Source organism: Mobula birostris, chromosome 2 (genome assembly GCF_030028105.1).
Source record: "Mobula birostris isolate sMobBir1 chromosome 2, sMobBir1.hap1, whole genome shotgun sequence".
NCBI lineage: Eukaryota > Metazoa > Chordata > Chondrichthyes > Myliobatiformes > Myliobatidae > Mobula > Mobula birostris.
In genome coordinates this window covers 79,249,158-79,376,515 of record NC_092371.1, presented here as the reverse complement: position 1 = coordinate 79,376,515, position 127,358 = coordinate 79,249,158, and the positions used below count along the sequence as shown (strand labels likewise).

Genomic DNA, 127,358 nt, shown 5'->3' with positions numbered 1-127,358 from the left:
ATTCCTTGCCCATATGTGTGGGGTTAAAAGTTATGATTTGTGGCTTTTATAAACTTTAAACCTGTTAAAATTCAAGCCAAGTTTAGTTTCTCCTCCCACTTTGTTGGCCACTTAATGTTCAATCACTGCAGGGTGAGAATGGACCAGTGTGTCCAGGTTTCATTGTAGAACACTATGGATTTCTGACCAATAATGGAGAGCTTATGCAATGTTTTATATGATGGATATAAATGTGATCATGATGTGGTATCATTTGTAGACTCAAATAGGAACACTGTAGATAAGTATTCAGATCGTCCCTTGAACTTCCCTTCAGTGTCAAACCCCACCCAACCTGCCTCATTCCCAGCTCTGAAATACAAGCTCATTCGAATCTTCACTCTTCATGACATGCGGAATCTTGTTCAGATATCACAAACATCTCATCCTTGCAGAAATAGAAACTAGTCAACATTGAAAGCCAAATTTTCAGACTGCACAGTTATTACTCAATCTGGGTGGTTAGTGTCCAAGGGGGTAAGTGAGAAGATTACAGGTGAGGTCAGTCCTTTGTACTGAATAGTGTTTTTGTGCAGTGTAAACTGGTGCATGCAGACACTGGTTACTTATCGCAAGTTACTTTAGCCATCTGTGCCCACCGTCTTCCCACCAGCTTATTTTAGAGTAAATATAGCATTGTATGAATGTGATGATGAGAAATATACAAGTAGTACATTTGACAAAAGGATTTAGTAAATCCACAGTCAAGAGAAGAAAGACATTTTGAGCGTTTGTGAAATTCATGGAGTTGGGGAAATGGAAGGACAGAACTAATTCTGTGATTGACTTGTCCCCACTGATAATTCCTGATGGGTGTTAACGATGGACAATTGCTCCCCACTCCATCTTTTCCCAGATTAGCATGAAAATTCATTTAGTTGCTTTGGCAAAGCATGGGGGAGAAAGGAGAATGTGCAGATTGGCCAACACAAGAATGGTGTGGGTGATCTGAATGGTAACAGGTCAGATTTATAGACAATGCAAGTACACTGTGGTGTACAATCGATCACTGAGGAGCTGGTAATGTCTCTGTTTATGCTGTCCACAGCCCTGTTGACATTTAGTGGGGAGCTGAGGTTCTTTTCTTTGTCTCCCCACTGCAAATGATCTCAGGCAAATATAACTCTACCTTACAAATGTGAGTTGTTTACTGAAGCTCAGGTGTTACCCAGGTGAAGCCGGCCTGTGCCCAAGGGGGTAGAGAGTGAGAGTGAGAGTGAGAGTGAAAAATGGATTCTGCCACTCTGCTGGCAGAACAATTTATTGCAGGAAGTGGGAGGGTATTATCTCTGGTGGGGCACAGGCTGCAACACTGTGCAATAAATTGCCTTATTGGGGTATTTCAGGGTTAATATGGATGTACAAGTTTTCTGTGGTTAGACAACTGAATGTCATTTCACTCTTTTTTGATAATTTTCTTTATTTCTTTGGATAATGATAATCACCGTTTTATTTGGAGGCAAATATGTACTTTGATAATAAATTTAGTTTGACTTTCAATTTACTTTGGATAGTGGGAAATATTTTTGTGACATTTGAAATTGGATCACACGGCTCCATCAGCCTTGTTTAAGAGGTCTCTCCATGAGTGAGTTTGCATAATCATTTAGACACTAATTGTGTTTTCTTTGTCATAGTAGAATATTTAATGTTTTGCCTGTTTCTTGAATTATATGGAGATACAGTGAATGACAGTGGAATATCAATAAAGTTGGGCTTATCTGATCAATATCTTATTGTGTGTAACTTTGTTAGTACAGTTCTTGTATTGTAGAGTGATGACAGTTAAAGTCAATTTAACAGAATCAATCAGATTAAGTTATTACCTACAAAGGACTACAAATGGGACTTTTTCTCAACCTGAGATCTCCTGGATCTCTGGATCTCTTTTCCCAGAGAACTGTGGAAGTGGTGTCAAATACACTCAGTGGCCACTGTATCAGGTAGAGGAGGCCCCTGATGGCCACTGAGTGTGGGTTCATGTTCGTCTGTTGCAGTAGCTCATCCACTTGAGGTCTCGATGTGTTGTGTGTTTAGAGATGCTCTTTTAAACACCACGGTTATGATACATGGTTAGTTGAGTTACTATCCTTTTCCTGTCAGCTTGAACCAGTCTGGCAATTCTCATCTAATCTCTCTCATTAACCAATTTCCGTCGACAGAACTGCCGCTCACTGGATGCTTTGTTGTTTTTTGCACCATTCTCTGTAAACTCTGGAGAAGGTTGTGCATGAAAATCCCTGGTGATCAACAGTTTCTGAAATGCTCAAACCAACACAACTGGCATCAATAATCATTCCAACGACAAAGTCACTCAGATCACATTTCATCCCCATTCTGAAGAACAAATGAACCTCTTGACCATGTCTGCATGCTTTTATGCATTGAGATGCTGCCATATGATTGGCTGATTAGATACTTGCATTCAAATTCACTTGTCGAGGTGTACCTCGTAAAGTGGCCACTGAGTATATATTCAAGGCTCGGATGGATTTTGGCTTCAGGGTGGAGAGTTAGGGGCTGAGGGTAAAATCAGATCAATCATCAGGTTTGAGGAGCCAAATACCCAACTCCTGTCCAACAAGGCACTGTCATAATTCAAAGAAACAAAATCAGGTTATTATCACATGCGTACACTGAGAAATCTGTCGTTTTGTGGCAGCAGTACCATGCAATACATAATTAAAAATTATGATAAGTTGTAATAAAAAATAAATAATGGCAAATTGGAATAGTGAGTTAGTGTTCAAGAATTCATGGACCAATCAGTAATCTGATGGTGGAGGGGAAGAAACTATTCCTCAAAGGTTGACTGCGCATCTTCAGGCTCCTGCACCTCCTCCCTGATGGTAGTGATGGGCAGAGAGCTTGTCCTGGATAATGAGGGTCCTTGATGATGGATGCTGCCTTATTCAGGCATCACCATTTGAAGATGTCCTCAATAAACTATTGCCTGTGAATGGAGTTGGCCGATTCTGCAAATATTTGCATCCTCTCTCGAGCTTGTGTATTGGACCCTCCATACCAGACGGTAATGTAGCCAGTCAGAATATTCTAGAATGTTCTCTACCGTACATCTGTAGCATGTAACGAGAGAAAAATCAGCTGCTGACCAAACTCCTGTGGTAACAGAGTTGGAAAACAGTTTCCCACTATTCAGCTGCCATGTTTCCTCACTTGTACCCATAGAAACATAGAAACACAGAAAATCTACAACACAGTGCAAGCCCTTCAGCCCACAAAGTTGTGTCGAACATATCCCGACCTTAGAAATTACTAGGGTTGTCCGGTGACATCATTGTTCAGAATGGTAGCTTAAATAAACAGCTCCTCTGGAAAAACGCATATTTTGCCCCGTTAATCCATCAAATACAAGATCATTCGAAAATATCTGTATTGATAAGCGGGACACGAATGCAGAAAAAAATGGAGATTAAAAAAGCATCACTGCGGAGCCTATGGAAGAGAGAGGTGCAGTGCGCGGCTCTCCCACACGTGCGCGTGGCGGCAAAGGTGACGCGGGGCCTCGTGCAGGCGAAGCGGCAAATATGATAAAGATTTTGGCAGAGATAAGGGAAGTCCAAAAGATATAAAGCAGCAACTCAATGTCAATCAGAAAATAGACTCGAATTGAGAAGGTTTACTTTCCTGTTGATTTAATATTTTTATCGTCTTACTTAGTATCTGTTCCACGTTTTGCACGTGATCTTCTACCTTCTCAATTCGAGTCTCTGCCACGGCTATTTTCTGATTTTATGTCATTGAGTTGCTGCTTCAGAATATTCCTAACGTTTCTGTAGGACCGCCGGGGGGTACTTAAATTCCTTCGATTCAAGAGCAAGGCGGAGGGGTGAGAGAGTTGAAGTAAGACCAGGTGGCGGAACCCCAAAGTGGGTGTTTGGAAAAGCATATTGGGGTAAGTTCCAGAAATTGAGTGAAGAAAGGTTGACAAAGATTGATATTTCTGGAAATGTAAATGAATTAAACAGTCAGGTGACTTCAGCAATTATCATGGCAGCAGAAGGATCTATACCTAGGAGTAAAAATAGGATGAATAGGAAACTGGTGCCATGGTGGACAGAGGAATGTTGTCAGGCTGTAAAAATCAGAAATAGAGCATTCAGGCTAGTTAAAAGAACCCATAATATGCAACATTTGGTTCAATATAAGAAAGCACAGGCCGTGGTGAGAAGAACTATACGTCAAGCTAAAAGGGCAAGTTGGAGGAGTTTTTGCGACAAGATAGGAAGAACAACACCTGTGGGAGAGATAATTAGTTCATTTACTTCGGCTTTTTTCTTAAAGATGTGCTGTGTGCGTTCCGACTACCGCTGCACCGCTGCATTCTTCGCAGCCCAGAGGTTGGGGACCACTGCTTAGACTATGAAGCTGCCATTGCCTCAGAAACCGATCAAACCACCCATGACTACCTTTAAATTCCACTTTCGCAACACTTTCATCACCATCGTCTAGTGCTTTCTGTTTCAGCTTATTAAAAAGACTGACTGATTTCTCCTTAAGTATAAGAAAACTTAACGGAACACCACGCTTTTTACACCCATCAATCCACTCAAGCAATAAACTTTCCATTTTATCCATTATTGGATACCGGGAGACCACTTTGCTACGAGCAGAACCAACAGTAACATCGGTAGCTTTCAAAATTCTGTCTCTCTGTGTATAAATAGTGCGAATGGTGGACACAGGCAAGTTCAACGCACGGACAATGTCCTTACTTCATTCACCACGATCGAAACGCTTAATTATGTCTAGTTTTACGCTAAGTGTAACACCCTTAACGAGCTCTTTTAGGCTTTTCCGATACTTTAGAACTCATCTTGCTATCAGATGCACAAAATAAATCGTGATAAAGCACGTGTTTAAGCAATGCCGGCTAGAATGCAGTTCCGGGGGAGGAGCTTGGCTGCTCGGGGCGCACGCTGCCTTTTTTCATAACAGTGAAAACACCTTCTGTTAGTGAAAACAGGTAACTAATGTAGGTCTTTCGTAACAGCGAGGTGTCATAAAGCAATCGTTCGGAATACGGGGGCCACCTGTATCCTGTGTGTAACTTTGCTGGTACACTTTCCGTGACGACACTTACAGTTGTTTAACACAATCAGTCAGATTAAGTGAATTACTACTACAGACTGTTTCACCCCCTGAGGTGAGTACAGTGTAATACGGTTCTCATGACTACGTGCTGTGCTCCCAGTCATGTGACAGGCCTATCCGTGAATGAGATAGTATTGGGATACCTCATACTCTTACCAGTTGCTCCTCCCCTCTGGGTTAAACAGATGACATCCAGACCATGAGTGAAAACACGTTGCTGTATTGTGTGGCTCTGATACACACTCAAAGGTTTTCATTAACAGGTATTGAAGGCCAGAAGATTGTACTGGCTTCAGAGAGTCACACCTACCAGCCTGGAGATGGGATACTGGTGAGATCGAACTGACGAAACCATTGCCTTGAGCATTGGTGGGAAGGCCCATTTTAAGTACAGCTAACTAGGTACATTGCTCTGAAGGTGCAAGTGAAGCCGATGAGGATCCACACATCACACATTAAGGAAACAGTGTCACAAAGCAGAGAACCAACGGCCAGAAAACCCTTTCTGACGAGGACTGACTAACTAAACTTTTTGATCATTACTGCTTGTGATAAGTTTAATGTATTCTGTCTGACACTAACACATTTGTCAGTTTTAGTCTGAGCCTGTCGCCACGACTCCTGAACCGTCCCGCACCGACCTGCAGTGGGTGGATCGGACGGGCGCGCGTCAGGTTGCTGTCTGGCCCTACGCTCTGTCCGCCAGAGTAAGCACACTCAGGTTGAAGGAACAACACCTGATATTCCGTGTGTGTAGCCTCCAACCTGATGGCATGAACATTGACTTCTCAAACTTCAGCTAATGCCTCACCTCCCCCTCGTACCCCATCCGTTATTTACTTATTTATATGCACACATTCTTTTTCTCTATCTCCTTTTTCTCCCTCTGTCCCTCTCACTATACCCCTTGCCCATCCTCTGGGTTCCCCCCCCCCACCCCCTTTCTTTCTCCCCAGGCCTCCTGTACCATGATCCTCTCATATCCCTTTTGCCAATCAACTGCCCAGCTGTTGGCTCCATCCCTCCCCCTCCTGTTTTCTCCTATCACTTTGGATCTCCCCTCCCCCTCCCACTTTCAAGTCTCTTACTAGCTCTTCTTTCAGTTAGTCCTGACAAAGGGTCTCGGTCCGAAACGTCGACTGTACCTCTTCCTAGAGATGCTGCCTGGCCTGCTGTGTTCACCAGCAACTTTTATGTGTGTTGCACATAATTCCATCTTCTGCAGATTTCCTTTGCGTTTTTAGGTCCGACCGAGTTTACTTTAAGGGAGGCACGGACATATCAGATGATAGTGTGATGACTGATGCAATACAGGTATTTATACATATAATGAAAAATGAATTAAATGAAAAGGATTAAGATTACACAAACATTACTTAAATATTAAATACACAACATTAGATACATGGATGGGGTGGGGCTCTGGTCTTCCATAGGACCAGGTAGAAAAAGAGGTCAGCAGGGACTAAATGGGACAAATGGCCTGGTTCTGTGCTGCAGTGCTCTATCACTAATTCACACTGGATCAGACATCGCCCGCTCTGTCGTAAATGTACAATCCTTCAGCCATTATGGCATGGATCAGAGCCCCTAGGCCCATTAAGTCCATAATAACTCCGGATAGAGCAACCTTCCATTTTGTTCCCTTAGCTATTCCCTTCAAGTGACAATCCAGGTTGTTTCTAAAGTACTTTCGTCATCTGCTGCTCGCTGTTGGTGGTGCATTTACCTCTGAGCTGGAGCTTCCATAAAATCATTCACTGAGAACAGCGTGCTTAATGGTCATTTGGCCTATTGTGTCCATGCCAGCTAAAGACAGACTATAGGTTTAACCCATTTCACAGCTCTCAGTCCACAACCCTGAGCGATGATCTACATAAGGATTTCTTGCTCCACCAGTCTTTGAAGCATTAACTTGTAATCAGACCCAGTTTCTGTCTGTCTGGAGTTTCTACACGACACTCCAGCAGAGAACATGAGGTTCTCCTGTGGGTATCTCCCATATCCCAGACACAGACTAGTCAGTTTGTTGTCCACTGTAAGTTGCCTCTGGCTTTGGTGGGAAGCAACAGGGTCAAGAGATTAAATCACAAGTGAGAGAGAATACAGGGAAATAGGTGAGGGGGCTGAAAGGAATGCAATGAGGACCAGTATTCCCGTTGCTGACTGTAAGGAGTTTGTACATTCTCCCTGTAACCGTGTGGGTTTCCTCCGAGTGCTCCGGTTTCCTCCCACCATCCAAGGACAGACCAGTTGGTTCGTTAATTGGTCAGTGTAAATTGTCCCATAATTGGACGAGGGGTAAATCGGGGGTTTCTAGGTGGCATGGCTGGAAGGGCCAGAGGGGTCTGTTCCACGTTCTATCTCGATAAATAAATTAGATGCATCGAATTATCTTCTCCATCATAATATATGTAGACTGTAAATACCAGAACCACAGCATACATGAGTTTCAGTCACCTTTTAGGGACTATACTTTTTCACAATGGACCACAGATGCTAGAATCTGAAGGAACACAGAAACTGTTGGAGGAACCCAGCAAGGGTTTGACCTAAAACAGTGACAATTCCTTTCCCTGTCCATAATGTCCTTTGGCTTTAATGGTCTCATATTTACAAATACTGATTGCAATGTTTAAACAGTAAACCTGGATGACTGGAAAATTGTAAATGCTACTCTGCTATTTAAGAAGGGTGGGAGACAGCAGAAGGGAAACTATAGACCTGTAAGCCTGACATCAATGGTTGGGAAGTGGTTGGAATCGATTGTTAGGGATGAGATTACGGAGTACAGGAGGCACGTGACAAGATAGGCCAAAGCCAGAATGGTTTCCTGAAGGGAAAATCCTGCCTGACTGACCCACTGCAATTTTTTGAGGAAATTACAAGCAGTGTGGACAAAGGAGATGTAGTAGATGTGACGTACTGGGATTTTCAGAAGTCCTCTGACAGGGAGCCGCACATGAGGCTGCTTAGCAAGATAAGAGCCCATGGAATTACAGGGAAGTTACTAGTATGGGTGGAGCATTGGCTGATTGGCAGAAAGCAGAGAATGGGAGTGAAGGGATCCTATTTTGGCTGGCTGCCGGTTACCAGTGGAGTTCCATAGGGGTCAGCGTTGGACTGCTGCTTTTTATGATGTATGTCAATGATTTGGACTATGGTATTAATGGATTTGTGGCTAAATTTGCCGATAATGCAAAGATAAGTGGAGGAGTGGGTAGTGTTGAGGAAACGAAGAGGTTTAGATAGTTTAGAAGAATGGACAAAGTGGCAAATGAAATACAATGTCAGAAAGTGTATGGTCATGCACTTTGGTAGAAGAAATAAACGGGCAGACTATTATTTAGATGGGGAGAGAATTCAAAATGTAGAAATGCAAAGGGACTTGGGAGTCCTTGTGCAGGATACCCTACAGGTTAACCTCCAGGTTGAGTTTGTGGTGAAGAAGGCAAATGCAATGTTGGCATTCATTTCTAGAGGTATAGAATATAAGAGCAGGGATGTGATGCTGAGGCTCTATAAGGCACTAGTGAAACAACACTTGGAGTTTTGTGTGCAGTTTTAGGCTCCTTATTTTAGAAAGGATACACTGACATCGGAGATGGTTCAGAGAAAATTCACGAGAATGATTCCAGGAATGGAAGGGTGAGTGTATGAGGAATGTCTGACAGCTGTTGGGCTGTATTTCCTGGAGTTCAGAAGAATGAGGGGGGATCTCATAGAAACATTCCAAATGTTAAAAGGCCTGAACAGATTAGATATGGCAAAGTTATTTCCCATGGTAGAGGAGTCTAGGACAAGAGGGCACGACTTCAGGATTGAAGGACGTCCATTCAAAACAGAGATGTGGAGAAATTACTTTAGTCAGAGGGTGGTAAATCTGCGGAATTTGTCGCCACGAGAGGCTGTGGAGGCCAAGTCATTGGGTGCATTTAAGGCAGAGACAGATAGGTTCTTGATTCGCCAGGTCATCAAAGGGTATGGGGAGACAGAAAGGGAGTGGGGATGACTGGAAGAATGAGATCAGCTCATGATTGAATGGTGGAGCAGACTTGATGGCCCAAATGGCCTACTTCTGCTCCTATATCTTATGGTCTTATAAACCTGACTGTCTTCTTCAGGGCTAAGTTAGTCACATGATGTCCCCCTCGGGACTCCTCCTCATAGACGCTCTTAAGTGAACAGGGCATGGATCAGGTTTACTGTTGAAGCATTCCGATCAGTATCTGTAAGTGTGTGGCCAAAGGATAGTATGGATAGATTTGCTAACCAGTCACAAAGCTTCCATCGTCAGATACATAATTCCTTCCTCTCCCCCACCACCTCCTGCAGATGCTACTCAGCCTGCTGAGTTCCCCCAGCATATTGCTTATTTCTCTTTCTACTGACCATGGCTCTCTTTATCCAGAGATTTCCCCCCAACTTTTTGATGCTTTTCAAGATTCAAGATTATTTATTGCTCTTCTTCAATACATGAGTGTAAAGGAGCCCAACATATTGATGCAATTGCAAAGAAGACATGTCACCAGTTATAGTTCATGAGGACTTTGAGGAGATTTGGTATGTCACCAAAACTCCCACAATTTTCTACAGATGTACCATAAAAGCATTCTAACTGGTTACTTCACTGTCTGGTATGGCGGGGTCTCTGTACAGGATCAGAAAAAGCTGCAGAAAGTTGTAAACTTATCCCTCTCCATCATGGGCCCCAGCTTCAAGGACATCTGAAGGAAGTGATGCCTCAGATAGGCAGCATCCATTATTAAGGTTCCCATCACCAGGACATGCCCTCTTCTTATTACTACCTGCAGAGAGGTTTCAGGAACCTGAAGACACACACTCAACATTTTAGGAACAGATTTTTCCCCTCCATTATCAGATTTCTGAATGGTCCATCAACCCATGAACACTATCTCACTACTTTAGTAATTTCTAATTGTAATTTATAGCATTTTTATGTATTACACTGTCCTGCTGCCACAAAACAACAAATTTAATGACATATGCCAATGATAATAAACCTGATTCTGATGGAGAATTATTGTTACTCTTGATACGACGCAGTGCAAAGAAGCAGAGTAAGCATAAAAACACAATAAATGTAAATATAAAAGCAATCCTATGAATCACAATGAACAAGTAATTGTTGAGTGTTGCTGTCCAGTATGTGCATTAGATCAGCTTGTATACAGAGACTGATTTTATGTACATAAAGTGATGCTTGGTGCAGGAGTATCTGAACATAAGGTGACGTTGACGGGAAATGATTTAGTGCCTGATGTGGATGTAATGGTGGTGGGGGGTGGTGGGGTGGGTTTGTGGGTGGAGACGTTGATCAGCCTGTCAGCGTGGGGGAAGTAACTCTTGTTGAATTTAGTGGTCCTGGTGTGGATGCTGCACAGCCTCTTCCCTGATCGGAGTGGGACAAACAGTCCATCAACAATCTGGGTGGGATTCTTCATGATATTGCTGGCCCTTTTCCAACTATAGTTGTTTCTATGTTCTTTCTTAAAACTTTTGACCAACCAGAGATATACCATCTTAATCATTTTTTTTCCTTTAGATAAAGAAGTTGCAGACTCAGGTGATGGGACTGAGAAATTTTTCCCATTCTTTTTGAGGAAGTGGAGATCTCTCAGCTGACAATGAAGTCCCAGTCTGTGGCCACTTGAAAGAGAACACCCTAAGTATGAAGACACCATGGTAGGCCATGGTATTACAAGTGTTAACACCCAACAGAATCCATGTGTTAAAGGCAATTAATACTACAGATTTAGTAAAACAACTGACACATAGCAAATGTCACCCTTGTTGGATTAGCCCGTAAAATAGCTCTTTTCTGTGCAGTTTAACAATTAATTGCCTGGTTGTATTTCATATACAGTGGCTGCCTATATGCAAGTAACGGTTTAGTATGTTTCCTAGTGCAACAGTCCCCAACCACCGGGCCGCGGACCGGTACCGGATCGCAGAGCATGCGCTACCGGGCCGCGAGGCAGCGATATGATTTGGCGATATGAGTCAGCTGTACCTTTCCTCATTCCTTGTTGCGGCCACTGATCAGCCATTACGCATGCGAGGTCATGACCCGCGTGTCATCCATGTCAGGGCGGGAAGGCGATCAACTCCTCGAGCTTGTAAATGACGGTGGGCTAAAAAGTTTGTTTGACAGAACATCTCTGTCGACATTCTGGATCAAAGTCGAGGCTAAATATCCTGAGATAGCCATGAAAGCACTGAAAACGTTGCTTTCATTTCCAACATTTTTCTGCGAAGCGGAGTTTTCTGCAATGAATGCAACGAAAACTAAACTGCGGAATAGACTGGACATCAGGAACCTCCTTCAAGTATCGCTGTCTCCCATCACCTCTCGATAGGACAGTGTTGTTGCAGGAAAACAAGCCCAGGGCTCCCACTGATTCAGCGATATTGGTGTGTTGCAATGATTTTATATATTCATACGGGGAAAATATGTGCTGTGCGTTTAATATCCAAATATTACTTAAAATGTTATGATGCTATTGACTTATAAGTGACCTATATAACCGTATAACAATTATAGCACAGAAACAAGCCATCTCTGCCCTTCTAGTCCGTGCCGAACGCTACTCTCACCTAGTCCCGCCGACCTGCACTCAGCCCATAACCCTCCATTCCTTTCCTGTCCATATACCTGTCCAATTTTTCTGTAAATGATCATATCGAACCTGCTTCTGCCACTTCTACTGGAAGTTCGCTCAACACTTCAAGCTCCCCTGATAATTGACTTATCATTACATCTATGCGAGGAAAATATGCGCTGTGTGTTTAATATTAAATTCGTTAGATAAACCCTTTTAGAAACAAAATTGAGTGTATTACCCACTTATCATCTATATTCCGGTAGTGATTAACAGCCACCCCCACGAACAGAATCCCCAAAAAGGATTTGCTTGGGAGGTGGGGTGTGGGGGGAGGAATCGGCAGGTCATGACGCGCATGCGCATTGGTGCCTGCGCAAGGCTTCATGGTCATTATAGTCTAGAGAGGTAAACAACGCATTTGACTGCTACTCTTGTTCGTTGGCAACCCTACCCCTCCCACACCCTGGCCGGCCGGTCCGCAAGAATATTGTCAATATTAAACCGGTCCGCAGTGCAAAAAAGGTTGGGGACCCCTGTCCTAGTGCGTGTATGCAGTTGTTCAGTCTGCCCACTAGTGGTTACAATTCTGTATGACTCTATGAAGTTCTTGGGCAGCACATTATTTGGATAGGGGCCATGTGATTGGTTAACTCTTATCTGCAGAATTGGATGCAAAGTTTTTTATTTATTGTATAAAAGGAGCTGAACACATTATCTTGCCACATTTATTCTTGAAGTCTTTGCTTCTTCTTTTCATTCACCTGCAAGAATTTCCAGTTCCCTTTGTTCTTTCAGCACGTAATCAAATGATCATGAAGTAACAAGTTTCATGCCTCTTTCTTGACTTCCAAAAGAACCTTGGATAAAAAAGCTTCGAATCCTACACCCTAGAATCCTGTGTTTGCAAGAGGATGCAAATGTTTGCAGACTTGGTCAGCATATTGAGGATATCGAGGGTATTGCCTCAAGATGGCAGAATCCATCATCAAGGGCCTCATCTCCCAGGACTTGCTCTCCGTCACTTCTCCCATCAGGGAGCAGTTGCAGCTGGCTGAAGATGCACACTTAACATTTTAGGACCAGTTTCTTCCCCTCCACCATCAGATTTCAACTTATGAACACTAATTATTTCAGTTTTGCATCTTTTAAATTTTTTTTATTCTGTGACATGGATAAGAAGTGGAGGGATGGGTTAGTGAATTTGCTGCTGACATAAAGGTTCTCGGTGTTGTGAATAGTGTCGTTGGCTGTCAGAGGTTACAGCGGGGCATCGACAGGATGCAAAACTGGGCTGAGAAGTGGCAGATGGAGTTCAACAGAGATGAGTGTCAGGTGGTTCATTTTGGTAGGTCAAATATGATGGCAGAAAATAGTATTAATGGTAAGACTCTTGGCAGTGTGGAGGATCAGAGGGATCTTGGGGTCTGAGTCCATAAGACACTCAAAGCTGCTACGCAGGTTGGCTCTGTGGTTAAGAAGGCATTTGGTGCATTGACCTTCATCAATCGTGGGACTGAGCTTAAGAGTTGAGAGGTAATGTTACAGCTATATAGGACCCTGGTCAGACCCCACTTGGAGTACTGTGTTCAGTTCTGTTCACCTCACTATAGGAAGGCTGTGGAAACTATAGAAAGGGAGCAGAGGAGATTTACAAGGGTGTTGCCTGGATTGGGGAGCATGATTTATGAGAATAAGTTGAGTGAACTTGGCCGTTTTCCCTTGGAGCAGCGGAGGATGAGAGGTGACCTGTTAGATGATGAGAGGCATTGATCGTGTGGATGGTCAGAGGCTTTTTCCCAGGGCTGAAATGGCTAACATGAGAGAGCACAGTTTTAAGATGCTTTAAAGTAGGTACAGAGGAGATGTCACAGGTAAGTTTTTTACGCAGAGACTGGTGAGTGCGTGGAATAGGCTGCCGGCAACGGTGGTGGAGGCATATACAGTAGGGTCTTTTAAGAGACTCCTGGACAGGTACATGGAGCTTAGAAAAAGAGAGGGCTATTTGTAACCCTAGGTAATTTCTGAACTCAGTACATGTTCACCACAGCACTGTGGGCCAAAGGGCTTGTATTGTGCTGTAGGTTTTCTATGTTTCTATGTATTGCACTGTACTGCAGCCACAAAACAACAAATTTCATGATGTATGTACGTGATAAGATAGATACTTTATTGATCACAAAGGAAGTTACAGTGCACAGATAAAAATATTAGAAAAGAAGTAGAAAGAATAAAAAATAAGTTGCCTCAAACAGTCTAACAGGAGGGAGGCATCACTTCCCTGGCGACAGGTTAACTCATTATAAAGTCTCATGGCCGAGGGTAAGAATGACTTCATATAACACTCTCTAGAGCAGCACAGTTGTCCTAGTCTATTACTAAAAAATGCTCCTCTGTTCAGCCAAGATGGCATGCAGAAGATGAGAAACATTGTCCAGAATTGCCAGGATTTTCAGTACAGTGCTCTGTTCTAGCACAGCCTCCAGTGTGTCCAGTTTGACTCCTAAAACAAATCCAGCCTTTCTAATCAGGCTATTGAGGCTGTTGGCATCACCTGTGTTGATGCCATTGCCCCAGCACACTTAGATTATGAGAACACTCAGTCCTCTTTTATTGTCATTTAGAAATGCAAACATGCATTAAGAAATGATACAATGTTTCTCTGGAGTGATACCACAGAAAACAGGACAGACCATCCATCCGAAAACTCCGAGCTTCCGACCAGACTCTCCGATACAGCCTCCTGAGTGCCATCCTCTGCCGAGCGCCTTAAACCTCTCCCGACCTCTGAAACACGCAAAGCCGAGGATTTCGGGGCCTTCAGCTCCGGAGATTCCGGTTACCACACAGTAGCAGCGGCAGCGAAGTGGGCATTTCAGAAATTTTCAGATGTTCCTCTGTACTCTCACGTCTGTCTCCATCAAATCAGAATTGTGCACGGTCCCTTACTTGACAGATAACAGATATCACCACCACATGGAAGGTTTTACTGACGACAACAGACTGGTAGAATATGTGAAAGAGGCCTGCATACTCCAAAGGACCTCAGTCTCCTCAGGAAGTAGAGGCGACTCTGGCCCTTCTTGCACACAGCCTCTGTGTTGGTGCTCCACTCAAGTCTGTCAACCAGGTGCACCCCAGGTTCTTGAAGTTCCTCACCACATCTACATCATCACCATCAACAGTAACAGGGAGCAGTGCAGGCTTAGTCCATCACCATCTCCTTTTCCTTAGTGATGTTGAGCTACAGATGATTCATCTTGCACCATTTGACAAAGTCCACCATCAGGACCCTGTATTCATCCTCCTGTCCTCCCTCAACAATTGCTAAGTCATCAGGGAATTTCTGCTATTTGACATGACTCAGTGTTGTATTTAAAGTCCCAGATATAAAGGGTAAACAGGGGAAGGGAGCCAATACGGTCCCCTGTGGGGCCTCTGTGCTGCTTATAGACATTCCTGACACACAGCTCTGAAGCCACACTAACACACAAGCACAAACTCCAGTCGGCCAGTCCATTATCCAGGTTACGATGCAAGTCTCAAACTGCATTGAACAGAGTTTTCCCCCAGCAATGAGGGCTGTATGGTGTTAAAGGTGCTTGAGAAATCAATAAACACATGATCCTCACAGTGCTGCCCTGCCTAATAACAAACATAATTGTCTTTTTTTTAATTACAGCATTTCCCTGTTGGATTGCATTCCTGTGACCAGTAGTAATCAGAGCAGGAGTCGCCTGTTCGGCTCCTCAAACCTCATCATTGATCTGATTTTGGTCTCAGCCCTTTAACTCTCCACCCTGAAACCAAAATCCAACAGAGCCTCGTATCAATGCTCAGCAGCTGCTGTATTAGGTACACACAGACCACTGCTCATTGATGCAACTGTCTAATCAGACAATCATGTGGCAGCATGAAAACCTGCAGACATTGTCAGAAAACACATACAAAATGCTGGAAGAACTTAGCAGGCCAGGCAGTATCTATGGAAAAGAGTAAACAGTCAATGTTTCGGCCAAGAGCCTTCATCAGAAGTGGAGAAAATAGATGAGAAGTCAGAGTAAGAAGGTGGGGGAGGGGGGAGGGAGGCACAAATAGTCGTAGATGACAGGTGAAACCGGGGGGTGGGCAGGTGAGGGGTGAAGTAAAGAGCTGGGAAGTTGATTGGTGAAAGAGATAAAGGGCTGGACAAGGGGGAATCTGACAGGAGAGGACAGAAGGCCATGGAAGAAAGAAAAGGGGAGGAGCACCAGAGGGAGATGATGGGCAGGTAAGGAGATAAGGTGAAGAGGGAAAAGGAAATGGGGAACCGTGCGGCGGGTGGGGGGCGTGGTAGGAGTGGGGAGGGGGGAATTACGAGATGTTTGATGAGTTGATGTAGGCTACCCAGATGGAATATAAGGTGTTGCTCCTACACCCTGAGTGTGCCCTCATCGCGGCAGTAGAGGATGCCATGGACTGACATATGGGAATGCAAAGTGAAATTATAATGCATGGCCACTGGGGGGTCCCGTTTTCTTTCATCAGACAGAGCATAGGTGCTCGGTGAATTAGTCTCCCAATCTTCGTCAGGTCTCACTGATATATAGGAGCCACACCAGGACCACCCGATGCAGTTGATAACCCCAAAAGACTCACAGGAGAAGTGTCACCTGTCTTGAAAGGACTGTTTTGGGCCTCAAATGGTAGTGAGGGAGAAAGTATAGCACTTGTTCCGTTTGCAAGGATACGTGCCAGGTAGGAAATCAGTGGGGAGGGACAAATGGACAAGAGAGATTGGCAGGGAGTGATCCCTGTGGAAAGCAGAAAGTGAGGGCGAGGGAATGATGTGCTTGGTGGCGGGATCCCATCGGAGATGGCAGAAGTTACGGAGAATTATGTGCTGGACGTGGAGGCTTGTGGGGTAGTAGGTAAGGACAAGAGAAACCCTATGCCTGGTGGGGTCGTGGGAGGATGAGGTGAAGGCAGATGTATGCAAAATGGAAGAGTTGCAGGTGAGGACAGCATTGATGATGGAGGAAGGGAAGCCCCTTTCTTTGAAGAAGTAGGACATCTGCTTCGTTCTATAATGAAAGCCTCATCCTGAGAGCAGATGCGGTGGAGACTGAGGAATTGAGAGAAAGGGATGTCATTTTTACAAGTAACAGGGTGGGAAGAGGTATAGTCCAAGCAGTTGTGAGAGTCTGTGGGTTTATAATAGACATCAGTAGATAAGCTGTCTCCAGAGATAGAGACAAAGAGATTGAGAAAGGGGAGGGAGATATCAGAAATGGACCAGGTAAATTTGAGAGCAGGATGGAAGTTGGAAGCAAAGTTGATGAAGTCGACAATCTCCGAATGGGTGCAGGAAGCAGCACCAATGAAGTCACCCGATGTAACACAGGAAAATTTGCTGAGTTCCTCCAGCATTTTGTGTTGCTTAGATCTCCAGCTTCTGCAGGTTTTCTCTTGTTTGTGATTGGATCGGTTTCAGGAAGTTAAGTTGTTGTTCAGACCAGACATCAGGATGGGGAAGAATGTGACCTAAGTGACTTTGACCATGGAATTATTGTTGGTGCCAGACGGGATAGATTATCTCAGAAACTGTTGATCTCTTGAAATTGTCATGAATACCAATCTCCAGAGTTTACAGGGAATGGTGAGAAGAACAAAAAATATCCAAACACCTCGTTAATGCAAGAGGTCAGAGGTGAATGGACAGACTGGTTCAAGCTGACAGGGAAGCACCAGTAACTCAGATAACTACATGTCATAACCATGGTGTGCAGAAGAGCATCTCTGAACGCACAATGCATCAAACCTTTAGGTGGATGAGAAGTATCAGAAGACCACAAACATACACTCAGTGGCCATTTTATAAGGTACAGGGGGTACCTAATAAAGTGGCCACTGGAGTTATTCGATGTTCCAGAGATCTAGCAGATCTCAGGGCGTGAGAATGTTCACTTTTCTAATTACTTGATCTGACTGACTGTGCTAAGTGACATTTACTTGCTACTGTTACAATGCCAGAACTGTACCAACAAAGTTACACACAATAAGGTATTGATCACACAGGCCCAACTTTATTGATATGCCACAGTTATTAACTGTGTCTCCAGATAATTCAAGAAAAAAACAAAACATCAAATATAGCACTATGGCAAAGAAAACACAATTAACGGCTCAATGATCATAAAACCTCACTCCAGGAGAAAACTCTGAAACAAGGCTGATGGAGCCATGTGATCCAAGGTCAAATGTCACAAAAATGTTTTCTGCTTTCCAAAGTAAATTCAGAGTCAATGTCAATTCATTATTGAAGTATGTATATAAGACCAGAAGATATAGGAGCAGAATTAGGCCATTTGGCCCGTCAATTCTGCTCTGCCACTCCATTATGGCAGATCCATTTTCTCTCTCAACCCCAATCTCTTGACTTCTCCCCATATCCCCTCATGCCCTGACCAATCAAGAATCTAACAAACTCTGCCTTAAATATACATACAACCTTCACAGCTGCCAAGAAAGTCCTCCACATGTCCATTCAAAACGGATTCCCCTCCAATCTGAGGTTGTGTCTTCTGGTCGTAGACTCTCCCACCACAGGTAACAGTCTCTCCACATCCACTCTATCAAGTCCTTTCACTATGTGATAGGTTTTAATGAGGTCACCCCTCATTTTTCTGAATTCCAGGAAATACAGGTCCAGAGTCATCAAACACTCTTCATGTGATAAGCCATTCAATCCTGGAATCATTTTCCTGAACCTCCTTTGAACCCTTTCCATTTTCAGCACATCTTTTCGAAAGGAATGCTCACAATGCTCGAAGTGAGGCCTCACCAGTGCTTTATAAAATCTCAACATTACGTTCTTGCTTTTATGGTCTCGTTCTCTTAAAATTTATGCTAAAATTGCATTTGTCATCCTCGCCAGACTCAAACTGTAAATTAATTTTCAGGGAATCCTGAACAAGGGCTCCCAAATAAATCCCTTTGCACTTCAGATTTTAGTATTTTCTCTCCATTTAGAAAATAGTCAACCCTTTCATTTCTTCTACCAAAGTGCATGACTTTCCACTTCCTGACATTGTATACCATCTGCCATTCCTTTGCCCATTCTCTCAATCTGTCTAAATCCTTATGTAACCTCTCTACTCCCTCATTCAAATCATTAAGATTAGATTAGATTCAACTTTATTGTCATTGTGCCGAGTACAGATACAAAGCCAATGAAATGCAATTAGTATCTAACCAAAAGTGGAAAAGAATAGTGTTATTTAGGAAATAACTGCGAATAAAAATTAAGTGCTACAGCACACAAATATAAAAGTACTGAGGCAGAACAATATGGGTGCAATACTGCTTAGTGCTGTGATGAGAGGTTCAGCAGGGTCACAGCCTCAGGTAAGAAGCTCTTCCTGTGCCTGCTGGTGTGGGAGTGGAAGCTCCTATATTGCCTATCGGATGGGAGGAGAGTAAAAAGTCCATGGTTAGGGTAAGATGCATCCTTGATTATGCTTTTCATGCTGCCCAGGCTGCCCCCTTGTCCATTCGTACCCCCCCATCCCTCCCCACCGATCTCCCTCCTGGCACTTATCCGTGTAAGCGGAACAAGTGCTACACATGTCCTTACACTTCCTCCCTTACCACCATTCCGGGCCCCAGACAGTCCTTCCAGGTGAGGCGACACTTCACCTGTGAGTCGACTGGTGTGATATACTGTGTGCGGTGCTCCCGATGTGGCCTTCTGTATATTGGCGAGACCCGATGCAGACTGGAAGATAGTTTTGCTGAACGCCTACGCTCTGTCCACCAGAGAAAGCAGGATCTCCCAGTGGCCACACATTTTAATTCCACATCCCATTCCCATTCTGATATGTTTATCCACGGCCTCCTCTACTGTAAAGATGAAGGTTGGAGGAACAACACCTTATATTCCGTCTGGGTAGCCTCCAACCTGATGGCATGAACATTGACTTCTCAAACTTCTGCTAATGCCCCACCTCTCCCTCGTACCCCATCCGTTATTTATTTATATACACACATTCTTTCTCTCTCTCTCCTTTTTCTCCCTCTGACTCTACCCCTTGCCCATCCTCTGGGTTTCTCCTCCCCTCCCCCTTTTTTTTCTCCCTGGGCCTCCTGTCCCATGATCCTCTCATATCCCTTTTGCCAATCACCTGTCCAGCTCTTGGCTCCATCCCTCCCCCTCCTGTCTTCTCCTATCATTTTGGATCTCCCCCTCCCCCTCCCACTTTCAAATCTCTTACTAGCTCTTCCTTCAGTTAGTCCTGACGAAGGGTCTCAGCCCGAAATGTCGACTGTACCTCTTTCTAGAGATGCTGCCTGGCCTGTTGCATTCACCAGCAACTTTGATGTGTGTTGCAATTATGGTAGATATTTTCAATGGTGTGCAATTGGGTGCTGATAATCTGCTGGGCAGTTTTAACATGTAATGTTAAAAGAATTGGTCCCAACACAGACCCCTGTAGAACACCACTAGTCACCAGCAGCCAACGAGAAAAGCCTCACTTTATTCCCACTCTTTGCCTCCAACCAATCAGCCACTGCTTTATCCATGCTAGAATTTTCCCGGTAATACAATGGGCTGAAAGTTTGTTTAGCAGCCTCATGTGTGCCGCTGTTACGTAACCGGCAACAATAAATATTAATCGAGACAGGTTATATAGAAACAACCAAACATTTATTAAACAAGTATAAACGATAAGGAAAAAACAAGCAAAGGAAAACTTTAACTGGAGATTAACAGGTACACAGCTGTCACCAACTCCACTCGGCTCTGGTTCTTAAAGCATTAAATGCGAAAACAGTTCTTAAAGCGATACAGTCAGATATATTTCTTAAAGCGATAACTTCGAAAGTCCAACAGTTTTACGCATTCAATTGGGAGAGACTTCTCTGGAGAAGGATTTCTTCACAGATGCAACTTCACTGCTGGTTCTGTCCACAGGATTCACGATGCCGAAAATAAACAGTTTAAATCGACTGACCTTAAATTCCTTTTAGAGAGAGAGAGAGAGCAGCTTTTTGCATGAACTCATTGCTCTTTCTGGCAACAGTTATCTCGATGCAGGTAGCTACTTCTCCAACGAAGACTCAATAAGGTCGATTCTTTATTAAACTGCCAAACGAATCCGACTCCTCTCGATCCTGTAACTTCGATGAATTCTTCACTCCCCCTTCAACTGTTGGAATTGAGTAAATTGGCACATCCAGCCACAAATTTCCAGTCCAATAATATACTATATCTTATAAGAGAACGCACCCTCCGTTTTAAAAATGAAACTGCATCACAAAAGCAAACCCACGTCGTACCTGGAAATCTACAAACTCAAAAACTAAGTGCGTCACCTGGGTCGACCCTTATATAGTCACGGGACACCTGTCATCACATGACCTCACATCGGCGGGAAAATCACATCAGGTGACCTCCAAAAGACCATTACATCATTCTCACAAAAAAAAAGATCTCCTTGAGCTTGTAACAGCTGCCTTGTCAAAGACCTTCAGAAAATCCAAAAGTACATCAACAGTTGGTTGTGGATTACAGGAGGAGTAGAGATGGGCTAACCCTTATTGACATCAATGGATCTGGGGTTGAGAGGATAACCAGCTTCAAGTTCCTTGGCATCCACATCACTGAGGACCTCACGTGGTCTGTACACACCAGCTGTGTGGTGTAAAAGGCACAACAGTGCCTCTTTCACCTCAGACGGTTGAGGAAGTTTGATATGGGTCCCCAAATCCTAAAAACTTTCTACAGGGGCACAATTGAGAGCAATGTGACTGACTGCATCACTGCCCGGTATGGGAACTGTATCTCCCCTAATCGTAGGACTCTGCAGAGAGTGGTGCAGACAGCCCAGCACATCTGTAGTTATGAACTTCCCATGATTCAGGACATTTACAAGGACAGGTGTGTAAAAAGGGCCCATAGGATCATTGGGGACCCAAGTCATCCCAACCACAATCTATTCCAGCTGCTACCATCCAGGAAACATTACCGCAGCATAAAAGCCGGTACCAATAGGCTCCAGGACAGATTCTTCCACCAGGCCATCAGACTGATGAACTCATGCTGATTTGAGTGTACTCTATATTACATTGACTGTTCTATTGATTATAAATTACTAGACGTAACATAAAGATTTTTACTTCATGTGTATGTGAAGGACGTAAGAAATAAAGTCATTTCAATGCAGTTCAATTCTCCTTTGTCTATCCTGCTTTTTATTTCTTCAAAGAATTCTAAGATATTAGTCAGACAAGATTTTCCCTTGAGGAAACCATGCTGACTACAGCCTATTTTATCACATGCCTCCAAGTACCCCAAAGCCGCATCCTTAAGGATCGACTCCAACATCTTCCCAACAACTGAAATACCATTACTTAATGCCTCCCCAATCTCTTCAGTCATCTCTTTCAAAACCCTGTGGTGCTCACCATCTGGTCCATGTGACCAGAAGTACAAACTGCAGTGATTAAATCTTGTCCAAAATCCAGAGGCCCAGCACTATCCTCCAATAGTTTTGATGGAGAGAGACCATTTTGAAGACAGGAATTTCCTTAGAGAGAGAGAGGCTGGTAGATAGTGCTGAACACCTGCTTGCCTTCCGTTCTCACCTCGATGATTTCTCAGTGTTTTAATCTGCAATATCGGTGAGAAATGCAGCCGATGATGGGCTTGTGCCCATCTCCAGGCTTCTTGGCCTTGAGGCCACACATTTTGCTTGAAGCCTCACAGAATCCTCTCAGAGACGGCAAAGCACCAGATCGCCTAATAGGCCCAAAAATACTCCACCAAAATATAGGATACAGACTCCAACAGTGGCAGAAACACATTTGAAAGAAAAAGAAGACTTAAAAGAAGTGAAAGAAGTAGTTATGAGAAACATCTGGAGGATCTAGCCCTTACTTACATTGATGTACTTTTGGATTTGACAGACTACTTTGAGCGTTTCCAAAAGAATGCCTGCTTCCTGTAATGAAGAAAGATTTCTTTATCAGCAGCTTTATTGTCTCTCTGATGACTTTGATGGCAGTCAGAATGGTGTCACATTACTTTAATCTGGCTATCTTATTGGTTAACTGGGATCATTAGAGTTTCTGTTAACTCAGTATGCTATGAGAAGACCATGACTTATTTTTAGACTGGTCTCTTTTTTTCTCAACACTACTCCTTCTTTTTCTTTGCTCTTGTAACACTCAATAAAACAGCCATAAGCAATAAATTTTATGCCTCATTCTTGACTTCTGAAGAACCGTTCTATTATAGAAACTTCAGGGTCCAACATAGCAAGAAAATTTCTCTGAAATGTGGGCAGCGGAAAGAAAGGTGGAATCCTCATCTCTGTGCTCAACTGTACTTGAAGCTTCACGGGACATGTATTTATTGGTCCATTAGTTCATCAACGTACTCGTGCACCATTGTTCACTCACCTTTTGTCACTTGTTAAAGTGGTATGTGTCACTTCTGTCTCTAATGCTCTCTCGCTTGACTCAGCATGGGTGGATATTTCAGTTGTATTGGCACCATACCAAGAGGGAAAACCTATTGTTGTCTTTGCATTCAGTACAAAACTCCTGAGTTGGCCCTTCCCTGCTCTGCCAATGTGCTCAGTTTCACAACACTACTGATTTCTCATAACTGCCCCAAGCCCAGCCCGGTGTTCCTCTTTGGTCTGTTCACAAAGTATTTATGCTCAGACCTCTGCATGACAAAGAAAGGTTTCTTCTGCTCTCTGACTGTTAATCAGATCCACCAATATTCATTAATTTTAAACATCCAAGATATTTATCAGGAGCACAGCATATATATTCCTCCCACCCTTCCAAGAAACTCTTTGACCACCTACCATCAGGCAGGAGGTATCATATTGACATTGACTGTTGGATGGGAAACTGCTTCTTCCACCAGTCTGTCAGACTCCTGACCTCCCTGTCACCACCCAGACCACATCACGTACGAAGCACCAGTAGTGTTATATTTTTGGCTTGTGTCATAAATGCACCTTATTAATTGTTAATTTATTTGTGCTAATATTACCTTATGTGTTGCGTGTGAGTTATACGTACTGTGTTGTGCACCTTGGTCTGGATTCGGTGGTAGACTTGTCTATGGTCGAAGGACAATGAATCTGAACTTGAACTTGATGCTGCCTGACCTGCTGAGTTCCTCTGACTATTCATTTGCAATCCTGTACTCACAGAGCTCATTATCATAGCTACGTGTTCGTTCTATTTCTGATGGCACGCTATCATGGAAAACATTTTCCTGTTCTGCCTCATTCCTCTCTGGGTTTAAATTGGAAGCCCTTTAAACACAAGCAGGAATGAAGTTTGTCTTGGAAGTAGTTCTCAGTGTTTACCTTGACAACTTTTACTGGTTGCAACATCAACCAGCTCTTAAGTTGATTTTCTCATGTGCTTTCCACACTTTCAGCATGCTTTGCTATTAGTCATATTTGTTTAGGCTTTTACTGGTAGTTCTGATAATTGGAAACACATTGCCACCTTCCCAAAAAGGACTTTTGTCCTTGTTCTGGTATGAGTTCCTGAAGGGAAGCTGGACTTGGAACAGGATGTTAAAGGTTCTCTGTAACCATGACCACTTCACAATCTGTGGATATGTGGTGTGACAAATCATAGAAATTATCCAACTCGTAGAAATTATGCTCTAGGTGTTGCTAACCTTTCCTCATGAGAATTTCATCCATTGTTTGGAATCCCTGAAAAAACCTCAAATGATAATGGCCACACTCCACAGGCAATTGACAGAAGTCTTGCAGGGTAAGCATCACTTCACCTATCCTTACCGCCCACAATCTACTAATGATGTTGAAAGTCAGAATGGAACCCTGAAAAACAAGTTGACTAAATTGTTGGAGGAAACTGGATTGAAGTGGCCAGCGGGGCTTCCACTGGCTCTCATCAGAATGCACTGTGCTCCAAACTGCGTAACAGGCCTAAATCCATGTGTGATAGTACCATGTTCTTACCAGTTGCTTCTCCCCTCTGGGTTAAACACATGACCTCCATACCACGAGTGAAAGCATGTTGCTGCATTGTGTGACACTGATACAAACCATTAAAGGTTTCCCATCAATAGGTACTTGAAGTCCAGGAGATCGTGCTCGCTAGAGAGTGTCAGACCTACCAGGAAGGAGAAGGGGTGCTGGTGAGATCCTGCCAATGAAACAATTGTCTCAAGTCTCAGTGGGAAGGCCCACTTCAAGTAATGCTAACTAGATATATTGCTCTGAAGGTTTAAATGAAGCTGATATGGATCTAGACATCTCATCATACGTCAAGCCAGTGGTACCACCAAATGGAAGGACAGAATTAGTTCTGCGGTAGACTTGCAACCTAGGAAGTTTGGTGTCCCAACTGCTAATTCCTGATGGGTTTTAACAATGGACAAACACTCCCCACTCCATTCTTTCCCAGATTAGCATGGAAGTTCATTTAGTTGCTTTGGCAAAGCATGTGGGAGAAAGAAGAATGTGCTGATTGACCAACACAAGAATGTTGTGGGTGGTCTGAATGATAACAGGTCAGGTTTGTAGACAATGCAAGTAGAATGTGGTGTACAATAGATTATTCACAAGCCGGTAATGTCTCTGTTCATGCTATCCATGGCTCTGTTGACATTTAGTGGAGACCTGAAGTTATTTTGACTTCCCCCTCCCCATCCCAAATGATCTCAGGTGAATTTAATTCTACTGTATAAATGGGAGTTGTTTACTGGAGCTCAGTTGGTTCCCCAGGTGAAGGCGGGCTGTGCTCTGGGGGAGAGAGACAGAGAGCGAGACTGCGCGAGATATATATATATATATATATATATATATATATATATGAATGGATCCTGCCATTCTGTTTGCACAATTTATTGCAGGAAGTGGGAGGGTATTATCTCTGGTGGGGCACAGGCTGCAACTCTGTGCAATAAATTGCTTTGTTGGGGTATTTCAGGGTAGTATGAATGTATAAGTTTTCTGTAATTGTCACTTCACTCCTTTTCATTATATTTTTTCTTCATTTCAAGATTCACTTTCTTGCAGGCAGTCACAGTAAAGACAAAGAAACACAGTAGAATCAATGAAAATCTGCATACTACAAAGGCTGACAAACAACCTGTGTGAAAAAGACAACAAGTACTGCAACTACACAAAAGAAAACAAAACAATAATAGTAAATATCGAGAATACGAGTAAGAGTCTTTGAAAGGGAGTCCATAGGTTTTGGAATCAGTTCAGTGTTAGGGTGAGTGAAGTTATCCAACACTGAACTGAATCCACAATCTATGGACTCACTTTAGGGAGTCTTTATTGGATAAAGAATTTCATGAGAATGGCATATAAGTACTTTGAAAATAAATTTACTGTATTTCGAATTTACTTTGGATAGTGGGAAATATTTTTGTGACATCTGACTTTGGATCGCACGGCTCCATCAGCCCAGTTTAAGATGTCTCTCCTGCAGTGAGGTTACATGATCATTGGAAAAACGTAACTTCAGCAGGGTTTCAGTCTGAAATGTCGACTGTACATTTTTCCATGGATGCTGCCTGGCCCACTGGGTTCCTCCAGCATTTTGTGTGCGTTGCTCAGATTTTCAGCATCTGCAGATTTTCTCTTCTTTGGTATATAATCATTTACCCTTTAATTGCGTTTTCTTTGTCAACAGGGCAATATTTTAATGTTTTGCCTTTTTCTTGATTCTTATGGAATGGTGGACTGTGGAATATCAATAAAGTTGGGTTCAATCTGATCAATACAGGTTTCCCCTGCTATCCAAAGTTAGAACGTTCCTATGAAATGGTTCGTAAGCCAGTATGTCGTAAAGTGAATAAGCAATTACCATTTATTAATGTGGGAAAAAATTTTGAGCATTCCCAGATCCAAAAAATAACCTACAAAATCATGCCAAATAACACATAAAACCTCAAATAACAGTAACATATAGTAAAAGCAGGAACGATATGATAAACACACAGCCTATATAAAGTAGAAATACTTTTCTGCAGCACTGTAGAGTGCAGCGACAATCTTGCGGAAGCGCTCTAGGCAGAAACACTCTCTCCAGTAACCTTTAAGCTATGAAGCTGCCAAATCATACCAAATAAGATATAAAAATACGCAGCCTATATAAAGTAGAAATAATGTATGTACAGTGTAGTTTCACTTACCGGAATCGGGAAGACTCCAATAAATTGCAGTTTCGTCACAGTTAAACACTTGCTTATACGAATAACTACCCGACGCAATCGGCAATCGCCTCTGATCTGGGCCGACATTTACGTGCCGGGTGGCACTTAATTAATTAGCTTGTTTATTTCGGCTTTTTTCTTAAAGATGTGGTGGGTGCGTTCTGACTACTGCTGCACCGCTGCATTCTTCGCAGCCCGGTATTGGTCCATGGCCGAGACGTTGGGGACAACTGCTTAAACTATGAAGCTGCTGTTGCCTCAGAAACCAATCAAACGGGGGACATCACGTGATGACAAGTGATTGAGACGTATGAATCCAGCTCTCCCGTAAAAAATCAGCAAAGTACCATTTAAACAAAACAAAGTTAATAAATACTTTCCAAAAACTACTTATAAACTTCTCAAGATTATTTTACGATATGCCTCGTAAATCGCAACAGAAGAAGTCTGCTGTTGTGAAGTTGCTGCGAGACAGGAAGGAAAAAGGGCCTACTGCAGCGATAGATCCTTGGACTCAGGTTGGATCTCCTTCGGAGGAGACACGTTTTATCTCTGGCGTTGAAGAACAGGGAGCAATAGCAGCAGCGGCGGTCCCTGGGAAGAAGATGCCGGAATTGCGCATGCGCAAAGAAGTTGGCATGCGCAAATCGATACAACTTAGACTACAAGAACCGACGGCCACTGCAAGCGAAAGTGACCCAGAATCAGAATCGGATTCTGCAGAGAACACAGATAAAGAAGAAGAGGATGAACTGGAAGAGACTAAAAGTAAAGGATATGATGGAGACATAACAGAGGCTTTATTGCAAGTAATGACTGAATTAAAAGGAGCAAAAATAGAGATTAGAAACATGAAGCTGAGCTATGATAAAGCTATGAGAAGACAGGAGAAAATGGATAAGAAACTTCAAAATCTGGAAAGAACAATGGAACATATTAACCACAGAGTGGAAAAAACAGAAAATGATATGCTTGTCTAGAAAACGGAAAGAAATCGACTGTTGGAGAAAGTGGACGTGCTGGAAAATTTTAGTAGACGAAATAATATTAAGATTGTTGGTCCTAAAGAAGGTATAGAGGGAGACAATCCAATAGAATTTTTTCAAAGATGGATCCCGGAAACTTCGCAAATGAAAGAGGAAGACCGATCAATTGAAATTGAACGGGCACATAGAGTTCTAAGACCAAAACCACAAGGTGACCAATATCCACGATCAATTTTAATAAAATGTTTAAGGTTTCAAGACAAAGAAAAGATTGTGCAGGCCGCTGCTCAAGCTGCCAAGAATAGAAAAGGGCCATTGATGATAAAAGGGAAAAAAAAAATCTTTTTCTACCCTGACTTAAGTTATGAACTTTTGAAGAGAAGGAAGAAATTTAATCCAGTGAAAAAAGTCCTTTGGGATCACGGTTATCAATTTATACTGCGCTATCCTGCAACCTTGAAGATTTTTTTGGCTGCCGGAGAAAAAAGATTTTTTGACGACTACCAGAAAGCGGAGGAGTTTGTGCGAGATTCTTTGAAGATACAAGAGCAAACCCAGGGGAGCGAGATGGATTAAAGATGAAGATTTTGTCAAGGAATGGACTTGGCAGATTTTTAAAAGCGAAAGAATATATAAATATATTATTAATTATATGATGGAGGGGAAGAAAGGTTAAACTTTGAAGAATATTAGTTGGGAATAGTGACATTAATTTTTCTATATATATACAATGTTTTTGTTATGGGGGAGCTGGAAGAAATACTGACCAATCGCTACGGAATTCATTTGTGCAAGCGTGGCAATAGCCATGACCCGCAAAATGGAGGGGGGTAGTTTTGTGTATCTTTTCAATAACAACATTAGTAGGGGGGTATTTTGTTGTTTTTCTTTTTGTATCTTATCTTTTTTTTATTTCTTTCTTTTTGCCTGGAAGATTGAGAGGGAAACACATAGCAACATGGTGAAGTTTAAAGAGATTCCCCAAGGAACTATGAGAGTTGAGATGTTAAGTAACGTTTTAGATTGGAGTAACTTTGTTAAGAATAATGACTAATTTGTTGAATTTTTTGAGTTTTAATGTTAATGGGCTTAATGGACCGGTGAAAAGAAAAAGCATCTTAACACATATTAAGAAAATGAAGGTAGATTTAGCCTTCTTACAGGAAACGCATTTAACAGAAACAGAACATCAGAAATTAAAACAACAGGAATTCTGCAGATGCTGGAAATTCAAGCAATACACATAAAAGTTGCTGGTGAACGCAGCAGGCAGTCGACGATTCAGGCCGAGACCCTTCGCCAGACCTGACTATCCCTCCTGAATATTGACTATCCTTGAACGTTGAGCTCCCATCCCTGGTCACCCTGGAGCCATGTCTCTGTGATCCCAACTATATCATAATCATTAATAACAATCTGCACTTTCAATTCATCCACCTTATTACGAATGCTCCTTGCATTGACACACAAAGCCTTCAGGCGCTCTTTTACAACTCTCTTAGCCCTTATACGATTATGCTGAAAAGTGGCCCTTTTTAATGCTTGCCCTGGATTTGTCGGCCTGCCACTTTTACTTTTCTCCATAGTATTTTTAGTTTCTACCCTCACTTTACACCCCTCTGTCTCTCTGCACTGGTTCCCATCCCCCTGTAGTGAACTAACCTCCTCACGCCTAGCCGCTTTAATTTGATTCCCACCCCCAACCATTCTAGTTTAAAGTCACCTCAGTAGCCCCCGCTAATCTCCCTGCCAGGATATTGGTCCCCCTAGGATTCAAGTGCAACCCGTCCTTTTTGTACAGGTTGCACTTGAATCCTAGGGGGACCAATATGTGATTATACACTGTCAACTTTTTTCTGAATTATGGACCTTCATGAATATTTATGCACCAAATGAAAATGATGCAAAATTCATACAAGAAGCTTTTTTGAATTTGGCTGATGCACATGAAAAATTGTTAATAGGAGGAGATTTTAATTTTTGCCTCGACCCAGTCTTAGATAGATAACTAAGGCTGTCACAAAATCGAAGGTAGTAAAACTAACTTTAACTTTAAGGTTTAAATTTGATTGATATATGGAGAAGAATTAATCCCAAAGAAAGAGGTTATTTGTTCTATTCTAATAGACACAAAACTTACTCAAGGATAGATTTTTTCTATTATCAATGAATATTCAACACAGAGTGAAAAATATGGAATATAAAGCAAGAATATTGTCAGATCATTCTCCTTTATTAATGACAATAATAATGACGGATAAGGAAGAAGTGACTTGTAGATGGAGATTTAATTCAACATTATTAAAAGGTCAAGACTTTTGTGATTTTATGAAAAAACAGATCCAATTTTTTTTCAATACAAACTCTCATTCAGTGGATGATAAATTTATACTATGGGATGCGATGAAAGCATATTTGAGGGGTCAGGTAATAAGTTATACGACTAAAATTTAGAAAGAATATATGGCAGAACTAGATCAATTGGAAAAAGAGATTACAAAATTAGAAAAAGAATCTCAAAGACATATGACAGAAGAAAAATGAAGACAACTTGTCAATAAGAAGTTACAATATAATACGCTTCAGACATATAGAATGGAAAAAGCAATTACGAGAACTAAGCAAAGGTATTATGAGTTAGGTGAGACAGCACACAAAATTCTTGCCTGGCAGTTGAAAACAGAACAAGCATCCAAAACGATAAATACAATTAGAACAAGTGCAAATAAAATTACTTATAAACCTTTAGAAATTAATGAAACCTTCAAAAGTTTCTATTCTGAATTATATCAATCAGAATCACAAAATGATGTTAATGAGATAGAAAGGTTTTTATCACAAGTAACTCTTCCAAAATTGAATTCGGAAGAACAGAAGGGATTAGATATGCCTTTTACATTAAAAGAGGTTGAAGAAGCTTTAGGATCACTCCAAAGTAATAAATCTCCAGGAGAAGATGGTTTTCCACCTGAATTTTATAAAAAGTTTAAAGATTTATTATTTCCTCCTTTTATGGAGTTAATACACCAAGCGGAAAGAAATACATAAACTCCCAGAATCTTTCTCAACAGCGATTGTAAAAGTATTGCCAAAAAAAGATAGAGATCCTTTAAAACCAGCATCATATAGGCCTATTTTTGGGTTGAACACGGATTATAAAATAATAGCAAACATTTTATCGAATAGATTATCTAAATATTTACCAAAATTAATACATATGGATCAGACAGGATTTATTAAAAATAGACAATTGGCAGATAATGTAACTCGGCTACTCAGTATAATTCATTTGGCACAAAAAAGGGAGGAGATGAGTATAGTAGTAGCCTTGGATGCAGAAAAAGCATTTGATAGATTGGAATGGGATTTCTTATTTAAAGTATTAGAAAAATATGGGTTAGGACCACCTTTTATAAACTGGATTAAAACTTTAAATACTAACCCTAATGCTAAAGTAGTGACAAATACTCAAATTTCAACACCATTCCAGTTAAAAAGGTCAGCTAGACAAGTTTGTCCATTATCACCTGCTTTATTTGTATTGGCAATAGAACCATTAGCAGAACTAATTAGAATTGATCAGATATTAAGGGTTTTAGAGTTAATCAGGAGGAATATAAAATTAACCTATTTGCTGATGATGTTTTGATTTACTTAACAAACCCACAGTATTCGTTACATAAATTATCTTCTAGATTGGATGAATATGGGAAAGTATCAGGGTATAAATAAAATTGGGATAAGAGTGAAATTTTACCTCTTACTAAAGGAGACTGTTGCCAATGTCGATAAGCAACCCAATTTAGATGGCCGGTAAATGGTATAAAGTATTTAGGTATAAGACTTGATAATGATGTAAAGAATTTATATAAATTTAATTATTTACCGCTATTGAAAAAAATTCAAGAAGATCTTGACAAATGGATGATACTACCAATAACATTGGTGGATAGAGTCAATGTTGTAAAAATGAATATATTTCCTAGATTACAGTATTTGTTTCAAAACAATTGTCACAGAAATTTTTTCAAGAATTAAATAAATGTGTGAGAAAATTTCTTTGGAAAGGTAAGATGTCAAGAATATCATTGGAAAAATTGACATGGAAATTTGAGTTAGGAGGGTTACAACTTCCAAACTTTAAGAATTATTATAAAGCAAATCAACTTAGATTCATCGCATCTTTCTTTGATGAACGAAAACCGGCATGGATCAGAATAGAATTAGATAAGATAGGAGAAAATACACCCGAAGATTTTATATATAAATGGGAATCTAAGTGGATACGGGAAAAGAAAGAATCTCCTATATTAAAACATTTGATTGATCTATGGAATAAGATAAATGTTGATAATGAAATAAAGAAATCTTTATTAGCAAGGAGACCTTTGTTTCAAAACAGACTTATTCTTTTTACAATGGATAATCAACTTTTATATAACTGGTACCAAAAAGGGATTAGATCTATAGGAAACTGTTATGAACGAGGTATATTGATGTCATTTGAACAACTGAAGAATGAATATAAAATATCAAATAACACTTTCTTTTGTTACCTTCAATTAAGGGCTTACTTAAAAGGCAAACTGGGTCAAACAATGTTTTTGCCAAAACCCAATGAAATTGAAATTTTAATTCAAAAAGGAAAAATTTTAAAAATTATTTCTTGTATGTATAATTTCTTGTATGTATGTATAATTAAACAAGGAATCCACAAGTCAAAACAAAAATGGGAAACAGATTTGAATATTAATATTGATGAAACAAATTGGTCAAGACTGTGTCTTCACAGTATGACAAATACAATAAACATTCGACTTAGGTTAGTACAATATAAATTTTTACACCAATTATATATTACACCGCAAAAAATAAATAGAATAAATTCAAACTTATCTGATCAATGTTTTCGGTGTCATCAAGAAATTGGTACTTTCATACATTCTACTTGGTCTTGTTCTAAAATTCAACTTTTTTGGATAAATTTAAGAATCTTATTGGAACAAATTACTGGAACTCAACTTCCACACAACCCTGTATTATTTCTATTATGTGATATTGAAAGGATAAAACCAAAACTTAAACTGAATAAATATCAGAAAGAATTCATAAAAATTGCATTGGCAGTAGCCAAGAAGGCTATAGCAGTTACTTAGAAATCGGATTCGTATTTAAGTATGAATCGTTGGAACAATGAAATGTCTAGTTGTATTCCACTCGAAAAAATTACTTATAATTTAAGAGATAAATATGATATATTTTTGAATATTTGGCGCCCTTATTTACAAAAGATTGGATGGCATATTTATTTGCTCCGATGATAAAGATATTGGTCCCTTGGGGAAAGTAATAAATAAATGTACTAAATTTATTTTGAATCCCATGGAGCATGTGGAAACTTTCCAATATCTGGGCAGTTCATCTTTCTTTTTCTTTTTTTCCGTTTTTTTTCAGCTAGGGGTATATATCGGGGGGGGGGTAGGGTTAAAGGGAGGGGGTAGGGTAGTCATATCTTTCTATTTAATCACTTCAAAAACTCAATAAAAATTATATTAAAAAAAAAGAAACCGTTCAAACCACCCATGACTATCTTTAAATTCCACCTCGCAACACTTTCATTACCATCGTCTAGTGCTTTCTGTTTCAGCTTATTAAAAAGACTGACTGATTTGTCCTTAAGTATAAGAAAACTTAACGGAACACCACGCTTTGTACACCCATCAATCCACTCAAGCAATAGACTTTCCATTTTATCCATTATTGGATGCCGAGAGACCAATTTGCTATGAGCAGAACCACAGTAACATCGGCAGCTTTCAAAATTCTTTATCTCTGCGTATAAATAGTGCGAATGGTGGACACAGGAAAATTCAATGCGTGGACAATGTCCTTACTTCGTTCACCACGATCGAAACGCTTAATTATGTCTAGTTTTACACTAAGTGTAACACCCTTACGAGCTCTTTTAGGCTTTTCCGATACTTTAGAACTCATCTTGCTATCAGATGCACAAAATAAATCGTGATAAAGCACGTGTTTAAGCAATGCCGGCTAGAATGCAGTTCCGGGGGAGGAGCTTGGCTGCTCGGGCGCACGCTGCCTTTTTTCATAACAGTGAAAACACCTTCTGTTAGTGAAAACAGGTAACTAATGTAGGTCTTTCGTAACAGCGAGGTGTCATAAAGCAATCGTCTGGAATACGGGGGCCACCTGTATCCTGTGTGTAACTTTGCTGGTACGCTTCTTGTGACGACAGTTAAAGTTGTTTAACACAATCAGTCAGATTAAGTGAATTACTACTACAGACTGTTTCACCCCCTGAGGTGAGTACAGTGTAATACGGTTCTCATGACTACCTGCTGTGCTCCCAGTCATGTGACAGGCCTATCCGTGAATGAGAAAGTATTGGGATGCGTCATGCTCTTACCAGTTGTTCCTCCCCTCTGGGTTAAACAGATGACATCCAGACCATGAGTGAAAACATGTTGCTGTATTGTGTGGCTCTGATACACACTCAAAGGTTTTCATTAACTGGTATTGAAGGCCAGAAGATTGTGCTGGCTTCAGAGAGTCACACCTACCAGCCTGGAGATGGGATAGTGGTGAGATCGAACTGACGAAACCATTGCCTTGAGCCTTGGTGGAAAGGCCCATTTTAAGTACAGCTAACTAGGTACATTGCTCTGAAGGTGCAAGTGAAGCCGATGAGGATCCACACATCACACATTAAGAAAACAGTGTCACAAAGCAGAGAACCAACAGCCAGAAAACCCTTTCTGACGAGGACTGACTAACTAAACTTTTTGATCATTACTGCTTGTGATAAGTTTAATGTATTCTGTCTGACACTAACACATTTGTCAGTTTTAGTCTGAGCCTGTCGCCACGACTCCTGAACCGTCCCGCACCGACCTGCGGTGGGTGGATCGGGCGGGCGCGCGTCAGGTTGCTGTCTGGCCCTACACTCTATCCGCCAGAGAAAGCACACTCAGGTTGGAGGAACAACACCTGATATTCCATCTGGGTAGCCTCCAACCTGATGGCATGAACATTGAATTCTCAAACTTCCACTAATGTCCCACCTCCCCCTCGTACCCCATCCGTTATTTATTTATTTATATGCACACATTCTTTTTCTCTCTCTCCTTTTTCTCCCTCTGTCCCTCTCACTATACCCCTTGCCCATCCTCTGGGTTCTCCCCCCCCACCCCCTTTCTTTCTCCCCAGGCCTCCTGTACCATGATCCTCTCATATCCCTTTTGCCAATCAACTGTCCAGCTCTTGGCTCCATCCCTCCCCCTCCTGTCTTCTGCTATCATTTTGGATCTCCCCCTCCCCTCCCACTTTCAAATCCCTTACTAGCTCTTCCTTCAGTTAGTCCTGATGAAGGGTCTCGGTCTGAAACATCGACTGTACCTCTTCCTAGAGATGCTGCCTGGCCTGCTGTGTTCACCAGCAACTTTTATGTGTGCTGCACATAATTCCAGCATCTGCAGATTTCCTTTGCGTTTTTAGGTCCAACTTCGAGTTTACTTTAAGGGAGGCACGGACGTACCACATGACAGTGTGACGACTGATGCAATACAGGTATTTATACATATAATGAAAAATGAATTAAATGAAAAGGATTGAGATTACACAAACAGTACTTAAATATTAAAAACACAACATTAGGTACATGGATGAGGTGGGGCTCTGGTCTTCCATAGGAACAGGTAGAAAAAGAGGTCAGCAGGGACTAAATGGGACAAATGGCCTGGTTCTGTGCTGCAGTGCTCTATCACTAATTCACACTGGATCAGACATCGCCCGCTCTGTCATAAATGTACAATCCTTCAGCCATTATGGCATGGATTGGAGCCCCTAGGTCCATTAAGTCCATTATAATTCTGGATAGAGCAAACTTCCATTTTGTTCCCTTAGCTATTCCCTTCAAGTGGCAATCCAGGTTGTTTCTAAAGTGCTTCCATCATCTGCTGCTCGCTGTTGGTAGTCTATTTACCTCTGAGCTGGAGCTTCCATAAAATCATTCACTGAGAACAGCGTGCTTAATGGTCATTTGGCCTATTGTGTCCATGCCAGCTAAAGACAGACTATAGGTTTAACCCATTTCACAGCTCTCAGTCCACAACCCTGAGTGATGATCTACATAAGAATTTCTTGCTCCACCAGTCTTTGAAGCATTAAGTTGTAATCAGACCCAGTTTCTGTCTGTCTGGAGTTTCTACACGACACTCCAGCAGAGAACATGAGGTTCTCCTGTGGGTTTCTCCCATATCCCAGACACAGACTAGTCAGTTTGTTGTCCACTGTAAGTTGCCTCTGGCTTTGGTGGGAAGCAAGAGGGTCAAGAGATTAATCGACAAGTGAGAGAGAATACAGGGAAATAGGTGAGGGGGCTGAAAGGAATGCAATGAGGACCAGTATTCCCGTTGCTGACTGTAAGGAGTTTGTACATTCTCCCTATAACAGTGTGGGTTTCCTCCGAGTGCTCCAGTTTCCTCCCACAGTCCAAAGACATACCAGTTGGTACGTTAATTGGTCAGTGTCAATTGTCCCATGATTGGGCGAGGGGTAAATCGGGGGTTTCTGGGTGGCATGGCTGGAAGGGCCAGAGGGGTCTGTTCCATGTTCTATCACAATAAATAAATTAGATGCATCAAATGATCTTCTCCATCAGAATATATGTAGACTGTAAATACCAGAACCACAGCATACATGGGTTTCAGTCACCTTTTAGGGACTATACTATTTCACAATGGACCACAGATGCTAGAATCTGAAGGAACACACAAACTGTTGGAGGAACCCAGCAGGGGTTTGACCTAAAACATCGACAATTCCTTCCCCTGTCCATAATGTCCTTTGGCTTTAATGGTGTCATATTTACAAATACTGATTCCAATGTTTAAACAGTAAAGCTGGATGACTGGAAAATTATAAATGTTACTCCGCTATTTAAGAAGGGTGGGAGACAGCAGAAAGGAAACTATAGACCTGTAATTCTGACATCAATGGTTGGGAAGTGGTTGGAATCGATTGTTAGGGATGAGATTACGGAGTACAGGAGGCACGTGACAAGATAGGCCAAAGCCAGAATGGTTTCATGAAAGAAAAATCCTGCCTGACTGACCCACTGCAATTTTTTGAGGAAATTACAAGCAGTGTAGACAAAGAAGATGTAGTAGATGTGATGTACTGCGATTTTCAGAAGCCCTCTGACAAGGAGCCGCACATGAGGCTGCTTAGCAAGGTAAGAGCCCATGGAATTACAGGGAAGTTACTAGTATTGGTGGAGCATTGGCTGATCGGCAGAAAATAGAGAATGGGAGTGAAGGGATCCTATTCTGGCTGGCTGCCGGTTACCAGTGGAGTTACATAGGGGTCAGCGTTGGACTACTGCTTTTTACAACGTATGTCAATGATTTGGACTATGGTATTAATGGATTTGTGGCTAAATTTGCCGATAATGCAAAGATAGGTGGAGGAGTGGGTAGTGTTGAGGAAACAGAGAGGCTTAGATGGTTTAGAAGAATGGACAAAGAGGTGGCAAATGAAATACATTATCGGAAAGTGTATGGTCATGCACTTTAGTGGAAGAAATAAACGGGCAGACTATTATTTAGATGGGGGGAGAATTCAAAATGCAGAGATGCAAAGGGACTTGGGAGTCCTTGTGCAGGATACCCTACAGGTTAACCTCCAGGTTGAGTTGGTGGTGAAGAAGGCAAATGCAATGTTGGCATTCATTTCTAGATATATAAAATATAAGAGCAGGAATGTGATACTGAGGCTCTATAAGGCACTAGTGAGATAACACTTGGAGTATTGTGTGCAGTTTTCAGCTCCTTATTTTAGAAAGGATACACTGACATTGGAGATGGTTCAGAGGAAATTCACGAGAATGATTCCAGGAATGGAAGGGTGAGTGTATGAGAAATGTCTGGCAGCTGTTGGGCTGTATTCCCTGGAGTTCAGGAGAATGAGGGGGGATCTCATAGAAACATCCCAAATGTTAAAAGGCCTGAACAGATTAGATATGGCAAAGTTATTTCCCATGGTAGAGGAGTCTAGGACAAGAGGGCACGACTTCAGGATTGTAGGATGTCCATTCAAAATAGAGATGTGGAGAAATTACTTTAGTCAGAGGGTGGTAAATCTGTGGAACTTGTTGCCACAGGCGGCTGTGGAGGCCAAGTCATTGGGTGCATTTAAGGCAGAGATAGATAGGTTCTTGATTCGCCAGGGCATCAAAGGGTATGGGGAGAAGGCAGGGGAGTGGGGATGACTGGAAGAATTAAATCAGCTCATGATTGAATGGTGGAGCAGACTCAATGGCCCAAATGGCCTACTTCTGCTCCTATATCTTATGGTCTTATAAACCTGACTGTCTTCTTCAGGGCTAAGTTAGTCACATGATGTCCCCCTCGGGACTCCTCCTCGTAAACGCTCTTAAGTGAGCAGGGCATGGATCAGGTTTACTGTTGAAACATTCCGATCAGTATCTGTAAGTGTGTGGCCAAAGGATAGTATGGATGGATTTGCTAACCAGTCACAAAGCTTCCATTGTCAGATACATAATTCCTTCCTCTCCCCCACCACCTCCTGCAGATGCTACTCAGCCTGCTGAGTTCCTCCAGCCTATTGTTTATTTCTCTTTCTACTGACCGTGGCTCTCTTTATCCAGAGTTTTCCCCCCAACTTTTTGATGCTTTTCAAGATTCAAGATTATTTATTTCTCTTCTTCAATACATGAGTGTAAAGGAGCCCAACATATTGATGCAATTACAAAGAAGGCATGTCACCAGTTATAGTTCATGAGGACTTTGAGGAGATTTGGGATGTCACCAAATCTCCAGCAATTTTCTACAGATGTACCATAAAAGCATTCTAACTGGTTACTTCACTGTCTGGTATTGCGGGGTCTTTGTACAGGATCAGAAAAAGCTGCAGAAAGTTGTAAACTTATCCCTCTCCATCACAATAAATGTAAATATAAAAGCAATCCTATGAATCACAAGAACAAGTAATTGTTGAGTGTTGCTGTCCAGTATGTACATTAGATTAGTTTGTATACAGAGATTTACATTAGATTAGTTTGTATACAGAGACTGATTTTATGTACATAAAGTGATGTTTGGTGCAGGAGTATCTGAACATAAGGTGATGCTGACGGGAAATGATTAAGTGCCTGATGTGGATGTAATGGTGGTGGGGGGTGGTGGGGTGGGTTTGTGGGTGGAGACGTTGATCAGCCTGTCAGTGTGGGGGAAGTAACTCTTGTTGAATCCAGTGGTCGTGGTGTGGATGCTGCACAGCCTCTTCCCTGATCGGAGTGGGACAAACAGTCCATCAACAGTCTGGGTGGGATCCTTTATGATATTGCTGGCCCTTTTCCATCTATAGTTGTTTCTATGTTCTTTCTTAGAACTTTTGACCAACCAGAGATAAACCATCTTAATCATTTTATTTTCCTTTAGATAAAGTAGTTGCATACTCAGGTGATGGAACTGAGAAATTTATCCCATTTTTTCCCCAATGAAGTCCCAGTCTGTGGCCACTTGAAAGAGAACACCCTAAGTATGAAGACACCGTGGTAGGCCATGATATTACAAGTGTTAACAGCCAATAGTATCCATGTGTTAAAGGCAAATAATACTACAGATTTAATAAAACAACTGACACATAGCAAATGTCACCCTTGTTGGATTAGCCTGTAAAATAGCTATTTTCTGTGCAGTTTAACAAATAATTGCCTGGTTGTATTTCATATACAGTGGCTGCCTATATGCAAATAACTGTTTAGTACGTTTCCTAGTGTGTGTATGCAGTTGTTCAGTCTGCCCCCTAGTGGCTACAATTCTATATGATTCTATGAAGTTCTTGGGCATCACATTATTTGGATAGGGGCCATTTGATTGGTTAACTCTTATCTACAGATTTGAATGCAATGTTTCTTATTTATGGTATAAAAGGAGCCGAACACCTTATCTTGCCACATTTATTCTTTAAGTCTTTGACTCTTCTTTTCCTTCACCTTCTATAATTTCCAATTCTCTTTGTTATTTCAGCACGCAATCAAATGTTCGTGAAGTAACAAGTTTCATGCCTCTTTCTTGACTTCCAAAAGAACCTTGGATAAAAAGCATCAGAATCCAACACCCTAGAATCCTTTGTTTACATCTTTACCTTGTCTTGGTAAACAAATGGCTCTTCTAAGCGATTCTATACCTAGGTTGACTGCACACTATCTGTACATTATCTTGCAAAGCACAATGTCAATTTATTATCAAAGTATATATATATGTCATCATATGCAACCCTTGTCTTGTCACAACACAATATCTTGCAAAATGATGGTCACCTTTCTCTGTTCTGAAGTGTATGCACTACCCCTTCTCCCATCTCTCCCTCCATCACACAACGCACCTTCCCCATGTTGTGCAGCAGATGATCTGGTATTTCTGTAATAGGAGAATGTCACAGAAAAGACTGGAAGGAAGCACACTATTACAGCAAACAGCTAGAGGGCCAGATCCTCGTTCAGACGCAGAGATGGCCGGGCAGCGTGCACAGCTTGCAGGCAGTCTGGCAGGTCGGAGCAGTGACTGAGTACAAGTGAGGAAACAGGGCAGCTGAACTGTAGGAAACTGCTCCCCAACTATGTCACCACAGGAGTTTGCTCAGCATCTGGTTTGTCCCTCGTTACATGCTACTGATGTACAGTGGAGAATATTCTGACTGGCTGCATTACCATCTGCTATGGACGCTCCAACAGACAAGATCGAAAGAGGATGCAAATGTTTGCAGACTTGGTCAGCATATTGAGGATATCGAGGGTATTGCCTCAAGATGGCAGAATCCATCATCAAGGGCCTCATCTCCCAGGACTTGCTCTCTGTCACTTCTCCCATCAGGGAGCAGTTGCAGCTGGCTGAAGATGCACACTTAAAATTTTAGGACCAGTTTCTTCCCCTCCACCATCAGATTTCAACTCATGAACACTAATTATTTCAGTTTTGCATCTTTTAAAACATTTTTTCATTATGTGACATGGATGAGGAAGTGGAGGGATGGGTTAGTGAATTTGCTGATGACATAAATGTTCGCGGTGTTGTGAATAGTGTCATAACAATGTAATAGAGAAATGGAAGTCATTTAAAGGTGAAATTTTGAGAGTACAGAATCTTTATGTTCCTCTTAGGTTGAAAGGAGAGGTTTAAAGTTTGATAGAGCCATGGTTTTCAAAGGATATTGGAAACTTGGTTGGGAAAAAGAGAGATATATTAGGTGATGAGAACACTCAGTCCTCTTTCATTGTCATTTAGAAATGCATACATGCGTTAAGAAATGATACAATGCTTCTCCGGAGTGCTATCACAGAAGACAGGACAGACCAAAGACTAACACTGACAGAACCACATGATTATAACATATAGTTACAGCAGTGCAAAGCAATACCATAATTTGATGAAGAACAGACAGTGGGCACAGTAAAAAAAAGTCTCAAGATCCCGAGTCGATTCACTCCGGAGTTCCCGATAGCAGGCGGCAAAAGGAAGAAACTCCCTGCCATAAACCTCCAGGCACCGTCAACTTGCCGATACCTTGGAAGCAGCCGACCACAGCCGACTCTGAGTCCATCCATCCGAAAACTCCGAGCTTCCGACCAGCCTCTCCGATACACCCTCCCGAGCGCCATCCTCTGCCGAGTGCCTTCAACCTCTCCCGGCCTCTGAAACACGCAAAGCCGAGGATTTCGGGGCCTTCAGCTCCGGAGATTCCGGTTACCACACAGTAGCAGCGGCAGCGAAGCGGGCATTTCAGAAGTTTTCCAGATGTTCCTCCGTGCTCTCACATCCGTCTCCATCAAATCAGAATTGTGCACGGTCCCCTATTTGACAGATAACAGATATCACCACCACATAGAAGATTTTACTGGCGACAAGAGGCCTGCATACTCCAAAGGACCTCAGTCTCCTCAGGGAGTAGAGGCGACTCTGGCCCTTCTTGCACACAGCCTCTGTGTTGGTGCTCCACTCAAGTCTGTCAACCAGGTGCACCCCCAGGTTCTTGAAGTTCCTCACCACATCCACATCCTCACCATCAACAGTAACAGGGAGCAGTGCAGGCTTAGTCTTCCTAAAGTCCATCACCATCTCCTTTGCCTTACAGATGTTGAGCTACAGATGATTCACCTTGCACCATTTGACAAAGTCCTCCATCAGGACCCTGTATTCATCCTCCTGTCCCTCCTCAACTATTGCTAAGTCACCAGGGAATTTCTGCTATTTGACATGACTCAGTGTTGTATTTAAAGTCCCAGGTATACATGGTAAACAGGGGAAGGGAGCTAATACGGTCCCCTGTGGGGCCTCAGTGCTGCTTATAGACATTCCTGACACACAGCTCTGAAGCCACACTAACACACAAGCACAAACTCCAGTCGGCCAGTCCATTATCCAGGTTACGATGCAAGTCTCAAACTGCATTGAACAGAGTTTTCCCCCAGCAATGAGGGCTGTACGGTGTTAAAGGTGCTTCAGAAATCAATAAACACATGATCCTCACAGTGCTGCCCTGCCTAGTAATAAACATAATTGTCTTTTTTTTAATTATGACATTTCCCTGTTGGATTGCATTCCTGTGACCAGTCATAATCAGAGCAGGAGTCGCCTGTTCGGCTCCTCAAACCTCATCATTGATCTGATTTTGGTCTCAGCCCCTTAACTCTCCATCCTGAAGCAAAAATCCAACGGAGCCTCGTATCAACGCTCAGCAGCTGCTGTATTAGGTACACACAGACCACTGCGCATTGATGCAACTGTCTAATCAGACAATCCTGTGGCAGCATGAAAACCTGCAGACATTGTCAGAAAACACATACAAAATGCTGGAAGAACTTAGCAGGCCAGGCAGTATCTATGGAAAAGAGTAAACAGTCAATGTTTCGGGCCAAGAGCCTTCATCAGAAGTGGAGAAAATAGATGAGAAGTCAGAGTAAGAAGGTGGGGGAGGGGGGAGGGAGGCACAAATAGTCGTAGATGACAGGTGAAACCGGGGGGTGGGCAGGTGAGGGGTGAAGTAAAGAGCTGGGAAGTTGATTGGTGAAAGAGATAAAGGGCTGGAGAAGGGGGAATCTGACAGGAGAGGACAGAAGGCCATGGAAGAAAGAAAAGGGGAGGAGCACCAGAGGGAGATGATGGGCAGGTAAGGAGATAAGGTGAAGAGGGAAAAGGAAATGGGGAACCGTGCGGCAGGGGGGCATGGTAGGAGTAGGGAGGGGGAATTACAAGATGTTTGATAAGTCGATGTAGGCTACCCAGATGGAATATAAGGTGTTGCTCCTACACCCTGAGTGTGCCCTCATCGCGGTAGTAGAGGATGCCATGGACTGACATATTGGAATGCAAAGTGAAATTATAATGCATGGCCACTGGGGGATCCCGCTTTCTTTCATCAGATGGAGCATAGGTGTTCGGTGAAGTAGTCTCCCAATCTTCATCAGGTCTCACCGATATACAGCAGCCACACCAGGACCACCGGATGCAGTTGATAACCAATACAGGAGATAAGGGGATGGTGGGGGAACTGAATGAGTATTTTGCATCAGTCTTCACTGAGGAAGACATCAGCAGTATACCGGACACTCAAGGGTGGCAGGGAAGAGACGTGTGCGCAGTCACAATTACGACAGAGAAAGTACTCAGGAAGCTGAATAGGCTAAAGGTCGATAAATCTCCCAGACCAGATGGAATGCACCCTCGTGTTCTGAAGGAAGCAGCTGTGGAGATTGCGGAGGCATTAGCGATGATCTTTCAAAAGTCGATAGATTCTGGCATGGTTCCGGAGGACTGGAAGATTGCAAATGTCACTCCAGTACTTAAGAAGGGGGCAAGGAAGCAAAAAGGAAATTATAGACCTGTTAGTTTGACATCGGTGTTTGAGAAGTTGTTGGAGTCAATTGTCAGGATGAGGTTATGGAGTACCTGGAGGCATATGACAAGATAGACAGAACTCAGCATGGTTTCCTTAAAGGAAAATCTTGCCCGACAAACCTATTACAATTTTTTGAGGAAATTACAAGTAGGCTAGACAAGGGAGATGTAGTGGATGTTGTATATTTGGATTTTCAGAAGGCCTTTGACAAGGTGCCACCCATGAGGCTGCTTAACAAGATAAGAGCCCATGGAATTACAGGAAAGTTACATACGTGGATAGAGCATTGGCTGATTGGCAGAAAACAGAGAGTGGGAATAAAGGGATCCTATTCTGGTTGGCTGCCGGTTACCAGCGGTGTTCCACAGGGATCCGTGTTGGGGCCGCTTCTTTTTACGTTGTAGATCAACGATTTGGATTATGGAATAGATGGCTTTGTGGCTAAGTTTGCTGATGATACGAAGATAGGTGGAGGGGCCAGTAGTGCTGAGGAAACAGAGTCTGCAGAGAGACTTGAATAGATTGGAAGAATGGGCAAGGAAGTGGCAAATGAAATACAATGTTGGAAAGTGTATGGTTATGCACTTTGGCAGAAGAAATAAACTGGCAGACTATTATTTAAATAGGGAGAGAATTCAAAGTTCTGAGATGCAACAGGACTTGGGAATCCTTGTGCGGGATACCCTTAAGGTTAACCTCAGGTTGAGTCGGTGGTGAAGAAGGCAAATGCAATGTTGGCATTCATTTCTAGAGGAATAGAGTATAGGAGCAGGGATGTGATGTTGAGGCTCTATAAGGTGCGGGTGAGACCTCACTTGCAGTACTGTGGGCAGTTTTGGTCTCCTTATTTAAGAAAGGATATGCTGATGTTGAAGAGGATACAGAGAAGATTCACTAGAATGATTCCGAGAATGGGAGGGTTAACATATGAGGAACGTTTGTCCGCTCTTGGACTGCATTCCTTGGAGTTTAGAAGAATGGGGGGGGACCTCACAGAAACATTTCGAATGTTGAAAGGCATGGACAGAGTGGGTGTGGCAAAGTTGTTTCCCATGATGGGGGAGTCTAGTACGAGAGGACATGACTTAAGGATTGAAGGGCGCCCATTCAGAACAGAGAAGCGAAGAAATTTTTTTAGCCACAGAGTGGTGAATCTATGGCATTTGTTGCCATGGGTGGCAATGGAGGCCAAGTCATTGTGTGTATTTAAGGCAGAGATTGATAGGTATCTGAGTAGCCAGGGCATCAAAGGTTATGCTGAGAAGGCGGGGGAGTGGGACTAAATGGGAGAATGGCGGAGCAGACTCGATGGGCCGAATGGCTGACTTCTGTTCCTTTGTCTTTTGGTCTTATAACCGCAACAGACTCACAGGAGAAGTGTCACCGCACTTGAAAGGACTGTTTTCAGCCTCGAATGCTAGTGAGGGAGAAAGTGTAGCACTTGTTCCGCTTGCAAGGATACGTGCCAGGAGGAAAATCAGTGGGGAGGAATGAATGAACAAGAGAGATTGGCACGGAGTGATCCCTGTGGAAAGCAGAAAGTGAGGGGGGAGGGAATGATGTGCTTGGTGGCGGGATCCCATCGGAGATGGCAGAAGTTACGGAGAATTATGTGCTGGACGTGGAGGTTGGTGGGGTAGAAGGTAAGGACAAGAGGAACCCTATGCCTGGTGGGGTCATGGGAGAATGAGGTGAGGGCAGATGTATGCGAAATTGAAGAGTTGCAGGTGAGGACAGCGTTGATGAGGGAGGAAGGGAAGCCCCTTTCTTTGAAGAAGTAGGACATCTGCTTCGTTCTAGAATGAAAGCCTCATCCTGAGAGCAGATGCGGTGGAGACTGAGGAAGTGAGGGAAGGGGATGTCATTTTTACAAGTAACAGGGTGGGAAGAGGTATAGTCCAGGTAGTTGTGAGTGTCTGTGGGTTTATAATAGACATTAGTAGATAAGCTGTCTCCAGAGATAGAGACAAAGAGATCGAGAAAGGGGAGGGAGATGTCAGAAACGGACCAGGTAAATTTGAGGGCAGGATGGAAGTTGGAAGCAAAGTTGATGAAGTCGACAATCTCCGAATGGGTGCAGGAAGCAGCACCAATGAAGTCACCGATGTAACACAGGAAAACTTGCTGAGTTCCTCCAGCATTTTGTGTTGCTTAGAACTCCGGCACCTGCAGATTTTCTCTTGTTTGTGATTGGATCAGTTTCAGGAGGTTAAGTTGTTGTTCAGACCAGACATCAGGATGGGGAAGAATGTGACCTAAATGACTTTGACCATGGAATTATTGTTGGTGCCAGACGGGATAGATTATCTCAGAAACTGTTGATCTCTTGAAATTGTCACGAATAACAATCTCCAGAGTTTATAGAGAATGGTGAGAAGAACAAAAAATATCCAATGAGTGGCAGATCTGTGGGTAAAAACACCTTGTTAAGAGGTCAGAGGTGAATGGACAGGGAAGCACCAGTAACTCAAATAACCACGTGTCATAACCATGGTGTGCAGAAGAGCATCTCTGAACGCACAATGCATCAACCCTTTAGGTGGTTGGGAAGCATCAGAAGGCCACAAACATACACTCAGTGGCCATTTTATAAGGTACAGGGGGTACCTAATAAAGTGGCCACTGAGGTTATTCGATGTTCCAGAGATCCAGGAGATCTCAGAGCATGAGATTGTTCACTTTTCTAATTACTTGATCTGACTGACTGTGTTAAGTGACATTTACTTGCCACTGTTACAATGCCAGAACTGTACCAACAAAGTTACACACAATAAGGTATTGATCACACAAGCCCAACTTTATTGATATGCCACAGTTATTAACTGTGTCTCCAGATAATTCAAGAAAAAAAAACAAAACATTAAATATAGCACTATGGCAAAGAAAACACAATTAACAGCTCAATGATTATGAAACCTCACTCCAGGAGAAACCTCTGAAACGGGCTGATGGAGCCATGTGATCCAAGGTCAAATGTCACAAAAATGTTTCCTGCTGTCCAAAGTAAATTCAGAGTCAATGTCAATTCATTATTGAAGTATATATATAAGACCAGAAGATATAGGAGCAGAATTAGGCCATTTGGCCCGTCAATTCTGCTCTGCCACTCCATTATGGCAGATCCATTTTCTCTCTCAACCCCAATCTCTTGACTTCTCCCCATATCCCCTCATGCCCTGACCAATCAAGAATCTATCAACCTGTGCCTTAAATATACATACAACCTTCACAGCTGCCAAGAAATTCCTCCTCATGTCCATTCAAAAAGGATTCCCCTCCAGTCTGAGGTTGTGTCTTCTGGTCCCAGACTCTCCCACCATAGGTAACAGTCTCTCCACATCCACTCTATAAAGTCCTTTCACTATGTGATAGGTTTTAATGAGGTCACCCCTCATTTTTCTGAATTCCAGGAAATACAGGACCAGAGCCATCAAACACTCTTCATGTGACAAGCCATTCAATCCTGGAATCATTTTCCTGAACCTCCTTTGAACCCTCTCCATTTTCAGCACATCTTTTCTACAGGAAGGGGGCTAAACCTGCTCACAATGCTCGAAGTGAGGCTTCACCAGTGCTTTATAAAATCTCAAAATTACATTCTTGCTTTTATGTTCTAGTTTTCTTGAAATTTATGCTAAAATTGCATTGGTCGTCTTCGCCACAGACTCAAACTGTAAATTAATTTTCAGGGAATCCTGAACAAGGGCTCCCAAATAAATCCCTTTGCACCTCAGATTTTAGTATTTTCTCTCCATTTAGAAAATAGTCAACCCTTTCATTTCTTCTACCAAAGTGCATGACTTTCCACTTCCTGACATTGTATACCATCTGCCATTCCTTTGCCCATTCTCCTAATCTGTCCAAATCCTTTTGTAACGTCTCTACTTTCTCATCCAACTGTTTAAGATTAGATTAGATTCAACTTTATTGTCATTGTGCCAACTACAGATACAAAGCCAATGAAATGCAATTAGCATCTAACCAAAAGTGTAAAAGAATAGTATTATTTACAAAATAACTGCGAATAAAAAGTAAGTGCTACAGCACACAAATATAAAAGTACTGAGACAGAACAATGTGGGTGCAGTACTGCTTAGCGCTGAGATGTGAGGTTCAGCAGGGTCACAGCCTCAGGGAAGATGCTCTTCCTGTGCCTGCTGGTACGGGAGCGGAGGCTCCTGTAGCACCTACCGGATGGCAGGAGAGTGAAATGTCCATGGTTGGGGTGAGATGCATCCTTGATAATGCTTTTCCTCTTGCCCAGGTTGCATTTATGGTAGATGTTCTCAATGGTGGGCAATTGGGTGCTGATAATCCACTGGGCAGTTTTAACATGTAATGTTAAAAGAATTGTTCCCAACATAGACCCCTGTTGAACACCACTAGTCACCAGCAGCCAACCAGAAAAGCCTCACTTTATTCCCACTCTTTGCCTCCACCCAATCAGCCACTGCTTTATGCATGCTAGAATTTTCCCTGTAATACTATCGGCAGCCTCATGTGTGCCATCTTGTCAAAGGCCTTCAGAAAATCCAATTATACATCAACAGCTGGTTGTGGATTACAGGAGTGGAGATGGGCTAACCCTTATTGACATCAATGGATCTGGGGTTGAGAGGATAACCAGCTTCAAGTTCCTTGGCATCCACATCACCGAGGACCTCACGTGGTCTGTACACACCAGCTGTGTGGTGTAAAAGGCACAACCGCGACTCTTTCACCTCAGACGGTTGAGGAAGTTTGATATGGGTCCCCAGATCCTAAAAACTTTCTACAGGGGCACAATTGAGAGCATCCTGACTGGCTGCATCACTGCCTGGTATGGGAACTGTACCTCCCCTAATCGCAGGACTCTGCAGAGAGTGGTGCGGACAGCCCAGCACATCTGTAGTTGTGAACTTCCCATGATTCAGGACATTTACAAGGACTGGTGTGTAAAAAGGGCCCTTAGGGTCACTGGGGACCCACGTCATCCCAACCACAATCTATTCCAGCTGCTACCATCCAGGAAACAGTACAGCAGCATAAAACCCAGTACCAACAGGCTCCAGGACAGATTCTTCCACCAGGCCATCAGACTGATGAACTCACGTAGATTTGAGTGTACTCTATATTACATTGAATGTTCTATTTATTACAAATTATTATAAATTACTATGATTGCACATGACACATTTAGATGGAGAAGTAACATAAAGATTTTTACTTCATGTGTATGTGAAGAAAGTCAATTCAATTCAATTCAACTCTCCTTTGTCTATCCTGCTTGTTATTTCTTCAAAGAATTCTAACAGATTTGTCAGACAAGATTTTCCCTTGAGGAAACCAAGCCAACTACAGCCTATTTTATCACATGCCTCCAACTACCCCAAAGCCACATCCTTAAGGATCGACTCCAACATCTTCCCATCAATTGAAATACCATTACTAATGCCTCCCCAATCTCTTCAGTCATCTCTTTCAAAACCCTGTGGTGCTCACCATCTGGTCCATGTGACCAGAAGTACAAACTGCAGTGATTAAATCTTGTCCAAAATCCAGAGGCCCGGCACTATCCTCCAATAGTTTTGATGGAGAAAGACCATTTTGAAGACAGGAATTTCCTTAGAGAGAGAGAGAGGCTGGTAGATCGTGCTGAACACCTGCTTGCCTTCCATTCTCACCTCGATGATTTCTCAGTGTTTTAATCTGCAATATTGTTGAGAAATGGAGCCGACCTTGGGCTTGTGCCCATCTCCAGGCTTCTTGGCCTTGAGGCCACACATTTCGCTTGAAGCCTCGCGGAATCCTCTCAGAGACGGCAAAGCACCGGATCACCTAATAGGCCCAAAAACACTCCACCAAAATATAGGATACAGACTCCAACAGTGGCAGAAACACGTTTCAAAAAAAGAGAAGACTTAAGAGAAGTGAAAGAAGTAGTTATGAGAAACATCTGGAGGATCTAGCCCTTGATTACATTGATGTACTTTTGGATTTGACAGGCTCTACTTTGAGCGTTTCCAAAAGAATGCCTGCTTCCTGTAATGAAGAAAGATTTCTTTATCAGCAGCTTTATTGTCTCTCTGATGACTTTGATGACAGTCAGAACAGTGTCACATTACTTTAATCTGGCTATCTTATTGGTTAACTGGGATCAATAGAGTTTCTGTTAACTCAGTATGGTCTGAGAAGACCATGACTTATTTTTAGACTGGTCTCTTTTTGTCTCAAAGCTTCTCCTTCTTTTTCTTTGCTCTTGTAACACTCAATAAAACAGCCATAAGCAATAATTCTTATGCCTTATTCTTGACTTCTAAAGAACTGTTCAATCGCAGAAACTTCAGGGTCCAACATAGCAAGAAAATTTCGATGAAACACGGGCAGCGGAAAGAAAGGTGGAATCCTCATCTCTGTGCTCAACTGTACTTGAAGCTTCACGGGACACATATTTATTGGTCCATTAGTTCATCAACGTACTCGTGCACCATTGTTCACTCACCCTTTGTCACTTGTTAAAGTGGTGTGTGTCACTTCTGTCTCTGATGCTCTCTCGCTTGACTCAGCATGGGTGGATATTTCAGTTGTATTGGCAATCATACCAAGAGGGAAAACCTATTGTTGTCTTTGCATTCAGTACAAAACTCCTGAGCTGACCCTTCCCTGCTCTGCCAATGTGCTCAGTTTCGCAACACTACTGATTTCTCATAACTGCCCCAAGCCCAGCCCTGTGTTCGTCTTTGTTCTGTTCACAAAATATTTACGCTCAGACCTCTGCATGACGAAGAAAGGTTTCTTCTGCTCTCTGACTGTTAATTAGGTCCACAAATATTCATTAATTTTAGATATCCAAGATATTTATCAGGAGCGCAGCATATATATTCCTCCCATCCTTCCAAGAAACTCTTTGACCACCTACCATCAGGCAGGAGGTGTCATATTGACATTGACTGTTGGATGGGAAACTGCTTCTTCCACCAGTCTGTCAGACTCCTGACCTCCCTGTCACCACCCAGACCACATCACGTACGAAGCACCAGTAGTGTTATATTTTTGGCATGTGTCATAAATACACCTTATTAATTGTTAATTTATTTGTGCTAATATTACCTTATGTGTTGCGTGTGAGTTATACGTACTGTGTTGAGCACCTTGGTCTGGATTCGGTGGTAGACTTGTCTATGGTCGAAGGACAATAAATCTGAACTTGAACTTGATGCTGCCTGACCTGCTGAGTTCCTCTGACTATTAATTTGCAATCCTGCACTCACAGAGCTCATTACCATAGCTACGTGTTCGTTCTATTTCTTATGGCACGCTATCATGGAAAACATTTTCCTGTTCTGCCTCATTCCTATATGGGTTTAAATTGGAAGCCCTTTAAACACAAGCAGGAATGAAGTTTGTCTTGTAAGTAGTTCTCAGTGTTTACCTTGACAACTTTTACTGGTTGCAACATCAACCAGTTCTTAAGTTGGTTTTGTCATGTGCTTTCCACACTTTCAGCATACCTTGCTATTAGTCATATTTGTTTAGGCATTTACTGTTAGTTCTGATAATTGGAAACAGACTACCATCTTCTCAAAAAAGGTCTTTTATCCCCGTTCCGGTATCAGTTCCTGAAGGGAAGCTGGACTTGGGACAGGATGTTAAAGGTTTTCTATCGCCATGGCCACTTCACAATCTGTGGATGTGTGGTGGACAAATCGTTGAAATTATCGAACTAGTAGAAATTATGCTTTAAGTGTTGCTAACCTTTACTCATGAGAATTTCATCTATCGTTTGGAATCCCTGAGTAGACCTCAAATGATAATGGCCACACTGCACAGGCAATTGACAAAGGTCTTGCAGGGTAAGCATCACTTCACCTATCCTTACCACCCACAATCTACTAATGAAGTTGAAAGTCAGAATGGAACCCTGAAAGACAAGTTGACTAAACTGTTGGAGGAAACTGGATTGAAGTGGCCAGCGGGGCTTCCACTGGCTCTCATCAGAATGCACTGTGCTCCAAACTGCGTAACAGGCCTAAATCCATGTGTGATAGTACCATGTTCTTACCAGTTGCTTCTCCCCTCTGGGTTAAGCACATGACCTCCATACCATGAGTGAAAGCATGTTGCTGCATTGTGTGACACTGATACAAACCATTAAAGGTTTCCCATCAATAGGTACTTGAAGTCCAGGAGATCGTGCTCGCTAGAGAGTGTCAGACCTACCAGGAAGGAGAGGGGGTGCTGGTGAGATCCTGCCAACGAAAGAATTGTCTCAAGTCTCGGTGGGAAGACCCATTTCAAGTGATGTTAACTAGATATATTGCTCTGAAGGTCTAAACGAAGCTGATATGGATCCACACATCATACGTCAAGCCAGTGGTACCACCAAACCAAGAAGCCATTTGCCAGAAAAACCTGATGACAAGTACTGACTATCTGAATTGTTTGATTATTACTGCTTCCAATAATCTTTGTATATTCAGTGTTTCTGCTTCCTGCCTAAGCACAGATGATATTAACAAACTTCACTTTTCTTTGTCTAGGGTATCACTGTGCCACATATCAACTGGTGAGGTTGTTGGGTGTGCTCTCGAGGGCCTATATACATTGAAAAGGTGGGTTGCCAATGAATATATCCCTGAATTGTACTGATTTTGATTCTGTATACTTCTTTGATAAGAAGACTAGAGCTGTGAAGGGAGTATGAGACTGCACTGTGCACAGAAATGACTCTTGCCAATGTAAATCCACAGTTAAGAGATGAAAGACATTTTGGGCTTTTGTGAATTTCATGGATGTGGGGAATTGGAAGGACAGAACTAATTCTGTGATTGACTTGCAACTAGGAAACCTGGGGTCCCCACTAATAATTCCTGATGGGTATTAACGTTGGACAACCACTCCCCACTCCATCCTTTCCCAGATTCACATGGAAGTTCATTTAGTTGCTTTGGCAAAGCATGTGGGAGAAAGAAGAATGTGCAGATTGGCCAACACAAGAATGTTGTGGGTGGTCTGAATAATAACAGGTCAGGTTTGTAGACAATGCAAGTACATTGTGGTATACAATCAATCACTGAGGAGCTGGTAATGTCTCTGTTTATGCTGTCCATGACCCTGTTGACATTTAGTGGAGACCTGAAGTTATTATCACTCCCCGTGCCCGATCCCAAATCGTCTCGGTGAATTCAATTCTATTGTGTAAATATGAGTAAATATGAGAAGAGGGAGGGGGTGGGGGAGAGGAGGAGGGGGAGAGGGATGAGGAGGGAGGCGGAGGGAGGGGGGAGTGGGATGGGGAAGGGGAGGAGGAGGGGGAGGGGAGGGGGAGGGGCGGGGATGGGGATGGGGATGGATTCTGCCATTCTGTTTGCACAATTTATTGTGGGAAGTGGGAGGGTATTATCTCTGGTGGGGCACAGGATGTAATACTGCAAAAAATGCCCATTTGGGGTATTTCAGTGTAGTATGAACATATAAGTTTTCTGTAATTGTCACTTCACTCCTTTTCCTTATATTTTTTCTTCATTTCAGAATCACTTTCTTGCAGAGAGTCACAGTCAAGATGAAGAAACACAGTAGAATCAATGAAAATCTGCATACAGCAAAGGCTGACAAACAACCTGTGCGAAAAAGACAACAAGTACTGCAACTACACAAAAGAAAACAAAACAATAATAGTAAATGTCGAGAGCACGAGTAAGAGTCTTTGAAAGGGAGTCCATAGGTTTTGGAATCAGTTCAGAGGTAGGGTGAGTGAAGTTATCCAACACTGAACTGAAAATATAACCTCGGGACTCACTTTGAGGAGTCTTTGCTGGTCAATGAATCTCATGAGAATGGCATATAGGGACTTTGAAAATAAATTTACTTTGATTTGAATTTACTTTGGATAGTGGACATTTGACTTTGGGTCACATGGCTCTGTCAGCCCTGTTTAAGATGAGCGAAGTTATATGATCATTGTAAAAATGTACCTTCAACAGGGTTTCGTGCCCAAATGTTGATTTTACTTTTTTCCATAGATGTTGCCTGGCCCGCTGGGTTCCTCTGGCATTTTGTGTGTGTTGCTTGGATTTTCAGTATCAGCAGATTTTCTCTTGTTTCGTATATAGTCATTTACCCTTTAATTGGGGTTTCTTTGTCAACAGTGCAATATTTTAATGTTTTGCCTGTTTCTTGAATCTTATGGAATACAGTTAATGACTGTGGAATATCAATAGAGTTGCGTTTAATCTGATCACTATCTTATTGTGTGTAACTTTGTTGGTACAGTTCTTGTGTTGTAGCAGTGATGACAGAGTCATTTAACACAATCAGTCAGATTAAGTGAATTACTTCTAAAGACGGTGAACTGGACTGTTTCACCCCCTGAGGTTTCTGGATCTCTGGAACTTTTTACCTGGAGACCTGTGGAATTGGCCATTCAATAGATTCAAGGCTCAGATAGATTTTGGCCTCAGGGTGGAAAGTGAAGGGGCTGAGGCCAAAATCGGATCAATCATGAGGTTTGAGGGTCCAAATGGACTACTCCTGTTCCAATTACTACTGACCACAAGAGTACAGTCCAACAAGAAACTGTCATCATTCAAGGAAACACTCAAGTTTATTCTCTTGTAAACATCATGAATGTTGTTGCTTTGTGACAGCAGTACAGTGGAATTTGGTTCTCATGACTACGTGCTGTGCTCCCAGTCATGTGACAGGCCTATCCGTGAATGAGAAAGTATTGGGATGCCTCATGCTCTTACCAGTTGCTCCTCCCCTCTGGGTTAAACAGATGACATCCATACCATGAGTGAAAACATGTTGCTGTATTGTGTGGCTCTGATACACACTCAAAGGTTTTCATTAACAGGTATTGAAGGCCAGAAGATTGTACTGGCTTTAGAGAGTCACACCTACCAGCCCGGAGATGGGATACTGGTGAGATCGAACTGACGAAACCATTGCCTTGAGCCTTGGTGGAAAGGCCCATTTTAAGTACAGCTAACTAGGTACATTGCTCTGAAGGTGCAAGTGAAGCCGATGAGGATCCACACATCACACATTAAGAAAACAGTGTCACAAAGCAGAGAACCAATGGCCAGAAAACCCTTTTTGACAAGGACTGACTAACTAAACTTTTTGATTACTGCTTGTGATAAGTTTAGTGTATTCTAAGCATCATGACACTAACACACTTGTCAGTTTAGTTTTCACAGATTAATGTGTTATCATCTAACCAGAGAGGTTGTTGGTTGTGCTTCATAGGCCTCCATACATTGAGAAGGTGGGTTGCTATTGAATATACTCCTGAAATGTACAGAGTTTGATTCTGTTTTCTACTTTGATAACCAGACCAGAGTTGTAAAGGGCGTATGAAACTGCACTGTGCACAGAAATGACTTTTGTAAATGAAAATGCTTTGAAGGATGGTATCAACCTTCTTAGAACACATTGCATAAATCCCCAGCCCTGAGGTTGAGGAGCAGAGTGAAGTCTTCTACTGCAACCAGGTGAGCTGGGACTTGATTTGAGTAACAGGAGGAGCAATGTCTATATCACTCATGACTCTCCAAATCACATTAGTGATACTTATCTCCTTCATTCTAAAATGGGACCTTCAGCTTCAACCAATGATGTGGAATGGTGTTGTTATCTGGCCTACACAGTACCCTATTTGTACCACCTGCCTAGACTTTCTGTACATCCATACACGCAAGACTGCGATCTAATTGAATGTGAACATTAGGAAGGGATAGTCCAGTTCTTATTGGGTGGTCAGCAGTGGAATTTTTGGTTAAACCAAAGGAGTGGAGGGGTGTTGTTAACTGGCCTATGTAGACCATTTATATACCATCTGCCAAGACTCTTTCTACATACAACCGAATTGAATATGGACCTCAGGAGTGGGAAGGCACAGGCAATGTTAGAGATCTAGAAGATGAAAAGGCTAACAGGAAGGAGCTTAAGAAGGAAATTAGGAGAGCCATAAGGGGCCATGAGAAGGTCTTGGTGGGCAGGATTAAGGAAAACCCCAAGGCATTCTACAAGTATGTGAAGAGCAAGAGGATAAGACGTGAAAGAATAGGACCTATCAAGTGTGACAGTGGGAATGTGTGTATGGAACCGGAGGAATTAGCAGAGGTACTTAATGAATACTTTACTTCAGTATTCACTTTAGAAAAGGATCTGGGTGATATAGTGATGACTTGCATCAGACTGAAAAGCTTGAGCATGTAGATATTACGAAAGAGGATGTGATGGAGCTTTTGGTAAGCATCAAGTTGGATAAGTCACGGGGACTGGATGAGATGTACCCAAGGCTACTGTGGGAGGCAAGGGAGGAGATTGCTGAGCCTCTGGCGATAATCTTTACATCATCAATGAGGACGGGAGAGGTTAGGAGAATTGGAGGTTTGCAGATGTTGTTCCCTTATTCAAGCAAGGGAGTACTGATAGCCCAGGAAATTATAGACCAGTGAGTCTTACTTCAGTGGTTGGTAAGTTGATGGAGAAGATCCTGAGAGGCAGGATCTATCAACATTTGGAGAGGTATAATATCATTAGGAATAGTCAGTATGGCTTTGTCAGGGGCAGGTTGTGCCTTACGAGCCTGAGTGAATTTTTTGAGGATGTGACTAAACACATTGATGAAGGAAGAGCAGTAGATGTAGTGCATATGGATTTCAGCAAGGCATTTGATAAGGTACCCCATGCAAGGCTTTTTGAGAGAGTAAGGAGGCATGGGATCCAAAGGGACATTGCTTTGTAGATCCAGAACTGGCTAGCCCACAGAACACAAAGAGTGGTTGTAGATGGATCATATCCTGCATGGAGGTCGGTGACCAGTGGTGTGCCTCAGGGATCTGTTATGGGACCCTTACTCTTCATGATTTTTATAAATGACCTGGATGAGGAAGTGGAGGGGTGGGTTAGCAAGTTTGATGATGACACAAAGGTTGGGTGTGTTGTGAATAGTGTGGAGGGTTGTCAGAGGTTACAGCCGAACATTGATAGGATGCAAAACTGGGCTGAGAAGTGGCAGATGAAGTTCAACCCAGATAAGTGTGAAGTGGTTCATTTTGGTAGGTCAAATATGATGGCAGGATATAGTATTAATGGTAAGACTCTTGGCAGTGTGGAGGATCAGAGGGATCTTCGAGTCCGAGTCCATAGGACGCTCAAAGCAGCTGTGCAGGTTGACTCTGTGGTTAAGAAGCCATACGGTATATTGGCCTTCATCATTCGTGGAATTGAATTTAAGAGCCAAGAGGTAATACTGAGGCTATATAGGACCCTGGTCAGACCCCACTTGGAGTACTGTGCTCAGTTCTGGTCACCTCACTACAGAAAGAATGTGGAAGCCATAGAAAGGGTGCAGAGGAGATTACAAAGATGTTGCCTGGACTGGAGAGCATGCCTGATGAGAATAGCTTGAGTGAACACGGCCTTTTCTCCTTGGAGCGATGGATGATGAGGGGTGACCTGACAGAGGTGTATAAGATGATAAGAGGCATTGATCGTGTGGATAGTCAGAGGTTTTTTCCCCAGGGCTGAAATGGCTGCCACAAGAGGACACAGGTTTAAGGTGCTGGGGAGGAGGTACAGAGGAGATGTCAGGTGTATATTCCTGGATTTAATTGCTTCAGGTGTGATAGAATCGGAGGGACAAGAAGGGGAGGTGTTGCACTGCTTGTCAGAGAAAATATTACAGCGGTGCTCTGGCAGGATAGATTAGAGGACTCATCTAGGGAGGCTAATTGGGTGGAATTGAAGAATGGGAAAGGTGTAGTAACTCTTATGGGGGTGTATTATAGACCACCAAATGGGGAGCGTGAATTGGAGGAGCAAATTTGTAAGGAGATAGCAGATATTTGTAGTAAGCACAAAGTTGTGATTGTGGGAGATTTTAATTTTCCACACATAGACTGGGAAGCCCATACTGTAAAAGGGCTGGATGGTTTGGAGTTTGTAAAATGTGTGCAGGATAGTCTTTGGCAGCAATACATAAAGGTACCAACTAGAGAAGGGGCAGTGTTGGATCTCCTGTTAGGGAATGAGATAGGTCAGGTGACGGAGGTTTGTGTTGGGGAGCACTTCGGGTCTAGTGATCACAATGCTATTAGTTTCAATATAATTATGGAGAAAGATAGGTCTGGACCCAGGGTTGAGATTTTTGATTGAAGAAGGGCTAACTTTGAGGAGATGCGAAAGGATTTAGAAGGAGTGAATTGGGACAATTTGTTTATGGGAAGAATGTAATAGAGAAATAGAAGTCATTTAAAGGTGAAATTTTGAGAGTACAGAATCTTTATGTTCCTGTTAGGTTGAAAGGAGAGGTTAAAAGTTTGAGAGAGCCATGGTTTTCAAGGGATATTGGAAACTTGGTTCAGAAAAAGAGAGATACCTACAAATGATTAAGAAATGATACAATGTTTCTCCAGAGTGATATCACAGAAAACAGGACAAACCAAAGACTAACACTGACAGATCCACATAATTATACCATATAGTTACAGCATTGCAAAGCAATACCATAATTTGATGAAGAACAGTCCACAGGCACAGTAAAAAAAGTCTCAAAGTCCCCGAGTCGATCGACTTCCGAGTCCCCGATAGCAGCAGCAAAAGGGAGAAACTCTCTGCCATAAACCTCCAGGCACTGTCAACTTCCCGATACCTTGGAAGCAGCCGACCACGGCCGACCCTGAGTCCATCCGTCCGAAAACTCCAAGCTTCTGAGCAGCCTCTCCGATACAGCCTCCCGAATGCCATCCTCTGCCGAGCGCCTTCGACCTCTCCCCGGCCACTGAAACACGCAAAACCGAGGATTTCGAGGCCTTCAGCTCCAGAGATTCCGATTACCACGCAGTAGCAGCAGTAGCAAAGCAGACATTTCAGAAATTTTCCAGATGTTCTGCTTTGCACTCACGTCTGTCTCCATCAAATCAGAATTGTGCACGGTCCCCTACTTGACAGATAACAGATATTCATCACTGAAGAGGCCGCGCGCACTGTCCTCGCACTGCCATCTTCTCCCGATAAATATAGGCAGCATGGAGTAAATGAGGTGCTTGAGAAATATGAAGAATGTAAAAAGAATCTTAAGAAATAAATTAGAAAAGCTAAAAGAAGATATGAGGTTGCTTTGGCAAGTAAAGTGAAAATAAGTCCCAAGGGATTTTACCGTTATGTTAATAGCAAAAGGATAGTGAGGGATAAAGTTGGTCCCGAAGAGAATCAGAGTGGACAGCTATGTGTGGAGCCAAAAGAGATGGGGGAAATTCTGAACAATTTCTTTTCTTCGGTATTCACTAAGGAGAAGGATATTGAATTGTGTGAGATAAAGGAAACAGGAAGGGAAGTTATGGAAACTTTGATGATTAAAGAAGAGGAAGTACTGGAGCTTTTAAGGAATATAAAAGTGGATAATTCTCCGGGTCCTGACAGGATCATCCCTAGGATCTTGAGGGAAGTTAGTGTGGAAATAGCAGGGGCTCTGACAGAAATATTTCAAATGTCATTAGAAACGGGGATGGTGCCGGAAGATTGGCATATTGCTCATGTTGTTCCATTGCTTAAAAAGAGTTCTAAGAGTAAACCTAGCAATTATCGGCCTGTGAGTTTGACGTCAGTGGTGGGTAAATTGATGGAAAGTATTCTTAGAGATGGTATATATAATTATCTGGATAGACAGGGTCTGATTAGGAACAGTCAACATGGATTTGTGCATGGAAGGTCATGTGTGACAAATCTTATTGAATTTTTTGAAGAGGTTACTAGGAAAGCTGACGAGGGTAAAGCGGTGGATGTTGTCTATATGGACTTCAGTAAGGCCTTTGACAAGGTCCCACACGGAAGGTTGGTTAGGAAGGTTCAATCGTTAGGTATTAATATTGGAATAGTAAAATGGATTCAGTAGTGGCTGGATGGGAGACACCAGAGAGTGGTGGTGGATAACTGTTTGTCAGATTGGAGGCCGGTGACTAGTGGTGTGCTTCAGGGATCTGTACTGGGTCCAATGTTATTTGTCATATACATTAATGATCTGGACGATGGGGTGGTAAATTGGATGAGTAAGTATGCAGATGATACTAAGATAGGTGAAGTTGTGGATAATGAAGTAGGTTTTCAAAGCTTGCAGAGAGATTTAGGCCAGTTAGAAGAGTGGGCTGAAGGATGGCAGATGGAGTTTAATGCTGATAAATGTGAGGTGCTACATTTTGGTAGGACTAATCAAAATAGGACATACATGGTAAATGGTAGGGCATTGAAGAATGCAGTAGAACAGAGGGATTTAGGAATAATGGTGCATAGCTCCCTGAAGGTGGAATCTCATATGGATAGGGTGGTGAAGAAAGCTTCTGGTTCGCTGGCCTTTATAAATCAGAGCATTGAGTATAGGAGTTGGGATGTAATGTTGAAATTGTACAAGGCATTGGTGAGGCCAAATTTGGAGTACTGTGTACAGTTTTGGTCACCGAATTATAGGAAAGATGTCAACAAAATAGAGGGAGTAAAGAGAAGATTTACTAGAATGTTACCTGGGTTTCATCACCTGAGTTACAGAGAAAGGTTGAACAAGTTGGGTCTTTATTCTTTGGAATGTAGAAGGTTGAGGGGGGACTTGACAGAGGTATTTAAAATTATGAGGGGGATAGATAGAGTTGACGTGGATAGGCTTTTTCCATTGAGAATGGGGGAGATTCAAACAAGAGGACATGAGTTGAGAGTTAAAGGGCAAATGTTTAGGGGTAACATGAGGGGAAACTTCTTTATTCAGAGAGTGGTAGCTGTGTGGAATGAGCTTCCAGCAGAAGTGGTTGAGGCAGGTTCGATGTTGTCGTTTAAAGTTAAATTGGACAGCTATATGGACAGGAAAGGAATGGAGGGTTATGGGCTGAGTGCAGGTCGGTGGGACTAGGTGAGAGTAAGAGTTCGGCACAGACTAGAAGGGCTGAGATGGCCTGTTTCTGTGCTGCAATTGTTATATGGTTATATGGTAAGTTTTTTACTCAGCGAGTGGTGAGTGCGTGGAATGGGCTGCCGGCAATGGTGGTGGAGGCGGATACCATAGGGTCTTTTAAGAGACTTTTGGATAGGTACATGGAGCTTAACAAAATAGAGGGCTATAGGTAAGCCTAGTAATCTCTAAGGTTGGGACATGTTCAGCACAACTTTGTGGGCCAAAGGGCCTGTATTGTGCTGTAGGTTTTTTATGTATCTAATAATCCTCATCGAGCAGTCAGGAACGAAAGGGTGAGCAGCTTCAAATTCCATAAGACCATAAGACATAGGAGCAGAATTGGGCCAATCAGCCCATGGGTCCACTCCGCCATTTCATCATGGCTGACCTGGACCCCATCCACCCCATACACCTTCCTCCTCACCATATCCCTTCATGCCCGACCAATCAGGAATCCATCAAATTTTGTTTTAAATATACCCACGGACTTGGCCTCCACTGCAGCCTGTGGCAGAGCATTCAACAGATTCACCACACTTGGGGTAAAATACTTGTTCCTTACTTCTGTTCTTAAAGGTCGCCCCTCAGTTTTGAGGCTGTGCCCTCTAGTTCTGGATACCTCCACCACAGGAAACATCCTCTCCATATCCACCTTATTTAGTCCTTTCACCACACGATAGATTTCCACGAGATTCCCACACATTCTTCTAAGTTGCAGTAAGTATAGGCCCAAAGTTGCCAAATGCTCCTCGTATGTAAACCCTTTCATTCCCACATTCATCCTTGTGAACCTCCTGCGGACTCTCTCCAATACATCCTTTCTGAGATATTGGGCCCAAAACTGTTGACAGTACTCCAAGTGTGAACTGACTGGTATCTTAGGAAGCTTCAACTTTATCTCCTTGTTTTTATATTCGCTTCCCGATGAAATAAATGCCAGCATTGCAACATTGCCAACCAGCCGTAGGGTCACCATGAGTCAATGGTGACTTGATGGTACTTAACAAAAACAACAAATATGGAACCCATGAATCCTCAAGTGCAGATAAACAAGGAGATGAGGATTCCACCTTTCTCCCTGCTGCCTCACACTTCAGAGAAATATTCTTGGCTGTGTTGCGATGCAAAGGTTCTTCAGAAGTCAAGAACGGGGCATAAAATTTGTTGCTCATGGCTGTTTTATTGTATATTACAAGAGGAAAGAAGAAGTGTCAAGAGAAACAGAAGAAGGAGAGAAGACTAAAAATTAGTCATGGTCTTCTCATACCAGACGGAGATAACAGAAATTTCATTGGTAACAGTTAGCCATTAAGATTGCCAGATTTAACCAATGTGACACCCGCTACTAAAACTGGGAAGTTTCTAGAAAAATGTTGAGGCAGCTGTACTGTAATTACTGGAAAATTAGTTGAACTATTACATATATATTGGTGATTACATCAAAAATTAACCAAGCATAGTAAAGTTAAACTACAAGAAATATCAAGTTAAATAACTATTCTACAGTTTAATCCAACAACTCTCTCTGCTGTGAAGCTTCATTCCTCCTGTCAGTTCATTAATGCCCCACCCACCCCTCCCCAAATGACTACAGGTTTCACAAGTCACACCCTTTGTCAGATAGGACAGGGTTGTGCCAACTTTTCATCTGAGAGTGTACAGAGAATTGAAAGTGAAACCATTATTCAGACTGCAGAGAGTTGAAAGTGAAAACATTATTCAGCAGGAATCATTCCTTCCCTCAGACCACTGAGCAAAGTACGTGTTTTAGAAAGGATACCTGTACCCTGTCAATTAGGAATAGCATGGAGAACAGGTCTTTGCAAACAATCAGAACGAGGAATTCAAGCTAGTCTGGTAATTCATCCCTTAACGCTCCTCTCTTTTTCCATTCCCAATGCTGGTTCCCATCTCTCTCAAATAACGTCTCCACTAACTGTTCTGGCACTCTGGTTCCTGTCCCCCTGCAACTCTAGTTTACACCCCGCTCCCCTCCCACCGTGCAGCACGAGCAAACTTTCCCACTTGGATATTCATCCCCCTCCAGTTCAAGTGCAAACCATCCCTTCTGTACAGGTCTTACCTTTCCTGGAAGAGAGCCCAATGATCCAAAAATCTTACGCCCTCCCTCCTACACCAACTTCTAGCCACACATTAAATTGTAATATCTTCTTTTTTGTCCTCATGAGAACTTTACATGGGTAGCAATCCTGAGATCACAACCCTGGAGGTCCTGCCCTTTAATGTAGCACCCTACTCCCTGGACTCACTTTGCAGAACCTTTTCACTCTTCCTGCCCGTGTCATTTCTACTTCCTGGACGATGACCTCTGACTGTTCACCCTCTCACGTAAGAATGCTGAGGACTCAATCTGAGATGTCCTGGGCCCTGGCACCCCGGAGGCAACATATCATTCTTGTCTACAAGATCTCCTTTCTTGTCCCCTAACTAACAACTTGCCTATCACCACAGTCACCTCTTTGCTCCCCCCTTCCCTTCTGAGTCACAGAGCCAGACTCAGGGGCCAGAGACCTGACCGCTGTGAATTTCCTCTGCTAGGTAATAGCCCCCATCCCCCTCAACAGTATCCAAAGTGATATACTTATTGTTGAGGGAAATGGCCACAAGGGTACTCTGCACTGGCTGGTTAACACCTTTCCACTTCCTGACAGTCACCCAGTTTCCTGTGACCTGCACCTTGGGTGTAACCACGTTTCCATATGTCCCAACTATCACCCGTCAGCATCCCGATTGATCTGGAGTTCACCCAGTTCCAGCTCCAACTCCTTAAAGCGGCATGTTAGAAGCTGCAGTTGGATGCACTTCTCACAGATGCAGTTGTCAGGGACACGGGACGTCTCCCGTCTTCCCACGTCCCACAAGTGGAGCATTCAACTATCCTGCTTGGCATCCCTACTGTACCTACAGCTTTTCACTTTCTCTCGCTCAAGTCTCTCCTCATTGATGCCTCAAAGAGTTAAAGGCTCAAAATCCCCACTCTAACACTGTCCACTCCAACAATGGCCGCTCCACTTGCCCTGCCTTCTTTTAGTTTGTTCTTGATAATCAATCCCAATCATCAATCGGCCACTGCTCAAAACACCAAACTGCCACGAGTCGATGCCTTATATACTCACTCAGCAAACCTGTGTGAGTTACATCACGTCACACTTCCAATCTACAATTGGCTGCTGATCAAGATACCAAACTGCTGCGAGTCGATGCCTTACTCCATAAGACTGGAAGGCCATAAGACATAAGAGCAGAAATATGCCATTTGGCCCATTGAGTCTGCTCCATCATTTGATAATGGCTTATTTATTATCCTTCTCAACACCATTCTCTTTCCTTCTCCCTGGACACCCTCAATGATCAAGAATTTATAAACCTCTGCATTAAATATACCCAATGACTTGGGCTCCACAGACATCTGTAATGAATTCTACAGATTTGCTGCCCTCTGGCTAAACAAATTCTTCTTCATCTTTGTCCTAAAGCGACATCCCACTATCCTGAGGCTGTGAACTCTGTTCCAATTCCTGCTAGTTGTGATATTTGCTTTAATATCTTGCCTGAGAGCACTCTGTACAGTGATGGCCCACACAGCAGCCACCTCCATCACAATCCAACAGTTAACTGCCCCTGATGAAACTGTCACAGGGTTTCAGAGACTGTGCTGTTGAGATTCAATAAGATTTGAGTTGTCCTTTACAGAACAAAAGGGAGGAGTGTGGAAGGTACAGCAAGGCAATAGTTGCAGATAATGTCTGTGCAAAGACAGATTACAAATAGTGTTTAATCAACACAGGCAAGGAAACACTTTGAGCAGCATTTCTCCCCTTTGCACTGCATAGGACCAGAGCCATTTGGCATATCAAGACAAGAATGCAAATGAAGGATTATAGGATAACATTTACAGTTGATTCAGCAAATCAGAGATTAAAAGTACATTTATTTTGAAAGTGTGTATTGAAAAGATTGAAAGCGGATGAGCTTAGAGCGTGGATCAGTATTTGGAGCTATGATGTTGTGGCCATTACAGAGACTTGGATGGCTGAGGGGCAACAATGGTTAATTAGAGTGCCAGGTTTTAGATGTTACAGAAAGGACAGGGAGGGAGGCAAAAGAGGTGGGGGTATGGCACTGTTGATCAGAGATCATGCCATGGCTGCAGAAAAGGAGGAACTCATGGAGGGATTGTCTACTGAGTCTCTGCGGTGGAAGTTAGAAATAGGAAGGGGTCAATAACTCTACTGGGTGCTTTTTATAGACCAACCAATAGTAACAGGGACATCGAGGAACAGATAGGGAGACAGATTCTGGAACGGTGTTATAATGACAGGGTTGTCTTTTAAGAGACTCCTGGATAGGTATTTGGAGCTTAGAAAAATAGAGGGCTATGGGTAACCTTAGGTAATTTCTAAAGTAAATACATGTTTGGTGCAGCTTTGTGGGCCAAAGGGCCTGTATTGTGCTGTAGATTTTCTCTGTTTCTCTGTAGACAGTATACAGCTCTGAGTTCCATCTTCCCCACAGGTGGCCAGCACCCCCTCCACACACATATTAAAAAACAAATCACGTAAACGACATATTCAGTTCAGCTCCGTGTTCACTATGTGCAGGCCGCCCTGATTCAAAATTGCCCGAATTAGCAACAGACTAGGAGCAGCCAGAAACCAGAAACACATCATAACGTGAACTACAGAGTCCAACCCACAAACCACGTTGATTAAACCTTGCAACACACATCAAAGTTACTGGTGAACGCAGCAGGCCAGGCAGCATCTCTAGGAAGAGGTACAGTCGACGTTTCAGGCCGAGACCCTTCGTCAGGACTAACTGAAGGAAGAGTTAGTAAGAGATTTGAAAGTGGGAGGGGGAGGGGGAGATCCAAAATGATAGGAGAAGACAGGAGGGGGAGGGATGGAGCCAAGAGCTGGACAGGTGATTGGCAAAAGGGATATGAGAGGATCATGGGACAGGAGGTCCGGGGAGAAAGACGGGGCGGGGGGGGGGAACCCAGAGGATGGGCAAGGGGTATCGTCAGAGGGACAGAGGGAGAAAAAAGAGAGTGAGAGAAAGAATGTGTGTATAAAAATAAATAACGGATGGGGTACGAGCGGGAGGTGGGGCATTAACGGAAGTTAGAGAAGTCGATGTTCATGCCATCCGGTTGGAGGCTACCCAGACGGAAGATAAGGTGTTGTTCCTCCAACCTGAGTGTGGCTTCATCTTTACAGTAGAGGAGGCCGTGGATAGACATGTCAGAATGGGAATGGGATGTGGAATTAAAATGTGTGGCCACTAAACCTTGCTGAAGTACCATCCCCCCGACAGCAACGAGGGAGAGAGAGATTATTCGAATGCAGTGTGAGAGAGAGAGAGGGTCACACACTGACACTTTCCTCTCGGAGCAGCGAGCAAGAGGCTGGTAGGCACGCTGAGCACCCACGCATTGTCTGCACCCGCCTTAATTATTGCAATCTTTCTCAGCACTTTAACCTGGGAGGTCAGCGAGAAATGGAATCGATCATGGGCTCACGCCCCATTTCCAGGCTTCACTTGAAGCATCACGGAACACTCTCGAAGACAGCAAAGCACCAGATCACTCAATCAGCCTGAAAATGCACCACCAGGCGCTGAACAGCAGATCACAAACTCCAACAGTCAGCCAGTTATTTTACTAAGTCAGATTGTAGGCTCTTACGATGTAGATTCTATTTTATTAAAATCTGTATTATCAGAATGTTATTGGTGATTTATTATGCTAATCAGGAATTTGAACATACACAAAGTTACCAGTGGCACCATACCAAGAGAAGAATTATATTGTTGTGTTTGCACTCAGAGCTCACAAGATGGTCCGTTGTTCTAATATGCAAAGTGATGCTGGTTTCACACCATAATCTGTCTATGATCACTATACCAGCAGTGATCCCCCACCACTGCTCCATGCCCAGCTCATAATCAATCAGGCAAAGAAGCAGAGTAGGCCATTTGGCTCTTCGAGTCTGCTCCACCATTCAATCATAGCTGATCCTTTTTTTCCCCTCCTCAGCCCCACTCCAGAGCTGCCTGTGGTAATAAATTCCACAAATTCACCACCCTCTGGTTAACGAAATTTCTCTGCATCTCTGTTTTAAATGGAAACTCCTATATCCTGAGGCTGTGCCTTCTTGTCCTAGACTCCCCCACCATGGGAAACATCCTTTCCACATCCGCTCTGTTTAGGCCTTTCAGCATTTGAAAAGTTTCAATGAGATACCCACAGCCTTCTAAATTCCAGCGAGTACACACCCAGAGATATCAAACATTCTTCGTATGATAACCGTTTTGATCCCGGAATCATCCTTGTGAACCTCCTCTGAACACTCTCCAATGCCAGCACATTTTTTCTGAGATCAGAAGCCCAAAACTATTCATTATTCTCAAGGTGAGGCTTCACCAGTGCCTTAGAAAGCTTCAGCATTATATCCCTGCTCTTGTATTCTAGACCTCCTGAAATGAATACTAATATTGCATTTGCTTCCTCATCACCGTCTCTACCTGCAAGTTAACCTTTAGGGTGTTCTGCCCAAGGACTCCCAAGTCCCTTTGCAACTCAGATTTTTGGATTTTCTCCCCATCTAGAAAATAGTCTGCACATTTATTTCTTCTACCGGTGCATGACCATGCATTTTCCAACATTGTATTTCGTTTGCCACTCTCTTGCCCATTCTCCTAATCTGTCCAAGTTCTTTTGCAGCCTACCTGTTTCCTCGACACTACCCTCCCCTCCACCACTCTTTGTATCATCTGCAAACTTGGCAACAAAGCCACCTATTCCATCATCTAAATCATTCATATACAGCATGAAAAGAAGTGGTTCCAACACTTATTGTCTGATCCAGTACAGCCGGTGATTATTACCATAGCTCACAGTTTCAGAGAAACTTGTTCCACAAACATTGTCCTATCCACCTGCTCTGCCTCATTCCTGATGTGTTTAAATAGAAGCCCTTTAAACAACAGCAAGAATGAAGTTTGTTTTGTCAGTAGTTCTCAGTGTTTACATTTCCTCATAACTTGGCAACTTGTAATCGCTGCTACAAGAACCAGTTCTTAAGTTGATGTCATCATGTGCTTTAAGCTATTTCTGCATACCTTGCTGACTTGTTCAAGAAGTTCTGCAGGTGTTCAAGATCTACTCGGTACCAGAGAGATAACAGTAACTACTCGAGTTACGGTTACATTTTTCATCTAGCTTCTTGAGAGATCAAGACAAATTCAGGAACAGTATGATCAATGCTGAAGGAAAGGTAAGATAATGCATCTGTCAGAGGCATGAAATCGTCACCAAGCTTCCGTTAATTTTTATTCTAGTTCAGTCACACAAGTGCTGAGGTTTAAAGCAGGTTAGAAGCTGGTTGAAGTTTATGGGCGTCTAGGGATGAGTAAGGGGCTGATAAGGTGCATTATCCAGAGAAAGTCAAACTGTCAGCCAAAGCAGGGGCTCATTACCCCAGAGAGGGTGACATGGATGGAGTTTTTGTAAATGAAGAGATTTGACAGAAAAGACATTTCCATTGGTAAGAATATTGGAAAGGGTCAGACAAGGTGATGCGAATGAGAATGTGGAAGCTGTTCCTCCCCAGGAGACCATGTTCATTCTTCGTCTGTTAGGACACAGTTAGTCCGTGAGGATGGCTCCAGGGGCTGTGTTTTGTTCTTTGTGTGAGATGTAGAAATTCTGGGAGACCTCCAGCTTCCTGGATAACCACATCTGCACTAGTTGCACCGAGCTGCAGCTCCTCAGAGAATGTGTTAAGGAACTGGAGCTGCAGCTCGATGACATTTGGCTCATACGGGAGACTGAGGAAGTGAGAGGAGCTACAGGGAGGTTGTCACTCCAAGTTGCAGGAGGCAGGTAACTGGGTGACTACCAGGAGCAGGATGGGAAATGGGCAGTCAGTGCAGAGTACCCCTGTGGCTGTTCCTCTCAATAATAGGTATATCACTTTGGATACTGTTGATGGGGACAGACCCCAGTGGGAGTCACAGTAACTGGGTCTCTAACAGAGTTTGGTGCCGTGACTCAGAAGAGAAGAGAGGTGAAGAGGACTGCAATGGTGATAATAGCAGAGTCCATAGCTAGGGGAATAGACACGGTATAGGTGCCCAGTCAGGGATGTCTTGGATCAGGTCCACAGCATTCTAAAGGGGGAGAGCGAGCAGCCAGAAGTCTTTGTACATATTGGCCCCAATGGTGTAGGTCTGAAAAGTGAGGAGGTCCTCGAGAGAGATTTTAGGGAGCGAGATAGAAAGCTGAGTAACATGGCCTCCTGGATAGTAATCTCGGAATCGCTGCCAGTGCCACATGCCAGTGAGGGTAAGAATAGGATGATTTGACAAATGAATGCACGGCTGTGTAACTGGTGAGGGGGCAGGGGTTCAGAAGTATGAACCATTGGGATCTCTTCTGAGTTGATTGATAAGGATGTGGTTTTCGGGTGGTTGCAGGCATGTGTGAGCATGGTTTCCACAAGGGAAATCTTGCATGACAAATCTGTTGGAATTCTTTGAAGAAATAACAAGCTGGATAGACAAAGGAAAATCAGTGGATGTTATGTCCTTGGATTTTTAGAAGGCCTTGGCAAGATGCCACACATAAGGCTGCTTAACAAGTTAAGAGCCCATGGTATTACAAGAAAGGTACAAGCATGGTTAGAGCATTGGTTGATTGGGAGGAGGTAAAGAGTAAGAATAACAGGAGCCTTTTCTGGTTGGCTGCCTATAATTCCTTGGTTATTTTTAGAGCCTTTCTTAAACAGCAGAACAACATTGGCTATTCTCCAATCCTCCAGCACCTCACCTGTCTCTAAGGATGATTTAAATATCTCTACCAGGGTCACAACAATTTCTGCACTTGCCTCCTAAAGGGTTCGAGGAAACACCTTGTCAGACCTTGAGGACTTATCTACACTAATTTGCCTCAAGACAGCAAACACCTCCTCTTCTGCAATCTGTATAGAGTCCATGAGGTTGATACCATTTTGCCTGACATCTATAGACTCCATATTGGGTTCCTGAGTAAACGCAGATGCAAAAACTGCATTTAAGACCTCCCCCATCTCCTTTGGCTCCACACAGGGGTTACCATTCTGATTTTCTAGAGGACTGATTTTGTCCATTGCAATCCTTTGGCTCTTAACATACCTGTGGAATCCCTTAGGATTCTCCTTCACCTTGTCTGCTTAGACAACCTCATGCCTTCTTTTAGCCTTCCTGATTTCCTTCTTAGGTGTTCTCTTGCATTTCTTATACTGCATAAGCACCTCATTTGTTCCTACCTGCCCATAGCAGCTATGCACCTCCTTTTATTTCTTAGCCAGGGCCTCAATATTTCTTGAAAACCAAGGTCCCTACACCTGTTATCTTCACCTTTTATTCTGACAGGCACATACAAGCTTTGTAATCTTAAATTTTCACTTTGGAAGTCCTCCCATGTAACAAATACACCTTTGCCAGAGATTAACCTGATCCGATCCACGCTTGCCGGATCCTTTCTGATTACCACCAAAACTGGCCTTTCTCCAATTTATAGTCTCAACCCATGCACCAGACCTATCTTTTTGCATATTTACATTGAAACTAATGGTATTCTTATCACTAGATGCAATGTGTTCACCTGCATAAACTTCTGTGGCCTGCCCTGTCTCATTCCCTAATAGCAGATCAAGTATTGCACACTCTCTCATTGGGACTTCTATGTACTGATTAAGAAACCTTTCCTGAACACATTTGACAAACACAATCTCATCTAGTCCTTTTTCCATATGGGAATCCCAGTCAATGTCTGGAAAGTTAAAATCAGCTATTACAACAATCTTACGTTTCTTGCAATAGTCTGCAAGTGTCAGGAAATGTATGTTCATGTGTTTTTGCTGAAGAAATCAAAGTATAGTCTCTTTTCCAAGAAGAGAGAAAATTCAGACATCTGAAGTGCAAAGGTATTTGGGAGTCCTTGTGCAAGATTGCCCAAAAGGTTTATTTGCAGGTCCAGTTGATGTTGAGAAAGGCAAATGCAATGTCGGCATTCATTTCACGAGGACTAGCATATGTAAGCAAAGATGTAATGTTGAGGCTTTATAGGACACCAGTGAGGTCTCACTTGGAGTATTGTGGGCAGTTTTGAACCCCTTATCCGATAAAGGATGTGCTGTCATTGGTTCAAAGAGGTACAGAAAAATGATTCCGGGATTGAAAGGCTTATCATATGAAGAGCTTGTGATGGCTCTGGGCCTGAACTCACTGGCATTCAGTAGAATGAGTGGGGATATGGTTGAAACCTATCAAATGTTGAAAGGACTCAATAGAGAGGATAGAGAAGATGCTTCCTATGGTGGGGAAGTCAAAGCCCAGAGGGCACAGCCTCAGAAACAGGGACATCCATTTAGAACAGAGTTGAGGAGGAATTTCTTAAAACAGGGGAGTAGTAAATTGGTGGAATTTGCTGTCGCAAGAAGACAATTCATTGGGTACGTTTATGGCAGAGTTTGATAGATACTTAATTAGTCAGGGCATGAAGGGATATGAGGAGAAGGCAGGAGATTGGGTCTGAAAGGGAAATGGATCAGCCATGATGAAATAATTCAATGGGCCAAATGGCCTAATTCTGCTCTTACCGCTTATGCTCTTATGGAAATATAGAATAGATAGAACTAAAGATAAAGTAATTAAAAGTAAAATTTTATTATGAAAGTGCATATGTTACCATTTACTACCTTGAAATTCATTTTCATGAGGAAAATAAAGCAATGCAAGAGCATTTATGAAAAACTATACATAATCAAAGAATGACCTACAACTATTGTGAAAGTATAATATATATATCTAATACTGAGAACAATGTGTGTCTGTCAATTGTAGAATCTGTTCAGAGTTTTGGTGAGTGCAGATTCCCACACCAGTTCAAGAGCCAGATGGTTGTAGAGTGATAACTGTACCTGAACCTGATGGCATGGGACCTCAGGCCCTTGTACCTCCTGTCCAATTATAGTAGTGAGAAGAGAGCATGGCCTGGATGATGGGGGTCCCTGATGATGGATGCTGCTTTCTTTTGGCAGCGCTCCATGTAAATGTGATCAATTGTGGGTGGGATTTGCCTCTGATGGGCATGTCTGTAGATATCTCCATTCCTGGGCATTGGTGTTTCTAAACCAGTCCGTGATGTAGCCAGCTAGAATACTTTCTACCTTGCATCTATAAAAGTTTGTCGAAATTTTAGATGACATAACAAATCTGGTTCAAGTTCAGGTTTACTGTCATGCAGCCATATATATATACATGTATACCACCAAATGAAACAACATTCCTCCACCAAAGGGCACAACACAATACATGTTATCTTATGTGTTGTGTGCAAGTTATATTAACGCAAATAAATTAACAACAGTTAAAGTACAAAATCCTTGACAAATTTTCTGATTTGATAATGCCGAGGCATTTAAAGCTACTGCCCCTTCCCCCACCTCTGATTCCTGATGAGGACTGGCTCATGGACCTCCAACTTCTTCTTGAAGTCAATATTCATCACAACAGTTATACTGGCATTTAGTGAGAGGTTGTTGCTATGGCACCATTTACGAGATTTTCAATCATTCCCTGTCTCCATATCTCCACCGTTAATTCTGCCAACAACAGCAATGCCGTCAGTAAGCTTAAATACTCGTTTAGAACTGTGCTTAGCCACACAATCATAGCTTTAAAGTGAGAAAAACTGGGAGCTAAACACACAGCCTTGTGGTGCGCCTGTGCTGATGGTGACTGTTGCCATTCCGAACAGACTGTGGTCTGCAAGTGAAGAAATTGAGGATTCTGTTGCAGAAACAAAAAATGGTGGGAAAACTCAGAAGGACAAGGCAATATCTGTGAGAAGAGATGGTCAGTGTTTCAGGTCTGTGACACAGATTACTGGTGATATAGAGTGATCAGTGGGACGTAAACCCGATATATTGACTCTGATCTGTATTCTGTTGAGAAAAAGAGAGATCCAAAAGTTTCATGATATTGTATCCGCAAGTTCAGTGGAATAAAACACTGGTTCGCCTCAGGTTCGCTCAACTCACTTTCGTCCAGGGGGAGCAGCCTTCGGCCCTGCCAAACTGGATAATCAAGTTTGTGTGGATGCTGTGTGATGTATCCCACCCCGCCAAATAACAGACAATACACCATATGCGATTAAATGATTACACTTTATACATCTTGCTGGAACTATGTAATTAAAAGAGATAAAATATAAAAGGAAAATAAAAGGTGCCAAACTTATCAAAGTTCAACCACTTTGTGCACAACAGTTGGAGCTCGATTAACCGAGTCTTCTTTCCATCATTCAATCCCCTCCGACCCCCTCGACCCACCACCTGGGACCAACCACAGTGGTCGCCCAGTCTCTCCACACGAGTCTGTCTTCGTCTCCTCTCCTTGCCGAAGACCCTGGGCCTCGGACTCCTGCCCAGGGTCGGTCCCGCTGCCCAGGGTCACAGCATAGCGCCTCCTCTCTCTGTCCGCATCGCGCCTTCTCCCTCAAAGTCCGCAAAACATAATAGCTTACAGACACAGATGAAAGAATAACATCTTTCCCAATTGGTTCGTTCGTCCTCTTATCAATAATATAACCCAAACAAGTAGAGAGAGAGAGAGAGAGAGAAAAAAAACTCCTTACATGGCAATCATTATTACAGAAAAGCCATTTTAATTATAACATAACAAAGAAGCCATTTTGTCAGCCTTCACAGTAACGTAAAAGAAGAACCCCTTACAACACAAAATACTGACAGTACCCAATTGGTCAGGCATTTTCTTCGACAGAGGGACAGAATGGTGCCTTGTGATGTGAGCAGAGACCTTTCAATCCCCCCACAGGTGTTCAACGACCCGATCCATGGCCAGATTGAGGTGCACCCACTGCTCGTCCGCATCATAGACACGCCGCAGTTCCAGCGTCTCCGCTTCATTAAGCAGCTCGGAGGGGCACACTTTGTGTATCCCGGGGCCACTCACACCAGATTCGAGCACTCCATCGGGTAAGGACTCAGGGAGATTTGAGCGCTCAGTTGGGTAAGGACTTGGGGGTATTCAAGCACTCCATCGACTATGGTATATTATATATATATATATGTACACACACACACGTAATTTTTCTCACCCTTATGAGTGGCGTCAATGTGTATTTTCCCTCAATCTCGGGCCCTCTACCCGAGGCCTGGCAGCTTGATGGTTCAGCGCAGTATCCTTGCTGTTGCTAGTAGTGGACTCTTCTGGACCGAGATCTCAGATGTTGTTCCTGGGATTTGTTGGAGCCAGTCTCCCAGCCCAGGTGTCACAGCCCCGAGTGCTCCTATCACCACTGGGATTACTCTGGCTTTCACTTCCCACGTCTTTTCTATCTGCTCTTTCAAGCCCTGGTATTTCTCCAGCTTCTCATATTCTTTCTTCTTGGTGTTACTGTCACTTGGGATTGCCAGATCTATTACTATTGCTTTCTTCTCTTCCTTGTCCAGTATTATTATGTCTGGTCGGTTGGCCAGTAACGTACTATCTCTTCTTTCAGTTAGTCCTGATGAAGTGTCTCGGCCCGAAACGTCGACTGTGCCTCTTCCTATTGACGCTGCCTGGCCTGCTGCGTTCACCAGCAATTTTTGTGTGTCTTACCTGCTCATCAGTCTGCATTTGGAAGTCCCACGGGATCTTGGCTCTGTCATTCTCCACTACCTTCTTGGGTGTTTCCCATTTGGAATTGGGAACGTTCAATCCATACTCAGTGCAGATGTTCCTGTCGACAATTCCTGCAACTTGGTTGTACTTTTCAGTGTTTGCTGTCCCTGCCAGCACAGTCTGCATCTTGAGGCTTGTCTGGTGTGAAAGACCCCTGCTTCTGTTATATATATATATAGATTGATTCAGAATTCTTATTCATTTAAATAATTAGTTATGGGTTATATGTAAAAATACATTAATTGCTGTCTCTTTTCAGTGGTGTTCTCAATCTGTGATTGTTCCAGTTTGTAAAGAGTTCCCTGATGTTGATTGAGTGAGAGAGTGCATTGTCCGACAGGCAGACAGTGTCACGGTATTACTGAGTGGGATGGAGACCAATGGGACAGTGTGAAGCAGAATGTGGGGAGTGGGCAAAGTTCAGAACTGAAGTCAGAACAGAGAAGGCAAGAAAGAACCCAGATGTATGTCGACCCTATGTTTATGAATTTCCCTTTTCAATGGACTTCTAACCTGGAGAATTGAATCAGACTCTTCTTAATGTCCCTCCCTTAACCATTTACTGTGGCAGTTTATTCCATCTATTGACCATCCTCTCTGTGAGAAAGGCTGCCACTCAGATTCCTATTAAATCTTTTCCGTCTCTCCTTCAACCCTTGTCCTTAACACAGGGGAAAAGACTATGTACTTATCCTGTCTCTGGCCCATATAATTTTATACACATCTATAAGGTCACCCTTATTCTCCTTCCCTCCTATGAATAAAGTGCTAACCTGTTCAACCTCTCTCCAACACCATGGTATTAATAAAATGGCAGAGTCTATGACTGGACAACAGCTGGTAAGAATACTTGATAAACTACGGGCATTAAGGTTAAATAGTATTTGAAAGCAGCTGAAGAAAAGTTGTGTGTCTATATAAATACCGTCTCTTTGTCCTGCAGTGTGGCACATCTGGCAGGAGAACTGGTAAAAGTCCTGGCTGGGCGCCAACCGGAACTTAACATTGACAATCGGGATATCCTGTGTGTTCAGATCGCTGGACTCTGCCACGATCTAGGTGAGGTAGAGGCTGATCTGCCTCACAGGTAAAGATGCCACAGGGGCATTGGAGCGGTTGGTGGGGCAGCATCCTCCTTTTTATTGTCTTACAAAGTTTGGGCTATTTGTTGACTTCAGAGATTGGGGTTCATGCAAAAGGGGTTCTGAAAGACAAAGGGTTCAAACCCAACTCGTGGTCTACCAGGGAGTGATGGTGCAGATCACCATAGTTGAGGCAGTGATTTGCTGGAGGTGTATTGATGAGATTTTAATCCTGAGGTCTTTCTCTGGCTCTTCTGGTCAATTAAGTGTCTGTCCACTGTAACACTGACGTTTCATTTCCCAGGTCATGGACCATTTTCGCACTTGTTTGGAAGTTTTATCTCCGAAACACGGGAAGATTTGAAATGGAAGGTAATTCTCTCCGTATGCTTTTAGTAACGGTGTATATTAGCAGTGATGAGGCAGTGGGTTAGGTGCCAGAATCCCATCAATGCAGACCTTGTTGTCAAGGATATTCACTCAGAATGAAGCAGCAGATTTCCAGTAAAGGGAATGTCACAATGACTCTTCTACCACTTCTGGGGTTGGTATCTATTTCATTTTGCCTTGCTGTTGATATATTCAGTGGCCACTTTATTAGATACACCAGTGCACATGCTCTTCAATGCAATTATCAAAATTACCAATCATGTGACAGCAGCTCAATGCAAAAAAGCATGTAGAGATGGTCAGGAGGTTCAGTTATTTCCCAGACCAAACATCAGAATGGGGAAGAAATGTGACCTAAGTGACTTTGACTGTGGAATGATTGTTTCTGCCAGATGAGGTGGTTTCTGTATCTTAGAAACTGCTGATCTCCTGGAATTTTCACACACTAAGGTCTCTGATTTACAGAGAATGGTCTGAAAAAACAAACAAAAAAAATCAAGTAATCAGCAGTTCTGTGGGGGGAAAATGCCTTGTTAATGAGAGAGGACAGAGGAGAATGGTCAAATTGGTTCATGCTGGCAGGAAGGCATCAGTAACTCAAATAACCACACTGCAGAACAGCATCTCTGAATGTACAGGATGCCAAACCTTAAAGTAGATGGGTTAAAACAACAAAAGACCATGAACATACACTCAGTGGCCACATAATTAGGTATCTAATAAAGTGGGGGTCACTGAGTGTATATCAGTGTCCCATGTGTCTGTTTGCATTCTGAGTGAGATGTTTCAACCCAGCTTCCAACGAGTATGGCTCAGTGCCATAGAACTGCGTGTGTCATGAACAAGAGATGGTAACATGAAGGTTGGTTACACAGCAAGAAATCCAGAGGTTCACAGTGGTAGGATAATTTGAAATGGATTAAATCTGGGACAGAAAGTCATGGTCATGGTGCTCATAACCTGGTCCATTTGTGACTCTGGAGTTGCAGCCATGTTGTTGTCTATTGCCCTCTGGAGCAGTCAGCCTTAGTTTTGGGTATCCTTGAAGCAGACAGCTGTGGTTAGAGGTGGCGGTTTAGCTGTGGTTAGAGGTGGTGGCCTATTTCTAGGACAAGATCTGGGCAATCAGATAGGTTTCTTGAAGGTGTGGTGACAGCTGAACTATGCGATGAAGAAGGCGTTTCACACACTGGGCCTTTATCATTCAGGATTTGAGTACAGAAGTTGTACATTACGTTGCAGTTGTATGACATTGGGAATGTTGTGTTCAGTTTTAGTCAACCTGGTCTCAGAATAAATGCCTCTAAGATCTACAAGGATGCCATCGTGACTTGAGAGAGCGAGATTAGATTAGTCCTCTTTTATTGTCATTTAGTAATGCATGCATTAAGAAATGATACAATATTCCTCCAGTGTGATATCACAGAAACACCGGACAGACCAAGACTGAAAAACTGACAAAACCACATAATTATAACATATAGTTACAACAGTGCAACAGTACCATAACTTGATGAAGAACAATGCATGGTACAGTAAAAAAGTTCAAAGTCTCTCGAAAGTCCCACATCTCACGCAGACAGGAGAAGGAAGAAAACTCTCCCTGCCATGCCCGACCACAGTCCGACTCTGAGTCGTCCGAAAACTTCGAGCTCTGATCAGCTCTCCAATATCGAGTACCAAGCACCATCTCTATCCAAACGCTTCGACCTCAGACTCGGTCGCCAGCAGCAGGCAAAGCCGGGGATCTTGGGGCCTTCCCTCCAGAGATTCTCGATCGCACAGTAGCAACAGCAGTGAACCGGGCATTTCAGGAATTTCTCCCGATGTTCCTCTGCTTCTCATGTCTGTCTTCATCAAATCAGAATTGTCCATGGTCCCTATTTAACAGATACGATATCATCTTCTCCTCCCACCTCTACAGAGAGAGATATGTATGTATAATGAGCTGATAGAGAAAGTCATTGAGGAAGGTACAATTTAACAAATTCAAAAAGACACTTCTACATGTAGATGGATAGGACAGGTTTAGAAGATTATGGGCCAAATGCTGACAAATAGGAATAGCTTTCATGGCCATCTTGGTCAGCATGAGCTAGTTGGGCCGAAGAGCCTGTTTCCGTGTTGTATGACGTGACAAACATTTACTGCATATTGATTTAAACATGAGTTGCTGGCATTGTGTGGTGCTACATCAGCTTCCTGTCCATGGGGGTTAATGCAGTAAACTAAACTGTTGTTCCAGCACAATAAATTGTTAATTTTAATATTAGTCATTTCCATAGAATGACGACTCACTCTTTCCTCTGATTTATTATTGGTGCAGCACGAGGATGCTTCGGTAAAGATGTTCGAACACTTGATCTCCTCCAATAACTTGGAAGTGGTGCTGAAAACATATGGTCTGGTGTTGCCACAAGATGTGAATTTTATAAAGGAACTGATCAGAGGTGCAGAAGAAAAGGAAGGGGTAAGTGACACTGTTTAGCTAAGCAATTGGAATATAAGCTGGAAATTTTATTTTGGTTTATGTGCACCCAAACAAAAGAGAGCAAAATGATTGAATTAATGTTTTTGCCCCTGGATCACTACTACTCATTTGCATGATGTGGCTGTCACTGCCGTCATTGGACTTGTCCAGTATTAGTAGACCTTGAATTGAAGAGGCAGTAATAGAAACATAGAAACATAGAAAATAGGTGCAGGAGTAGGCCATTCGGCCCTTCGAGCCTGCACCACCATTTATTATGATCATGGCTGATCATCCAACTCAGAACCCCGCCCCAGCCTTCCCTCCATACCCCCTGACCCCCGTAGCCACAAGAGCCATATCTAACTCCCTCTTAAATATAGCCAATGAACTGGCCTCAACTATTTCCTGTGGCAGAGAATTCCACAGATTCACCACTCTCTGTGTGAAGAAGTTTTTCCTAATCTCGGTCCTAAAAGGCTTCCCCTCTATCCTCAAACTGTGACCCCTCGTTCTGGACTTCCCCAACATCGGGAACAATCTTCCTGCATCTAGCCTGTCCAATCCCTTTAGGATCTTATACGTTTCAATCAGATCCCCCCTCAATCTTCTAAATTCCAACAAGTACAAGCCTAGTTCATCCAGTCTTTCTTCATATGAAAGTCCTGCCATCCCAGGAATCAATCTGGTGAACCTTCTTTGTACTCCCTCTATGGCAAGGATGTCTTTCCTCAGATTAGGGGACCAAAACTGCACACAATACTCCAGGTGTGGTCTCACCAAGGCCTTGCACAACTGCAGTAGTACCTCCCTGCTCCTGTACTCGAATCCTCTCGCTATAAATGCCAGCATACCATTCGCCTTTTTCACCGCCTGCTGTACCTGCATGCCCACTTTCAATGACTGGTGTATAATGACACCCAGGTCTCGTTGCACCTCCCCTTTTCCTAATCGGCCACCATTCAGATAATAATCTGTTTTCCTATTTTTGCCACCAAAGTGGATAACTTCACATTTATCCACATTAAATTGCATCTGCCATGAATTTGCCCACTCACCCAACCTATCCAAGTCACCCTGCATCCTCTTAGCATCCTCCTCACAGCTAACACTGCCACCCAGCTTCGTGTCATCCGCAAACTTGGAGATGCTGCATTTAATTCCCTCATCCAAGTCATTAATATATATTGTAAACAACTGGGGTCCCAGCACTGAGCCTTGCGGTACCCCACTAGTCACCGCCTGCCATTCTCAGATCTCAGATATAAGTGTGGAGTCATTGGTTAAGGGGAACAGAGAAGAGGTTCTGGTGTTGAGAATGTGGTTCCTGGATTGTATGAGTCAAAAGCATTCTTATGGGGAAGGGTGAACATCCAGAGGTCATGTTCAATATCGGTATAAATTACATTGGCAGGAGGGGTGACAAGGTCCTGTAGGGTGGGTTCAGGGGTTTATGTGCTATATTAAAGGACAGGTACTCCATGGTGGTGATTACAGGGTTGCTGCCACTGCCACGTGCTAGTGGGACCAGAAAGAGAAAGAAAATACAGTTAACATGTAGCTAAGGAGATGGTGCAGGAGGGAGGGCATCAGATTTTTGGATCATTGGGCTCCCTTGCAGAGAAGATGAGAGTTGTATAGAGAGGTCAGTTTGCACCTGTACTGGAGCAGGACCAATACCCTCTCTTGAAGGTTTGCTACTGCTACTCCAGGGAGTTTAAACTAGAGTTGCAGGGGAATGAGAACCAGAGTGCTTGGGCAGCAAGTGGATGGGCTGTGGAAAATGAAGATATAAACACGGGAAACAGAACATTGACCATGGTGAGACTAATGTTCTGAGTTGCATCTATTTCAATGCAATGAGTAATGTAGGCAGTGAGACTTGGCTGCGGTAGGGGAAAGACTGGCAGCTCAGTGTTCCTGGTTTCTGTTGTTTTAGACGTGATAGAGGGGGAGGTATTAAAGGAGGAGGGGTGGCATTATTAGTCAGTGAAAGTGCCACAGCTATGCTCAGACCACGCCCGTCTACTGAAACTCTATGGGTGGAACTGAGGGTAAGAAAAGAATGACTGCATTAACAAGATTATATTATAGACCACCCAATAGTCAGCAGGATTTAGAGGAACACATTTGTAGAGAGATAACAGACAATTGCAGAAAAATAAGCCAGTGATAGTAGGAGATTTTAACCTTTCGCACATTGACTGGGTCTCCCATACTGTAAGAGTGCTGGATGAAATAGACTTTGTCAAATGTGTTCAGGAAGATTTATTTAATCCATATATATATAAGGGTCTGAGCTGCATTTATTTCAATGCAAGAAGTATTGTCGGAAAGGCAGATAATAGTGCTGAAGATGAGGGAGTTAGTTTACCAACAGAGGCATTGCAATGTGAGGAGAGGCTCTTCCTAGGACAAACTTGCAGTCAACATGATGAGTTGCAACATAAAAGCAGACAAAATCGAGAAGGGTGTTTACAGGACGAAAGGTGTTATATTTGCATTCGCACAGTATACGGAATGTGATAGATGAACATGCAGCACAGTTGCAGATTGGCAGGTATGATGTTGTAGGCATCACTGAATCATGGCTGAAAGATTATAGCTGGGATCTTAATGTCCAAGGATACACATTGTATCAATAGGACAGGCAGGAAGGAAGAGGAGGTAGCGTTGCTCTCTTGGTAAAAATGAAATCAAATCATCAGAAACAGGTGGCATCAGGTTAGAAGCATTGAATCATTGTGCTAAGGAACTGCAAAGGTAAAAAAGACCCTGATGGGAGATGTATACAGACCCACAAACAGTAGTAAGAATGTGGCCTACAAATTAAAATGGGAGATAGAAAATGCATGCCTAAAGGACAATGTTACAATTGTCATGAGGGATTTCAACAAGCAGGTAGATTGGGAAAATTAGGTGCTGGATTCCAGGAGAGGGAATTTCTAGAGTGCCTATGAGATGGCTTTTTAGAGCAGCTCGTGGTTGAGCCCACTAGGGGAGCAGCTATTCTGCATTAGGTGTTGTGCAATGAATGAGAGTTGATGGGAGAGCTTAAGGTAAAAGAACCCCTGGGGGTAAGTGATCATAATATGAATGAATTTACTCTGAAATTTGAGAAGGAGAAGCTAAAGTCAAATGTATCAGTGATACGGTGGAGTAAGGGGAATTACAGAGTCATGAGAGGGGTGATGGCCAGAATTGATTTGAAAAGAACACTGGCAAGGATGATGGCAGAGCAGCAATAGCTGGAATTTTTGGAAGCAATTTGGAAGGAACAGGATGTATACATCCCAAAGAGGAAGAAGTATTCTAAAGGCAAGATGACACACTGTGGCTAGCAAGAAAAGTCAAAGACAACATAAAAGCCAAAGGGAGGGCATATAACAGAACAAAAATTAGTGGGAAGTTAGAGGATTGGGAAGCCTTTAAAAACCAACAGAAGGCAACTAAAGAAGTCATTAAGAAGGTAAAGATGCAATATGAAAGTAAGCTAGACAATAATATTAAAGAGGATATCAAGTTTCTTCAGATACATAAAGTGTTAAAGAGAGGTGAGAGTGGATATCGGCTCACTGGAAAATAATGCTGGAGATGTATTAATGAGGGAAGAGGAAACGTTGGATGAACTGAATAAATATTTTACTGTGGAAGATACTAGTGGTATGGTGGAAATTCCAGGTGTCAAGGATCACAAAGTGTGTGAAGTTACCATAACTAGGGAGATGGTTCTTGGGAAACTGAAATGTATGAAGGTGGATAAGTCACCTGGACCAGGTGGTGTACACCCAGGGATTTGAAGGAAGTGGCTGAAGAGGTAGTGGAGGCATTAGTAATGATTTTTGAAGAATCGCTAGATTCTGGAATGGTTCCAGAAGACTGGAAAATTGAAATGTCACTCCACTCTTCAAGAAGGGAGATAGATAAAAGAAAGAAAACTAGAGGCCAGTTAGTCTAACATCAGTGCTGGATGTTGGAGTCAATTATTAAGGATGAGGTCTCAGGGTACTTGGAGACACAGGATAAATTAGGCCGGAGATATCATGGTTTCCTCAAAGAAAAATCTTGCCTACAAAGCTGTTGAAAGTCTTTGAAGAAATAACAAGCAGGGTAGACAAAGGAGAATTGTTTGATGTTGTGTATTTGGATTTTCAGAAGGCCTTTGACAAGGTGCCACACCTAAGGCTTCTTAACAAGCTATGAATGCATGGTATTACAAGAAATATTCTAGCATGGATAAAGCAGTGGCTGATTGGCAGGTGGTAAAGAGTGGGAATAAAGGGAGCCTCTTCTGGTTGTCTACCCGTGACTGTGATGCTCCACAGGGTCTGTGTTGGGACCAATTCTTTTTACGTTATACATCAATAATTTGGATGATGAAATCGATGGCTTTGTTGCAATGTTTGCAGATGATAAGAAAATAGGTGGAGGGCCAGATACTTTTGAGGAACTAGAGAGGCTACAGAAGGACTTAGTAATATTAGGAGAATGGGCAAAGAAATAGCAGATGGAATATAGTGTCAGGAAGTGTATGGTCATGCACTTTGGTAGAAGAAATGAAGAAATTAGGCAGGTGACAGAAATGTGTGTAGGGGAATACTTTAGATATAGAGATCATAATTTTAAAAATTTCAAGGTAATTATGGAGAAGCTTAGGGCTGGTTCTCAGGTTGCAAATCAAAATTGGGAAAAGGCTAACTGAGGTGGTACCAGAAAGTATCTGGCCAGTGTGAATAAACACAAGAACTTCTGCAAATACTGGAAAACCTGGAGGAAAACTGCAGATCAGGCAACATCCATGGAAAGAAATAAGTCAACGTTTCAGGTTGAGACTCTGCATCAGGATTGGAGAAGAAGCAGGAAGAAGCCAGAATAAGAAAGTGAGGGGAGGGGAAAGAGTACAATGTGGCAGCTGATAGGTGGAATGAGGAGAGGGGGAATGAAGTAGCAATCTTAGAGGTGATAGGTGGAAGAGGTACAGGACTGAAGAAGGAATCTGATAGGAGAGAACAGTGGACCATGATCGAAAGTAAACAAGAAGGGGCACTAGAGGGAGGTGACAGGCAGGTGAGGAGAAGAGAAGTAATAGGGGATCCAGAAAGGAGACTGGAAAAAGAGAGAAGGGGGAGGGGGAGAAATTACTGGATATTATTGAAATTATTGGTTATGCCAACAGATTGGAGGTTACCAGATAGAACATGAATTGGTGCTCCTCTACATTGAGTGCAGCCTCATTGAGGCAGTAGAAAAGCCCATGAACTGACATGTCAAGATGGGAATTCAAATCAAAATGGATGACCATAGCAAAATCTCAAATGTGCTTGATGAATTGGTTCCCCCAATTAACATCAACTCTCACTGATGTTTTAGGGGCTGAACCAGAATACTGGATACAATAGATGATCTGTCAGACCTGCAGGTAAAGCATCACCTCACATGAAAGGACTGTTTGGGGCCCTGAATAATGGTGAGGGAGGAGTAAGAGCAAGTGCCAAGAGGGAGATAAGTAGGCAGAGATAAGTGGACAAGGAAGTCACATAGAGAGTAATCCCTGTTGAATGTGGGATAGGAAAATGTGCTTAGTGGTAGGATCCCTTTGCAAAAGTTATGGAGAATGCTGTCCTGGATGAAGAGACTCATGGGGTGGTGGGTAAGGTCCAGGGGAACCCTATCCCCACTATGCTGGAGGGAAAATGGGTGCGGGTAGACATGCGGGAAATGAAGGAGATGCATTGATGGTCGATGATGGAAACCCTGTTCCCTGAAGGAGGAGGACATCTCAGCTGTTCCAGACCTGAAAGCCTCACCCTAAGAACAGATACAGAGACGGAGGATCTGAGAAAAGAGAATAGCATGTTTACAAGTGACAGGGTGGGCAGCTTTCGAGTCAAGGTAGCTGTAAGAGTCAATAGCTTTCTGAAAGATAGTCTATCTCCAGAGATGGAGAGAGATCGATAAATGGGAGAGTTGGACTAAGTAAAGACCAGAGAATGATGTGGATGTTGAAGGCAAAGTTGATGAAATTGTGGAGTTCAGCATGGGTGCAGGAAGCAGCACAATGCAGTCATTGACGTAGCAGAGAAAGAAGGGGGAAACATTATGAGTATAGTATTGGAATATGGACAGTGCCATGTTGCTGACCAACAGGCGGGCATTGTTGAGGCCCATGTGGGTCCCCACGGCTACACCTTGGAGGTGGAGAAAATGGACGGAGTTGAAAGAGAAGTTGTTGAGGTTGAAAACCAGTTCTGACAGCCAGAGGAGAATGCTGGTAGAGGAGAAGTGCTTAGCCTGTTGTTAGAAAGAAGTGGAGAGCTGTAAGGCCTTCCCAAGGGGGACAGAAGTGTATAGGTACTGGACATCCACAGTGACAATGAGGAGATCAGGTTTGGAGAATTTAAAGTGTTGAAGTGATTGAGAGCCTAGTGCGCAAGGTATGGATTGGGATCTGTTGTCTTCCAGCTTAGAGATGTTTGGTAAATGGGAAACCTTCAAGAATGAAGTATTGAGAGTGCAGAGTTTGTATGTTCTTATTAGAATAAAAGGCAAGACTAACAGGTTTGGGGAACCTTGGATTTGAGAAATATTGAGGTCCTAGTTAAGAAGAAGAATGAGATGTTTGATTAACTCAGGAGTCTATAGAACTGATGCAAAACTACAGTGATCATATATGGATTACCCAAGAGGTCGTGCTTGCTGTCTTCAGGAAAATTAGGGTGGATAACTACCCAGGGCTTGACAAGGTGTCACCTCGGATCTTGTGGGAGGCTAGTGGAGAGACTGCAGGAGCCCTGACAGTATTTAAAATGTCTTTAGCTGTGAATGTGGTGCCAGAGGGCAAGAGGAAAGCTAATGTTACTGCGTTGTTCCAGAAAGGCTCTAAGAATAAACCAGGAATTTATAGGCTGCTGAGTCAGATACCAATAGTGGGTGAATTATTCTAATGCATTGTAATGGAGAGGATGTGTAAGTATTAGGGATAGTCAGTATGGTTCTTTGTGCGGTAGGCGATGTCTAAACATTCTTATACAATCTTTCGAAGAGGTTTCCAGGAAAGTTGATGAAGAAAAGATCATGAACATTATCTATGTGGACTTTAGCAAGGCGTTTCACAAGGTGCTGTAGGGAGGTTGTTCAACAAGGTTCAGTTGGCATTGAGGATAAGGTAGTAAATGGATTCTGCATTGGCTTGCTGGGAGAAACCAGGGGTGGTGGTAGATATCTCTGACGAGTAGATGGAGCCCTGTGATGAGTGGTGTCCCTCAGGAATCAGTGCTAGGTTTGTAGTTTTTTGTCATCGGTATCAACAATGTGCATGATAATGTGATAAACTGATCATCACATTTTCAGATGACTCCATGGGTAGGGGCATAGTGAACAGTGTAGAAAGCTATCAAGGCTTCCAATATATCTCTGGACTCAGAGAAGACTGTTAAGAGAAGCATGTTCAATCTCCTGGCAGTCAAGACGAGTTAGTAAATTGGATCTTACATGGGCTTCGGAGGTGAATCCTGGGAGTATTTTGTAGATGATTGCCTCTCTAACTGGAGACCTATGAGTAGTGTGACACAGGGATTGGTGCTGGATCCGTTGATGTCTGTCATCTGTATAAATGATCTGGATGATAAGATGGAAAATTAGATCAGCAGCTCTGTGGATGACCTCATAATTGTGCTATAGTTGACAGAAAGGGATCTGTCAAAACTTGCACTAAGATCTGGACAAGCTGGGAAATAGGCTGAAATATGGCAGATGGATTTTAATGCAAATAAGTGTAAGGTGTTGCACTTTGGAAGGATAAATCAAAGTACTATGTATAGATGGGAGGGTGGAAAATAAATAAAACGCATTGAGAGCATCGGCAGGGCTCCCTCCCCCCTATAGGAGTGTTGTATATGAAGGGCCCAAAGAATTGTTGAGGATTCCTACCACCCATCCCACTATCTCTTTGAACCCCTGCTGTCGGAAGGTGGCACAGAGGCATCAGGACTAGGACTACCAGACTGCTAACAGCTTTTTCCCTCAGGCTGTGAGACAAATGAATACCTGCCACCACTGAGATCTCGTCACACCGACAGCAAGCTGTTTACTGTTTATCTGTGCTACACACTACATACTGTACACTTCAATTTATATTATATTTTATTAATTTACTTGTGGTAATATTTTGTTTTATGTGGTGTGTGAGGTATATGATTTGCAGGTGCACCATGGTCTGGAGGAAGATTATCTCATTTGATTGTAAATATATACAGTCAGATGACAATAAACGTTAACTTGAACTTGAGTGGGAGTTGGAGACTTTAATCCTGGTGTGGGTCAATGGGACGAGGTAGAATAACAGTTTGGCACTGGCTAGATGGGCTGAAGTGCCTCCCTCTGTGTGGAGGTGCTCTCTGACTCTGTGACTCCTAGGTAAGTACAGATGAGTAGGTTTCATTAAGGACTTCACCCGCACCCCCATCTCCACTCACTGTTCGCCTCTTTGGTTCCTGTTGCTGATCTTAGGTGAGGTGCTGCATCTCATCCTGGGCGAGTACGGTTTGGTTTTCCCAATGGTGTTGCACTCGGTCTATGTCATGTGGCGGGAATGAGGGAGAGCCTGAGTGGTGGATCCATCTACACTCTCCTGTGTGCTGCTCAGCACTAACTCTGCCATCTCGTCTCCCCAGTGGCCGTACGAAGGTCGTCCTCAGGAGAAAAGATTTCAGGAGAAAAGATTTCTGTATGAAATCGTTGCCAATAAGCGAACTGGGATTGATGTCGATAAGTGGGATTATTTTGCCAGGTATGTAGGCCTCTCTGTAGTATTCATCAACTGCTTATGGATGTTTCATCATCTCTGCCTTTTCTCAGTGTGAGCTTACCAGGCACATGGTTTGGTTAATTTGGACCAGGCTTAATTGTTTCTGCTGGGAGCTTAATGTTTGAAAATCAGAAATGGCCAAGTCGTGGTCAAGTTCAGTCCTGCCGAAGGGTTTCGGCCCGAAGCATCAATTGTACTCTTTCATAGATGTTGCCTGGCCTGCTGAGTTCCATCAGCATTTTGTGTGTGTTGCTCAGGTTTTCAGCATCTGCAGATTTTCTTTTGTTTGAAGTTGTGTGTGTGTGTGTGTGTGTGTGTGTGTGTGTGTGTGTGTGTGTGTCTTCCATTCCCTCTTACACCCACCATTGCTTCTTCAGAAAACTGAACTAATTCAACCTGTTTCCCATTGATCCTCACTGATTTTTGTTGATGCACTATTGCATCCTGACTGGATCACAGTTTGATATGGAAATGCTCTGTCTGAGACTGCATGGAATTGCAGAGAGATGCAGACGCAGCTCTGGCCAACATGAAACCTGGCTTCCTCTCCATGGACTCTGTCTGCAGCTACAGCCCCCACCCCGGAGATTCTCTCGTCTTCTCCTTCCATTGAGTAGGATATGGAAAAGCTTGAGACTGTATCTTCATATTCAGACAGCTTCATTCTACTGTTATTGCAATGTTGAACAGTCCTGTTGAATGATAAAGGTGAATGCTTGCTCTCCCAATCTACCTTGTTGCAGCCCTCACACATCATTTGTTTACCTGCACTTTCTCTGTAACTGTAGCATTATATTTTGCCTTCTGTTATTGCTTTTCCTTTTCTCCTACTTTGACAAAGTTGTCTCTTAGGATAATCTGATTCGATGGCAAGGGAAACAAAGCTTTTCACTGTATCTCGGTACATGTCACAATAAACCAGTTACCAAAGAAATGGCAGAGGCTGCTATTAATGTGTCTTCTTGTCTCTGAAGGGACAGTTACTATCTTGGAATCCGGAACAACTTTGACTATCAACGCATCCTGAAGTGTTCTCGAGTCTGTGAAGTCGACAACATGAAGATCATATGCACTCGAGATAAGGTGATAGATGTTTTGAGAAACAGCAGAGTCCCTTAAGTTTGGTTTGAAAATCCTTGGCTTATCCAGCCTGAACTAAATTTAACTGTTGTATATTGTCAGTCAGAAATATTATCTCAAAGCACCATGGAGAAGTACACACGAAAGATTCTACACATACTGGAAATCCAGAGTAACACAAACGAAGTGCTAGAGGAACTTGGGAGGCCAGGCAGCTTCGATAGAGGGAAATAAAGGACCAATGTTTTGGGCTGAGACCCTACATCAAGACCAGAAAGGAAATGAGAAGAAGCTGTTGGGGGGGTGGGTAAGGGAAAGAGTACAAGCTGGAAGCTGACAGGTGAAGTCAGGTGGGGGAAAGGTAGGTGAGTGGGGACGGGGGAGGGGGATAAAGTGAGTAACTGGGAACTAATGGGTCGAAAAGGTAATAGGCCGAAGAAGATATCTGATAGGAGAGGAGAGTGGAACATGGAGAAAGGGAATGAAGACGAACACCAGAGAGAGGTTTTGAAGACAGAATATAATATTAATGGTAAGACTCTTGGCAGTGCGGAGGATCTGAGAGATCATGGTGTCTGCATCCATAGGACATTCAAAGTTGCTGCGCAAGTTGACAGTGTTGTTGAGAAGGCGTTGTCATATGGCGGTGGCTGGGAACGGATCCAAGTGCAAGACACAGACACTGAAGTACTAGGTACAGGACTAGGATACAGGGCGATGGCAAGTACATGGACAGGAAAACCAGGAACCTGGAACAGGACTGAACAAGAGAGCTAGGAGCCCAGGCTTGGACTCCGAGCCAGAGACTGGACAAGGACCCAATACCTGGGTCTTGCCTCTGGCTCGGACCCCAGAACTAGGCACGGATGAGGCTTGGCAGGCAGGCAGGACGAGGCTGGAATCTTCAGGCTTGAGGCTAGAGGCTAGAGACTTGGCCTGGCTTGGCAAGAGGCTAGAGGCTAGAGACTTGGCTTGGCAAGAGGCTAGAGGCTGGAGTCTTCAGGCTTGAGGCTAGAGGCGAGGCTTGGCAGGAGGCAGGAGTCTTCAGGCTTGAGGCTAGGCAAGAGACAAGGTGAGGCTGGAGGCAGGAGACTTGAGGCAAGGCGAGGCTGGAGGCAGGAGGCAGGAGACTTGACGTGAGGCGAGGCTGGAGGCTGGAGGCTGGAGGCAGGAGACTTGAGGCGATGCGAGGCTGGAGGCTGGAGGCAGGAGACTTGAGGCGAGGCTGGAGGTAGGAGACTTGAGGCTGGAGGCAGGAGACTTGAGGCGAGGCGAGGCTAGAGGCTGGAGGCAGGAGACTTGAGGTGAGATGAGGCTGGAGGCAGGAGACTTGAGGCTGGAGGCAGGAGACTTGAGGCGAGGCGAGGCGAGGCTAGAGGCTGGAGGCAGGAGACTTGAGGTGAGGCTGGAGGCAGGAGGCAGTAGAGGCGAGATGAGGCTGGAGGGAAGAGGCAGTAGACTTGAGGTGAGGCGAGGCTGGAGGCTGGAGGCAGGAGACGAGGCGAGGCGAGGCTGGAGGCTGGAGGCAGGAGACGAGGCGAGGCGTGGCTGGGCTCCTCCTGGGCAGGGCGCGGTTCACCTGGGCAGGGCGCAGTTCACCTGGGCAGGGCGCGGATCTCCACCCGACAGAGACAAGGGACAGGAAGGGACAGAACCAACCCCAGGTAATGGCAAGATGGCCTGGCTTACCTAGGCGGAGGCGAGGGACAGGAAGGGACAGAATGAACCCCAAGTAACGGCAAGACAGCCTGGCTTACCTGGTGGAGGCAAGGGACAGGAAGGGAGCTAGGTACAGGGTGGCTCCAGGACAAGACTGCAGGCGAGACGAGGCGAGAGTTACCGGCAAGATAAGGCAAGGCTTCTGGCAAAGCAAGGCGAGACGAGAACTTCAGGTGAGGCGAGAGTTACCGGCAAGACAAGGCAGGGCTTCAGGCGAGGAAACAGAAGGCAGAGGAAGGGGTACAAGAAATAAGGACAAGAACAATCCAGCAGCCACACCCTGGTCTCCGAAGGTATTTATGCAGCCAGCCCCAACGAGCATCAGCTGCCTCAGTTAGAGCTAAACAAGAACAGAAACAGGGTAAACAGGAAAACCTGGAGCAAAGGTCGATGGACCGGACCGTGAACCGGAATACCGTGGGATTGAGTTCAAGATTGATGAGGTAATGTTAGAGCTATATAAGACCTTGGTCAGACCCCACTTGGAGTACTATTTTCAGTTCTGGACTCCTCACTACAGGAAGGATGTGGATACTATAGTGTAGCCCCCCTGGCCAGCCTCAGGGTCGCTCAGCTCACTGTCGTCTAGGGAAACAGCCCTTGGCCCCACCAAACTGGGTAATAGTTTGTGTGGATGCTGTGTGATGTACCCACCCTGCCCAAATAACAAGACAATACACCAGATAGGTTTGAGTGATCTACAGTTTATAGATACTACTGGAACTATATAATTAATAGAGAATAAAATATAAAAGGAAAATAAAAGGCACCACACTTATCAAAGTTCAATCTCTTCGTGCACAAAAAAGTTGGAGCTCTGGACCCTTCTTCTTCACCCTGCGACCCCTCGGTCCGCCTCGACCGGCTGCCTGGGATCAACAACGGTGGCCGACCAGACGCTCCACACAAGTCCGTCTCCGTCTCCTCGCCGAACGCCCTCCTTGGGGTTCCACCCCGTTAGTGGACATCACAGCACCTGGTCCATTCTCTGTCTCTCTCTCCCACCTTCACCCTCAAAACCCCACACATACAAATCTTCCAAATACACCAAAGTCATAACAACTATCCCAATTGGTTCATTACATCCTCTTATCACACCCTAACCCACAACAAGCTGCTAGCGCAAAGCTTTCTCAGCTTTTAACATAACAACGAAGCATTCCCTATTATAACATAACAAAGAAGCCATTTTAATTAGCCTCCGCAGTAACATAAAAGACGAAACCCCCCTACAGTAGAAAGAGTACAGAGGAGTTTTACAAGAATGTTGCCTGGTTTGGAAGGCATAGCTTATGAGAATAGTTTGAGTGAACTTGACCTTCTCTCCTTGGAGCGACAGAGGACAAGAGGTGACCTGATACAGGTGTATAAGATGATGAGGGGCATTGATCGTGTGGATAGCCAGAGGCTTATTCCCAGGGCTGAAATGGCTAACACGAAGGGGCATAGTTTTAAGGTGCTTGGAAATAAGTTCCGAGAGGATGTCAGCGGTAGCTTTTTCACACAGAGAGTCGTGGGTGCATGGAATGCATTGCCGGCAGTAGTGGTGTAAACGGACACAAGAGGGTCGTTTAAGAAGAGGTACAGCCGAAGTTTCTTACTATTTCTTCTTTCAGTTTGTCCTGACGAAGGGTCTTGGCCCGAAGCGTCAACTGTACCTCTTCCTAGAGATGCTGCCTGGCCTGCTGCATTCACCAGCAACTTTGATGTGTGTTGCTTGAACTTCCAGCATCTGCAGAATTCCTCATGTGAGGGTCTTTTAACAGCCTCTTAGATAGGTACATGGAGCTTAGAAAAAGAGAAGGCTATGCAAGAGGGAAATTCTAGGCAATTTCTAGACCAGGTTGTATGGTCGGCACAATATCGTGGGCCGAAGGGCCTGCAATGTGTTGTTGATTTCTATGTTTCTATGTGGTAACTGGCTTTGCACAGAATTGAACAGTCAAAGAACAGCTGAGATCACAATGGGGGATCAGTGAGAATGGGTCTGACTGAACTATGGTAGAAGAGAAGATTTAAACTTTAGGGTAGCCATAACTAGTATAAGGTTAATGGTTCTATTCCTAGCACCAAGGAGGAACAGAGAGGTCTTTGAATCCACATTCATAACCCTCAAAGTTGCTGCACTAGTTGATAGAATTATTAAGAAGGAATATGGTTTGTTGGTCTTCAGTAGTCGCAGAATTGAGTTCCAGAGCCACGAGGTAATGGTTTTCTCCTGGAATGAAGGAGGATGAGAGATGACTTGATAGAAGTGTAAAAGCTGATAAGAGGCGTAGGTAGAGTGGACAGTCAGAGACGTTTTACCATAGCAGAAATGGATAATACAAGGGGGCATAATTTTAAGGTGATTGGAGTAAAATATAGTTGGGTGTCAGAGGTAGGTTTGGCTAACTAAGAGTGATGGGTGTGTGAACTGTTCTGTCAGGCATTGTGGTAGATGCAGATACGTTATGGATATTTATGGTACTCTTGGATAGGCACATGGATGGAAGGAAAACGGAGGGTTATGTAGGAGGGAAGTGTTGGATTGATTGTGGAGTAGTTTCAATGTTCAGCACTGTGGTGTAATGGTCTATGTTCTCACTCATTCAGAACTTGCTGACCTTTTAGAAATGCATCTGCAGATATAAAAACAATTTAAAGTTAAACATGGAAAATTAAGCAAAATGGGGAGGACGGGCCACAACCAATAGAGGTACAAGAGGTTTAAGAGTGGTGTTGGGACAACGGTCAGTTTACAGAAATGGCTGTTGGATAATTATTTGACATTAAAATCCCTGAATGAATGGGGTATGTGATGGAGCAGAGATATTGGCATCTGTCGGATCTGTGAACGGGCATAAATGTCATCATCATGAGATTGGTGAATAACTTGCGTGTTGATACTCTTCAATGCCTGGGATCTGTTCCTGACACATACAGGGTGAAGTGATCTCTCATTTTCCATCTTGTTCTACAGGTAGCTGACGACTTGTACAACATGTTTTACACACGTAACACCTTGCATCGCAGGGCCTATCAGCACAAAGTGGTCAACATCATTGAGAGCATGTGAGTATTCCTGCAGTGTGGCTGGTACGGTGCTTTCACTCATTTTACACCCTTGCGTCCACCCACTCATCTTCTCCCAGCCCTTGTGCTGGTGAAAGGCACTGGCCTGTGTGAAAGGCACTGTCACCACGTGGGTCAGCCTTTGGCTACTAACTGACAGATAATTTGGTCACGCCCTTTACTAACCAGGACGTGGTGTGTTTGTTGCAGTGTTCACTCGGGTGTTGCTGATGAGTAGTGAATCTGAAGACATGTTTCCTTCACATTCCTCTCCCATAACCCAAGTATGCTGAGACCATTCCCACATCCATTTCTTGTGTTTGCTGTCAACATCATGAGGAGGCTGTGGGACAACAGTACTGACACGATTCTAAACATGTTCATCCATTAGGATCATGGAAGCAATGGTGTTGGCAGATCCACACATCCTGATCAGCAGCTCGGGTGGGAACCAGTATACAATGTCAACAGCCATTAATGACATGAGGCTTACATTAAACTCACAGGTGAGTACTCCTGTCCTTATGTCTGACCAGAATTTACTCTTTAATCCTGAATGTTCACTTCACAGGACAAGGCCATCCAGCCATTGCTACCTATTTGTGAGTGCCCACCAATAAATCCCACTGCCCTGGTCTTTCCCCTGTTGTCCTTCATTCTTTCGCTGTTTATTTGAAGATCAAACTCTGTTTTGCAGGTGTTTCTGGGCAAGCCTTGTCATTACTCTAGCCTGCTGCATTTTGTTATAAAATAGCACCCCGTATTCTATCTGGTCATCTTCAACCTGGCACATGAAAATGGAATTCTCAAACTCCCAGTAACTGCACCCGCTCTGCTCTTTTTCCCCTTTGTTCTTTCCTCTCTTCAGGCTAAAGGCAGCAACTGGTGAAACAGTTTTATACTCAGGAAGGGGAGATGGTCAGCATCATGATGGTGTAGCTGTCATTTTGAAGAAAGACATTGAGAAGTGCTTGCCGGAGTGGAAATCAATCAACAGTAGAATGATGAGAGTCAGGCTGAGAGGGAAGGTAGTGAACATGACTGTGATCCAGTGCTATACTCAGACTAATGATAGTGGTATTGAAGAAAAGGACGGCTTCTATGAACAGCTGCAATTGGAAGTAGAGTTAACACCATGCCATGGAATAATCGTCATCATGGGAGATCTAAACACCAAAGTGGGGAATAACTGGGGCCTGTAATGTGCTGTAGATTTCTATGTTCTATGTTCTATCAACTTGCACTTCACAAGGGACATGGGCACCATGGATATGAAACGATGAATAACAATGGTGAAAGACTGTTAAAATTCTGTGCCATGAACAATCTGGTCAAAGTAGGGACCCTCTTTCCACACCATGAAATCCATAAACTGACATGGTGCTCACCCAGCAGACGCGACAACAACCAGATTGATCAAGGGCCCACTCCAAGATGGCACTGGTGTACATTGGCGACACTCAGCGGGCTGCAGGAAATTGTACTTGTTCTCCTCTTAAACATACTCCTTTTGAACCACTCTTACTGCATCTGCAGAATATAAATTTCCTCTTAACAGCAGACAATGAAATTAGAATTAGAATTAGACTATGCAGACACACGGTCCTCTTTTATTGTCATTTAGTAATGCATGCATTAAGAAATGATACAATATTTCCTCCAGTGTGATATCACAAAACACAGGACAGACTAAGACTGAAAAAACTGACAAAACCACACAATTATAACATATAGTTACAACAGTGCAACAATACCATAACTTGATGAAGAAGTCCATGAGCACAGTAAAAAGTTCAAAGTCTCTCAAATGTTCCACATCTCACGCAGACGGGGGAAGGAAGAAAATCTCTCCCTGTCATGCCCGACCACAATCCGTCTCTGAATCATCCGAAAACTTCGAGCCTCCGATCAGCTCTCCGACACTGAGTACTGAGCGCCATCTCTGTCCAAACGATTTGACCTCAATCTCGGTTGCCAACAGCAGGCAAAGCCAGGGATTTTTAGGCCTTCCCTCCGGAAGATTCCCAACCACGCAGTAAAGACAGCAGCGAACGAGCGTTTCAGAAATTTCTCCGGATGTTCCTCTGTGCTTTCACGTCCGTCTCCATCAAATCAGAATTGTCCACAGCCCTTATTTAACGGATACGATATCATTGATCATCAATGATCTTCAGATCACACGTTCGACAGTTGAATACGGACCGGTTCAGCGTGGCACCTTTAAGGGTCAACGGCATGGCTGAAAGCACAGCAGGAGAGATTGAATTCAAACCAGGCTGAAGTGCAGGGGGATGAGGCCTCCTCTCCCCACCATCTTGTTGGCGAACGTGCAGTCGCTGGAAAATAAGATTGACAATCTCAGGACAAGGCTACTGTCTCAGAGGGAGATAAGGCAGGTCTCAGATGATGTTGCACTGAAACTTGGTTAAATGTAGACACACCTGACACAGTGGTACGACGGGAAGGTTTTACAATTTTCAGAATAGATCTGAGAAGGAAAAAGGCGGCAGTGTAAGCTTTTCAGTCAATTCTCTTAAGCAGATCGACTTTGGGTTATTTCAACTTCTTGTCTCCTGAATGAGGACAATTAATGATTAAATGTAGACCATTCTACATGGAGATCTCCTCCGTGATCCTGACTGCAGTTTACATACCACCAGCGGCTGATTATCAGCAAACATTTGTGAAACTGCATGAAGCTGTCTGTGAACAAGAAACAGACCATCCTGATGCATTGTAAATGATAGTCAGTGACTTTAACCAGGTCTGTTTGAAGGGAGATCTGCCCAATTATCACTTGCATGTGATCTGTTGCACCAGAGGTCCCAACGCACTAGACTACTGCTACACTACAATGCAGAAAGCCCATTGTTTGTTCCGGAGACCACATTTTGGCAAGTGGGATCATTTGGCTGCACTTCCACTACCTGAATACAGATAGAGACTAAAGAGGAAGACTCCAGACATCAAGACAAGTAAGAGGTGGTTTCGGGAGGCAGAGGAATGGCCACAGGATTGCCTTGAGTCAGCGGACTGGGCCGTGTTCAAGAACTCATCTGAGGTGCTGAGTGACTTTGCCAGAGTCATTACAAACTTTATTAAAACAGCAATGGATGAGTGTGTCCCCACAAAATCCTTCAGGGCTTTCGCCAATCAGAAACCCTGGATGAACAATGAAATCTGGAATATTCTGAGAGCCGGATTAAAGGCATTCAAGTTTGGAGATCAAGAATGCTACAAACGATGTAGGTATGATCTCCGGAAAGCTGTCTCTCAGGCGACGTGGAGATTCCAGACTAGACTGGAATCAAGGAGGGATGTTCAACAGCTGTGACAGGGTTTGAATGCCATAACCTCCTACAAAGTTAAATCTTGTGACATAGGGGACAGCAGAACTTCACTTCCTGATAAGCTCAATGCCAAACAGTCATCATTTCATCCAATGAGCCTCTGGAAGATCCTCTGTATTTTCTGGCCAAGAAGGTTCTCCAACCATGCTCTTCTCTTTCAGTGTCATCAAAAGGAATTGGCCACAATCATCATGAGGAAACATTGGAGATGGATTTGGCACAAGATGATAAGAGAGGCCAACTCCATCACCAAAACAGTACTTCATTGGACCCCTGAAGGGTGGAGGAAACACAAGACACCAAAGACAACTTGATGCCACATCACTGAGGCGGAAATGAGGACCCTGAATTACACTTGGCGCACAGTAGAGAACATGGCCATGGACAGACAGAGACTGTGGATCTTCTTTGCTGCCCTAAACACCAGCTGGGTAACAGGCGGTAGCTACAAAATAAAACAAATTATACACAATCAACCTGGTCATAGTATTGGTAAATGTGGTGACTAGGCTTCTGTCAGCTGCTTCAAGAACCGAATGGTTGAAGAACAGTGGCTGTTCCGGAACTTCACTACGTACACATTACTGCACCTTTCGATTACTCCTCCAGGCAGAAGGCAGTGAGACTTCCCTTCAAACAAGTGACGAAAGTAAGAATCCAGAGTAACAGAAGACCATTTGGTCCATCGAACATTCTCTACTATTGAAGACCATGGCAAAAATTCTATCTCTGCAGCATCTCTGTATTCCTTGATTCCCTTACAAAAGTCCACTGTGGGCAATGTACTCAGAGGATGGGTGATGTAATGGTTGGTGTCAGGGTCTGTAGTCTAAAACTATAACATTGAGAGATTTTAAGCAGAAAACTGTACATTACTAATCACTTTTCTAAATTAATGCAAAATCATCCCTTTTGTTTGGAAAAGTACAAACTCCCTGGACGCAGAACTCGGAGTGGACTGTTAACAACAGGACGTCCAGTCTCCTGGCATTCAGGATGAGTTAGTAAATTGGATTTTACATTGGCTTCATAGGTGAACCCTGAGAGTAGTTTGTAGATTGTTGTCTCGCTAACTGGAGGCCTGTGACTAGTGTGGCGTAGGGATCGGTGCTGAGTCCATTGTTGTTTGTCATCTATATGACGGCATTCCGCAGTTCAGCTCATTTAGAGGATGATAAGTAATATTTTGATTTCTGTACTGCTACTCTTGCTGCTATTGAGATTTGTTTTTCCTTTTGTGATGTGTTTGTGCTAGTTCCAGTAGTGTTTACTTGTGGCCTTGCACATGTGTGTCATCTCATTGGTTTAAAAATATATATGTGAAACCTTCATCTGAACCAGGAAAAAGCACATAATAAATTTTTAAATAATTTTAAGAATTATAAAATGAATCTCAATAGCAGTAAGTAATAGCAATGTAGAAATCAAAATAATACTTACCATCCTCTAAATGAGCTGATCTGTGGAATGTCGACAGACTAAGTTTAATTCTGACTCAACATACTCTGACTCTCTCAATGTACTGTTCCCTATCGCAACACTGGCCACCAGCCGTGGTCTAGCCTTGGACAAAACACTCAGCTCTTGCACCAAACAGGTGCCCCTTTTATACCCATCAAAACCCCTTACACTGGTACTTTTACATGCATGTGATACCTGCACCATGAATTCAGCTTCCAGTGAAAGTCATGTTTTCACCATCTTCCACTGTTATGGCTGTACACGTGTACTCCCCTAATTTTCTCAAACTTTGCTGTCAACTGGGTCTCTTGTACTCTCCTAAATAATCTCACTGAAAATTAGCACCATTCTGTCTTTCAAACTTCCGTTTTCTTTTAGTGTATACCAAGTAGGAATCACATTGAACTTTTTCCTATGGTACAGGAACGGGCCAAAGTGACTCAACAGAATAACAGTTTGGCATGTACAGGATAGGCCTGGGTCTGTGTCGTATTGCTCTATAACTGTATAACTCCATTGCTAATCAGTACGAATCACACATTTATCTTCCTAATTCGCTTTAAGTCAACCAGAAAACAAAAGTTTGTTAGATCAGTGCAATTACATGTTGTTACAATGTTTGTCTTTGCTCTTGTATTTTGTTGTTACAGACAGTATCTTTGAACAGATTCTGAATTCCTCTGAACCTGAGCTGGAAGAGGCACGGACAATCCTGAAAAACATCATAAACCGCAGATTGTACAAATGTATTTGGCAGACACAGGCTAAAGAAAGGAGAACAATTACACGGGTAATTATTACTTTGGCTGGTAGACTCTTCAAAGAATTCCACCAAATTTATCAGGCAAAATTTTCCCTGAAGGGAACCATGCCTGCTACACCCTATTTTAACATGTGCCTCCAAGAAGCAGAAACCACATCCTTAACAATCAATTCCAACATTTTCCCAACCACTGAGATCAAACTAACTAGCCTGTAATTTACTTCCTTCTGCCTCTTCTCCCCTCTTGAAGAGTGGAGTGACATTTGCAGCTTTCCAGTCCTCCGTAACCATGCCACAGTCCATCGATTCTTGAAAGATCAATACTAATGCCTCTACAATCTGTTCAGCCACCTCCATCAGAACCCTGGAGTGTACACCATCTGGTCTACGTGACTTATCTACCTTCAGACCTTTCAGTTTCTCCAGCACCTTCTCCCTAGTAATGGCAACTTCACACACTTCTGTCCCCAACTCTCTCAAACTTCCTAAATGATGCTCCTGTCTTCCACAGTGAAGACTGATGCAAAATACTTATTCAGTTCATTGGCCATTTCATTGTCCCCCATTTACTACTTCCCCAGCATAATTTTCTAGCAGTCCAATACCTACTATCCCCTCCCTTTTACACTTTATATATCAGAAGAAACTTTTGGTGTCATCTTTCATATTATTGGCAAGCGTAACTTCATATTCTATCTTTTCCTTCTTCATTACTTTTTTAGTTGCCTTCTGTTGGTTTATGAAAGATTCCCAATCCTCTCACTTCCCACTAATTTTTGCTGTATTAGATGCTCTCTCTTTGACTTTTATGTTGGCTTGGACTTCCCTTGTCAGCCAGGGTTGCATCATCCTGCCTTTAGAATACTACTTCCAGCTGAACTAAAGTCAGTGACAATTGTGTCATACGCATCCAGATTTAAAGATGAATCCCTGAATACAGTCCAGTCTACCGATTCAAAGCAGTCCTACAACCGCCCCTGTGTTTCCCTTGTCCATACCTTCTGGGTCCTCACTACTGGTGCTGCAGTCTTCAGTCTCTGCCTGTATTCAGGGGGTAGAAGTACAGCCAGGTGATCAGACTTTCCATAGTGAGGGCATGGAAGAGCACGGAGGGCATTCTTGATGATGGTGTAACAATGGTCCAGTGTGTTGTTTCCTCTGGTACTACAAGTGATTTGCTGATGGTAATTATTTAGTGAGTTAAAATCTCCCAAAATGATGATGAAGACATCAATTTCTGCTGTTTCGTGCATGTTGATCCCATTGCTCAGATCATCCAAAGCCTGTTTGACATTGATTGAGGTGGAAAGTACACTGGTTCCAAAATGATCTCAGAAATTTCCTGCAGCAGGTAAATTGGAAGGCACTTAATTGCGAGATATTCCAGGTCTGGTGAGCAAATTTGGGACAGCACTGGTACATTTGTGCACCAAGAGGAGTTGATCATGAGGCACACAGCTCCAACCCTGCTTTTGAGACATCAATAGTCCTATCCTGACCGTGTATAGTAAACCTGTCAATCTGAATCACTACATCCGGCTAATGTTCTCTGATATAGCACCCTAGTGCTGAGACCTTCAGTTTTATTCACTAGAGACTGTAGGTTTGCCAGCAAGACAGTTGGTATTAGGAGACTACAAATGCATTTCCTTAAATGCACTTGTATTCTTGACCTGCAGCTATGTTTCCAACATGGAATCCAATTTCATAGGGACGTACAGAGGCCCAGCTACTGTAACTTATTGATTAGCATTGTGGGAATGATGGTGTAAAATGCTGAGCTATAGTCAATGAACAGCACCTTGACATAGGCGTTCATATTGTCCAGGTGAACTAAGGCTGTATGAAAAGTCATTGAGATTGCATCTGCTGTAGACCTATTGTGGCAATAGGCAAATTGCAGTGGGTCCAGGTTTTTGCTGAGGCAGGAATTGATTCTGGCCATGATCAACCTCTCAAAGAATTTCATCACACTAGATGTGAGTGCTACTGTGCGATAGTCATTAAGGCAGATCACACTACTCTTCTTGGCACTGGTATAATTGTCACCTTTTTGAAGTAGCTGGGAACTTGCGACCATAGCAGAGAGAGGTTGAAAATTTCCTTGATTACTCCCGCGAGCTGGTTGGCACAAGTTTTCAGAATCTTACCAGGTACTCCATCGGGACCTTCTGCCTTGTGAGAGTTTATCCTCCTTAAAGACAGTCTAGCATCGGCCTCTGAGACAGAGATCACAGGGTTACCGGGTGTTGCAGAGGTTTTCACAGCTGTAGTTATATTATCCCTTTCCAAGCGGGCATAGAAGGCTTTGAGCTCACCTAGTAGTGAAGCATCACTGCCATTCATGCTGTTGGGTTTCACTTTGTAGGAAGTAGTGTCATGCAAACCCTGCCAGGGTTGACATGCATCAGATGTCACCTCCAACCTTGCTCAGAATTGTCTCTTTGCTCTTGAATTCACCCTCTACAAACCATACCTAGCTTTCTTGTACAGAGCTGTGTCACCAGATTTGAATGCTACAGATCTATCCCTCAGTGGACGACATACCTCGTGGTTCATCCATAGATTTGGTTTAGGAATGTACAGCCAGTTTTCACAGGCACACGCTCATCCACACAGGTTTTCATGAAGCCAGTAACAACTGCAGCATACTCATCCAGATTCGAAGATGAATCCCTGAATACGGTCCAGTCCACCGATTCAAAGCAGTCCTGTAAGCGTCCCTTGTCGACATCTTCTTGGTCCTCACTACTGGTGCTACAGTCTTTAGTCTCTGCCTATACTCAGGGAGTAATACAACTAGGTGATCAGACTTTCCGGAGTGAGGGCGTGGAATATCACGGTAGGCATTCTTGATGCTGGTGTAACAGTGGTCCAGTGTGTTGTTTCCTCTGGTACTACAAGTGATTTGCTGATGGTAAATACTTAGTGAACTTTTCAAGCCGGCCTGGTTAAAATACCCCAAAATGATGGTGAAGGCATTAGGGTGTTCTGTTTCATGCATGTTGATCCCATTGCTCAGATCATCTAAAACCTGCTTGACATTGGCCTGAGGTAGAACGTATACCACTAACAAAACGATCACAGAAATCTTCTGTGGCAGGTAAATTGGAAGGCACCTAATTGCGAGATATTCCAGATCTGGTGAGCAGAATTGGGACAGCACTGTACGTTTGTACACCAAAAGAAGTTGATCATGAGGCACACACCTCCACCCCTGTTTTTGAGACATCAATAGTCCTGTCATGACAGTGTATCGTAAACCTGACAACCTGAATCGCTGCATCCAGTATGGAAGGGGTTAACCAGGATTCTTGGAAGCAAAGGATGCATGAGATCCTAATGTCCCTCTGATACAGCACCCTAGCTCTGAGATCTTTGATTTTATTTACTGGAGACTGCATGTTTGCCAGCAAGATAGTTGATATTGTGAGCCTAAAGCTCCATTTTTTTTAATGCACTTGTATTCCTGACCTGCAGCCACGTTTCCAACATGGAATCCAGTGAGAAGTGCGACTACAATCAGCTTTGTTTCCATTGGTTTTTAGCAGTGACAGTTTATTCAATTGCATTGCAACATCTTTATTGACTGTACAGACCTTGGATGTATTTGTGATTCCCATCTGTATCAGGTTGAAATGGGAATATTTAATATCCATTGAGCTCTGGTACTGCTCGAGATCGCCACTCAATAGGTGCCCCAGAAGTCCACACAGGCTGATCAGTTTTGGCCAGCTCCTCTCTCATAACTCCGCAATTCCTTTTATTCCACTGTAATACTGATATATGTGACATTAGCTTCTCCTTCTCAAATAGCAGGGTGAATTCTATCATATTGTGATCACTGGCTCCTAAGCATTCCTTTACCTTAAGCTCTCTAATCAAGTCCAATTCATTGCACAACACCCAATCCACAATAGCTGTTCCCCTTGTGGGCTCGACCATGAGCTGCTCTAAAAAGATGTCTTGTAGGCATTCTACATAATCACCTCTTGAAATCCAGCATCGGCTTGATTTTCCCAATCTATCTGCATATTGAAAACCCCCATGACTATCATAACTTTGCCCTTTTGGCATCCATTTTCTATTTCCGCTTGTAATTTGTAAACCACATCTTTGCTACTGTTTGGGGTCTTTTTACCTTTGCAGTTACTGAGCTTGACCCACAATGACTCTACACCTTTTGACCCTATGTCACTTCTTTCTAATGATGTGATTGCATTTTTTCCAATAAAGCCACCCAGTCCCTCTGCCTACCTATCTGTCCTTTCGATACAATGTGTATCCATCGACGTTACACTCACAGTAATGCCCACAGCGTCCTACATGCTAATCTGTAACTGTGCTACAGGTTCATCTATCTTATTCCATATATTGTGTGCATTAAATACAACAACTTCAGTCCTGTACTCATCACACTTCTCAATTTTGACTCGCCTTTACATTGCTAGTCATCCCATTGTCTGCAATTTTGCCGAATCTTCAGCCTGTCCATGCAGTTTCACTACACACTGCCTCTATTTGTTTACCAACTGCCCCGTCCTCAGCCCTATCTCTCCAGTTCTCAACATCTTGCCAAATTAGTCTAAATTCTCTGCAATAGCTCCAGCAAACCTGCCTGCAAGGATATTGGTCCCATTGGGTTCAGGTGCAACCCCATTCCTTTCGTACACAGCTTTCCTGCATCTATCCTGTGAGCTCCAGTCTGTGGATTTCAATAGAACCTCTTGTTCCTCTAACCTCAAATCCAAGTTTAGTCTGCTTAATTTCTCTGCCAACTCTGAAAGCATTCTTGTGCAGCTCTTCTACAGTGTCATGCATGTCCTTTTGCCAATTCAGGAGACCAAAGCTGGATCAGACTCCATGTGGGATTTCATTTGGGCCAAAGACAAATGCAACAACATGTGTCCACTGTCACTTATCCAGTACTCACTATGGTCTTAGAGAAAAGGTCAAATTTCCTTTTGCCTTTCCTAATTTCTTGCTCCACTTACACATTGGTCTTTACTGCCTTGTTACCCAATCTGACCCTGCTTATCCCTCAATATCCCTCGGGAAGAGGAGGAAAGAAATTCTGCAGCGTAACTGCAGAAAACTCGGAAGAAGGCTGAAAAGCAGGACCTCCAGGGTGGTTATCTCCAGTTTGCTTCCAGTTCCTCGTGCTGGTGAGGGCAAGAACAGGGAGATAGGGGATCTGAATGTGTGGCCGAGGAGCTGGTGCAGGAAGGAGGGATTTGAATCCTTAGACCACTGGGATCTGTTTTGGGGTGAGGATAAATTGTACAAAAGGGACCGGTTGCACCTTAACAGGCGGGGGACCAGCATTCTGGCAGGCAGGTTTGCCACTGCTACACGGGTGTGTTTAAACTAAGTAGTGCGGGAGAGGAGAGGAAATATAAGGATGGAGTTAAAGGGAAAGAGAAAATAAGGAAAGTTAAGAAAGGCAACAGAATTAACGGGGCAGAAAGCTCAGGAAGGGATCGGAGAGTATGGCCAAGTGCAATAGGAATTGATGTGAAAGGTGAGGGGAGTAATGGATCAAAAGTATTATATATGAATGCACCAAGTATAAGAAATAAAGTGGATGAGCTTGAGGCTCAGTTGGAAATCAGCAAGTATGATGTTGTAGGAATAATAGAGACATGGCTGCAAGAGGACCAGGGCTGGGAAATGAATATTCAAGGGTATACGTCCTATCGAAAGGACAGACAGGTGGGCAGGGGGGGTGGGGTGGCTCTGTTCGTGAGGAATGAAATTCAGTCCCTTGCAAGGGGGGACATAGAATCAGGAGATGTAAAGTCAGTATGGATAGAACTGAGAAATTGTAAGGGCAAAAAGGCCCTAATGGGAGTTGTCTACAGGCCACCAAACAGTAGCCTGGATATAGGGTGCAAGTTGAGTCAAGAGTTAAAATTGACATGTCGCAAAGGCAATGCTACGGTTGTTATGGGGGATTTCAACATGTAGGTAGACTGGAGGAATCAGGTTGGTACTGGACTCCAAAAAAGGGAGTTTGTGGAGTGCCTCTGAGATGGATTCTTAGAGCAGCTTGTACTGGAACCTACCAGGGAGAAGGCAATTCTGGATTTAGTGTTGTGTAATGAACCGGATTTGATAAGGGAACTCGAGATAAAGGAGCCATTAGGAAGTAGTGACTGTAATATTGATGTGACTCAGACACCGCTGTAGATTGAACAACCTCGTTTATTCACCAGACTTCCATTTTTTAAACCCTTTTTCTACGTCCTGACATCATACGCACTCTGACGCTACGAATACTCACACAATACATTACATCCCCCCCTCAAGATTTTTTTTTACAACACTGTGAATTACCAAAACAATGCCTCTAGGTATGCCCTTCTTTCAGGGCAACAACTATGACATAAAAAAATCTTACCTTCTTGTACTGTATTCTGCATTGTATTTTACAATACTAACAGCAGTGTATTTTCTTTTACTAACATAGACTAATCAACCTTTTATTTCACACCTTGGAAATTATGACATGTGTGACTTTGCCTCAAACTGTATGTCTAGTCTCTGTATCTAGCTGGAAGTTTGACTTGTCTCCCAGCCCGTGTGTGATCCAACTGTGACTGTGCTTGACCTTCATCCGTGTCAGTCTCTCGAGTGGCCTCTGTGTCTTTGGGGTCGCATCACTCTTGGTGTCGTTTGTTTCCATGTCTGTATATGTGGAAATGTCCTGTGCACCTGTACATGGAAACTCCCTCTCTCCTGTCTTCAGCAGATGTTTCCTGTTCCTCCTGTAGACTCTTCCATCCGGCGTGCGAACTATGAAGGATCTTGGTTGCTGATGTCTGTTCACAACCACAGCTGGTTGCCAAGTGTCTCCTCTCTGTATTCTGACATTTTCACCTGTATGCAGATCTGGCAACTGTCTTGTATGTCTGTCACAGTAGCTCTTTTGCTTTATTCGCTCGCACTTTTGCTTGTCATGTACTTGAGCATTACCTTCAGGACTCAGTAGAGTTGTGCATGTTGGCAGTTTGGACTTCAGACGATGTCCCATCAACAGCTGCGCAGGAGAGAACCCCACACCCTCAATCGGTGTGTTGCGGTATTCAAGCAGAGCAATGTAAGGGTCACCGTTGCTGCTATGTGCCTTCTTGAGCATGTTCTTGACAGTTTGTATAGTTCTCTCTGCTTGTCCATTAGACTGAGCGTGCCCTGGACTGGAAGTAACATGTTGAAATTCCCAGCTTTCTGAGAACCCTCTGAACTCACCACTGACATATTGTGGACCATTGTCACTAATGACAATATCTGGAATACCATGTCTTGCGAATGTCGACTTCATTGCGGTAATGACACCTCGACTGGACGTGTCACTTAACTTGGTGATCTCTGGATATTTTTGAATAGTAGTCCACACAAAGCGGATGTTCTGCACCATTGTAGTGAAAGAGATCTGTGCCAATCTTCCCCCATGGTCTTGCTGGTAGTGGGTGGGGAAGCAGAGGCTCTCTCATCCTGCAGTATAACAGCTCCTATTCCTTCTGAACTGGCATCCACAGACATCATCACTGGTTTATTGACAATGCAGAGATGGAGGATGAAGATGATTGGACTCAAGATCTGATAATAAACAGGAGGAAAGTGACATTTAAGCTTGACACTGGGGCAAAGTGCAATGTAATGTCGGCAGAAACATTCAACTCACTGGACATCAGAGGAAGACTGGAAAAACCCACCTGCAAGCTTGTTGCATATTTTGGCCACAAGACAGCGCCACTGGTCAAAAAAGCACTCACCTGTGAATACAAGGGTCAAAAACACAAGATCGAGTTTGAAATAGTACAGCAACATGTTTCAGCAATACTGGGCAAAGCAACGTGCACAAAGCTAGGCCTGGTGAAGCGAATCTATGGTGTTGAAAAAGAAAATGACATTCTCAAAGACTTTGATGACTTGTTTTCTGGATTAGGATTTTTACCAGGGAAACACCATATCCAGATTGATCCAACTATTGCACCAGTCGTGCACGCCCCGAGAAAGATTCCAGTAGCTCTCAGGGATCAAGTAGTGGAGGAGCTACACAGAATGGAACAGATGGGAGTCATAACAAGACAAATGGAACCAACCGACTGGGTGAATAGTATGGTGACAGTGGTCACAGAAAAAAAAGACAAAGATTTGCATGCATCCACAAGATCTCAACCAAGCCATCAAAAGAGAGCACTATCCGCTGCTCGCAGTTGAAGAGGTTGTCTCCCGCATGCCTAATGCAAAATACTTTTCAGTATTAGACGCAAATCAAGGTTTCTGGCAGATCAAGCTGGATGAACAAAGTTCCAAATTATGTACTTTCAACACGCCCATAGGGAGATATCATTTCCTGCGTCTACCCTTTGGGATTTCTTCTGCATCAGAGGTATTCCAGAGATCCGTGGCACAGATGATTGAAGACCTGGACGGGGTGGTCAACATCATTGATGAGTTGCTGATATGGGGTGACACAATTGAGGAACATGGTCAGAGACTGAGGAAGCTCCTGGAGAGAGCACGTGAGTACAACCTAAAACTGAACAAAAGTAAATGTAAGATCAGAACTACAGAGATCAAATACATAGGTCATGTGCTCAGTGCTGATGGGCTAAAACCAGATGATGAAAAGGTCGGAGCTGTGGTACAGCTACCGCCACCTGAAGACAAGTAAGAACTATTGAGGTTCATGGGCAGGATACAGTATCTTGCCAAATTCATTCACAACTTATCAGAGGTCAGCACTCCACTCCGAAAGATACTAGAGAGCAACACTGAATGGCATTGGGAAGACAAACAAAAGAAAAGTTTTGACACATTGAAGCAGTTGGTTACCAATGCACCAGTACTCAAGGAACGGGAAACATCTGCTGAAGACAGGCGAGTGTGAGTTTCCATGCACAGATGGACAGGACATTTCTACATATACAGACATGGAAACAAACGACATCAAGAGTGATGCGACCCCAAAGACACAGAGGCCACTCGAGAGACTGACGCGGATGAAGGTCAAGCACAGTCACAGTTGGATCACACACGGGTTGGGAGACAAGTCAAACTTCCAGCTAGATACAGAGACTAGACATATAGTTTGAGGCAAAGTCACACATGTCACAAGTTCCAAGGTGTGAAATAAAAGGTTGATTAGTCCATGTTAGTAAAAGAAAATACACTGCTGTTAGTATTGTAAAATACAATGCAGAATACAGTACAAGAAGGTAAGTTCTTTCTCGGTTCGCAGTAATCTTGAAACTTTTTTTCCAATACTTCAATTTTTTTCTTGCTCATCATCTAGGAAGACAAACGTGTTGCAAACTTTTATTGCCTCTTCTCCTGCTACGTGCAGAAACGTAGCACACTGCACTTTCTCTGTCTTTTCAGCTAGGCCGCTCGCGTTGCAAAACAGCTCAAACTTCTGGATCCATATTTTCCAGTTTTCAGCAAGATTACCTTGTAGACTTAAACTTGACGGTGGCTGTAACTGTGACATCTTTTACGTGTCTTCTCTTCCTTTTTATTTTTCGCGTTTTCTTCTGACACCATGTAATATTCATGTGACTCGGACACCGCTGTAGATTGAACAACCTCGTTTATTCACCAGACTTCCATTTTTTAAACCCTTTTTCCATGTCCTGACGTCATATGCACTCTGACGCTACGAATACTCACACAATACATTACAGTGACCGTGATATTATGAGTTTTAATCTACAATTTGAGAGGGAGAAGGGAAAATCGGAAGTGCCGGTTTTGCAGTTGAACAAAGGGGACTATGGAGCAATGAGGGAGGAGCTGGCCAAAGGTGACTGGAAAGATAACCTAGCAGGGATGACAGTGGAACAACAATGGCAGGTATTTCTGGGAATAATACAGAAGGTGCAGGATCAGTTCATTCCAAAGAGGAAGAAAGATTCTAAGGGGAGTAAGGGGCGACCGTGGCTGACAAGGGAAGTCAAGGACAGTATAAAAATAAAAGAGAAGTATAACATAACAAAGATGAGCCGGAAGCCAGAGGATTGGGAAACTTTTAAAAAGCAACAGAGGATAACTAAAAAGGCAATACAGGGAGAAAAGATGAGATACGAAGGCAAGCTAGCCAAGAATATAAAGGAGGATAATAAAAGCTTCTTTAGGTATGTGAAGAGGAAAAAATTAGTTAAGACCAAAGTTGAGCCCTTGAAGACAGAAATGGGTGAATTTATTATGGGAAACAAGGAAATGGCAGACGAGTTGAACAGGTAATTTGGATCTGTCTTCACTCGGGAAGACACAAACAATCTCCCAGATGTAATAGTGGCCGGAGGACCTAGGGTAACAGAGGAACTGAAGGAGATTCACATTAGGCAGAAAATGGTGTTGGATAGACTGATGGGACTGAAGGCTGATAAATCCCCAGGGCCTGATAGTCTGCACCCTGGGGTACTTAAGGATGTGGCTCTAGAAATCGTGGACGCATTGGTAATTATTTTCCAATATTCTATATATTCAGGATCAGTTCCTGAGGACTGGAGGGTAGCTAATGTTATCCCACTTTTTAAGAAAGGAGGATGAAAGAAAACAGGGAATTATAGCCCAGTTAGCCTGACATCAGTGGTGGGGAAGATGCTGGAGTCAATTATAAAGGATGAAATAGCGGCACATTTGGATCGCAGTAACAGGATCAGTCCGAGTCAGCATGGATTTACGAAGGGGAAATCATGCTTGACTAACCTCCTGGAATTTTTTGAGGATGTAACTATGAAAGTGGAGAAGAAAAAGCCAGTGGATGTAGTGTACCTGGACTTTCAGAAAGCCTTTGATAAAGTCCCACATAGGAGATTAGTGGGCAGAATTAGAGCACATGGTATTGGGGGTAGGGTGCTGACATGGATAGAAAATCAGTTGGCAGACAGGAAACAAAGAGTAGGGATTAATGGGTCCTTTTCAGAATGGCAGGCGGTGGCTAGTGGGGTACCTCAAGGCTCGGTGCTGGGACCGCAGCTTTTTACTATATACATTAATGATTTAGATGAAGGGATTAAAAGTAACATTAGCAAATTTGCAGATGACACAAAGCTGGGTGGCAATGTGAAATGTGCGGAGGATGTTGAGATAATGCAGGATGACTTGGACAGGTTGGGTGAGTGGGCAGATGCATGGCAGATGCAGTTTAATGTGGATAAATGTGAGGTTATTCACTTTGGTGTCAAGAACAGGAAGGCAGATTACTATTTGAATGGTGTCAAGTTAGGAAAAGAGGAAGTACAATGAGGTCTAGGTGTCCTTGTTCATCAGTCACTGAAAGTAAGCATGCAGGTACAGTAGGCAGTGAAGAAAACTAATGGCATGTTGGCCTTCATAACAAGGGGACTTCAATATAGGAGCAAAGAAGTCATTCTGCAGTTGTACAGGGCCCTGGTGAGACCACATCTGGAGTATTGTATACAGTTTTGGTCTCCAAATTTAAGGAAGGACATTCTTGCTATTAAGGGAGTACAGCAGAGGTTCACGAGGTTAATGCCCGGGATGGTGGGATTGTCATATGTTGAAAGATGGGAGCGACTGGGCTTGTATACATTGGAATTTAGAAGGATGAGAGGGGATTTGATGGAAACATATAAGATTATTAAGGGATTGGACTCGCTAGAGGCAGGAAACATGTTTCCAATGTTGGGGGAGTCCAGAACCAGAGGGCACAATTTGAGAATAAGGGGTAGGCCATTCAGAACAAAGTTGAGGAAAAACTTTTTCACCCAGAGTGTTGTGGATCTGTGGAATGCTCTGCCTCAGAAGGCAGTGGTGGCCAATTCTCTTGATGCTTTCAAGACAGAGTTAGATAGAGCTCTTAATGATAGCAGAATCAAGGGATATGGGGAGAAAGCAGGAACGGGGTACTGATTGTGGATGATCACAGTGAATGGTGGTGCTGGCTCGAAGAGCCAAATGGCCTACTCCTGCATCTATTGTCTATTGTCTAATATGTGTTGCATATAACACAGCTAAATCAGCCTCTATTCTAATGTATACTGATGTGGTATCAGACGCATGGGATGTTTGGCTTGCGTTTGCAATACGTGCTGTATGTGCGTTAGACACACTCTCCTCAGGGCGTACATCATCCTGTAACTCATCAGCTGTATCCATGGTTACAGACTGTTCTTTGACTTTGTAAATATTTTCATTTTCCCCAGGGAACTGACCTTCCACATCACATATATGTTTAATTACTCTCCGTGTTGCCTTCCAGGTTACTGCTTCCAGCTGAACTCATCTTGTCCCAGACAAAACAATGGCAGTTTCAATTCAACTTTTCAACAGATTTAAGGGTCAAACACTTCAGGAAAACACTATAGAGCTTTTCACTCCAACCTAGTCAGACACAGCAACACTGACCATTCAATGCTTTGTTTCAAATCCAAAATACACAACATGAATCAACAAGCTGCTCCAAGCTGTGGTGCTTCTAATTTCTCAGCATATCCAAAAGCTGATGTTCATTTAGTATAACTACTAGAAAAGTTTTGCTGACAGAAAAGTAGTGACAAAAATAATCCAAAATCAAAACAGAACATTTGCCTCTTACCTGCGACCATATGGACTGTTATACTTGGGTGATGTGCCCACTGCTCCACTGATTGCTCCAGAAGTCGAACCTTTCATTTGACCCTCTATTAGCAATTAGCAAACATGTAACTAGGCATTCTGTCTGTCTAGGTACCATATCCGATGCGGACTTTGGTGACCATGGTTTTCCATATAGACCTATCCTTCGTTTTTTGGATGACTTCCATTTCCTCGATGTGTAGCCACCTGGCTATGCTTTTGATGTACATAAGCCGAGGTCTTCCTCTAGGTTTGCTCCCCTCAATCTTTCCAGAGAGTATGAGTTTTTCTAGTTCATCTTTCCACATGATGTGTCCTAGGAATCTGAGTTGTCTTTCTCTTATTGTTGGTATGAGTGATCGAACTGCTTGGGCTCTTCTGAGAACTTCTTCATTTGAGGTGCGTGTGGTCCATGATATTTTTAATATTCTCCTGTAGAACCATAATTCAGCTGCTTCTAGTTTCTTTTCCATTGCTGGGGAAATGGTCCAGCATTCACTTCCATAAGTCAGGATAGAATAAATGTAGCACTGCAGTATTCTGTTTTTAGTGTACATGCTCATCTTTCTGTCTGTTAATATGGTCTTCATTTTTTGGAAAGTTTCTTTCGCCATTGCTATTCTGTATTCGATATCTGTGTCGCACATGCTATTGCTTGTTATTAGGCTGCCAAGATATCTGAATTTGTTGACTTGTTTGATGTTTGTATTTCCGATCTTGATCACACATTGTGGGATGTTTGTCTTTCTGGAGATGACCATGCTTTCTGTCTTCTTGGTGTTGATTGAGAGGCCTCTGCGATTACTTTCTGCTGCCACTGTAGTGAGTAGTTCTTGAAGTTTTGTTTCTGATTCAGCTATTAGTACAATGTCGTCAGCATATCTGATGTTATTTATATTATGGCCTCCAATTGTGAATCCTTTGATGTCTTTAATACTTCTCAAGATATTTTCACTACACAGGTTGAATAAGTCTGGCGAAAAGACGCAACCTTGCCTGACTCCTCTCACGATATTCACATACTCACTTACTTTTTCTTTTCTGATGGATGCTGTCTGGTCCCAGTGTAAGTTTCTTAAGAAACATATATCTTTCCCATCTATGTCAAGATCTTGAAGCATTTCCAGGAGATCTTGCTGTCTGAGAGTGTCAAAAGTTTATGTATAGTCGATGAAACATAGGTAGATGTCCTTTTGTACCTGGATTGCTCGTTCACAGATCATCCGTAGCATGAAAATTGCATTTCTGGTTCCAGTGTTTTCCACAAAGCCGCATTTTTCTTTACTGATTTCTGATTTTATACAGCATCTTGCTCTCATCATGATTAAAACATAGAAAATAGAATATAGAACAGTACAGCACAGTACAGGCCCTTCGGCCCACGATGTTGTGCCGACCTTTAAACCCTGCCTCCCATGTAACCCCCCACCTTAAATTCCTCCATACTACTCTGAGAATAATTTTTGCCACGTGGCTCATCGGGCTTATTGTACGATGTAACTCACATTCTGTTGCTCCCTCTTTCTTTGATGATGAACACTGATTTACTTCAATCATCAGGTATCTCCCCATGATCATAGGTTTCATTTGCTATTTCTGCTATTTTCCCTATTCCAAAATCTTCTAAGGCCAGTATCATTTCAACAACGATGTTGTCTGGACCAGTTGCTCTGTTATGTTTTGTTTTATTTACGGCTGCTCAAATTTCTGATTTTAGAATGCTATGTCCTTCAAGATTCTTCTTTATGTTCGGTTTTCTCTCTTTGGTCTTCAAAAAGTTCTTTTATATATTCTGTCCATCTGTTTAGGATTTCCTCTTTGCTCATAATTAAGCTGTCGTCTTTTGCCTTGATGCATCCACTTGCTGAGCAAGGTAATTTCCCCGTTAGTTCTTTAATCTTACTGTGCATCAACTTTGTTCCAGAGTTATGGGTTTGTTGCATTTCTATCTCTGAGCATTTCTCATTTAGCCATCTGTCTTTAGCTTCTCTGCATTTTCTTTTTATTGTCTTATCAGGTTGTTTGTATTCTTCGCTGTCTCTTGGTTTGATGGTCTGTTTTTGTTGCATCAATTGTATTATAACTTCAATTTTCCATTTCTTCTTACTTTTCCGATCTTTTCGTGGGATGGTTTTTTTTGCAGCTACAGCCATGGATTCCTTCAGTATGTCCCAGGAAGATTTGCCTCCTTCATCCTGCAGCAATTGAAAACGATTTTTCACCTTGATTGTGTATTCTGTTTTCAGATGAGGGTTGTTTTGTAGTTGTTGATAATCCAGTGGTTCTGATCTTTTTGGTTTCTTTAATTTTCTCATCTTTATTTCATTTTGCAAATGACTGGTATGTGGTCGCTTCCACAGTCTGCTCTAGGGTAGCTTTTAGACTGACTTATCGAGTTTTTGAATCTGTTATTGATTGTTATGTAGTCAATTTGATTTTTGCTGTTCCCATCTGGGCTTCTGCATGTCCATTTCCTTCTTGGATGTTGTTTAAACCAAGTGTTGGTGATTATCTGATTGTTTGTTTTACACCATGATGTCAGCTTTTCTAAGCATTATTGAGCGTTATCTCGGAAGTCAGCAAATAATATGAGCTGCATCAGTCCCAAGCTATAAACTGCAATGAAATAAACAAGAATATGCAACTTAGTCCCTTCGATTTACCCCACCCCCACTCATGTAGCCAGTTACCATCATAAACATAATAAACCCCACAGCATAGAAGTACAAAGCAGAGAGAGAACAGATACATTGCTCCTACAATAATTTTTGAACAGATTTTCTGAAATGCTTCATTTTTTTCAATCTCTCTCTGTTATACGTTTATTAAAGTAAGCAATTGCAACTCCTTTTCTAACAAGTATCATTAGCCCCTCACTGACAGCCGGTGGACTCAGCAATGAGAAAACCACCCACCTCAAACTCCGTATATCTAGGGTTGGTATGACTTGGGCCCCACCAAAACTGGGAAGTTGGGATGTCTGAGCCATGGAACCCTGATCTGTGTGAATACCGTGCAAATACCGCCCCCATGCAATTAGCTGTTGACAAGAAAGAACAGATGATGCACTGCATACAGTTATAAAGAAAGTATATTTACAAACGTCAGCTTTATCAAACAGTCAGCAGGGAAAAGAAAAGAAAAAAAGTTAAAAAGGGCCGATTTCAGTTAACCCAGTCCAATTGTGCACATCCATTGGAGCTCATCTTGAAGTTGTTTTTAACTCACGTGGTGGACCACGGTCTGCATGAAAGCACACACCATCTTCGGCATGTCACTCAAAATTCATCTTGAACAAATGGGCTCCCCCACGGGGGAATTGGTCCTTCCTCCTTGAAGCCTTTCATCTGAACAAAGCACCTTGTGCAACAGGGATGGTATCCTCAATCATCTTCCCTCCATCTTCTCCCAGCTCTCACCAAAAATACCTCAACCCACACCACAGTGTCCATCACAAAAACCTCTCCATGCAGTGTTCTCTAGAACCTTCTCCCAATCCCGCCATCCTGATTGGCTGACACAACATTCCTAGGTGAATAACATCGCCTTTTATCTTTAGTTCAAGCCCAAACATGCTAAAAGCAGAACAGATTGCTCTTACAGAACAGCTAAAATGAAATAACTACAGCATCGTAAAAATCTTAACCAGGGTGTTACACGATGAATGCACGTAAATAAGCAACAGGACCCTTTATATTTCCTTGGGAATAAAAGTCCATAATTATTGTTACTAATTCATCAATCATTGATAATCCCTGCTCAAAATTATAATGGCATTCGAGAAAATTTGGGCATATGCTCTCAAAAACGTTTGCTCTCCTAGACGGTCATTTGTAACATTACAATCCCTGTAGGGCGTTGACTGTCACAGACTGCGGTCAGTGTTCTATTGTACATTGGATTTTATTTGTACATTTACAAATTTAATCAAACTCACTTGAAATGTTCTCTCTCCATCAGGAGGAGATTGATGATCTGAAGACTAAAGTGGCTGCAGCTGTTTCCTCAGAACCTGGGAACATTCAACTCGAGGCAGAGGATCTCATTGTAAATGTGAGTACTGGCTCGTTAATGATGGAGAGGAGAGTTCTCCATACATCTGGCAGATTGTGCCATTATGGAACCAAGCCCTTCAGCCAGTCATCAGGTACCCATTTACCTCATCCTACCCTCACCTATTTTATTCTCCACATGTTCCTATTGACTCAGTACAGATTCCAGCACTCACCTGCACACCAAGGGTACATTACAGTGGTCACTTAATCTATAAATGTGCACAGTTTGGGATTTGGGAGAAAATCTGAGACCCCGAGGAATTCCCCTTGGTTACAGGGAGAGCATGCAAACTCCACATAGACAGTCCCTGAGGTCAGGATTAAACCCGGGTTACTGACTCTGTGGCAATCACCAAACACCTGTGTACACATCTCATTTGATTCTTCCCTCATTTCCATCAAATCCCCCCAGATTCTATCACTTACCCGCACTGTAGGTGTAATTTACCACAGACATTTAACCCATATGTCATTGGCACGTGGGGGGAACTGGTGCACCTCAGGGAAATTTGCGTGTTCACAGGGAAATTGTGTAATCTCTGTACAGGAGTTCGGGATTGAGCCTGCGCTGTGGAACTAAGAGACTGCACTTCTATTAACAGAGTAACTTTCATAATCGATGGGCTTGTGACCAATGTGATAAAAAATACAGTTTGTTTTATTTTGTGGCTGTCTACGAGAGAATAATTTGTTTTTGACCGTGAATAAATATAACTAAAATTTCTCACACTAGGTTATTCCAATGAACTACGGGATGAAAGAGAAAAACCCCATTACTTATGTTCGATTCTACTGCAAGAATAACCCCAACAAGGCCTTCTCAATCAAAAAAGAGCAGGTAACCTCCCGAGCATCAGAGGTATAAACACATCTGGCTGCTGAAGCAGCGTGTGAACTTGTTTCCTTCCAGCCTTGTACCGGCCACTGCTGGGGGTGTGACCTGGTCTCATTGTGGGCTTTCCAGTCTTTTCAGTCTGCTTCCCAGCCATCATAGTCTCTGGAGATCTTGGCCGTCTCACTGGGATCCAGCTTTGAACTTGGTGTGTCTCCATCTGAACCTTGCTCCACTGCTCTAGGAAGCTTATTGTGGTCAGTTGTCATAACAGGATAGTTTGGACAGGCTTAACGTGCATTTCCTGGACTTTATAAATGTGAGAGGAGAATCGTATGAAACATACGATGTTTTCTTTTTGAAACTGTAGAACTAGGTGTTCAGTTTTTAAAAATAGATGGTTGCTTGTTTAAGAGGTGAGGCAAAGCCTTTTCTCTCAGTGATCATGCATCCTTGGAACTTATTTCTTTGAAGCAGAGAACTTAAGTATTTTTAAGACAAAGGCATGATAAACTAGTGGGTGGTCACTGTGGGTAGTCAAGATTGTAGATTGGAAGTTACAACAGATTAGTCGTGATCTTACTGGAAGGTGCAATAGGCTCGAAGAACTGTGTGGCCAACAACCTCGTATGTTTGTATATCTCCTTGTGGTTGTGGGTATTAATCTTCTCTCTCTCTGGTGCCCACCCAGGTATCTCAGATACTACCAGATAAGTTTTCAGAGCAGCTGATCCAAGTATACTGCAAGGAGACCAACGAGGAGACTGTGCAAGCTGCACGGAGACACTTTGCCAAATGGTGTATTGAGAATGACTTACCTCCACCATGGGTAAGAAGAGTGAGATGTCACAGTGCTACGGTAATAGCTTCTGCAAAGTCGTAAGATAAAATTATGATGGGTATCGATAGGGTAAAAGCTAGCAAGCTTTTGAGATTGGGTGAGATAACAACCAGAGGTTATGGGTTAAGGGTGAAAGGAGAAATATTTAAGGAGATCATGAAGTGGAGCTTCTTCACTCAGAGGGTAATAAGACTGTGGAATGGATTGGTGGATTCAAACTTAGTTTCAACATTTAAGAGAAATTTGGATAGATACATGGATGGGAGGGGTACAGACGGTGGTGGTCCGGGTACAGTTTGATGGCACAAGGCAGATTAATAGTTTGGGATAGACTGGATGGGCTGAAGGCCTGTTTCTGTGCTGTAATGTTGTGTGACTATCATGGGCATACATACCCTGCATACAGATGCCACAAAATTAGCTTTTTGCTGCTCTCTGCCTCCTGCCCAATGGCAACAACAGGAAGAGGGAAGAGGTGCTGAATGATCTCACTGTCCTGAGACATTGCCTCTTGCAGATGCTCTCAATTCTTTCTCTGTTTGGCTGTTATACTCAGGAAATATTAGTGTTGGTTTTCGCCTGCTATGGGTGTGTGAGCTTCTCCAGTCACAGTTTGACGTTTGTCATGCAGGGAGACTGTGGAAATGTCCCCTTTCCTTCCTCAGAAATAATGACAAGGAGAAGATGGGTGGAAGGGGCTTTCGTTGAAAGCTGAGATCAGTGTGGATTTGGAGATGTGTGGCAGTGCAAGGAAATTGTTTTTCTTAAGCCCTTTTCAAGTTTAAATAACATGAAGTGATTTTCTTTTCTCTTCAGAATGGTGGATAATCATTGCATGTTTGTATCTACCTGCAGGACAGTGATGATACTGACCCTGCGCTGGTGTTGTGACAAGCCCAGGAGTGACGATCAATCACATCGTCAGGCGTGGAGCGATAAAGCTGTCTAAGTAGAAAGAGAATGTTGTAGCTCTTCGAGTAGGAAGAGTGGGGAATTTCCTGTGCATCATGTAATTGTTTTATTTCTCGTCCTTGTTGGTTTAATCTCGTAGTTTCCTTGGTTATTTTCTGATTCCCAGTTAACAGAGCGCTTGCTTCAATGGTGAAAAGAAATCTTCGTGCGAAGAAATTGAAATCTAAATGACTTAGGAGCAGGGTAGTTGAGAAGAATTGATTTCTTTGTTAACACAATATCTTATTGATTGATTGCTCCCTGTTCCAGTTGGTAGCTAACCTCAGACTGTAAACCATGTAGTTTGTGTCACCATGCAGAACGTTGCAGTGTGTGGAATACAACATTCACAGTAAACATATCTTCAGTTCACCCACCCCCCAGCTTTCTGCAGGGATGACTCCCTCTGCGATTCCCTTCTCCATTCTCCCTTCCCACTAATTTCCCTCCAGGCACACAACCCTGCAAACAACCTAAAGGCTGCACCTGTCCATTCACCTCCTCCTTCAATTCAGGGCCCTAAATGGTTCTTCCAGGTGAGGCAACACTTCACCTGTAAATCAAATGCGTTGTCTATTGTATACGGTGCTCCCGATGAGGCCTCCTCTACATTGGTAAGTCCCATCATAAACTGGGGAACCGCTTCGTCAAACACCTCCGCACTGTCCGCCACAAGCAGGACTTCCTGGTGGCCAAACTTCTTAATTCTGATTCCCATTCCTGTTCCGACACCTTGTATTCCCCACACCTTGTTGAGCCAAGGTGAGGCCGCCGTCAGGGTGGAGGAGCTACACCTTCCATCCCTTCTGGGAGTTGAGGCGACATTTTGCTTTTGCACTTTTTAATAATCGTCAGCGGAATCACTTGCTTTTTAGCGTCCTTAGGATGCTTTTATCTTGTGAAAAGGCAGCTGGATTTGCACTATAGAAATCAGTGCATTAAAACATGTTTTACGCAAATTCCTTGCCCATATGTGTGGGGTTAAAAGTTATGATTTGTGGCTTTTATAAACTTTAAACCTGTTAAAATTCAAGCCAAGTTTAGTTTCTCCTCCCACTTTGTTGGCCACTTAATGTTCAATCACTGCAGGGTGAGAATGGACCAGTGTGTCCAGGTTTCATTGTAGAACACTATGGATTTCTGACCAATAATGGAGAGCTTATGCAATGTTTTATATGATGGATATAAATGTGATCATGATGTGGTATCATTTGTAGACTCAAATAGGAACACTGTAGATAAGTATTCAGATCGTCCCTTGAACTTCCATTCAGTGTCAAACCCCACCCAACCTGCCTCATTCCCAGCTCTGAAATACAAGCTCATTCGAATCTTCACTCTTCATGACATGCGGAATCTTGTTCAGATATCACAAACATCTCATCCTTGCAGAAATAGAAACTAGTCAACATTGGAAGCCAAATTTTCAGACTGCACAGTTATTACTCAATCTGGGTGGTTAGTGTCCAAGGGGGTAAGTGAGAAGATTACAGGTGAGGTCAGTCCTTTGTACTGAATAGTGTTTTTGTGCAGAGTAAACTGGTCCATGCAGACACTGGTTACTTATCGCAAGTTACTTTAGCCACCTGTGCCCACCGTCTTCCCACCAGCTTATTTTAGTGTAAATATAGCATTGTATGAATGTGATGATGAGAAATATACAAGTAGTACATTTGACTAAAGGATTTAGTAAATCCAGAGGCAAGAGAAGAAAGACATTTTGAGCTTTTGTGTAATTCATGGAGTTGGGGAAATGGAAAGACAGAACTAATTCTGTGATTGACTTCTCCCCACTGATAATTCCTGATGGGTGTTAACGATGGACAACCACTCCCCGCTGCATCTTTTCCCAGATTAGCATGGAAGTTCATTTAGATGCTTTGGCAAAGCATGGGGGAGAAAGGAGAATGTGCAGATTGGCCAACACAAGAATGGTGTAGGTGGTCTGAATGGTAACAGGTCAGGTTTGTAGACAATGCAAGTACACTGTGGTGTACAATTGATCACTGAGGAGCTGGTAATGTCTCTGTTTATGCTGTCCACGGCCCTGTTGACATTTAGTGGGGAGCTGAGGTTCTTTTCTTTGTCTCCCCACTGCAAATGGTCTCAGGCGAATTTAACTCTACCTTACAAATGTGAGTTGTTTACTGAAGCTCAGGCGTTACCCAGGTGAAGCCGGCCTGTGCCCAAGGGGGTAGAGAGTGAGAGTGAGAGTGAGAGTGAGAGTGAGAGTGAGAGAGAGAGTGAGAGAGAGAGTGAGTGAGAGAGTGAGTGAGAGAGTGAGAGAGAGAGTGAGAGAGAGAGAGAGAGAGAGAAGAATGGATTCTGCCACTCTGCTGGCAGAACAATTTATTGCGAGATGTGGGAGGGTTTTATCTCTGGTGGGGCACAGGCTGCAACACTGTGCAATAAATTGCCTTATTGAGGTATTTCAGGGTTAATATGGATGTACAAGTTTTCTGTGGTTAGACAACTGAACGTCATTTCACTCTTCTTTGATAATTTTCTTTATTTCTTTGGATAATGATAATCACGGTTTTATTTGGAGGCAAATATGTACTTTGATAATAAATTTACTTTGACTTTCAATTTACTTTGGATAGTGGGAAATATTTTTGTGACATTTGAAATTGGATCACACGGCTCCATCAGCCTTGTTTAAGAGGTCTCTCCATGAGTGAGTTTGCATAATCATTTAGACACTAATTGTGTTTTCTTTGTCATAGTGGAATATTTAATGTTTTGCCTGTTTCTTGAATTATGTGGAGATACAGTTAATGACAGTGGAATATCAATAAAGTTGGGCTTATCTGGTCAATATCTTATTGTGTGTAACTTTGTTAGTACAGTTCTTGTATTGTAGAGTGACGACAGTTAAAGTCAATTTAACAGAATCAATCAGATTAAGTTATTACCTACAAAGGACTACAAATGGGACTTTTTCACAACTTGAGATCTCCTAGATCTCTGGATCTCTTTTCCCAGAGAACTGTGGAAGTGGTGTCAAATACACCCAGTGGCCACTGTATCAGGTAGAGGAGGCCCCTGATGGCCACTGAGTGTGGGTTCATGTTCGACTGTTGCAGTAGCTCATCCACTTGAGGGCTCGATGTGTTGTGTGTTTAGAGATGCTCTTTTAAACACCACGGTTATGATACATGGTTATTTGAGTTACTATCGTTCTCCTGTCAGCTTGAACCGGTCTGGCTATTCTCATCTAATCTCTCTCATTAACCAATTTCCGTCGACAGAACTGCCGCTCACTGGATGCTTTGTTGTTTTTCGCACCATTCTCTGTAAACTCTGGAGAAGGTTGTGCATGAAAATCCCTGGTGATCAACAGTTTCTGAAATGCTCAAACCAACACAACTGGCATCAATAATCATTCCAACGACAAAGTCACTCAGATCACATTTCATCCCCATTCTGAAGAACAAATGAACCTCTTGACCATGTCTGCATGCTTTTATGCATTGAGATGCTGCCATATGATTGGCTGCTTAGATACTTGCATTCAAATTCACTTGTCGAGGTGTACCTCGTAAAGTGGCCACTGAGTATATATTCAAGGCTCGGATGGATTTTGGCTTCAGGGTGGAGAGTTAGGAGCTGAGGGTAAAATCAGATCAATCATCAGGTTTGAGGAGCCAAATACCCAACTCCTGTCCAACAAGGCACTGTCATAATTCAAAGAAACAAAATCAGGTTATTATCACATGCGTACACTGAGAAATCTGTTGTTTTGTGGCAGCAGTACCATGCAATACATAATTAAAAATTATGATAAGTTGTAATAAAAAATAAATAATGGCAAATTGGAATAGTGAGTTAGTGTTCAAGAATTCATGGACCAATCAGTAATCTGATGGTGGAGGGGAAGAAACTATTCCTCAAAGGTTGACTGTGCATCTTCAGGCTCCTGCACCTCCTCCCTGATGGTAGTGATGGGCAGAGAGCTTGTCCTGGATAATGAGGGTCCTTGATGATGGATGCTGCCTTATTCAGGCATCACCATTTGAAGATGTCCTCAATAAACTATTGCCTGTGAATGGAGTTGGCTGATTCTGCAAATATTTGCATCCTCTTTCGAGCTTGTGTATTGGAGCCTCCATACCTGACGGTAATGTAGCCTGTCAGAATATTCTAGAATGTTCTCTACCGTACATCTGTAGCATGTAACGAGAGAAAAATCAGGTGCTGACCAAACTCTTGTGGTAACAGAGTTGGAAAACAGTTTCCCACTATTCAGCTGCCATGTTTCCTCACTTGTACCCATAGAAACATAGAAACACAGAAAATCTACAGCACAGTGCAAGCCCTTCGGCCCACAAAGTTGTGCCGAACATATCCCTACCTTAGAAATTATTCGGGTTGTCCGGTGACATCATCGTTCAGAATGGCAGCTTAAATAAACAGCTCGTCTGGAAAAACGCATATTTTGCCCCGTTATTCCATCAAATACAAGATCATTCGAAAATATCTGAACTGATAAGGGGGACAAGAATGGGGGAAAAAAATGGAGATTAAAAAAGCATCACTGCGGAGCCTATGGAATAGAGAGGTACAATGTGCGGCTCTCCCACACGTGCGCGTGGCGGCAAAGGTGACGCGGGGCCTCCTGCAGGCGAAGCGGCAAATATGATAAAGATTTTGGCAGAGATAAGGTAAGTCCAAAAAGATACAAAGCAGCAACTCAATGTCAATCAGAAAATAGACTCGAATTGAGAAGGTTTACTTTCCTGTTGATTTAATATTTTTATCATCTTACTTAGTATCTGTTCCACGTTTTGCACGCGATCTTCCACCTTCTCAATTCGAGTCTCTGCCACGGCTATTTTCTGATTTTATGTCATTGAGTTGCTGCTTCAGAATATTCCTAACGTTTCTGTAGGACCGCCGGGGGGTACTTAAATTCCTTCAATTCAAGAGCAAGGTGGAAGGGTGAAAGAGTTGAAGTAAGACCAGGTGGCAGAACCCCAAAGTGGGTGTTTGGAAAAGCAGATTGGGGTAAGTTCCAGAAATTGAGTGAAGAAAGGTTGACAAAGATTGATATTTCTGGAAATGTAAATGAATTAAACAGTCAGGTGACTTCAGCAATTATCATGGCAGCAGAAGGATCTATACCTAGGAGTAAAAATAGGATGAATAGGAAACTGGTGCCATGGTGGACAGAGGAATATTGTCAGGCTGTAAAAAACAGAAATAGAGCATTCAGGCTAGTTAAAAGAACCCATAATATGCAGCATTTGGTTCAATATAAGAAAGCACAGGCCGTGGTGAGAAGAACTATACGTCAAGCTAAAAGGGCAAGTTGGAGGAGTTTTTGCGACAAGATAGGAAGAACAACACCTGTGGGAGAGATATGGGGAATGATTAAGAGGATGGGAGGAGATAGAAGGGAATGGGAATATCCAGTAATGATATCTGAGGAGGAAACTGCAGTCTCCAGTAGGGATAAGGCTGAGATCATGGCCAAGTCATTTGTACTGATACACAGTTCAGAAAATTTGTCTGAAGAAGGGAGAAGGAGAAGGGAAAGAATAATGAGCCAACACCCAGGTGTGTTAAACAGGAGGGAAGGGACAGATGATATAATTGATGATCCATTTACATTAGCAGAAATGGTGAGAGCAATAAAGAGATCGAGACCAACCTCCCCAGGGAAAGATCTGATATGCTCTGTGATGCTAAAAAATCTAGGAGAAGGAGCGCTCTTGAAGTTGCTGCATTTTTATAACAGAGTGTGGGAGGAGGGAAGATTACCAACTGCATGGAAAGAAGCAGTAGTAATTCCAATAAGGAAGTCTGGCAAGGATCCATCAAAACCCACTAGCTACAGACCAATTGCATTAACATCAAGTATATGTAAGATAATGGAAAGGATGATAACAGAAAGGTTATCGTATGAGCTTGAGAAAAGGGGAATGCTGGCAAGTTATCAGAGTGGTTTTAGAAAGGGAAGGAATTTCATGGACTCAGTGATAATGTTAGAGACTGAAATAAGGAAGGCCCAGGCAAATAGAGAGTCAGTAGTGGCAGTGTTCTTTGACATTGAAAAAGCCTATGATATGATGTGGAAGGAAGGATTATTAATTAAACTGCACAAGATGGGGGTTGGTGGGAGAGTTTTTAATTGGATTAAAGATTTTTTGTTTGGTAGAAAAATTCAAGTTCGGATTGGATTAGAATTATCAAAACAGTACATAGTGGAAAATGGCACACCTCAAGGTAGTGTGATTAGCCCATTACTTTTCATCATTATGATCAATGATGTCTTCACAAAGGTACCAGTGGATATAGGTAGGTCACTGTTTGCGGATGATGGGGCCTTGTGGAAAAGAGGCAGGAACATGGACCATATAATCAGGAAACTACAAGAAGCAATTGATGAAGTGGTGGAGTGGGGTTATGATTGGGGATGTAGATTTTCAGTAGATAAAACTCAGACTGCATTTTTTAGCAGGAAAAGAGTTGAGGTAAGGAAGAAGTTAAGGTTGTATGGGGTTGAATTAGAAGGGGTTGAAAGGGTTGCATCATTTAAATTTCTGGGAGTTATATTTGACTCACGATTAACATGGGCAGACCATATCAGGAAAGTTGAGGAGAAATGTAAAAAAGTAATAAATGTGATGAGATGTTTGACTGGTAGGGAATGGGGAGCAAGTTGTTCAGCTTTGAAGAGAATGTATGTGGCTTTAGTAAGATCTGAATTGGATTATGGAAATATAGTATATGGATCAGCAGCTAGGTCTCTTATAAGGAAACTGGATGTGATTCAGGCTCAGGCCTTGAGAGTGTGCAGTGGGGCTTTTAAAACATCACCAGTGTCAGCCCTACAGGTAGAAATGGGAATAATGCCTTTGGAACTAAGAAGGATGCAACTGATGGCAAACTACTGGGCTAACTTGCAGGGGCACAATGATTCTCACCCTGCTAAAGGAGTGTTGCAGGAGTGCTGGGAAAATGGGAGGTTTCAGAGGGATACCTTTAGTCGGGTAGGGAATGCTATCGCGAAAGAATGTGGAGTGTTTGATCTGAGGATAAGTCCTTCAGTAGTTTATCCGGTTGTAGCTCCATGGAAACTTGTATAGCCTGACATAGACTGGCATTTGTCAGAGATAAAAAGGAAAGAAAGATATAAAACAGATTTGGTAAATGCATTTAATTGTCATGTGATGGAAAAGTATAGTGATTATACTCACATTTATACGGATGGTGCGAAGGAACCTGAAACAGGAATGACAGGGTTTGGGGTGGTTATACCAGCAAAAGAAATTGGAATCAGCAGAAGAACATCTAATAAGTTAGGGGTGTTTACAGTGGAGGTGCTGGCAGTGTTGGTTGCGTTGCAATGGGTGCAGAAAGCCAGACAAGTCAAAGCATTGATATGTTCAGATTCATCCTCAGTTCTAGCAAGTTTAAGATCTTTTCACACAAACAGTCGGCAAGATGTACTTTATGAGGTTCTTCAGTTATTTACAAGAATTGCAAATCAGAGAGGTCAGGTAAAATTTCTATGGGTTCCAGCACATGTAGGGGTGAAGGGGAATGAGAGGGTGGATGAGTTGGCAAAGAGGGTGTTAAAGAAAGAAAATGTGGAAATGCACATTAGTATCAGTAAAGCAGAGGTTAAGTGTGTAATCTGGGAAAAAGTCAACCGAATGTGGCAAGAAAGATGGGACAGAGAGGGGAAAGGGAGGCATTTATATCAAATACAAAAGAGTGTTGCAGGTACTAGGGTAGGTAATGGAAACAGAAGAGAGGGAATTGTGTGGACTAGGTTAAGGCTGGGGCATTGTGCATTAAGCAAAACATTGAAAATGATAGGGAAACACCAGACAGGATTGTGTGAGGAATGTCAGGAAGAGGAGTCAGTAGAACATGTAGTTTTGTGTTGCAGGAAGTATGGGATACAGAAAGAGATGATGAGAATTAAATTAAGGGAGTTGGGGGTGCAGGAATTCACATTAAAAGGGTTGCTGGGCATGGGTGAGAGAGCACAAGTCTGGGTACTTTTAGCGTTTTTAAGGAGTACAGGGGTTTTTTATAGGATATGACGGATAAACAGGAATAGGGTACTAGGATGGTCAAAGATGGAAGGGTAAAGTGTAGGTGTGTATGTGTGTGTGTGATCGGGTGAAGGGATTTAGAATGCATGTCTAGTGCACATTCCGGAGCAGAGGGTGGCAGTAATGAACCATTAAGCTGGATGCCGACCGCTGTAAAACAAGATACAGACAGACAGACAGAGCAAGGCGGAGATTCAATGAAGGGCCTGGGGTAAGAAGAGGGTTTTTTGGAATGGAAAGTTAATATACTTTGATCATGATTACCCCCCCCCCCCCACAGAAACGGAAGGAGTATTCCGAAGCGAAACGAATATTAAAGCAAGAAAAGATTAAATTCCAAACCCCGTACCCTGCTAAACTGAGGGTATTTTACCAAGAAGGGATACGACTATACCAGACGGTGGAAGAAGCAACTACAGACATGAACAACAGAGGACTGTCCATTAGCGTGGTCAAACCACGGAAAAGTCTGGCTGAGCAGTTATCCCGAACTGCTTGGCAAACAGTAAGAGAACCTAGAAAGCTGGGGACGGGAGTAGGATGAGAGAAGGATATTAGGAAGAGACTGTCAGTTCTCCGAGGGCAGCCCTCACCTCCTCCAGAAGAGCCATAAGGTTTGGCTAACTTTAAAAGTGCTGATAAACTAAACGAAAGCAAAAATAGACGGTGATATACATATCTCGAGAAATACGTGTTATAATGTGATTTTCATATTACTCAATTTTTTAAAAATTCATTTATTTATTCCTTTTTCCCCACCTACATGAGAATATATTCATGGGAGGAATACACAGGGAAATCATTTCTGTGTAATGGACGTAGTTTTTTTTACTTTTCTAGGTACTGCAGTGGGGGCCCTCAACCCACAGGTAGGAGGGATTATCCCCCACGGCTAGACTTTTCTTCCAGCCCAACCCAGGGTCATCTAGAAACCCCAGCCTTGGAACCACACCTTCCTTACCTTTTTTTTATTCGCGTTTCTTGGCTCTTACTTGTTCAGGGAGTAGATCGATAAAGTTATACTCTGCAAATTTCAATGATACTGTATACTAACAGATAAATACACATAGCTAAGGACAAAGTAAAATTCATTTCTGTTAATGTCAATGGGCTGTTGAATCCAGTCAAGCGCAGTAAAATTCTATCAAAAACAAAAAAAGAACAAGTCCATGTAGTATATTTACAGGAAACTCACTTAACTGATAATGAGCATGGAAAATTAAAGAGTATGGGCTTTACGATTTTGTTTTTC

The 127,358-nt window shown here is 43.0% G+C and overlaps 1 pseudogene; it reads left to right on the top strand.

The window, feature by feature from the left end:
* The first annotated feature begins 27,407 nt into the window (after nucleotides 1–27,407).
* On the top strand, nucleotides 27,408–118,331 carry LOC140210655 (deoxynucleoside triphosphate triphosphohydrolase SAMHD1-like; annotated as a pseudogene).
* Nucleotides 118,332–127,358: the final 9,027 nt, after the last annotated feature.